Below are 144,179 nucleotides of genomic sequence, written 5' to 3' on the forward strand. Positions count from 1 at the left end.
GGGGTATTTAATTATATATATATATATATATATATATATTTATTATAACTTTTGACAAGTGAGAGGTTGCTAAAACAATGTTGCATTTTGCAAGGGTCTTAACCAGGGTGTCAGGCTGCAGAGATGATTTGCATGGTTGCAAGTGTCTCAACAGGTGTCTGGTTGCTTGGCCGAGATTGCGTGGTGTCAAAGTTTTTTTTTTTTATTCTAAATGAGTTTGCTGAGACGATATTGCATTTTTCAAGGGTCTCAACAAGAATGTCAGTGTCATGGACATGCAATAATGTCTGGCAGCTTACCTTCTCCTCATGTGCCCATTGGAGGCCTGACCCTCTTCTGGCTGCCTTTTTATCATCTCTCCTTCCTGTATGGCCCCACCCCAGGAAGTCTATATTAACTGTTGCACTGCAGGTCTGCTTTGCTGTTCAACCTTGTTGTTAGCTTAAGTTCTTGTCTGCAGTTTGCTACATTTACCTTCCTGTGTACCGTTTTTGGCTCGTCCCTGACTTCTCCTGTTTGCCTGTGACCCTGACCTTTTGCCTGTCCCTCGGTTACCCTTGTCTGCCTGTTGCCCTGACCTCGGCTTACCCATCAATATCGCTTGTCCTGGTTGCTGCTTCCACTCTCTCCCTGTGGAGCGTGACCTAGGGGATCCCAGGGGTCGCGACCTGGATCCAGCTGCAGCGAAGGCCATCCTCACCACTAGAGGCTCTGGTGAACACAAAGCTGGGTCTTAGACTCGGCGCCCTAGGGAATCTTGGGCTCACGCTTCCTCTCTGATTGCAGCAGTCGGCTATAGGGTTCACTACCCTGTAGTGCAGTGGTCTCAAAGTACCGGCCCGCGGGCCATTTGCGGCCCGCGGACCAGTTATAAATGGCCCTCAGGCAGGGTGGAAGTGAGGGGAGCCAAAAAAAAAAAAAAAAAAAAATTTTTTTTTTTGGAGCTGGTGCCATCTGGTGGTGAGCCGTTGGTATTACAAGTTATTACCACCAGATGTGAGCTGGCGCCATCTGGTGGTGGCCGTTGGTATTACAAGTTCAGCATTACAAGTTAAACAGCAATTCTAATGTCATTTTACACTATTTTCACTGCCATATTCTTCCCTCTAATTAGAACCCCCCAAACATTATATATATTTTTTATCCTAACACCCTAGAGAATAAAATAGCGATCATTGCAATACTTTCTGTTACGCCGTATTTGCGCAGCGGTCTTACAAGCGCACTTTTTTGGGAAAAAATTACACTTTTTTTAATTAAAAAATAAGACAACAGTAAAGTTATCCCCATTTTTTTTAATATTATGAAAGATAATGTTACGCCGAGTAAATTCATACCCAACATGTCACGCTTCAAAATTGTGTCCGCTTGTGGAATGCCGACAAACTTTTTTACCCTTTAAAATCTTCATAGGCGACGTTTAAAAAAATCTACATGTTGCATGTTTTAAGTTACAGAGGAGCTAGAATTATTGCTCTCACTCTACCAATCGCGGCGATACCTCACATGTGTGGTTTGAACACCGTTTACATATGCGGGCGCTGCTCACGTATGTGTTCGCTTCTGCGCGCAAGCTCGTCGGGACGGGGTGCGTTTTCTGGCTCCTAACTTTTTTAGCTGGCTCCTAGATTCCAAGCAAATTTGTCAAACCCTGACTTACACCAGTGCTGGTGGTAATAATGCGCTCGCTGACACCAGTGCTGGGGGTTAATAATGTGTTCGCTGACACCAGTACTGTTGTTTTTGAAGTTTGAAAGTTTGCATGCGGCCCCCCATGGCATATGAAAACTTGTCTTGTGGCCCTCAGGTAATTTGAGTTTGAGACCCCTGCTGTAGTGCATCCCTGACCCCAACGGTGTGCACTTATCACCTGGCCACAGGTGACCTGACAGTCAGGCTGCCAAGACAATTTAGCATGGTTACAAAAGTCTCAAGTGTCAGGTTGCTGGGCCGAGGTTGCATGGTGGTAAAGGTTCATTATTTATTATTATACTTTTTTTTTTGCGTTTGCAAGGATCTTATGTTACGTGTTGCATTTTGCAAAGGTCTTAACCAGGGTGTCAGGCAGTTGAGACGATTTGCATGGTTGCAAGGGTCTCAACAGGTGCCAGGTTGCTGGGCTGAGGTTGGGTGGCTTACATTCTAAAGGGAGGGGGTGGTGGTACAACAGGTAATATCTGCAGAGAATTTGATTGGGGTGGTTCGGGGATAGTTGTTAGGTGGGTGTGGGATAGGCTTCTCTGAATAAATGAGTTTTCAGGGAGTGAGGGGTGGCAGAGACAATATTGCGTTTTCAGGGAGTGAGGGGTGGCTGAGACGATATTGCGTTTTGCACGGGTCTTGACAAGAGTGACAGGCTGCTGAGATGGTTTTGCATGGCTGCAAGGGTCTCAATTAATGAGAATTGGGTTACTGAAAAAAATATAGAAACACCTGGTTTATTTGACGGCTTACCGTACCCTTAAGCGAGAGTATGAGGGATAAGACTACGTTCGTTCATTTTCTTTTTTTAAAAACTGTGTAAAAGAATAAATAAATCAAATCAAGTAAAATAAATAAGAAAACAACATTTTTTTTTTTAAAGAGCCCCGTCTTGACAAACTCGCTCGCTGAAGCGAACGCATACGTGAGTAGCGCTCGCATATGAAAATGGTGTTCAAAACCGCACAAGTGAGGTATCACCGCGATCAGTAGAGCGAGAGCAATAATTCTAGCCATAGACCTCCTCTGTAACTCAAGAGATGCAACCTGTACAATTTTTTAAACGTCGCCTATGGAGATCTTTAAGGGTAAAAGTTTGACGCCATTCCACGAGCAGGCACAATTTTGAAGCTTAAAGATACGACGGCTTAGATTCAGAGTTACGACGGCGTATCTACTGATACACCGGTTTAACTCTTTCTGAATCTGGCTAACTGAGTCTGAAAAACAGGCTTGGTCCTTAAGTGGTTGAAGTAATGCAGTGCCTTATCGCAAAAAATGGCCTGGTCATGAAGGGGGGTAAATCTTCTGGCGGTTAAGTGGTTATTACTTGCACATTGTAAGTTAACCATATTTCTCTATCCTGCAATAAGTGTGCATCACCATAAGGTGGCAGTATAACGTCACGTCATGTATATAATATACCTGTACATTGTATGTTAACCGCATTTCTCGCAGCCAACCGCACCCAAACCTGACCTCATTTCCATGCAGTGCCATTGATCCGAGTATTGCCTGTCATATAAAGGTCAAAAAAACGAAAAGAACTCTGGACAGCCGCACTCCAAAATGACTTGAAATAAAGTTGGTCTTTTAATGTAAAAAGTACATACAGGCACTGCAAACAACAGGTACAGAATGGCCAATATAAAGGTCACCTACAGGTCATATAGGGGTCATTACAGGGCTGGACGGGGACAAAAATTTGTCCCTGGACTTCATCCAGACCGGCCCACTTTAATTTTGAAAGCACGCACAAAAACAGTATTTAAACTATACGCAATTACGAAAAAACAAAAACATAAGTAGCATTACATAAGGAGTCCTCACTCACCTCTTTTATTATTTACTTATCTCAGAGTCCCCAGAGAGCCCCCCCCCCCCCCGACTTACATCAGGGTCCCCAGAGAGTGCTCAAATTAAGTGGCAGACTTTAACTTAGACAGGCTGCCACTGAAACTAGCCCACTGAGCCATCGGCCCACCGGGAAACTCCCGGTAGTCCCAATGGCCAGTACATGCCTGGGTCATTATCACTCCTAGAGACTATGGGCCAGATTCTCAGAGATCTGCGTATCTCTGCGGCGGCGTAACGTATGTCATTTACGTTACGCCACCGCAAGTTTTACAGGCAAGTGCTTTATTCACAAAGCACTTGCCTGTAAAGTTGCGGAGGCGTAACGCAAATCCCCCGGCGCAAGCCCGCCTAATTCAAATTAGGCGGGTAGGGGGCGTATAGCATTTAAATTAGGCGCGTTCCCGCGCCGAACCTAATGCGCATGCGCCGTCCGAAGAATATCCCAGGGTGCATTGCTCCAAATGACGTCGCAAGGACGTCATTGGTTTCGACGTGAACGTAAATGCAGTCCAGCCCTATTCACGGACGACTTACGCAAACGACGTAAATTTTCAAATTTCGACGCAGGTATGACGGGCATACTTAACATTGGCTGCGCCTCATATACCCAGGGGCAACTTTACGCCGGGACAAGCCTAACGTAAACGTTGTAACTTCACTGCGTCGGCCACGCATACGTTCGGGAATTCGCGTATCTCGCTAATTTGCATACTCGACGGGGAAAACGACGTCGGCGACACCTAGCGGCCCAAAAAAAAAATGCATTTAAGATCCGACGGCGTAAGAGCCTTACGCTGGTCGGATCTAATGCTTATCTATGCGTAACTGATTCTATGAATCAGGCGCATAGATACGACGGCCGGACTCAGAGATACGACGGTGTATCTCTTTTCAGAATCCGGGCCTCTATGACTTCATTTGTATTCCACTTTATATATACTGTAAATGACATTTCCCTGCCTCCTTCCTAGAAAATTCTTCATATTGTCACCTTGAAAATTCCTTAGAAGTCACTGCAAATATCTGCCCTGATATTACTCCACTATCTCTCACCTTATATACAGATTACTGATTCAGCACCGCTTCCTCCGCCACTATCTGACACCAGTGATTTTGTTTAAGGCTCCGTGACTTTTTTTGGATGGTTCCTGACGGCAAAGGCAGAACAGAGGGATGCCTTTGTAAACAAGGCATTCCCCTGTTCTGCCTAGTGACATGTCACTGATCGAATGTTCCCTGTGATTGGGAACAGCGATCAGTGACGTGTCACTGGTAGCTCCTCCCCCTCACAGTTAGAATCACTCCCTAGGACACACTTAACCCCTTCGGCGCCACCTAGTGGTTAACCCCTTCACTGCCAGTGTAATTTTCACAGTAATCAGTGCATTCTTATAGCACCGATCGCTGTAAAAATAACAATGGTCCCAAAAATGTGTCAAAAGTGTCCGAAGTGTCCGCCATAAAGTCGCAGTCACAATAAAAAAAGGAAATCGCAGATCACCCCCCATTACCAGTAATAAAAAAATAATAATAATAAAAATGCCATAAAACTATGCCCTATTTTGTAGACGCAACTAGGGTTGTCCCGATACCACTTTTTTAGGACCGAGTACAAGTACCGATACTTTTTTTCAAGTACTCACCGAATCCGAATACCGATACTTTTTTTAATCTCATGTGACAGTGGCACATGTGTCAGTAGTTTTTTTTTTTATCTTTAACAATTTTTTTTACATTTTTTACAATTTTTTTTATTTATAATGCTTTATTTTTTTTAGGGGGGGGGGGGGTGGACCGTGCCAGTGTGTTTTTTATTTTATTTTTTTCTACAATAATATTTTTTATTGTTTTTTATTTATTTATTTATTTTTCAGCCCTGTTGGGGGGCTTTGGTGAGATATCAGGGGTCTTAACAGACCTCTGACATCTCCCCTCTGAGACAGGAAAAGGGACTAAGGACACAGATTCCCCAGTCCCTTTCTCAGCAGCCTCAGCTGCGCTGAAAATGAATGCAGAGAAGACAGCGTCTTCTCTTCATTCATAAACTGAAACATTGTAATCACAGTTTACAATGTTTCAGTTATGTGAATAGACATTCGGAGCAGTAAGGAGCCGGATTACCGGCTCCTACCCCGTTCTCCATCCTGACAGTTCCAGGGGGTGGAGGAGGAGCACGGAAGGAGAGAGAAACACGGCGAGATACACGGAGGAATACACGACGGGATACACAGAGAAATACAAGGCAGAATACACGGCGGGAGAGAGAAACACGGGGAGAGAGAGAAACACGGCGGGGACATGAAGGGAGGGAAACTGCAGCAAAACGGAGGGGGGCTGGAGGAGGACATGTGACAGTCAGCGGTGATCGTGTGTGGGGGAATTACAAGCACCGATCACCGCTGATTTGAAAGCAGCTGAAAGCCGCGCGCAGGGGGGAGAGAGAGAAGAGGAACTTGTAACTTCCCCATGCACTGATCACCGCTGACAGTACAAGTATCGGCATCGGGACAACCCTAGATGCAACCAATCAATATACACTTATTGCGATTTTCTTTTTTTTACCAAAAATATAAAGAAGAATACACATCGGCCTAAACTGAGAAAAAATCAGCTTTTTTTTTAAAAAAAAAATTGGGGATATTTACGATAGCAAAAAGTAGAAAAAAATATTGCTTTTTTTCAAAATTGTCGCTCTATTTTTGTTTATAGCGCAAAAAATTAAAACCGCAGAGGTGATCAAATACCACCAAAAGAAAGCTCTATTTGTGGAAAAAAAAAAGGACGTCAATTTTGTTTGGGAGCCACGTCGCAAAACGACCGCGCAATTGTCAGTTAAAGCGACGCAGTGCCGAATCGCAAAAAGTGCTCTGGTCTTTGGCCAGCCAAATGGTCTGGGGCTGAAGTGGTTAAGCCAAGTCAACCTTCCCTCCACACATAACAATAGACAAATCCAGCAGAGGAAAAATTTTACTTCACTTGACAAGAAATAACTTGAAATAACGTTACAAGACAATGTTTTTGGCAGTTTCAAAATATACAGCACATTTTTTCCCTGCATGACACACAAAAGACCCCCCCCCCCATTTCTGTCGCCCCTCACATTCAACTCCCATAATCCAACCATGAACAAAAACCCGATGGAAAATCCTTCTTTTGTATTACAGTCCATTCAAACTGGCAGTGTGAACATTTCCATACATGAGATGAATTTGTAAGTTCCAGATAAACACTGATCAGGGCATTGTCCTTAAATTTGTTCTTCTCGGTCTTTAGGTGATTTATAAAATTAGACAGCTTTGTAAATCCTGGCAGAGTAAACTTCTATATCTTTAACTGTTTGTGTTGACATGAAAGTCTCACCACTGGTGGAACTGGTCTAAGAGAAGACAGACATCATGGAACAGTCTAAGATGTAACAACGCAACAACGACCTTGCATCCTTCAAGTTAGCCCTATGAACGAGGTCCTCATCAAGACTGAAATCAAAGGTTCCTTGTAAATCCTGAAAGAGTAAACGTTCCTTGATATCCTTACCAGTTTGCATTGACATGAAGGTCTCACCACTGGTGGAACTGGTCTAAGAGAAGATAGACACCATGGAACAGTCTAAGATATGACCACACAACGACGACCTTGTATCCTGCATGTTAGCCCTTTATTCCAGGCCTTATCGAGACTGAAATGAAAGGTTCCTTGTAAATACTGAAGAGTAAACGTTCCTTAATATCTTTACCAGTTTGCACTGACATGAAAGCCTCACCACTGGTGGAACTGGTCTAAGAGAAGATAGACACCAAGGGACAGTGTAGGATATGACCATGCAACAGTGACCTTGTATCCTGCAAGTTAGCCCCATGTACGAGGTCCTCATCAAGATTGAAATCAAAGGTTCCTTGTAAATCCTGAAAGAGTAAACGTTCCTTGATATCCTTACCAGTTTGCATTGACATGAAGGTCTCACCACTGGTAAAACTGGTCTAAGAGAAGATAGACACCATGGAACAGTCTAAGATATGACCACACAACAACGACCTTGTATCCTGCAAGTTAGCCCTTTGTTCCAGGCCTCATCAATACTGAAATGAAAGGTTCCTTGTAAATCCCGGAAGAGTAGGCCTCACCACTGGTGAAACTGGTCTAAGAGAAGATAGACACCATGGAACGGTCTAAGATCTAATCACACAGCAGCGACCTCACACCCTACAAGTTAGCCTTGTGTACCAGGTCCTTGTCAAGACCAAAACCAAAGTTCATTTTTAAATCCGGGAAGAGTAAACGTTTCTTGATATTCCAGTTGGCATTGTAATGAAAGCCTCACTACTGGTGAAAAAAGGTCTAAAAGAAGATAGACATCATGCAACAGTCTAAAACACACACAACAGCGACCTTGTATCCAGCAAGTTAGCCTTGTGTACTAGGTCCTCGTCAAGAAATTCAAGATCATAAAGGTTTTTTATGCCCAGAAAAGTCTGATGATCTTTTTGTTTTTTAATAACACAGCTCAGTGAAGATTGAGAGAGAACATTATGAAATTTCCACCCCAGTATCAAAGTCTAAGATCGTGGATTTTCTTAGATTTCTCTTTTCGTAATGAGAAAGTTGGTTAGGTTTTTGAGAGTCTATGGTCATATGCTTAGGTTTGGATGCATTTGGCAATAAAATCAGAACATGTGGCTGTCCGGTCCTTGACTACAAAAGTTGAGTAGGACTGTTTTGAGTCTAACCTGGGAACCTTGGTCCACGATCCATGATCTCCGTAACACCACAACGAAACTGGTCTACGAAGCGATTGACAAGTCTACCATGGGAGGTGTCCAAGGTTTTGCCAAGATGTTGAAATTATTTCCTGCAAAACATCCTTTTCTTTAAGTCCTTTAAAAACAAATGTTATTAAGTTTATTAACCCTGAAAGGGCCTTTTGATGTCAAAGTCGACCTTGTTCAAGTCAAAGTTGGACTTGAGAACAATTTTCAAGGTTTCAAGGTTCAAGGTTTTGCCAAGATGTTGAAATTATTTCCTGAAAAACATCCTTTTCTTTAAGTCCTTTAAAAACAAATGTTATTAGGTTTATTAACCCTGAAAGGGCCTTTTGATGTCAAAGTCGACCTTGTTCAAGTCAAAGTTGGACTTGAGAACAATTTTTGACCTCATTCAACAAGCCGAAAACTAGCTCCAAATGATTCGGGATTTTTTCTTGTCCTATGAATGAAGGCAGTCTTAAAATCTTTTAGGTGTCCAGTCACTTAATACTTTTGGAAATAAAATACGAGAATTTATTTGGCCAAAGCTTGGTGGCCCCTTAACGGAGTGCCAAGCAAACACGTTTCTCAGTTTTGCTCTTCCACACTGGTCCTGGCTGATGTGAAAGTAACAAGGTTGTGCAACTAAACTATGATAAGGTTCACTATCTAAGATTAGACAATTTATTTCCTTTACATTGTGGCACTGTTTTAGTTTCCCTTCCATTAGCCTGCATGAAGAAGATCCAAGGCCAAATTTGATCACTTTGAAGATCAGAAAAGGACTACGTGAACGTTGATTGAAATGAAAGCAAAGTGGCAAGAAGAAACTCCTTTGAAGCCCAACACAAAATTTCCAACTCTTCAGGAGACCTGGAAATTCTCAGAGATCCTTGGTCACTACTTGTGCTTAAAATTAAGTTGGTCCCCTTTTATGGGACATTTGTGCTCCTCCAATAAACATCCAACTGTAGACAGAAAAGCTAGCAGCAGTTTTCTGGCCAATCCTCAAATCGACCTTCAGCTTTTTCCGGCTGGTTGTAGAACCAAGCATCTTTTTCCTTCTTCGATGGTTGCACAATAAAACCCAGCCTCATGTTAGGTCCAAACATCTATCGGTGTTTGCTTGGCCCAATAATGTAACTCGAGGGCTCAAGCTGAACTAGATTTCTTCTTGACGTCATTAGTCTGGATGACTATCTGCCGTGCAGCCTGCAGGACTCGATATCGCTCCCGAAGGTTCCTCCTCCTGACGTGCTCATTGGTAATCTCCTGTACGTAGCGGGCGGGAAACCATCCCTTCTTGCCATCGGAAAGCCGATACCTTCATACCAACCTGAGGATGAAAAAACAGTCAGTAAAGCCAGTCAGTCAAGTAATACACATCTGCATACAATATTTAAAAAAATAAATAAATAAATAATATTTTCTTGTGATCTGCAGCATTCTAGGTTGCAAAATGTTTTTATTTCTTGATTTTAAAGGGGTGGTAAAGGTACAATTTTTTTCCTAAATAGCTTCCTTTACCTTAGTGCACTCCTCCTTCACTTACCTCATCCTTCCATTTAGCTTTTAAACGTCCTTATTTCTTCTAAAAAATCCTCACTTCCTGTTCTTCTGTCTGTAACTTCACACAGTAATGCAAGGCTTTCTCCCTGGTGTGGAGTGTCCGTGCTCGCCCCCTCCCTTGGACTACAGGAGAGTCAGGACGCCCACTAACACACAGCTCCTTTCTCTATCTGCAACGTAGAGAGCGTCCTGACTCTCCTGTAGTTTCAAAGGAGGGGGCGAGCACGACACTCCACACCAGGGAGAAAGCCTCGCATTACTGTGTGTAGTTACAGACAGAAGAACAGGAAGTGAGAATTTGAGATTGAGGGGTTTCATTGAGTTGAGGGGGTTTGATTCATTTTGAGATGGGGGGGGTTTCATTTGAGTTGGGGGGTTTGATTCATTTGAGATGGGGGGGGGGGTTTCATTTGAGTTGGGAGGATTGATTCATTTGAGATTGAGGGGTTTCATTTGAGTTGGGGGATTGATTCATTTGAGTTGGGGGGGGGGGGGTTAATTTAATTTGAGATGGGGGGGGTTTCATTTCAGTTGGGAGGGGTGATTCATTTGAGATGGGGGGGTTTCATTTGGGTAGGGGGATTGATTCATTTGAGTTGGGGGGGGTTGATTCATTTAAGGATGGGGGGGGGGCTTGATAGAGATTTGGGCATATACTGTTTTATAAATCTAAAAACCTTTAGGTATGTAAGTTGTCATTATAGATTACCGTATTTATCACGGTATAACGCGCTCTCGCGTATACCGCGCACCCCTAAAGTTCCTCCCGAAATTCCTGTAAAAAAAAATGTTATATGATTTTATTACTATGGTGTCTTCCCAGCGTCCATCGTCCGGTTCCGGCGTCCGTCTGCGGGCCTCGATGGTGTCCTCCCGGCTTCTCCAGTTCGAACGCCTCCGCCGACATATACCGAGTGCAGTACACTCGGGTACATTCGGCAAGGCTCGGCTTCGCTCGCGCTCACGCTCTGTGACGTTTATGCGTGAGCACGAGCGAAGCCGAGACTAGCCGAATGTACCCGAGTGTACTGCACTCGGTATATGTCGGCGCAGGATTTCAAACTGAGCACGGGAAGCGGGAAGCGGCTATTGGCGTATATCGCGCACCCACGATTTTCCCCTTATTTTAGGGGAAAATAGTGCGCGATATACGCCGATAAATACGGTAGGTTACCCAGTTATAAGCAGATAAGCAAACTTCTGAACTACGGGTGTGATTTATTCCAGATGAACCCAATGTTCTCCATTTCACACCAATCACACATATTTATTAGCACTCGGTCCTATTGCACTTCCTTATATCCCTTTTTTTTTAGCACTCACCTTCAGATGTTTTGCGCAGCACATTAATGATGTCAGAGGGCTCCAGGTTCAGCTCATCGGCCTGCACGGCGGTGTACTGCTCCACGCAATGTACCTGGGGACAATCTGGTGATGAATGGAAAAGGGCGTTAGATCAGAGACGTATAAAAAGAGCGACAATCTGAGCAACAAGGAGGGGCAGAACCAGCACGCTCTGAGCCAACCTGGGCAAACCACAGATCTTAATAGTAGTGATAGCTGATGCTTTAAACAAGCTTTTAGCAGGTTTGGCAAACAATCGCCATCATTGTACGTCGGGCGCGTGCACGGCGATCTGTGGGCATGCCCGCACACGCGTGTGCACATTCGCTAGCGGGGAAGACAATCAGCGGGTCCAGCAGACTCGATGTCCGCCGGCCACCCGCGATTTGTCCACAAAGAGGCAGAACGGGGATCTGCCAGTGTAAACAAACATCCACGTTCTGTCAGGGGAGTAGAGAGAGATCATCTATTCCTAGTGATCAGAAACAGCGATATGTTGTCTCCTCAGTCAGTCCCCTACTCCCACAGTTAGGAACACCACCCTAGGGAACATTTAACCCCTTGATCACCCCCTAGTGTTTAACCCCTTTCCTGCCAGTGATATCTATACTGCAATCAGTGCATTTTTATAGCACTGATCGCTGTATAAATGTCACTGGTCCAATAAAAGTGTCAAAAGGGCCCGATCTGTTTGCCGCAATCCCACAAAAAAATAAAAAAACACAGATCACCGCCATTACTAGTTAAAAAAAAATTATAATAATAAAATCTATCCCTTATTTTGTAGATGCGATAACTTTTGCGCAAACCAATCAATATACGCTTATTGCGATTTTGTTTACCAAAAATATGTAGAAGAATATATATTGGCCTAAACTGAGGAAGAAATGTGTTATTTTATATTTGGGGGGGGGGGGGTTTGATATAGCACAATGTAAAAAAAAAAAAAAAAATAGTGTTCTGTCTTTTTTTGTGCAAAAAATAAAAACTGCGAGGTGATTGCTCTGAGCCATCCTCTTCCTGCTAAGTCAGCAGCCAATCTGGCAGATAGAGAGCACATGCAAACAGGCTGTGCAGAGACAGGACAAGTTGCAGCTACAGAGCACACTCTCCCCAGAGGAACAATATGCAAAAATAGCTCAGACTGTAGCAGCTCTGCTCTCACTTACGATTACAGCCACGGTAGATCGAGCAGTCTGCTTCAGGTATTACACAATTAAGGAAAGAACTAGGAGATCACACAAAATGGTTGTCTGAGCTGGAGCACCGCATATCAGACATTGAAGATGAGCTCCAAACCTCTTAGGCGAATGACCAGCAATACAGACTAACCCAACAGTTCATGCTCGAGAAGCTTGATGACCTCGAAAACCGCTCTCGCCGGAACAACTTTGAGCATAATAGGTCTCCCTTAATCATTACATCTAGCATGCTGCAGGTAGGTCTGCCAAACTGCCCGTATACCAGCAGCCCTGGGGATCACATCACATGAGCCTGGTGGAGAGGACCAAACCGCCTGGGTCTCCCCCTTTCAATCACTGTCACTCTCCTTGCTCTGTCATAGTCCATACCTCAACTACTCAGACAGAGTGGTCCTCCTGATGTCCTCTACCCCCCGCCCACAAGAACTCCAAAGCCCTTCAACTGGATGCCACAAACTTCTATATGATTGCAGACTATTCTCAAGAAGTGTCAAGGCGATAGAAACGCCTTGACCTGTATGTGCAGTCCATTTTCCAAGAAGGGGTGAAATTCACCTTGGCTTACCTCCGCAATACTTTGTTTTACTGACCCCTCTGGTGAACCAAAAAATGTTCTCACATCCGGAAGAAGCATCCCTTACCTCCAGACCTATCTCCACATATCTCTGGATCCCCCTCAGCACACAGTGTCTCCTTGCCTTCCAGGCACCAGAGACCAGCACACAACCCGAGGAAGAACCCCTCGAAGAGGCCTCGCATGACCCCAGCCACACCAAACCTCGCTGAGTTCAGCGCATATTTCTCCTCACCACTGGAACTGCATCATCTACCTTCCAATGCAAGTTTTGATCCTCTAAACTATTGCTCTTTGTTGTACCTCCTTTAGCCTAACTGAACCTCTAGTACTACCTCGTTGTCAGATGATTACTTATCTGTTAATTGTTATGCAACTATGCCTTATAACTCTGTTCCTCTTGCTTCTCCGTCCACAGCCTTATCGGAGCGTTCTTTCACATCCCCCCCTTGAAGTTTCAACGGTAGGGATGCATCCCATGACCTTATCGTCCAACTCGCCCTTATGGGGCACCCCTCAAAGGTCAATGGTCGCGTGCATCTCCGGTAACTGTCCATTTATGGTAGTACACATGTGGAAAAAAGAGAAGTCAAGACTCCACACATTCTGTTGTTGTTTTAGCTTGTTACCTCTCCTTGTTTTTTATTGGACTAATCACCCCTCCAATACCTACCTCTCAAGAGGCAAGCACCTCTTTCTATCGCCCCAACTATTAGGTAGCACCTGGGTTACTTCAGTTCATCCTCCTTCTGAATTTAACTTTATTCTATCTACCATACATTCAAAACCCTCTCTCTAACGCCAGTTTAATATGAAAATTATTTCTTGGAATGTCAAGGGACTCCGCTCCCCCCCATAAACGCATGGCTATCCTACGATACTTAAATTGCCTCAAAGCAGACCATAGCTCTATTACAGGAAACACATTATGATGAGGCAGATTTCCCTCGTATGTATAAACTATGGGTGGGTCAAGTTCCCTGCTCGGCAGCAGTCAAGGAAAAGCAGGAGTACCCATACTTCTACATTAAAAAATTACCCTGCGACGTTGTCTCGTTCGCTAGGCGCGACACAGACGGACGCATATTGACAAGAAGGGTGAAGCCTACTATGGGTCCTCACAAATGTCTATGCCCCAAACTGCCCTTCAAAACATTTCTTCCAACAATTGACATCCCACCTTGCCCCCTCCATACATCCTACCACTTCTAATCGGTGGTGACTTGAAGGACTTGACTTTCTTTTCTCCTCCGCACCATTCCCTATCGAAAATCAATTACCTCTTCTGTAATTCCACCCTTCTGAAACACACATTTGACCCCCACATCCACGAAATGGCAATCACCAATCACGCCCCAGAATACAGTCAAAACATGGCGCTTCCCTTCATATCTACATAACTCAAGAACTCCACAAAATCAGAAAAAGAACATGGGAGGATTACGTAGCCACCAATTCAGTATATAGTGACAACCCTAACCTCTTTTGAGAGGCGAAGAAGATCCTAGCTTTCTCGGGAGATATAAAAAGTCTGGGCCGGATTCAGATAGCCTTTACGTCGTATCTATTTATACGCCACGTAAGTGCTACGAAGCGCCGGCGTTACTTCTTTCTGTTTTCAGAAAGCGAGATACGCCAGAATTTCACCTAAGATCCGACCGGCGTAAGTGTCTTACACCGTCGTATCTTAGGCTGCATATTTACTCTGCCGCTAGGTGGCGCTTCCGTATATTTACGCGATGAAATATGCTAATTAGGTAGATACGCCGATTCAGAAACGTACGTCCGCCCGGCGCATTTTTTTACGTTAGGGCGTTTTCCGGCGTAAAGTTACCCCTGCTATATGAGGGGTATCCTATGTTAAGTATGGACGTCGTTCCCAGCGTCGAGTTTTGAAAAGTTTACGTCGTTTGCGTAAGTCGTTCGCGAATAGGGCTGTATGTAAGTTACGTTTCACATCTAAAGCAATGACGATTTGCGGCGTAATTTCGAGCATGGGCACTCTGGATTTTTTCACGAACGGCGCATGCGCAGTTCGTAAAATAACGTAAAGTACACGGGGTCATCCATTCATTTAAATAAAAACACGCCCACATCATCCCCATTTGAATTAGGCGGGCTTACGCCGAATCACAGACGTTACACCCGCCGTAACTTAGGGGGTAAGTTCTTTTTGCATACAGAACTTGCGCCCTCTTTTCCGGCGGCGTAACGTATCTGAGATACGTTACGCCCCACCAAAAGATACACCAATGTATCTGAATCCGGGCCACTGTCTCAAACCCGTACAGTAAAGCGAGTGCAGTCCTACGCTCAAGCGCAAAATGCAGTTAGCACAGCAAAGCTCCCCAGACCACAGGAAGGCTTGGAGAGAGGCCAAATCTTACTTTGATATATGGGCAGAGGCTCAAGAAAAAATCCATAAATCTCTATTAGAACCTCCAATATCACAAATTCGGTAACAAGGCAAGGAAATCTACTGGCCTGCCTAAGGAGGGGACATCAACACCCCTACCCATATTCCAGCCTTGAAAGACACTCAAGGCAGACTCACCTCCCCTCCCAAGGACATCAACCATATTCTCGAAAGGCTTCTATCCAATTTATATGTCCCCGACCCCATTGATTAGGATGAAGGCCAGACAACTATCATCACAATGATCTACAGAAAACCAATCTCGATGAAGGGACACTGAAAATCACAGAAAGCAAACTCACCCCAGTCCTCGTATATCGTGTCACTCTGGCCGGATAACAGTCATCGTTCTTACTGGGCAAACGCTCCCAGCCCAACGTTGCAAGTCAGACCTGAGTAAAAACAATTATATGACAGATCATTGACCCCGTCTATATGTGTCACCCTGCAAGAGTGGACAGACTCATATCTCCTTCTATATGTGTCACCCTGCAGGAGGAGAACATACTCATATCTCCTATATGTGTAACCCTACAGGAGGAGAACAGACTCATATCTCCTTCTATATGTGTCACCCTGCAAGAGGTGGACAGACTCCTATACCCTTCTATATGTGTCACCCTGCAGGAGGAAAAACAGACTAATTTCTCCTTCTATATGTGTCGCCCTGCAGGAGGAGAACAGACATATATATGGGCATTGTGTGCATGTCCTTTGGATATGCAGCGACTAATGTTTTTTTTTTTGTATGTTATTAGTATATAATGTCTGACTGATGTGTTTTATCATAAATAGTGAGACCTGTTCTTTTCGATCATCCCCAAGCGTGTCCTGGGGAAGCGACAACGCGTTGACTGACAGGGCCTCACTGCTGTCCATTTGGTGTCAACCTTTGTTCACATCATAGTTTTATGTATCTTTCTGGGTTTAATGTATGTTTTTTAACTCTTTCTATACTTGACCTGTTTGTGAGCGATTCGTTATTAATCAAATATTTTTTTTTTCATTATACTCTCGTCTATCTTGCCTACAAAGTCCGACCCAGAGTCTTTGACTCTTCATTTTTTCACAAACTCGACCCTATACAGATGTGGTTTTAGGAGTGTTGTTCTATTTTTTGCAGACTCCTATCCACTTCTATATGTGTTGCCCTGCAGGAGGAGGACATACTGTGTCACCCGATATTTGGAGGGGCCTACTCACTGTGTTGGTGCCTTAAAGAGCCGGTCACAGGTTTTGCCCTGGTGGTTCTCCAGTAGGGTGAGGAAGAAGCTGTTCTCCATTGTAGGGCAGGACTGAAGTTGAACCAGAGAACGGTGAGCATAATCCACAACGACATGCCGGTCAGAGCTGAAATAATAGGAGTAGAACTTTGAGAAGGAGGACATAGAGAAGGTAGAGGAGAGAAGGACAGAGTAACAAAGATAGAGAAGATAATACAAGTAGAACTTTGAGAAGGAGACACATTTAGAAGATAGAAGAGAGAAGGACTTAGTGACAAAGATAGAGAAGATAAGAGGTGTAGAACTTTGAGAGGGAGGGACATGGAGAAGGTAGAGGAGAGAAGGACGGAGTGACAAAGATAGAGAAGATAATACAAGTAGAACTTTGAGAAGGAGACACATAGAGAAGAAAGAAGAGAGAAGGACTTAGTGACAAAGATAGAGAAGATAAGAGGTGTAGAACTTTGAGAAGGAGGGACATGGAGAAGGTAGAGGAGAGAAGGACGGAGTGACAAAGATAGAGAAGATAAGACGAGTAGAACTTTGAGAAGGAGGGACATGGAGAAGGTAGAGGAGAGAAGGACGGAGTGACAAAAATAGAGAACATAATACGAGAACTTTGAGAAGGAGGGACATGGAGAAGGTAGAGGAGAGAAGGACGGAGTGACAAAGATAGAGAAGATAATACAAGTAGAACTTTGAGAAGGAGACACATAGAGAAGATAGAAGAGAGAAGGACTTTGTGACAAAGATAGAGAAGATAAGACGAGTAGAACTTTGAGAAGGAGGGACATGGAGAAGGTAGAGGAGAGAAGGACGGAGTGACAAAAATAGAGAACATAATACGAGTAGAACTTTGAGAAGGAGGGACAGAGAGAAGGTAAAGAAGAGAAGGATGGAGTGACAAAGATAGAGAAGATAATACAAGTAGAACTTTGAGAAGGAGGGACATAGAGAAGGTAAAGAAGAGAAGGATGGAGTGAGAAAGATAGAGAAGATAATACGAGTAGAACTTTGAGAAGGAGGGACAGAGAGAAGGTAAAGAAGAGAAGGATTGGAGTGACAAAGATAGAGAAGATAATACGAGTAGAACTTTGAGAAGGAGGGACAAAGAGAAGGTAGAGGAAAGAAGGACGGAGTGACAAAGATAGAGAAGATAATACGAGTAGAACTTCGAGAAGGAGGGACGTGAGAATGTAGATGAGAGAAGGACGGAGTGACAAAAATAGAGACGATAATACGAGTAGAACTTTGAGAAGGAGGGACAGAGAGAAGGTAAAGAAGAGAAGGATAGAGTGACACAGATAGAGAAGATAATACAGGAGAGTCTGGTACCCTTTCTTCTGGGTGATCAATAGGAAATCATTGAACAGGAAGAAGTAGACTGGGATCAGTTTGGTGGGTTTGATGCCGAACAAACTCCCCTTCTGCTGCACTTCGTTCAGCTCCCCTTGCTTCTCTAGGAACCGGCTCTGAGAAATGATCGGGATGGCCTGCAAGTAAAATGCATTAGAGATGAATACCACCCAACCCTCCTACACATGACTCATCAGATCCTCAGCATGGCTCCTCCAAGACTTTGTCTGCAGCACCATTGCTCCACCCCCGAGAAAATAAGGAATACTAATGTCCCAGTCCCGAGGAGCTACAAAGCCCCTCCCTGTGCCACAAAGCTCCACCCCTGAGGTGCCATGACAGGTAAAAAAAATGTTGCCATGACATACATCAGCAAAAAAAAATCAACAGGAAGTAACTGACCTTTATTTTGTCAAAATCAATCTTGGAGGAGAGTTGGATCAGTTCCTCCGTCTGTCGCATGCGGCCAACCTCCTGGTTGCACTCCGTGATAATCTGCGAGATTCGGGAAAAAATGCTATAAATTGCAAATTCTGCCAGGGAACAGTAAATTAAAAACGAGAAAATATCCATATAATCTTTGTTGCCGTGAATACTTGCTGCCAAACTTCCAACCCCGGACAGTAGTTTTCTGAGCCTGCAATAATATTGAGACGTTGCTGTGCTGTCTCAGCAGTGATTGGCTCAGTGTTCTCTATACTGCGGTATATATGTCGGAGCCATATAAATGTATAATAATAATAGTGTGTGACTGTGGGGGGAAATTAGAGTGTAAGCTCTTCTGGTACAGAGATTGATGGACTGGCTCTGTGTTCTCTGTACAGCACTGCGGTATATGTCAGAGCTTTATAAATGTAAATAATTGGTGTGACTTTGAGGGGACATTAGAGTGTAAGCTCCTCTGGTACAGACTGATGTGACTGTCTCAGTGTTCTCTGTACAGCACTGAGGTGTATGTCAGAGCTATATAAATTATAACAATAATAATGTGTGACAGTTTGACAATAGAGTGTAAGCTCCTCTGGTACATGTGACTGGTCAATGTTCTCTGTACAGCACTGGCGGTATATGTTGGAGCTATATAAAACTATAATAATGATAGTGTGTGACTGTGGGGGGGACATTAGAGTGTAAGCTCCTCTGGTGCAGAGACTGATGTGACTAGCTCAGTGTTCTCTGTACAGCACTATGTATATGTCAGAGCTATATAAATAAAATATATAGAATAGATTTGGGACTTTTCCTCTCCCACCTCCAAGACACACTGGGCCAGATCCACAAAGAGTTACGTCAATAGATACGCCGCGTAAGTTCCATCGATGCGCCGTCGTATCTTTGTTTGTATCCACAAAACACGATACGACTGAATGTGGTCTAGATCCGACCGACGTACGTGATAGTACGCCATCGGATCTTAGGTGCATATTTACGCTGGCCGCTAGGTGGCGCTTCCCTGATTTCCGCGTAGAGTATGCAAATTAGCTAGATACGCCGATTCTCAAACGTATGTCGGCCGGCGCAATTTTTAACGTCGTTTACGTAAGGCTTTTTTCAGCGTAACGTTACCCCTGGCTCTAAGAGGGCGTACGCAATGTTAAGTATGGACGTCGGACAGGGTCTAATTTTCCGTGTTTACGTAAATCGTTCGCGAATAGGGCTTTTGCGTAAGTTACGTTCACGTCGAAAGCATTGACATTTGCGACGTGATTTCGCGCAGGCGCACTGGGATACATGCGCCGTTTCGTAAAAGCGTCAATTATGTGGGGGGTCATACTAGAGTAGCATACAACACACCCACTCCAGCCTACTTGAATTACGCTGACTTACGTCGGCAGATTTACGTTACCGGGGGGGGGGGCCGGCGGCACATATGGGGAGCAAGTTCTTTGTGGATGACCTTACGAGCCACTCAGATTTACGGCGGCGTAGCGCATATGAGATGGCGCTACGCCCGCCTAAATATACGCCCGTTTTTGTGAGTGTCTGGCCCACTATGTCAATGTAAACGCAACACATCCTTATCCATGTAACACGTATGTACCTTGGAGACGGCATCCAGGGCTTTGCTGGCGTTCTGTTCAGCATCTGAACCCTCCTCTGTCCTCTTCAGAATATTCTTTGCGGAAGATAAAAAAAAACAAGTATCACTGGCTGGATTTGAGGATAGGTGGATCAGAGTGTTAGACCACAATGGAAGGAAGGTGTGAGCAGGAATGGTGAAGGATCGGGGTAGGAGGAGAGGAGTAAAAAGGGTGGGAGGTTCAGAGTGGGGTGGAGTGAAGGGTGTAAGGAGTTTCAGGGTGGGGTGGAGAGGGGGGTACGGAAAGGCTTAGAGTGGGATGAATAAGGGTTGTGGAAAGGTTCGGATTGGGGTAAAAAGGGGCGTTTGGAGTTTCAGAGTAGGATGGAGTGGAGGACATTGGGAGTTTCAGAGTGGGGTGGAGGATACTATAAGGTTCAGAGTAGGATGGAGTGGAGGACATTGGGAGGTTCAGAGTGGGGTGAAGTGGAGGATACTGGGGGGTTCAGAGTAGGTTGGAGTGGGAGACATTGGGAGGTTCAGAGTGGGGTGGAGTGGAGGACATTGGGAGGTTCAGAGTGGGGTGGAGGATACTATAAGGTTCAGAGTAGGATGGAGTGGAGGACATTGGGAGGTTCAGAGTGGGGTGGAGGATACTATGAGGTTCAGAGTGGGGTGGAGTGGAGGATACTGGGGGGTTAAGAGTAAGGTGGAGTGGAGGACATTGGGAGGTTCAGAGTGGGGTGGAGGGGAGGATACTGGGGGGTTCAGAGTAGGTTGGAGTGGGAGACATTGGGAGGTTCAGAATGGGGTGGAGGGGAGGATACTGGGAGGTTCAGAGTGGGGTGGAGGGGAGGATACTGAGAGGTTCAGAGTGGGGTGGAGTGGGGGATACTGGGAGGCACAGAGTGGGGTGGAGGGGGGGATACTGGGAGGCTCAGAGTGGGGTGGAGTGGAGGATACTGGGGGGTTCAGAGTGGGGTGGAGGGGAGGATACTGGGAGGTTCAGAGTGGGGTGGAGGGGAGGATACTGGGAGGCTCAGAGTGGGGTGGAGGGGAGGATACTGGGAGGTTCAGAGTGGGTGGAGTGGAGGGTGTGAGGAAGGAGTCATCTAGGATGGGTGGGGATATTCAGGGTGGAGTCTCTACCTCAATGAGCATCTTGATGCGGGTGATCCTCTGGAAGGGTAGTAGCAGGAAAGACATGAAGGGGAGGCGCTGGCACTGCGGGAGCTCCTGCAAGCGGCACAGTATGGCATGGAACTGCGGATTCTTCTCCCTGCCGGACCAAGGAGAGTGACAAATTCAGATTGACAGCCATGCATGGGAAATGTGGTCAGGTGGAGTTTGGTCAGGCTGGAGGAGTGTGGTCAGGCGAGTGGAGACCGGTCAGGCGAGTGGAGAACGGTCAGGCGAGTGGAGAGTGGTCGGGAGAATGGAGTATGGTCGGGTGAGTGAAGTATGGTCGGGTGAGTGGAGTGTGGTCAGGCGAGTGGAGTGTGGTCGGGCGAGTGGAGTGTGGTCGGGTGAGTGGAGTGTGGTCGGGTGAGTGGAGTGCGGTCGGGTGAGTGGAGTGCGGTTGGGTGAGTGGAGTGCGGTCAGGCGAGTGGAGTGCGGTCGGGCGAGTGGAGTGTGGTCGGGTGAGTGGAGTGCGGTCGGGTGAGTGGAGTGCGGTTGGGTGAGTGGAGTGTGGTCGGGCGAGTGGAGTGTGGTCGGGCGAGTGGAGTGTGGTCGGGCGAGTGGAGTGCGGTCGGGCGAGTGGAGTGCGGTCAGGCGAGTGGAGTGCGGTCAGGCGAGTGGAGAGCGGTCGGGTGAGTGGAGTGCGGTCGGGTGAGTGGAGTGCGGTCGGGTGAGTGGAGTGCGGTCAGGTGAGTGGAGTGCGGTCGGGCGAGTGGAGTGCGGTCGGGTGAGTGAAGTGCGGTCGGGTAAGTGAAGTGCGGTCGGGTGAGTGGAGTGGGGTCGGGGGAGTGGAGTGCGGTCGGGCGAGTGGAGTGCGGTCGGGTGAGTGGAGTGTGGTCGGGTGAGTGGAGTGCGGTCGGGTGAGTGGAGTGTGGTCAGGTGAGTGGAGTGCGGTCGGGCGAGTGGAGTGCGGTCGGGTGAGGGAAGTGCGGTCGGGTGAGTGGAGCGAGGTCAGGTGAGTGGAGTGCGGTCGGGAGAGTGGAGTGCGGTCGAGTGAGTGGAGTGCGGTCAGGTGAGTGGAGTGCGGTCAGGTGAGCTGTGTGTGGTCATGCAAGCAAGTGGAACATGGCGGTATTGGTCTCACATGAGCTCGCTGTAGGTCTTCTCCTGGTACAGCTGGTTGCGCACATAATCCTTGTAGACGGGGAAGTTATGGACAGCATGGTGATAGATGATGTCACAGATATCCGATATGACGATGTCATCATCTACCCGGGACTCCAGATCCATGAGGAACCTGTGGGATACTCAGCATCACTCTAAAGCAGGGGTATTACATTAAAGAGTCATTGCATGCATCACAGCACTGCCCCCTTAATATCTACCCCCCAACAGCACTGCCCCCTTTATATCTACCCCCCACAGCACTGCCCCCTTTATAGCGACCCCCCCCAACAGCACTGCCCCCTTTATATCTACCCCCCCACCAACAGCACTGCCCCCTTTATATCTACCCCCCCCCCCACAGCACTGCCCCCTTTATATCTACCCCCCAACAGCACTGCCCCCTTTATATCTACCCCCCCAACAGCACTGCCCCCTTTATCTCTCCCCCCCACAGCACTGCCCCCTTTATATCTACCCCCCCCAACAGCACTGCCCCCTTTATATCTACCCCCCCCAACAGCACTGCCCCCTTTATATCTACCCCCCACAGCACTGCCCCCTTTATCTCTACCCCCCACAGCACTGCCCCCTTTATCTCTCCCCCCCCCAACAGCACTGCCCCCTTTATATCTACTCCCCCACAGCACTGCCCCCTTTATCTCTACCCCCCACAGCACTGCCCCCTTTATATCTACCCCCCAACAGCACTGTCCCCTTCATATCTACCCCCCAACAGCACTGCCCCCTTTATATCTACCCCCCCACAGCACTGCCCCCTTAACAACCCCCCTCCCCCTCCACAGCACTCCCCCCCCCTTTCAAATCACCCCCTGCACATCACCCCTCTCCACAGCACTGCCCCCTTCTTCATATCCCCCCCAAACAGTGTCACTCTAAGTTCTCCATCACAGCAGATACTCAGCATCACTCTATGGTCTCCATCACAGCAGATACTCAGCACACTCTATGGTCTCCATCACAGCAGATACTCAGCACACTCTATGGTCTCTATCACAGCAAATACTCAGCGTCACTCTATGGTCTCTATCACAGCAGATACTCAGCATCACTCTATGGTCTCTATCACAGCAGATACTCGGCACACTCTATGGTCTCTATCACAGCAGGTACTCAGCGTCACTCTACGGTCTCTATTACAACTGATACTCAGCACCACTCTATGGTCTCTATCACAGCAGATACTCGGCACACTCTATGGTCTCTATCACAGCAGATACTCTGCACACTCTATGGTCTCTATCACAGCAGATACTCAGCACACTCTAGGTTCTCTATCACAGCAGATACTCAGCACACTCTATGGTCTCTATCACAGCAGATACTCAGCATCACTCTATGGTCTCTATCACAGCAGATACTCAGCATCACTCTATGGTCTCTATCACAGCAGATACTCAGCATCACTCTATGGTCTCTATCACAGCAGATACTCAGCATCACTCTATGGTCTCTATCACAGCAGATACTCAGCATCACTCTATGGTCTCTATCACAGCAGATACTCAGCACACTCTATGGTCTCTATCACAGCAAATACTCAGCACACTCTATGGTCTCTATCACAGCAGATACTCAGCATCACTCTATGGTCTCTATCACAGCAGATACTCAGCATCACTCTATGGTCTCTATCACAGCAGATACTCAGCATCACTCTATGGTCTCTATCACAACAGATACTCAGCACACTCTATGGTCTCTATCACAGCAGATACTCAGCACACTCTATGGTCTCTATCACAGCAGACACTCAGCGTCACTCTATGGTCTCTATCACAGCAGATACTCAGCACACTCTATGGTCTCTATCACAACAGATACTCAGCACACTCTATGGTCTCTATCACAACAGATACTCAGCACACTCTATGGTCTCTATCACAACAGATACTCAGCACACTCTATGGTCTCTATCACAGCAGACACTCAGCGTCACTCTATGGTCTCTATCACAACAGATACTCAGCACACTCTATGGTCTCTATCACAGCAGATACTCAGCACACTCTATGGTCTCTATCACAGCAGATACTCAGCACACTCTATGGTCTCTATCACAGCAGATACTCAGCATCACTCTATGGTCTCTATCACAGCAGATACTCAGCACACTCTATGGTCTCTATCACAGCAGATACTCAGCACACTCTATGGTCTCTATCACAGCAAATACTCAGCATCACTCTATGTTCTCTATCACAGCAGATACTCAGCACACTCTATGGTCTCTATCACAGCAGATATTCAGCATCACTCTATGGTCTCTATTACAGCAGATATTCAGCATCACTCTATGGTCTCTATCACAACAGATACTCAGCATCACGCTATGGTCTCTATCACAGCAGATACTCAGCATCACTCTATGGTCTCTATCACAGCAGATACTCAGCATCACTCTATGGTCTCTATCACAGCAGATACTCAGCACACTCTATGGTCTCTATCACAGCAGATACTCAGCATCACTCTATGGTCTCTATCACAGCAGATACTCGGCGTTACTCTATGGTCTCTATCACAGCAGATACTCAGCATCACTCTATGGTCTCTATCACAACAGATACTCAGCATCACGCTATGGTCTCTATCACAGCAGATACTCAGCATCACTCTATGGTCTCTATCACAGCAGATACTCAGCACTCTATGGTCTCTATGCACACAGCTACACAGCATACTCAGCACACTCTATGGTCTCTATCACAGCAGATACTCAGCATTACTCTATGGTCTCTATCACAGCAAATACTCAGCATCACTCTACACACTGTGGCCTACCTTTCGCTGACCTCCTTCACTTTCAGGATGTTGGAGAAAAGGATTTTCTTCTCACGGATGATCAGTGCTTCCTGCAGATCCCGACATCCCAGAAAATGTTCCGTCAGCACATTCAGCGAGCGGAGATACGAGGCTTCCGAAGTCAGGACCTCAAACATGCTCTGAGGACGCCAAGAAAGGCCAATTTTTACCAAGTCATATCATGGGGACAACCGGGCCAATTATTACTAATCCATATCATGGGGGGGGGGGCTTTTACTACCTCCCAACAAAGGGGGCACTGTGATGGCTGGCTCTTACTACCCACATCATAGGGGGGCACAACATGGCTTACTCTTCCTCCTATACAGTAATACCATTGGCTGACTCGTGGCTCACCTCCTGCATCTTCTTCTCCTCGTTGGTCATGGAGTCCAGCACGCCACTCTCCGTCACGGAGGGCAATTCCTGCCACAGGGTGTTATGGGGTACAGTAGACCTCCGCCCTTGTTTCGGGGACCCCCCATAAGACAGGGGGCTCTCCTGAGACGAGTCGTAGCTGGTAAAGCTGCTGTTGCGGGAAACGGTCTGACGTCGGATCTCCTTATTGATGACCGTCTGGCGGTACGTCTGGTACAGCGGCTCTGAGAGCGAGATATGTGCAGTCAATGTGATGTATACTCCACAGTGTCACGGCACTAACCCCCCAACATTACAGTTACTTCACTCTCCTCTCCTGAAATACTCTGCTCTGCTGGAGGACTCTGCTCCTTCCTCTTTAACTCTCCTCTCCTGAATTGCTCTTCTCTGCTGCAGGACTCTGCTCCTTCCTCTATAACTCTCCTCTCCTGAAATACTCTGCATTGCTGCTGGAGGACTCTGCTCCTTCCTCTATAATCTCCTCTCCTGAAATACTCTTCTCTGCTGCAGGACTCTGCTCCTTCCTCTATAACTCTCCTCTCCTGAAATACTCTGCACTGCTGGAGGACTCTGCTCCCTCCTCTATAACCCTCCTCTCCTGAATTGCTCTTCTCTGCTGCAGGACTCTGCTCCTTCCTCTATAACTCTCCTCTCCTGATATACTCTGCTCTGCTGGAGGACTCTGCTCCTTCCTCTATAACTCTCCTCTCCTGAAATACTCTGCTCTGCTGGAGGACTCTGCTCCTTCCTCCAGAACTCTCCTCTCCTGAAATACTCTGCTCTGCTGGAAGACTCTGCTCCCTCCTCTATAACTCTCCTCTCCTGAAATACTCTGCACTGCTGGAGGACTCTGCTCCTTCCTCTATAACTCTCCTCTCCTGGAATACTCTGCACTGCTGGAGGACTCTGCTCCTTCCTCTATAACTCTCCTCTCCTGAAATACTCTGCTCTGCTGGAGGACTCTGCTCCCTCCTCTATAACTCTCCTCTCCTGAAATACACTGCTCTGCTGGAAGACTCTGCTCCTTCCTCTATAACTCTCCTCTCCTGAAATACTCTGCCTGCTGGAGGACTCTGCTCCCTTCCTCTATAACTCTCCTCTCCTGAAATACTCTGCTCTGCTGGAGGACTCTGCTCCCCTCCTCTATAACTCTCCTCTCCTGAAATACTCTGCCTCTGCTGGAGGACTCTGCTCCTTCCTCTATAACTCTCCTCTCCTGAAATACTCTGCTGCAGGACTCTGTTCTTTCCTCTATAACTCTCCTCTCCTGAAATACTCTGCACTGCTTGGGAGGACTCTGCTCCTTCCTCTATAACTCTCACTCTCCTGAAATACTCTGCCTCTGCTGGAGGACTCTGCTCCTTCCTCTATAACTCTCCTCTCCTGAAATACTCTGCTCTGCTGAGGGACTCTGCTCCTTCCTCTATAACTCTCCTCTCCTGAATTACTCTGCTGCAGGACTCTGCTCCTTCCTCTATAACTCTCCTCTCCTGAATACTCTGCTCTGCTGGATGGCTCTGCTCCTTCCTCTATAACTCTCCTCTCCTGAAATACTCTGCACTGCTGGTGGACTCTGCTCCTTCCTCTATAACTCTCCTCTCCTGAAATACTCTGCTCTGCTGGAGGACTCTGCTTCTTCCTCCAGAACTCTCCTCTCCTGAAATACTCTGATCTGCTGGATGGCTCTGCTCCTTCCTCCAGAACTCTCCTCTCCTGAAATACTCTGCTCTGCTGCAGGACTCTGCTCCTTCCTCTATAACTCTCCTCTCCTGAAATACTCTGCACTGCTGGTGGACTCTGCTCCTTCCTCTATAACTCTCCTCTCCTGAAATACTCTGCACTGCTGGTGGACTCTGCTTCTTCCTCCAGAACTCTCCTCTCCTGAAATACTCTGCTCTGCTGGATGGCTCTGCTCCTTCCTCCAGAACTCTCCTCTCCTGAAATACTCTGCTCTGCTGCAGGACTCTGCTCCTTCCTCTATAACTCTCCTCTCCTGAAATACTCTGCACTGCTGGTGGACTCTGCTCCTTCCTCTATAACTCTCCTCTCCTGAAATACTCTGCACTGCTGGTGGACTCTGCTCCTTCCTCTATAACTCTCCTCTCCTGAAATACTCTGCTGGAGGACTCTGCTCCTTCCTCTATAACTCTCCTCTCCTGAAATACTCCGCTCTGCTGGAGGACTCTGCTCCTCCCTCTATAACTCTCCTCTCCTGAAATACTCTGCTGAAGGACTCTGCCCATTTCTTACCATCTCTCAGGTGGGACTCCCAGTCTATGCACTTTGGGCTTTTCACTGAAGTAGATCTGAAAAAAATAATAAAAAAAAAATAAGTAAAAATGAACGGCACATTTATTTTTAAGTTCTGCGAATCTGGCTGCAATTTGTTTTTCCAGCTTCAGAAGAAGGGAGTGGAACGGCTTGGAACCTCAGTCTGGTTATCCGATAATAAAGGAAACTGTCCAGATGCTTTCATTAGAGGTGGGCACCTAGGGGGAAGGTCAGGGAGGCGTGATCTATAGAAGGGTTGGCTCTTACAGTGAGCCCGCCCAGTACAGGCCCCGCCTCCCTATCCTCCCTTGCAGAGGTTGAGCTCGCCCCCAAGGAGAGGACAAAGAGTGGCAGAGGAAGTAAACACTGCAACAGCCACATACATATAGCAACCAAAGAAATTAATTTATTCTGCAGCTTTTTCTGTACATATTTAACCACTTCTCTACTTTGGGTGTTTTTCAGATTTGGTGTTTACAAGACTAAAACAGTTTTTTTTGCTAGAAAATTACTTAAAACCCACATTATATATTTATTTTTTTCTAATACCCTAGAGAATAAAATGACGGTCATTGCAATACTTTTTGTCACACCGTATTTGCGCAGCGGTCCTACAAGCGCACTTTTTTTGGAAAAAAAAACACTTTTTTGAATTAAAAAAATAAGACAGCAATAAATTTGGCCCAATTTTTTTATATTGTGAAAGATAATGTTACGCCGAGTAAAATGATACCCAACATGTCACGCTTACAAATTGCGCCCGCTCGTGGCATGGCGTCAAACTTTTACCCTTAAAAATCTCGATAGGCGACGTTTAAAAAAATTCTATAGGTTGCATTTTTTGAGTTACAGAGTAGGTCTAGGGCTAGAATTATTGCTCTCGCTCTAACGATCGCGGCGATACCTCACTTGTGTGATTTGAACACCGTTTTCATATGCGGGCGCTACTCGCGTATGCGTTCGCTTCTGCGCACGAGCTCGTCGGGACGGGGCTTTAAAAATTTTTTTTTTTTTTTCATTTATTTTTATTTATTTTATTACTTTTTACACTGAAAAAAAAAAAAACATTGATCACTTTTATTCCTATTACAAGGAATGTAAGCATCCCTTGTAATAGAAAAAAGCATGACAGGTCCTCATATGAGATCTGGGGTCAAAAAGACGTCACATCTCATATTTGGGCTTAAATGCAAAAAAAAAAAAAGTCATTTTTTCAAATGACAAAAAAAAAAAAAAATTGTCTCTTTAAGAGGCTGGGCGGGACTGACGTTTTGACGTCACTTCCGCCCAGCAGAGCTATGGGGACGGGCGAAGGAGATTTTTTCTTTTAGTCTTGTCCCCGCTCAGCTGCCGGATGGTCGCGATCTCCTCCGCCGCTACCGACGGCTCCGGTAAGCGGCGGAGGGCGCGGGAGTGCGGCGGGAGGCCCTCTCCCGCCGCCGATAACGGCGATCTCACGGCGAATCCGCCGCGGAGACCGCCGTTATCGTGTACAGGACCGCTGACACTAAAGATAGATACCTCGGTTGTGGCAGCAGCTGCTGCCGTTACCGAGATATCCATCTTTAAAGTTAGGCCGTATAAAGACGTACAGCGGTCTGGAAGTGGTTAAGGCCTGTAATTATAGATCAAACTACAGTTTAACCCGAACCTGGCAATCATTATACAGCTGAAATGTAATCTGCTTTGACTTCCCTGGTCTCGCCCCTCCCCCTCTCATCAATATACTAATGACATTTTTTAAAGTGGAGTTCCACCCATAAATATAACATTACATCAGTAGTTTTAAAAAAACTGTCATTAGTCCTTTACGAAAAAATATTTTTTTTTTTTTAGATGCCTTCAAATGTTGTTGCTAGGCAGAATAGTTTAATCTTCCCACTTCCTGCACCTAGGTGCTTAATGCACCGCACAGACTCCTGGGAATGTAGTGGGTGATAACTTTCCAGGAGTCTGTGCATTCCCCAGTCTCAAAGAATCATGTGACTTGGATAGCACAAGGTCTGAAACCTGATCTGACACTGCTTGTGCAAGCACTGAGCATGTGCGAGATCTGGAAGGCTGAAATCCAGGAAGTCATACAGTCTGGCTTCATGATGCCCACACTTAGATGGCCCCAGTCAATTTCTATTTTATAAAGTGTCTAAATGCTGTAACAACCTAACAAAACAGACCTTAGTTTACAGACTAACTTTACTAGAATACATTAAGCTTGTGTATTACAGGGGTATTTATATTTAAAAAGTGAAATTGTGCCGGAACTCCGCTTTAAATAAAGATATTTTTCATTATACATCTTCTTTTAGACCCTGTGATGTCATCACTAAGCCTCTGTGCTCCTCCATCCACTTGACCTCCAGAAGATTTACCCCCTTTCATGACCAGGCCATTTTTTTTTTTTTTTTTGCGATAAGGCACGGAGTTGACAATTGCACGGTCATGCAACGCTGTACCCAATTAAAATGTATTTCATATTTTTTTTTTTTCACAAATGAGCTTTCTTTTGGTGATATTTCATCACCAAAAGAAATAATAGTTCATATATATATTATAATTAATAATTATAATAATTATATATATATAATTATAATTAAAATTATATATAAAATTATCATTATTTATGTACTTTCTGCTATAAAAAAATAAATAAAACAATACAAAAATAAAAAAATCTAAATGTCTTCATTAATTTAGCCAATATGTATTCTGCTACATATTTTTTGGTAAAACAAACAAAAAATATATACAGTATATATATATATATATATTATTATTATTATTGTCTTTTTATATCGCAGAAAGAAAATAAAAAAAATATCTCTCTCTCTATATATATAAATTTTTTCATTATTATTGTCTATTGTATATAGCAGTAAAAAAAAAAAATATATAAATATATATATATATATATATATATATATTATATTTATTATCATTATTTATGTACATTCTGCTGAATAAAATACACAATAAAAAAATAAAAAATAAATAAATATCTAAATGTCTTCATTAATTTAGGCCAATATGTATTCTTGCTACATATTTTTGGTAAAACAAACAAAAAAATATTACAGTATATATATATATATATATATATATATATATATATATATATTTATTTATTATTGATTATTTTCTATTTTATATAGCAGAAAGAAAATAAAAAATATATCTCTCCTCTCTATATTATATATATATATATGATATAGATATATATATATATATTATATATATATATATATATATATATAATATATATATATAACTAATATAACATTTTTTTATTATTATTGTCTATTTTATAGAGCAGTAAAAAAAAAAAAAATTATATGTTATGTATGTTATATATATACACACACACACGTACGTACGTACGTACGTACGTATGTACGTACGTACGTATATATACACATACACACACGCATTGTTTTTTACTTTCTGCTATATATAAATACACAATAAAAAAGAATCAAATTTCTTCTTCAATTTAGGCTAATCTCTTTCTCTCCTCTATATATACATTTTCTTATTATTATTGTCTATTTTTTTTATAGCAGTAAAAAAATATTATTATTATTATATCATTTTTTAATTGTTTTACTTTCTGCTATATATGAGAAATACACAATAAAAAATAATCAAATTTCTTCATCAATTTAGGCCAATAGGTATACTATATATTCTGCTGCATATTTTTGGTAAAGAAAATAAATAATCCCAATAAGCGTATATTGATTGGTTTGCGCAAAGGTTATAGCGTCTACAAAACTATGGGATGATATACACTGGAATTTTTGTTTATTTATTTTATTCATACTCGTAATGGGCAGCGATCAGCAACTTATAGTGGGACTGCGATATTGCTGCGAACAATCGACACATAGATAGCTAGATTCACAGAAAGTTACGGCGGCGTATCAGTAGATACGCCGTCGTAACTCTGAATCTGCGCCGTCGTCAATTTAAGCGTATTCTGGAAACCAGATACGCTTAAATTAGGCTAAGATACGAGCGGCGTAAGTCTCCTACGCCTCGTATCTTAGGGTGCAATATTTACACTGGCCGCTAGGTGGGCGCTTCCGTTTTTCAGCGTTGAATATGCAAATGAGCAAGATACGCGATTCACGAACGTACGTGCGCCCGTCGCAATTAGTTACGCCGTTTACGTTAGAGATACGCCGGCGTAAAGATAAAGCTGCTCCCTAGGGTGCGCAGCCCATGCAAGGTATGGACGTCGGATCAGCCTATCTTTTTACGTCGTTTGCGTAAGGTCGTACGCAAATCGGGCTAGACGTAATTTACGTTCACGTCGAAACGGCTACTTTGGAGCAATGCACACTGGGATATGTCCACGGACGGCGCATGCATCGTTCTATAAAAAAAAGTCAATACGTCGGTCACCAGTAATTTACATAAATCACGCCCCCCTGTTACTTATTTGAATTAGGCGCGTTTACGCCGGCCCATTTACGCTACGCCGCTGTAACTTAGGAGGCAAGTGCTTTGTGAATACAGCACTTGCCTCTCTGACTTACGGCGGCGTAGCGTATATGCGATACGCTACGCTGCCTCAAAATTAAGCCAGTGTATCTGAATCTAGCTATATATATTCTGCTACATATTTTGGTAAAAAAAAAAAATCCCAATAAGCGTTTATTGATTGGTTTTCGCAAAGGTTATAGTGTCTACAAAAGAACAAAAACATACAGCGCACAAGGGTTAAGTGAATGTCACTTTATAGTCTGTAATGTGTGGAAAAACATATATGCATGAAAAATTGAAAAGTTGAAAAAATTGAAAAAATTTAAGTAGCCACTAATAGCACACAGGAAAATAGCACATTTTTTTTTTATTATTATTTTTTTTATTTTTAAAAATACTAATAACAATAGTCCGCATAACATAAGCAGCAGTTCACGTGGAGATGGTAGAGTGAAAACACATACACTTCGGGGGAGATGTTTAGGAGTAAATCCAAGTAGTGTGCATACACTTGTATGCAGAGGTATGCAATACCTCAACAAAAGCAGCCGCTTCTACGTCCTCAATGCAGGGAGATGGAATCCGTTGGTGGGATGATGACAGCCACACAAGGAGCAGATGTAGAAGTTATATCCATGCAGAGATAGATACTGCCGTTTAAAGACCACTAGCTCAGGGGCTGATGGAAAGGAAACCTTCCTCGCAAACAGAGATCTCCAGCGGCAGGGGAAGTCCTGGAGGGGGAGCCACCAAGCCGGTTCAGTGACGCAGGACCGCGTCACACGGGAGCGAGGAAAGGGGGGATGGTGGCCTGATGGATTCACACAGAGAGCAGGAGGTGTCTGGACACCTTCGTCCAGCGTCAGGGTGACTCAAAGCACCAATCAGTGTGGGCAGAAAAACGAGCAGTAGAGATGCTGGCGCTAGTGTCACTGAGAGGATTTCCCGAGTGTCGGCACTACACATCAGCTGCAGTGTGCTTGCTGCAAACATATAGGGGCATCAAAGATTGTACTGGTGAGCCGTGACTGACATGTTTCGCGTGCCAGGACGCTTTATCAAAAGTTAATAAAAAAAAATTTAAAAAATTTTTTAATGTGCTATTTTCCTGTGTGCTATTAGTGGCTACTTCAATTTTTTCAATTTTTTCAACTTTTCATGCATATATGTTTTTCCACACATTACAGACTATAAAGTGACATTCACTTAACCCTTGTGCGCTTATGTTTTGTTCTTTTGCTTTTTGCCCATGTCTCCTTAGTGGTTGACAGCTGCACGGATTGTGTTTTAGTGAAACTTCTTTAACCACTGACAACACTGTGGTTTACCGTCCTTATGGTGTAGCGCTTCATGCGGGTGTTTCTTTGTATAGTGTCTACAAAACTATGAGATATATACACAGGAATTTTTGGTTTATTTATTTTATTTATACTAGTAATGGCAGCGATCAGCAACTTATAGTGGGACTGCGATATTGCGGGCGGTCAATCGGACACTAACTGACAATTAGTGGGAACCAGTGACAGGAATACAGGGATCAGTGCTAAGACACACACTCGATGACTGGGAAGGGGTTGAACATCAGGGGGCGATCAAAGGGTTGAATGTGTGCCTAGCCGGTGTTAATGTGTGCTGCTTGCACTAAGGGAAGTGATGGATTTTGTTTTTACTTTGTTTTGCAGGAAAACAAAATCCAGCACATCCCTGCTGACAGAACAGTGCTCTGTCTTGTTTTACATAGGCAGAGCTCTGTCCAGTCGGTATCCTCGCTGATCAGCGGGTTCCGGCGGTCATCCATTGGCTGGCACCCACGGATCGGCTTCTGCTGTGACTAATGCAGTCACGGGTGTGAAGATTTGCCACATGGGGGGGTTAGCACTGGGGTAGATTCAGGTACCCGATTCCAGATACGCCGCCGTAATTTCAAATCTGCGTCGGCGTTTCGTTACGCCGATTCACAAAGTCAGTTACGCTGTAAAAATAGGCTTCTTCCGCCGACGTAACTTGAATGCGGTGGCGTATACTTGTGTGCAATATTACGTTGGCCGCTAGGGACGCTTACGTTGTTGTCGGCGTAGAATATGCTAATTTCCTAGATACGCCGATTCACAAATGTATGTGCACCCGGCGTTCGTTTTTTTTTACGTCGTTTGCGTTAAGGCTTTTGCGGTGTAAGGCTGCTCCTGCTATTAGGAGGCGCAGCCAATGTTAAGTATGGACGTCGTTCCCGCTTCGAAATTTGAATTATTTACGTCGTTTGCGTAAGTCGTTCGCGAATAGGGCTGGACGTAATTTACGTTCACGTCGAAACCAATACGTCGTTACGCCGTACTTGGAAGCAATGCACACCGGGATATGTACACGGACGGTGCATGCGCCGTCCGTAAAAAAAACGTCAATCACGTCAGGTCATCAAACATTTACATAAAACACGCCCCCCCTTCCACATTTGAATTCCGCGCGCTTACGCCGGCCCCGTTTATGCTACGCCGCCGCAACTTACGGAGCAAGTGCTTCGTGAATACAGCGCTTTCTCCTGTATGTTACGGCGGCGTAGCGTAAAAATACGATACGCTGCGCCGCCGTTTCATTGCGCAACCCCTACCCGAATCCACCCCACTGACTAGAACTGGTGGGGAGGGACTAGGGATGGATCGCGACGATTCTTCGCCATACACTGACCTAAAGATGGAGGACTCGGATCCAGACGACTCTGCAGGAGAGAAGAAAGAGAAAACACTGTAACTAAATGACACCCAAACTACAAACATTGTCATTTTCACCCCAATACCCCATCAAGCCTATCACCGATTGGCTGGATCCAGGATTATAGTGTTGTATGGTAAAAAAAAAAGGATTCCTTTCAGTAAGAGTGATAAAGTGGGTCCTAATCTATTATAGTCGTCATGGCAAAAGGCCTGGATGACTTCTGTGCAAATAACGAAGCCCACAGATATAATGACTGGAGGACAGTATGAATATTCCAATCCCAACAATCAATGCCCCATTGTTCTTACCATAAGGCAGAGGTGGCGACTGAATGTGGGGGGAGGGGGGGTTGTTTTGTCTTCCTCTGGAACAAAACGGTTTGTCTAGTTCAGTGGTCTCCAAACTGTGCCCTTTGCCTGCCTATATCTGACCATTGGGGCACCATTACTCCCAGTGACACCAATAAGGGGGCACAATTCCTCCCACTGACACCAGTAATGAGGCATTATTCCTTCTCCTGACATGAATGATGGGGCACCATTCTTCCACTGGCACCAACAATTATGGGGGCACTATTCTTCCCACTGATGCCAATGATGGGGCACCAGTCCTTCCACTGACAACCAATGATGGGGGCACCATTCCTTCCACTAATACCAATGAAGGGGCACTATTCTTCCCACTGGCACCAACAATTATGGGGCACTATTCTTCCCACTGATGCCAATGATGGGGCTGCAGTCCTCCCACTGACACCAATGAAGGGGGCACCATTCCTTCCACTAATACCAATGAAGGGGCACTATTCCTCCCACTGATACCAATGATGAGGCACTATTCTTCCCACTGATGCCAATGATGGGCACCAGTCCTCCCACTGACACCAATGATGGGGGCACCATTCCTTCCACTAATACCAATGAAGGGGCACTATTCCTCCCACTGAAACCAATGATGGGGCGCTATTCCTCCAACTGGCACCAAGATGGGGCACTATTTCTTCCCCTGATACCAACAACGGGGCACTATTCTTTCCACTGACACCAATGATGGGGCACTATTCCTACCATTGACACCAAGATGGGACACTATTTCTCCCATTGACTCCAATGATGGGGTAACATTCCTCCCATTGACACCAAGATGGGACACTATTCCTCCCACTGACTCCAATGATGGGGTACCATTCCTCCCACTGACACCGATGATGGGGGCACTATTTCTCCCACTGATACCAACAAATGGGGCACTATTCTTCCCACTGACACCAATAATGGGGTACTATTCCTCCCACTGTCATCAAGATGGGGCACTATTCCTTCCCCTGATACCAACGGGCACTATTCTTCCCACTGACACCTATGATGGGGCACTATTCCTACCATTGGCACCAATGATGGGGTACCATTCCTCCCACTGAAACCAATGATGGGGCACTGTTCCTCCCACTGACACCAAGGTGGGGCACTATTCCTTCCCCTGATACCAACCATGGGTCACTATTCTTCCCACTGATGCCAATGATGGGGCACCATTCTTCCCACTGACACCAATGATAGGGCACTATTTCTCCCACTGATACCAATGATAGGGCACTATTTCTCCCACTGATACCAATGATAAGGGAACTATTCTTCCCACTGACTCCAGTAATGGGGCACTATTCCTTCCCCTGATACCAACAATGGGACAGGATTCCTCCCACGGATGCCAATGATGGGGCACTATTCCTCCCACTAATACCAATGATGAAGCATTGTTTACTTCTATTGGGGTCAGAGCATTTTCCACTCATATTGAAAACCAGTAAACTGGCCCTGTGTTTAGAAAGTTTAGAGACCCCTTGGTCTAGTGAACTGTGATGATTACTTACCGTTGGCGTCCTCCGATGAGGAATGGCGATCTCTACCCCTCTCCACCGGAAGGCTGCATACAGATGCCTTCTTATCTCTCTCTGCCAGGTCCTCCGAGTTCCCCGTCGAATACCTCTTTAGAGATCCCTTCCTCAAAAATGGGGGAGGAGCCAGTGGGGGCGGAGGGGCCGCCCCCCGGGGAGGCTTGCTGGGCACCTTAGGGGGAATAATTGCCAGGGCTCGGGTGGTTCACACATGGACTGAATAGGCGGCACCTTGCTCCGCCGGGCAGGTTTACGGATCTTGAGCCGAGGTTCCCCAGCCTGGTCCTCCCCCGCTGGGGGCTCCATCCTGGAAAGCTCCGGGGCAGATTGCGAAGCATCGGTGGCAGACAAACTCGGCAAACTTTCTGTGGAGTCGCCAGAGTTTGAATTCATATCTTTGTCCGTGATGGGCACCACCTGATCGGAGAATGAGATACTTTTTAACTTGGAATTTTTTATGATGGGTGCATAGCCATTCGTGGGTTCAAGGGAAGGTCCGTTACATAAATTACTCGGGGGAGGGTTTACAGTATGAGTGACAGAAGAGTCTATATCATTACTGACTTTTGCTTTCCAGAAAGCTGCCACTCCATGTTTAGGAACCTCTGGGGCATTGTCCAACCTGGGAATTTCACCCGGAACGTTATCCACCTCCTCGCACGTAGGGATGCTGGGCAAGTCACTGTTAAAGTTACAGTCTACCGTGGATTTATAAGAGGTGAGTACAATCCCGCCGTTGACTTTCTCATCCCCAACCCCATCAGCCGAGTTCTGCTGGGAACGCTCTGCGTATCTCAAGGAACGGCGTCTGACGGGGTAGCTTGTCCCAGCTGTCATCTTGTCCTTCAGAAGCCTCGGGCCCCACTTTTCTCCATCGTCGTCATCATCATTTAGGGATGAGGTCCTCAGCAACTCGCTGCCGTCATCGGAAGAGTCCAAGACTTCACTGGCAACGAGTCCACGGGGCATAGAAGATTCTGGAACCCAAACTAACACGAAACCCGGTTTCTGTTGGTGGCAACCACAGCAGCATCTACTGGGGCAGGCCAGTCGAGGTTGGGATGATGCCATTTTGGTTGGTCGCTCATCTGGGTCTTGGAAAAGCTTTGGAGGCAGTGCTGTTGATGGAAAGAGAAGAAAGAGAGGATATTTTTAATAAACATCGGTCAAGAAGAAATAAATTGAAGCATTTCTGGAGAGAAGATGCTAAACAATTTCATACAAACTATCTAAATTTCTACAACTGGTTACATCTAAGGTGGCACTTGACTAGTTTCAAGGTTCTCTATGGTGGCACTTCACGGATCTCCAGGTTCTCTATGGTGGCACTTGACTAATTTCAAGGTTCTCTATGGTATCACTTGACTAATTTCAAGGTTCTCTATGGTGGCACTTGACTAATTTCAAGGTTCTCTATGGTGGCACTTGACTAGTTTTAAGGTTCTCTATGGTGGCACTTGACTAGTTTCAAGGTTCTCTATGGTGGCACTTGACTAGTTTCAAGGTTCTCTATGGTGGCACTTGACTAGTTTCAAGGTTCTCTATGGTGGCACTCGACTGATCTCTAGGTTCTCTATGGTGGCACTTGACTGATCTCTAGGTTCTCTATGGTGGCACTTGACTAATTTCAAGATTCTCTTTGGTGGCACTTGACCAATTTCAAGGTTCTGCTGGAGGTCAGATCGTACTAATGCATGTACACCCCTCAGAACTACATCTCCCAAGAGCCCTTTGCCTTCACTTATAGTGTGGGCAAGGTCATGGGAGTCGAGTGTGATCATTAGGAGGGGCAACTGCTGGGAGGTCAGATCCTACTAATACACGTACGTCCCCCAGAACTACATCTTCCAAGAGCCCTATCACTTCACATATAGTGTGGGCAGGGTCTTGGGAGTCGAGTGTGATCATTAGGAGGGGCAACTGCTGGGAGGTCAGATCCTACTAATACACGTACGTCCCCCAGAACTACATCTTCCAAGAGCCCTATCACTTCACATATAGTGTGGGCAGGGTCTTGGGAGTCGAGTGTGATCATTAGGAGGGGCAACTGCTGGGAGGTCAGATCCTACTAATGCACGTACGCCCTCCAGAACTACATCTCCCAAGAGCCCTTTCCCTTTACATATAGTGTGGGTAGGGTCTTGGGAGTCGAGTGTGATCATTAGAAGGGGCAACTTCTGGGAGGTCAGATCCTACTAATGCACGTACGCCCTCCATAACTACATCTCCCAAGAGCCCTTTGCCTTCACATATAGTGTGGGCAGGGTCTTGGGAGTCGTGTGATCATAAGGAAAGCAGGAACAAGAATTGTCTCTGGACAGCCGCACTCTGAACAAATTGTAGCCTTTATTAAAAGAAGGACAGCACTACAAGTCACAGCAAAATGAAATAAAAACTCGACCTTTGACACGTTTCGCACTGAAACTAGTGCTTAGTCATAGCTATGTTCCTGCTTTGCCAAGTTCATTGCCTGCACCTGAGTTATCTGCAGCGGAGGATATTCATCTGGGTTCCCACCTGGAGCGGCTATTCCCTTTCCCCTTGTGATCATTAGGAGGGGCAACTTCTGGGAGGTCAGATCCGACTAATGCACGTACGCCCCCCAGAACTACATCTCCCAAGAGCCCTTTCTCTTCACATATAGTGTGGGCAGGGTCTTGGGAGTCGAGTGATCGTTAGTAGGGGCAACTGCTGGGAGGTCAGATCCTACTAATGTATGGAAGCCCCCCAGAACTACATCTCCCAAGAGCCCTTTCTCTTCACATATAGTGTGGGCAGGGTATTGGGAGTGGAGTGATCATTAGGAGGGGCAACTGCTGGGAGATCAGATCCCACTAAAGCACGTACGCCCCCCAGAACTACATCTCCCAAGAGCCCTTTCTCTTCACATATAGTGTGGGCAGGGTCTTGGGAGTCGAGTGTGATCATTAGGAGGGGCAACTGCTGGTAGGTCAGATCCTACTAATGCATGTACGCCCCCAGAACTACATCTCCCAAGAGCCCTTTCTCTTCACATATAGTGTGGGCAGAGTATTGGGAGTCGAGTGATCATTAGGAGGGGCAACTGCTGGGAGGTAGGGCCCAAACCAAACCTTAGGAGCTCACCGGATTTCTGTCAGGTCAACAGAATTTTATGCCTATGGAAACTTTAGGCGGAAAAACGTTTTAAGTTGGTGGAAAATTTTGATTTACCTCCTGTATCAACAGCGTTTGATGACTTCATGCCGGAGGGAATTGGAATCTGTTTGATAACTGATAATTGGCTCATTATTAAAAAAATTCCCGCAGTGAGACAATGAGATCTATTGAAGTGCGTCAGAAAAAAGTGAAGTTCAGCTTTTTTGTCTGAACGGTAAAATGAATGTAGACAATGGAAGTTCCTGTTCTGGGAATTAGTAAGAAGATTTAAAGCACAACAAGCGACCATTAAGGATTATTAACTATAACGAGGAGCCTAAAAGCTCTACAAATACTATAGGGAAAGCAATTAGGGGCTCCTGGGGGCTGGAAAAACAACGTGGAGCTCTCTAAAAAAAAAAAGGCTGACCGCACTCTTATCTGCCCAGTGCCAATGACTAATGACCCATCGATCGATGAGCCCTCCATCCCTCACCTCCCGCTCCATAGGAATCAGTCAGTTTAACTCCATCTATTCTTATAGATTTATCAATTTGTTTCCACTCTATAGCACTGACATATACCGCAGTGCTGTACAGAGAACACTGACCCCAGTCACCTCAGTTTCTGTACCAGAGGAGGTTACACTCTAATGCCCCCCCCCCTCCCCTCACAGTCACACACTATTATTATACATTTATATAGCTCTGACATATATAAAACTTGACCAACGCAGCACTGTGGATACTTCTAGAGCCTGTACAGCTACAGCGAACCCGGACAGGGCACAGTATTAATGCAGCCAAGGCCATCACTGGCCAGTCTCACAGGGTCACCTCTGTCAGTGCCAGGGGACGAGTCCAAGTTACCGTTTCTGGCTCCGGAGGAATAATCCCGGACGAGCCCCCTATTATTAGGTCAGATTTCTATAACAATTTTCGACCTCCAACTGTCAGTTACCAGAAAGGAAAGCGTGGGCTGAGAAATCACTGCGGCCTCACCCTGATGACGCGACTTTCCCAGGATCTGCCATGTGTTGGTGGTTTAGAGGGATCTGCTTTACATCCCAGATCGTTTACAGAGCGGCGAGGGGGGGGGCGCGAGAGGAGGGAGACCACCGGGACATATAATGAGCATTACACAGGGAACCTCCAAAACCTGGTCCGTCTTATATGGGATTATTTACTCATCATTGATCAGCAACACTGATTTTCCTTTTATATCAGGGTGTGCAGTGTCCACATTCCAACTTTCCCATTTACTGGACTTCATGGTAGCATGGAGTCAAAGTTGGAGGAACAAAATTTGATGTACAATAAACAAATGTAAAAAAATACATAGAATAACCATAAAATAAAAATGGTAACAATTATTTTTTTTAACTGTACTTAAATCGGGTAACTTTAACATTACCCAAAAGGAAAAAAAGTCAAAAAATAAATCAATAATATATGCAGACCAGAGAGAGAAGAGAAAGAGAGAAGAGAAAGAGAAGAGAGGGGGAGAGAGAGAAGAGGAGAGAGGAGAGGGAGAGGGAGAGAGAGAGACAAGCGTGTCACAGACTGAGAGGGACATAAGAAACTGAGGACTTAATCCTTTCACAGACTTATGTCCATTCCCCTTTATATTACCCCCCTTCCCCTTTTTCTATACAAACTCAACTGCTTTGCAATGCTAACATGTATTTGGTCCTGCCATTTAAAGCTTATTTGAATTTGAGAGAGAGAGAGAGAGAGAAGAGAAGAGAAGAGAAGAGAGAGAGAGAGAGAGAGAGAAGAGGGGAGAGAGAAGAGAAGAGAAGAGAAGAGAAGAGAGTGGAGAGGGGAGAGAGAGAGAGAAGAGAAGAGAGTGGAGAGAGAGAGAGAGAGAGAGAGAGAGAGAGAGAGAGAAGAGAAGAGATGGGGGAGAGAGAGAGAGAGAGAGAAGAGAAGAGATGGGAGAGAGAGAGAGAGAGAGAGAGAGAGAAAGAGAGAGAAGAAAGAGGGGGGAGAGAGGGAGAGAGAAGAGGGGAGAGAGAAGAGGGGAGAGAAGAGAAGAGGGGAGAGAAGAGGGGAGAGAGAAGAGAGGGGGAGAGGGGGAGAGGGAGAGAGGGGGAAGATGGAGAGAGAAATGGAGAGAGAGAGAGGAGAGAGAGGAGAAAATGGAAAGAGGAGAGAAAGAAAGAAAAGATAGAGAGAGAGAGGGGGGAGAGAGAGGGGGGAGAGAAGAGGGATGGGGAGAGAGGGAAAGAGAGGGGGGAGAGAGGAGAGGGGGAGATGGGAGGGAGAGAGGGGGGAGAGAGGGGAGAGATAGAATAGAGGGAGAGAGAGGGGAAGAGACAGGATAGAGAGAGAGAGAGAGAGAGAGAGAGAGAGAGAAGAGAAGAGGGGAGAGAGAAGAGAGAGAGGGGGAGAGAGGGGAGAGAAGAGAGGGGGGAGAGAGAGAGAGGAAGAGAGGGGGAGAGAGAGAGAAGAGAGGGGGAGATGGGAGGGAGAGAGAGGGGGAGAGAGGGGAGAGATAGAATAGAGGGATAGAGAGGGGAAGAGACAGGATAGAGAGAGAGAGAGATACGAGAAATAGGAGAGAGAGAGAGAAGAGAAGGGGGGCGGGAGAGAGGAGAGAAGAGAAGGGAGAGAGAGGGGGAGAGAGAGAGAGAGAGAGAGAGAGAGAGAGAGAGAAGAGAAATGGTGAGAGAGAGGGGGGGAGGAGAGAGAGTAAGAGGGGGGAGAGAGAGGAGAGAGAGGGGAGAGAGAGAGGGGAGAGGAGAGGGGAGAGATTGGAGTGGAGAGAGAGGGGGAGAGAGAGAGAAAAGGAGGGGGGGGAGGAGGAGGGAGAGAGAGAAGAAGAAAAGAGGGGGGGGAGAGGAGAGAGGGAAGGAGGGGGGGAAGAGGAGGGGAGGAGAGGAGGAGGGGAGTGGCAGAGCGGGAGAGAGCAGAAAGAGGGGGAGAGCGGAGAGAGAAGAAAGAGGGGGGAGAGAGGAGAAAGACGGGGTGGAGAGAGAGAGAGAGAAAGAGGGGGGCGAGAGGAGAGAGACGAAAGAGGGGGGGAGGAGAGGAGAGAGAAGACAGAGGGGGGCGAGCGGAGAGACGAAGAAAGAGGGGGGAGAGGAGAGAAGAAAGAGGGGGGAGAGAGAGAGGGGAGAGAGAAGAAAGAGGGGGAGAGAGAGGAGAGAGAAGAAAGAGGGGAGAGAGAGGAGAGAGAATAAAGAGGGGGAGACAGAGAGAGAGAGAGAGAGAGAGAGGGAGGAGAGAGAGAGGAGAGAGAGGAGGAGAGAGAGAGAGAGAGAGAGAGAAGAGAGAGAGAAGAGAGCAAGAAAAAGAAAGAAAGAAAGAAAGAGAGAGAGAGAGAGAGAGATTTTTTTTAATACATTTTGTATTTTTATATTTCAATTGATACTTGTGTTATATATATCAGATTGCATGCATTTTATATTTTTTTATTTAGCTTTTTTAATCTACAATTTTATATTTTGAAATAGTTACATTTCTGAGTTTGTCTGAATTATATATATAATAATCATTACAATAAAATATTGTTATTTAAGAATAAGGACTAATTCTAAACATGTTCAAAAATGTAAAACCAAACCTAGAATGAGGGATATAAAAACTTTATTTACAAAAAACTAAAAGGTTGGACAGTAATTTCTGAGGACAAAAACTAGGGGACGGTCCTTGACAATTGGCGTCATGCAACAATGAATAGCAACAGCTCCTCAGTATTACGGAGTATCCGGAGACCCCCCCCCACCATGTACTATGGAGTGTCCCGAGACCCCCTTCCCCTTACACCCCCCTATGTACTATCCAGGGACCCCCACCCCATCCCTAGACCCTCATACCCCCACTATGTACTATCCAGGGACCCCCACCCCGTCCCCCTAGACCCTCATACCCCCACTATGTACTATCCAGGGACCCCCACCCCGTCCCTAGACCCTCATACCCCCACTATTTAATATCCAGGGACCCCCACCCCGTCCCTAGACCCTCATACCCCCACTATGTACTATCCAGGGACCCCCACCCCGTCCCTAGACCCTCATACCCCCCACTATGTACTATCCAGGGACCCCCACCCCATCCCTAGACCCTCTTACCCCCACTATGTACTATCCAGGGACCCCCACCCCGTCCCTAGACCCTCATACCCCCCACTATGTACTATCCAGGGAGGGACCCCCCCCACCCCGTCCCTAGACCCTCATACCCCCACTACGTACTATCCAGGGACCCCCACCCCGTCCCTAGACCCTCCATACCCCCACTATGTACTATCCAGAGACCCCCACCCCTTCCCTAGACCCCTCATACCCCCACTATGTACTATCCAGGGACCCCCACCCCGTCCCTAGACCCTCATACCCCCCACTATGTACTATCCAGGGACCCCCACCCCGTCCCTAGACCCTCATACCCCCACTATGTACCTCTGCTGTGCAGACAGACGCGGTCGCTGGGTGTAGCAGGCGAGGAGCCTGGAGGAGGGGGGGGGGTGACGCATGGAGGACATGGGTGGGTGGGGGGGATAAAGTTTCAAATCCCAAATACTACACAAGCAGAAGGTTAACTCTTCTCATTCTGGATCCCGTCTGCTGCTGGAAATAGAGCAGCTATGTCCACAATCACCGACCCAACCAGGGACCTGGGGAGCCTCAAGGTATAAAGCGAACCAGTCACAGCTGGGATGACACCAGAAAGTTACAGTGGCCCGGATTCAGGTAGATTTGCCCCTTATTTACGGAGGCGCAGGGCAGCGTTTTTTGCCCTGCGCCCCCGCCAAATTTTACTGCGCTACCCCGCGATTCACGGAGCAGTAGCTCCGGTAAATTGCGTGTGCGCTGTGAAAAGGACATCATTTGCTTCAAAGTGAATCGGCGTTCCCAGAGCCATTCACGAATCACTTACGCAAATTACGTAAATTCGAACGTCGCGGCGCGGGGACACGACGGGTATACTTTAGCATTGGCTGCCCCTGCTATTAGAAGGGCAGCCTTACGCTAAACACCGCAGTACGGAAACAACGTAAATTGCGTACGCAGGGCTCGCGCAACATTGTGAATCGGTTGTTAGTATGCAATTTGCTATACTATACACCTGAGCACAATGGGAGCGCCCCCTAGCGGTCATCGCAAGAATGCAAGTTACGTCGGTGGAGGAAGCCTATATTTTTCAGCGCAACTGCCCTTGTGAATCGGCGTAACGCTACGCGGGGCGCGAATTCAAATTACGGCGGCGTATCTGGAGATACGCCCGCCGCAAAAGGTACAGAATCTAACCCCGGTATGTATTAACAGCACAAGGCTAGACAGGCAAAGCAGCGACTGTCAGACTTCAAGTGACCTCCGATTCTTAGGGTCGAATGTCATCCTCAGACAGGGGTGAGACATTAGAGTGTAAGCTCCTCTGGTACAGAGACTCATGAGACTGGCTCAGCGTTCTCTGTACAGCACTGCGGTATATGTCAGAGATATATAAATGTATAATAATAATAGTAATAACAGATCTGTAGAATAGGTGTCCTCTCTATATAAATTATTATATTGTATATATACACACACACCATATCACACCCCACATACACAGATCCATATGTAATCCATGTGTGGACAGCCGGGCGCGCTCTCTCTGTACAGCTGTTATCAGCAGTGGACGCACCCAGGAACAGCTGCAGTGATTATATATAGCCGAGGGAGGGGGGGGGGGGGACACATCTACACAATGTATACATCATACCATTACATATCCACACTCATTGCAGACATTGCAGAGAAATTCAAAGAGAACCTGTCACTTACACACAATAATTCCATGTGACAGTGTGATGGGGAAATTGCGGGGATGCCGACAGAGTTCAGGCACAGTGCCATGCAGATGCCTCCCTATAGGTAGAAGAGAGAGCCGCAGTGCATTGTAGAAGTCTGAACTGCGGACAGGAAAGGCAATATCCGCATTCATGATTGGCCATAATACACATAGGGCCAGATTCACAGAGATCTGCGTATCTCTGTGCGGGCGTAGCGCATCTCATATGCGCTACGCCGACGTAACCTAGAGAGGCAAGTACAGTATTCACAAAGCACTTGCTCCCTAAGTTGCGGCGGCGTAGCGTAAATGGGCCGGCGTAAGCCCGCCTAATTCAAAGTAGGCTGGTAGTGGGCGTGTTGTATTGAAATGAATCGTGACCCCATGTAAATTAAGCGCCATATGAACGGCGCATGCGTGCGCATGCGCAGAATCACGTCGAATTTACGCCCTAAGATACGATGGCTCATGGCAACGACGTGAACGTAACCTACGCCCAGCCCCATTCACGTACCACTTACGTAAACAACGTAAAAATATACGCTTGTTCCGACGTCCATACTTTGCATTACTTGCGCCTCATATAGCAGGCGTAACTTTACGCCGGACGTAAGCCTCACGAAAACGGCTTAGCGGGCGCAAGTACGTTTGTGAATCGGCGTATCTCGGTCATTTGCATATTCGACACGTAAATTTACGGAAGCGCCCCTTGCGGCCAGCGTAAATATGCACCCCAAGATACGACGGCGTAGGAGACTTACGTCGGTCGTATCTTGGCCAAATTCAGGCGTATCTTGTTCCCTGAATAGGGCGCATAGATACGCCGGCGCATCACAGAACTTACGCCGCGTATCAATAGATACGTCGGCGTAAGTCGTCTGTGAATCTGGCCCAATGTGACCAGGTCCAGGTTGTTGAACGGGGATGATGGGACCTGTAGTCACACAATGACAAATAGAGCTCCTTCTACTTACTGGAGAAGAGGTCACTGTATGAAAGAGCTGGGGACATGCTGAGCACTAAGGACCCTCTGCCTGGGACATGCTGAGCACTAAGGACCCTCTGCCTGGGACATGCTGAACACGAAGGAACCTTTGCTAGAGACATGGGGTGTACATGGGACCCTCTGCCTGGGACAAGGCATGTACATGGGACCCTGTGCTTGGCACATGGCGTGTACATGGGACCCTCTGCCTGGGACAAGGCATGTACATGGGACCCTCTGCTTGGCACATGGCGTGTACATGGGACCCTCTGCCTGGGACAAGGCATGTACATGGGACCCTCTGCCTGGGACATGGTGTGTACATGGGACCCTGTGCCTGGGACATGGCGTGTACATAGGACCCCGTGTCTGGGACATGGCGTGTACATGGGACCCTGTGCCTGGGACATGGCGTTGTACATGGGACCCCCGTGCCTGGGACAAGGCGTGTACATGGGACCCCGTGCCTGGGACAAGGCGTTGTACATGGGACCATGTGCCTGGGACATGGCGTGTACATGGGACCCTCTGCCTGGGACATGGCGTGTACTCGGGACCCTCTGCCTGGGACATGGCGTGTACATGGGACCCTGTGCCTGGGACATGGCGTGTACATGGGACCCTGTGCCTGGGACATGGCGTGTACATGGGACCCCGTGCCTGGGACAAGGCGTGTACATGGGACCATGTGCCTGGGACATGGCGTGTACATGGGACCCTCTGCCTGGGACAAGGCATGTACATGGGACCCTCTGCCTGGCACATGGCGTGTACTCGGGACCCTCTGCCTGGGACATGGCGTGTACATGGGACCCTCTGCCTGGGACAAGGCGTGTACATGGGACCCCCTGCCTGGGACAAGGCGTGTACATGGGACCCTGTGCCATATGAGGACAGACCGGGGCGCACCTTTCCTGTAAATCATTCCTACCGTTCATTCTAGGGACACGCCGCTCCCAGTCTACAAACAGTCTGTTGATTTAACATGACATCTTGTACAAGCCGGGGATTTCCTTTCATAAAACTTCCACATACAATCTGAACTTCTGTTATGTATTATTTTTTTATATATATATATATATGTGTTGTACTTATTTGTTTTAAAATAAAAAAAGAATTATAATCGGAAAAAAAAAAAAAATCTGAACTTCGGCCAAAATTTGCAAGAATTTGAATATTTTTCATGTTTATAAATTAGGTCTCAAGGACGGGAAGAGAGTGGAAATGTCACCCGGGGGGGGGCCACAGAGGGATCAGAGACCTGACCGAGGACCTAACCCTTCCACAGTCCATATCTGGAGCTCAGGCCCACATTCTGAAGTCACACGACTTCCAGGGTCCACATGGGCTTTATGTTGCCTTGAACCACCTTCAAAACGTAAAAAGCCCGCCCATGAGGAGACACCACGAATGTGCGCCTTCCTGATTAGTTTCACTTCATTACACCTTGCTACGTCAGTTCCTACTAACATTTCAAAGAGACGAGAGAGAGAGAGAGAAAGACAAGAGAGCGAGAGACGAGAGAGCGAGAGACGAGAGAGCAAGAGACGAGAGAGCAAGAGACGAGAGAGCGAAAGACGAGAGAGGGAGACGAGAGAGCGAGAGACGAGAGAGAGACGAGAGAGAGAGAGACGAGAGAGAGAGACGAGAGAGAGAGAGACGAGAGAGAGAGAGAGACGAGAGAGAGAGAGAGAGAGAGAAAAAGACGAGAGAGAGAGAGACGACAGAGAGAGAGAGAGAGAGAGAGAGAGAAAGATGAGAAAGAAAGACGAGAAAGACGAGAGAGAAAGACGAGAGAGACGAGAGAGAGAAAAAGAGAGACGAGAGGAAGACGAGAGAGGGAAAGACGAGAGAGGGAAAGACAAGAGAGGGAAAGACAAGAGAGGGAAAGACAAGAGAGGGAAAGACAAGAGAGGGAAAGACAAGAGAGGGAAAGACAAGAGAGGGAAAGACAAGAGAGGGAAAGACAAGAGAGGAAAGACAAGAGAGGGAAAGACAAGAGAGGGAAAGACAAGAGAGGGAAAGACGAGAGAGGGAAAGACGAGAGAGGGAAAGACGAGAGAGGGAAAGACGAGAGAGGCAAAGACGAGAGAGAGAGAGAGAGAGAGAGAGAAGAAGACGAGGAGAGCGAGAGAGAAAGGACAAGAGAGAGAGAAAGACGATAGAGAGACGAGAGAGAAGAAGACGAGAGAGCGAGGAGACGAGAGAGCGAGAGACGAGAGAGAGAGAGACGATAGTGAGACGAAATAGAGAGACTGCACTCACTTTTTTTGCGTTCATGATCAGGAGGAGAAGGGTCCCATTTCATATAATCATAGAGAGAAGGGCCGCTTACATTGGTGGTCAGTAGAAGAAGGGGTTCCTTTCATTGATGCTCCGATGGAGAAGGACCCCCTACACCCATGGTCAATAGAAGAAGGGCCCCCATGCATAGTAGTCATATGGAGAAGGGGGCTCTCATATTGGTGGTTAGTAAGAGAAGGGCCCACTTACATATAGTTAGAAAGAAAAGGGCCCCTTACATTGGTGGTCAGGAGAAGGAACCCCTAAACTGATGGTCAGTAGAAGAAGAGCCCCCCTTGCATAGTAGTAAGATGGAGAAGGGGTACACATATTGGTGGTCAGTAAGAGAAGGGTCCATTTACATTGTATTAAGATTAAAATGGTGGCTAGTCAAACTGGTGGTCTGTAGAAGAAGGGTCTCCATAAATTGCTGCTGAGGTGAAGGACCCCCCAATACTAATGGTCCAATAGAAGACGGGCCCCCATGCATAGTAGTCATATGGAGGAGGGGCCTTCATATTGGTGGTCTGTAAGAGAAGGGTCCACTTACATATAGTCAGAAAGAGGAGGGCCCCTTCCATTGGTGGTCAGGAGAAGGAACACCTAAAACGAGTAGAAGAGCCCCCTTGCATTGGTGCCAAGGTGGAGAAGGACCCCCTACACCGATGGTCAATAGAAGAAGGGCTCCTCATATTGTTGGTCAGCAAGAGAAGGGTCCACTTACATATAGTCAGAAAGAGAAGGGCCCCTAATATTGGTGGTCAGTAAGAGAAGGGTCCATTTACATTGTATTCAGATGGAGAAGTGCCCCTTATGTTGGTGGTTAGTAGAGCTGGTGGTCAGAAAGAAAAGGGCCCCTACATTGGTGGTCAGGAGAAGGAACCCCTAAACTGATGGTCAGTAGAAGAAGAGCCCCCTTGCATATTAGTCAAATGGAGAAGGGGCCTTAATATTGGTGGTCGGTAAGAGAAGGGTCCCTTTACATTATATTCTGACAGAGAAGGGTCCCTTATATTGGTGTTAAGTAGAATAAGGGTCTCCTTAAACTAGTGGTCAGGAGAAAAAGGACCCCCTACACTGATCAGTAGAAGAAGAGCCCCCTTGCATAGTAGTCAGATGAATAAGAGTCCTCATATTGGTGGTCAGTAAGAGAAGGGTCCCCTTACATAGTAGTCAGATGGAGAGGGCCCTTACATTGGTGGTCAGATGGATAAGGCCCGTCATATTGGTGGTCAGTAAGAGAAGCGTCCCCTTACATAGTAGCCAGATGGAGAGGGCCCCTTACATTGGTGGTCAGATGGATATGGCCCCTCCATATTGAGGGTCAGTAAGAGAAGGGTCCCCTTACATAATAGTCAGATGGAGAGGGCCCCTACATTGGTGGTCAGATGGATATGGCCCCTCATATTGGTGGTCAGTAAGAGAAGGGTCCCCTTACATAGTAGTCAGACGGAGAGGGCCCCTTACATTGGTGGTCAGATGGATATGGCCCCTCATATTGAGGGTCAGTAAGAGAAGGGTCCCCTTACATAGTAGTCAGACAGAGATGGGCCCCTTACATTGGTTGTCAGATGGATATGGCCCCTCATATTGAGGGTCAGTAAGAGAAGGGTCCCCTTACATAGTAGTCAGACAGAGATGGGCCCCTTACATTGGTGGTCAGATGGATACGGCCCCTCATATTGGTGGTCAGTAAGACAAGGGTCCCCTTACATAGTAGCCAGATGGAGAGGGCCCCTTACATTGGTGGTCAGATGGATATGGCCCCTCATATTGGTGGTCAGTAAGAGAAGGGTCCCCTTACATAGTAGTCAGATGGAGAGGGCCCCTTACATTGGTGGTCAGATGGATATGGCCCCTCATATTGAGGGTCAGTAAGAGAAGGGTCCCCTTACATAGTAGTCAGATGGAGAGGGCCCCTGGCATTGGTGGTCAGTAGGATAAGGGCCCACTTCATTTTTGGTCAGTACATTAGCACCCCTAACATTGGTGGTCAGTGTAGGAAGGAGACCATAGGGGTCAGTGCTCATGAGACCCCCAGCACCCTCCGGAGGGACCCCAGTGGAGAAAGTCTGGATTGGATGATTAGCAGTAGGTGGATGTCATGTGTTGTGTGTCTCATCTAGAACAGCCGGTGGGCTGTCTCGTGTACGATCCGGTTGGACTGGTTGGGGCAGTACATGGAGTCAAGGCCAGGTATGCAGAGATGAAGACAGATGGATGACATTGCTGGGATGATGATGATCACACCTCTGCTTGTCCGCCTCGGGGGAATTCTCTGCCCGCCGGTTTGCTGCCGCATGTTTACACAAATTATTTTCACTTTCTCTCTGACACGTTTATGAGAGTCGCAGTTCTCTACGTGATTCAGAGTCCTGACCGCCATTCTGCTAACTCACTGTATTTCCCGATTTGTTTTCTGTGTGGAAGCAGTGGTCTCTCCGCAGAGGTCTGGCATGCCTACTGCTGAGCCAGAACCAGAGCTCTCCAATCAGAAGGGAGCGTGAGCTCAGATGATTGCAGAGTTATACGTCTGACTTTCAGGGGGTTGGGTCAGAACTCTGCAGAGTCCGTTGCTTCCCCACAGAAAGTAATCGGGGTAGATTCAGGTAGATGGGCGCCTAGTTACGGCGGCGCAGCGTATTGTATTTACGCTACGCCGACGCAACTTACAGGAGCAAGTGCAGTATTCACAAAGCACTTGCTCCATTAGTTGCGGCGGCGTAGCGTAAATGGGGCCGGCGTAAGCCCGCGTAAATCAAATGTGGAAGGTGGGGGGCGTGTTTTATGCTAATGTGTTCTGACCTGACGTGATTGACGTGTTTTACGAACGGCGCATGCGCCGTCGGTGTACATATCCCAGTGTGCATTGCTCCCAAGTACGCCGCAACGACGTATTGGTTTCGAAGTGAATGTAAATTACGTCCAGCCCTATTCGCGAACGACTTACGCAAACAATTCAAATTTCGAAGCGGGAACGACGTCCATACTTAACATTGGCTGCGCCACCTAATAGCAGGAGCAACGTTACGCCGAAAACGACTTACGCAAACGACGTAAAAAAAATACGTACGTTTGTGAATCGGCGTAACTAGGTAATTTGCATAATATACGCCGAAAACGACGGGAGTGCCACCTAGCGGCCAGCGTGAGAATGCACCCTAAGATACGACGGCGTAAGAGACTTATGCCAGTTGTATCTTAGGCTAATGTCGGCGTATCTAGCTTTCTGAATACAGAAAGAAGATACGCCGGCGCAGATTTGAATTTACGTGGCGTATGTATAGATACGCCGGCGTAAATTCTCTCTGAATCTACCCCATGGTCTTTCTCAACAACATGCTGGCAGGGGGCAGGCTCTACTACTCAGGCTGTGGCTGTTTTCTAAACAAACTGTAAGATGCTGAACACCTTGTGATACCCCAGGGATGTATTTACCATCAGATAGTTATGAAATACAATCCGCAAACTATGGAACAGCAATAAAAAATTAAAATAAAAAAAAAGAACAAACGCAAAATAAAAAATACCACTATAAGGCCAATGTACAGCCTAACCCTACACTGCAAACCCTTCCCCCAACCCTTCCAGCCCTATCAGCAGCTCGGCACACCGCGCAGCCACAACCGTGGGACATGTAGTTTTTGGCAAAGAGCGGGATCTGCGTTTAGGTGGAGCTGTCAACTTTCTGAACGCAAGTGGCGGTGTGTCCATAAGGGGCGCCGCCCCCTCTCTCCTGCCACCTCTCTCTCACCATAGATAGATTCATGCATTGTGGCAATTGATGGGCACACTGGCAACAATTGATGGGTACAGTAGTTGCGTTTGATGGCAAAGTGGCGGAAATTGATGGCACAGTGGCTGCGTTCGATGGCATAGTGGCTGCATTTAATGGCACAGTGGCGGCAATTGATGGCAACGTGCTGCGCTTGATGGGCACAGTGGTGGCTATTGATGGACACAGTGGCTGCGCTTGATGGGCCCAGTGGCTGCATTTGATGGAACAGTGGAGACAATTAATGGCAACGTGGTGCGCTTGATGGGCACAGTGGCGGCGCTTGATGGGCACAGTGGCTGCGCTTGATGGGCACAGTGGCTGCGCTTGATGGGCACAGTGGCCTGCGCTTGATGGGCACAGTGGCTGCATTTGATGGAACAGTGGAGACAATTAATGGCAACGTGGTGCGCTTGATGGGCACAGTGGTGGCGCTTGATGGGCACAGTGGCTGCGTTTGATGGGCACAGTGGCTGCGTTTGATGGGCACAGTGGCTGCGCTTGATGGGCACAGTGGCTGCATTTGATGGGCACAGTGGCTGCGTTTGATGTTTTTTTTTTCAGTTTGTTTGTGCCCCCTCCCCCAAAAAATATTGAGCACCAGCCGCCACTGGCGGCTGGTGCAAGCTTGGAGACAGTGACAACAATTTCATTAGACAGAAAGGCCCGGATTCACATACATCGGCGCATATTTATGCCGCCGTAGCGTATCTCTTTTACGCTACGCCCGCGCAGCGCACAGAGGCAAGCACTGGATTCACAAAGCACTCGCTTTCACTCACTCTTAAAGATACGCTGGGTTTCCTGGGCGTAAGCCGGCGTGGGTGGAAGTGGGCGTGAGCCATGCTAATGAGGCGTGACCCCATGTAAATGATGGATTGAGCGTCATAAAGATACGAATATCGCAATGCGCCGTCCCGTGGACACATCCCAGTGCGCATGCGCAAAATCACATCGGAACTACTCCCTAAGATACGACGGATCACTGCCTACGGCGTGAACGTAACCTACGCCCAGCACTATTCGCGTACTACGTAAACAACGTAAAATACGACGGCTGTGTTCCCTGGTCCATACCTTTGCATGAGTTGCGCCTCCTATATGGGGAAAATAACTTTACGCCGGACGTACGCCTTACGCAAACCGCGTATATTACGTTCGTGCAACTACGTTCGTGAATCGGCGTATCTCCCTCATTTGCATATGTGCATAGAAAATCTATGGGAGCGGAAAATGCGGCCAGCGTAACTATGCGCCCGAGATACGCCGGCGTAGGCAAGTTACGTCGGTCGTAGGAAGCCTATTTTTAGGCGTATCTCAGATTGTGGGCACGGCGCACAGATACGACGGCGCATAGTTAGACTTACGCGGCGTATCTCGAGATATGTCGGCGTAAGTGCTTTGTGAATCCGGGGAATCGGGGACGCAGATAGCAGTAGAACCCAACTATACTCCAACTAAAGTTTTGGCTGGACATGCACTTTAAATTTATCGGCCAGCAATGATGCAACACGGATTCCACCCCGCAGTTTGGACGTGTCAGTCCCCCCCCCCCAGACGCAATGCGAAGAGCGCCCACACCCCCGTCAGCTGCTGCCAGACGCTATTTAAAGCGCCCTCCTATGTTAAATTTGGCTTCCATCCCGTCCCGATGGAGATTCCTCACATGGCTGCTATTCAGGCTGCTGTATTAATGTTAATCATCGCTTGTCACCGCGGGGGGGGGGGACCGCGCCACTTCCAGGACTGCGACTCTCACAGCGCCAACGGCGTGCCGGCTTCACGCTTCTATTATTGGCACCAGATAAGATAAAACTCATCACAGGAACTTTCAAAAACTTTTTTTTTTTGTAGGCGTCATATGATAAATGTAATGTAAAGTAATGGAAGACTAAAGGACACCACAATCGACCATCGCGGGTTTCTGGGGGTCACGCAACAATGTATATACGGTGGGGGAAATAATTATTTGATCCCACCGCAGATTTTGTACGTTTGTCCAATTACAGTACCTGCCGCCAATTTTGGCCCGGATTCAGATACATCGGCGCATCTTTCTGCCGGCGTAGCGCATCTCGTATGCGCTACGCCGACGTATCCCAAAGAGGCAAGCAGAGTATTCACAAAGCACTTGCTCCCTACGTTGCGCCAGCGTTACGTAAATTATTCGGTGTGAACCCGCCTAATTCAAAGTAGGTGGACGGTGGGCGTGATCCATTTAAATGAACCGTGACCCCATGCAAATGATGGTCCGAACGAACGGCGCATGCGCGCGCATGCTCAGAATCACGTCGAAGGTACTCCCTAAGATACGACGGCTCAATGCCTACGACGTGAACGTAACCTACGCCCAGCCCCATTCACGTAGTACTACGTAAACGACGTAAAATACGACGGCTGTTCCGTGGTCCATACCTTTGCATGGGATGCGCCTCCTATAGGTGGAATAACTTTACGCCGGACGTACTCTTTACGTAAATGGCGTATATTACTGCAACGGGCGCAAGTACGTTCGTGAATCGGCGTATCTCAGTCATTTGCATATTCGACGCGTAAATCAATGGGAGCGCCCCTTGCGGCCAGCGTAAATATGCGCCCAGGATACGACGGCGTAGGAAACTTAAGTCGGTCGGAGGAAGCCTATTTTCAGGCGTATCAAGTTCTATGGGTACGGCGCAGAGATACGACGGCGCACATTTACACTGTGGATACGTTGGCGTAAGTGTTACCTGAATCTGGGCCTTTGTGTTTCCAGCACAACCAGATCGCGCTGGAAATCCGGCGACGCGAGGCTGTGCTTCTCGCGCTCGCCACCCCCACGGGATGCAGCGCATCTATAGGAGTTCATTGGGACGGAGAAATGCTGATGTAAACAAGGCATTTCCCCATTCTTCCTAGTGACAGGACACTGATCACCGCTCCCTGTCATCGGGAGCAGCGATCAGTGTCGTGTCACACGTAGCCCCGCCCCCTACAGTTAGAATACGAACATAGGCCCGGATTCAGAAACGAGATACGACGGCGTATCTCCAGATACGCCGTCGTATCTCTGAGTGCGGGCCGTCGTATCAATGCGGCTGATTCAGAGAATCAGGTTACGCATAGATTTCCCCAAGATCCGACCGGCGTAAGTGTCTTACACCGTTGTATCTTAGGCTGCATATTTACGCTGGCCGCTAGGTGGCGCTTCCGTATAATTACGCGAGGAATATGCTAATTAGGTATTTACGCCGGCGCATTTTTTTACGTCGTTTACGTTAGGCTTTTTTCGGCGTATAGTTACCCCTGCTATATGAGGCGTAGCTAATGTTAAGTATGGACATCGTTCCCGTGCCACGTCGTTTGCGAAAGTCGTTCGCGAATCGGGCTGGACGTAATTTACGTTCACGTCGAATCCAATACGTCCTTGCGGCGTACATTGGAGCAATGCACACTGGGATATTTCACGGACGGCGCATGCGCCGTTAAATAAAAAACTTAAAAAACGTGGGTCAACTTAAATTTGAATAAAACACGCCCACAACATCCCCATTTGAATTAGGCAGGCTTATGCCGCCACACATAGGTTACGCCGCCGTAACTAAGGGCGCAAGTTCTTTCTGCATACAGAACTTGCGCCCAAAGTTACAGCGGCGTAACGTATCGGAGATACGTTACGCCCGCAGAAGAATGCGCTCATCTTTCTGAATCCGGGCCATATTCGCCAGCACACTGCGGATCGTACAAAACGTCCAAACGTCCAAATGCAGTGAAAACATCACAAGGATTGCAACGTTTCGAGGCCGCGCAGGACCTCTTCGTCAGGCAAGTGATACAAAATCAGTGCAACACCATTAAATATATAAAGAACAGCCACCAATAGGAACATGTGGAAAATTACATAAAACACACCCTCCCCCTCCTACTCCTCCTCCCCCTCTCTCCACGTGACATAATGCAGCATCAGCAGCAAAAAATGAGTGGATCAAATAACACTCACCCATGAGCAATCCGTGCATCCACATTGGCACTCGTCCGCGTGGGCTCCGTGTGGATGCGGTGGTGTGGGGCATTATAAAATAAACCCCACCATAACAAAATAAATCCCTGATTACCCCCGCTGTCCCGTTGTATTGACACATAGGGGCCGTCTCCAACCAATCGCGCATACGCATGCTCCCGGGACTCCCCAGGGGATCGTGGAGGACGTCAACGCGCGTGCCGCCGTCGTCGCGGTAACCAGTGACGTACAGGCGCCGCATTCAGCGAATCGATGGGCACAAGGAAACCTGGCAGCGCGGCTTGGAAAGCAAGCTGCTGCCCAGGAAGAGGAGAGGAATGAAAAACAAAGGGGGTAGATTCAGGTAGCAATTACGCCTGCGTATCCATAGATATGCAGCGTAATTGCTAAGTAGCGCCGGCGTATCGACTTTCTGTATTCAGAACGCTTGATACGCCGACTGTAGCCTAAGATATGACTGGCATAAGGCTCTTATGCCGTCGTATCTTAGGCTGCATTCTGACGCTGGCCGCTAGGTGGCGCTCCCGTAGTGGTCAGCTTAGAGTATGCAAATTGCATACTCACGCCGATTCACAAACGTACGCGCGCCCGGCGTTCGAGTTTTACGTCGTTTGCGTACGGCGCTTCCGTCGTAAGGCTGCTCCTGCTATTAGGAGGCGCAGCCAATGCTAAGTATGGACGTAGGAAGGAAAAAAAAAGAGAAGGAAATAAAAGAGAAAAGTTTGAGAGTGAGGAGACTGTTGGGATTGATTTACTAAAGAAATATGCATAGAATGCCCAATCACGTACAAAGAAAAACAAAAAGTAGGTATTTTGTTTGCACATAGAAGTACAGAAAGAGAAACGATCCATGTATACAGGATTGTATCCCACACCCCCTTTCCCGTGGACCCTCGGCCGGGCCGCACCTATGTCTAATCTCTCAGCTCAGAGACAGAAGGACAGGAAGTGTAGCAGGAAGGAGGGAGAATTTCCTCTCTGAGGCGATTCAGATCTGGAATAGAATGGAGTAGGAAGCTGGAATCACTGATAGAGCCTGGGAGCTCCACCCCCTTCTCCTCAGATACCCCCCTACACAGCCAATGTGTCCCACCATTCCCATCCCGCAACCCAGAGACCTCCTTCCACCCTTCTCCTCAGATACCCCCCTACACAGCCAATGTGTCCCACCATTCCCATCCCGCAACCCGGAGACCTCCTTCCACCCTTCTCCTCAGATACCCCCCTACACAGCCAATGTGTCCCACCATTCCCATCCCGCAACCCGGAGACCTCCATCCACCCTTCTCCTCAGATACCCCCCTACACAGCCACTGTGTCCCACCATTCCCATCCCGAAACCCGGAGACCTCCTTCCACCCTTCTCCTCAGATACCCCCCTACACAGCCAATGTGTCCCACCATTCCCATCCCGCAACCCGGAGACCTCCTTCCACCCTTCTCCTCAGATACCCCCCTACACAGCCACTGTGTCCCACCATTCCCATCCTGCAACCCGGAGACCTCCATCCACCCTTCTCCTAAAGATACCCCCCTACACAGCCTCTGTGTCCCACAATTTCCATCCCGCAACCCGGAGACCTCCATCCACCCTTCTCCTCAGATACCCCCCTACACAGCCAATGTGTCCCATCATTCCCATCCCGCAACCCGGAGACCTCCTTGCACCCTTCTCCTAAGATACCCACCTACACAGTCACTGTGTCCCACCATTCCCATCCCAGAACCCGGAGACCTCCTTCCACCTTTCTCCTCAGATACCCCCCTACACAGCCACTGTGTCCCACCATTCCCATCCCGCAACCCGGAGACCTCCATCCACCCTTCTCCTCAGATACCCCCCTACACAGCCACTGTGTCCCACCATTCCCATCCCGCAACCCGGAGACCTCCATCCACCCTTCTCCTCAGATACCCCCCTACACAGCCACTGTGTCCCACCATTTCCATCCCGGAGACCTCCATCCACCCTTCTCCTCAGATACCCCCGTACACAGCCACTGTGTCCCACCATTCCCATCCTGCAACCCGGAGACCTCCATCCACCCTTCTCCTCAGATACCCCCCTACACAGCCACTGTGTCCCACCATTCCCATCCCGCAACCCGGAGACCTCCTTCCACCCTTCTCCTCAGATACCCCCCTACACAGCCACTGTGTCCCACCATTTCCATCCCGGAGACCTCCATCCACCCTTCTCCTCAGATACCCCCCTACACAGCCACTGTGTCCCACCATTCCCATCCCGGAGACCTCCATCCACCCTTCTCCTCAACCACTGTGTCCCACCATTCCCATCCTGCAACCCGGAGACCTCCTTCCACCCTTTTTATTAGATACCCCCCTACACCGCCATCACATCCCACCATTCCCATCCTGCAACATGGGGACCTCCTTCCACCCTTTTAATTAGATACCCCCTACACAGCCACTGCATTCCCCCATTCCCATCCTTCAACATGGGGATCTTCTTCCACCCTTCTCCTCAGATACCCCCCTACACAGCCTCTGCGTCCAACCAGTCCCACAAAACTACATCAGATAAGAATCAGGTCTCCTGCTCTGCCACACACAAGGCTGTGCTGTGTGGCAGAGGTGTGTAAATCTCAGGACTGGATGGACAGCGCTATAAATATCTTTTACGTATTTTATCTGTGTGTTTGCCTGCTGATCCATTTGCAGTGTTAGTGGATAGGTAATGTGTTAATGGTTACCAGTTGAGGATAACATGTAGGACTGGATTAGGTGTAATTTTTGTTAGTTTAGGGGTTAAAAAATAAAAAAAAATGGGGAAGTTTGAGAAAATGCTGAAAAACAAAGAATTCCATTATGAATATTCATAATAAAGTCCCTCTTTATTATGAAGAACACTATTCCTAGCATAGGTCACATGGTCTCCGGCTACCAATCCGGAATACTCGGGACCATGGAGCGTCTACTGTTTTTGGTTAGGTCTAGAACAGGGGGTAGGCAACCTGGGGCCCTCCAGCTGTTGTGGAACTACATTTCCCATGAGGCATTGCAAGGCTGTGGCAGTTACAATTACTCCCAGAGGCATGATGGGACTTGTAGTTCTGCAAAAACTGGAGGGCCACCAGGTGGCCTACCCCTGGTCTAGAAGACCTAACGCCGATATACGTCGGCAGAATGGCACGGCTGGGCACAGGCACGTTGCCCTTTAAGAGCCCAGCCGTGGGGCATGCTCGCGACCCGGTCCGAAGCTCCATGACCGTGCCCGCGGAACCCGCGAACCCGATCGCCGTCGGTGTCCCGCGATCGGTCACAGGAGCTGAAGAACGGGGAGAGGTGAGTGTAAACACACCTTCCCCGTTCTCTGTGGCAATGTCACTGATCGTCTGTTCCCTGTTATAGGGAACGACAATCAGTGACGTCACACGCCCAGCCCCGCCCCCCCTACAGTAAAAATCACTCCCTTAAGGCACACTTAACCCCTACAATGCCTCCTAGTGGTTAACCCCTTCACTGCCATTGTCATTTTCACAGTAATCAGTGCATTTTTATAGCACTTTTCGCTGTGAAAATGACAATGGTCCCAAAAATGTGTCAAAAGTGTCCGCCATAATGTCGCAGTCACGAAATAAAATCGCTGATCGCCGCCATTACTAGTAAAACAAATTATTAATAAAAATGCCTGCATATTGGTCCGGGTCTTATGTGGTTAAGATGGCTCCCATAGGGAAACATTGATTTTCACACGTCATGCGACATGAGTTCACAAATTTCGGAGCGTTTGCTGTACCAGTGTGAACCTGGCCTTATACAGGTAACAAACTGAGATTAGGAGCACTCCCTTTAAGAGAGTGCTCCTAATCTCAGCTCGTTACCTGTATAGAAGACACCTGGGAGCCAGAAATCTTGCTGATTGATAGCGGAGCAAATACTTATTTCACTCATTAAAATGCAAATCAATTTATAACTTTTTTGAAATGCGTTTTTCTGGATATTTATGTTGTTATTCTGTCTCTCACTGTTAAAAATAAACCGACCATTAAAATTATAGACTAATCATTTCTTTGTCGGTGGGCAAACGTACAAAATCAGCAGGGGGTCAAATACTTTTTTCCCCCTCACTGTAGAAGTCCGTCGGATGCAAGGAAAAAAAAAAAAGACCCCCCCCCTAGGGACTCCAATTATAAGAAAAAGTACAAAAGACACAGACATACATACCGCTACATTGTATCAAAAATTAATACCGTATTTATCGGCGTATAACGCGCACTTTTTTCCCCTTAAAATCAGGGGAAAATCGTGGGTGCGCGTTATACGCCGATCCTCGCTGTCTCAGAGCGCCGCCGACAAAGACCGAGTCGCAGCCACGCGAGAGAAGCCGAACACAGCAAAAATATGGCTCTGCACAGCTCGACCGAGGCGCCAAACTCAAACACACAACGCTGCAACCCCCGGCAGACGGACGCCGGACAAGGCCGCCGATGGACGCCGGGCAAGACAGCAGACGGACACCGACAAGGCTGGACGGACCCCGCGCAAAGCCGCAGACGGACGCCGGACAAGGCCGCCGGGCAAGACAGCAGACGGACACCGACAAGGCTGGACGGACCCCGCGCAAGGCCGCAGATGGACGCCGGACAAGGCCGCCGATGGACGCCGGGCAAGACATCCAAAATGTAAGTTTTTTCCTTAGACTTCCCTTCTAAGCTTGGCGTGCGCGTTATATGCCGGCGCGCGGTATACACCGATAAACACGGTACTTATGGATACGATTAATAATGATCTTGAGATGCATAGCTATAATAAAATAATAAACTAGTTCAAGTAGAACTTAAAGGCAAAACTTTAATTTTTTTTTAATTTTAGATAGATAGGGTTATAACCCCGGTCAGGTTTTGTGTCCCATTGGCGAGATCCCCCTTCACTTCCTGTCCCCATATGCCAAACAGGAAGTGAGAGGAAATCACTCCTAAGTAAGGAAACCAGTATCCACATTGGAAGATTTCCCCTCTGTTCTGATGGCAACCCAAAATGTGGGATCTTCTTTCACTTCTACTTGGTGATGGTGGTCACCAGGACACTTAGAGAGGTGAATCTTTCTAACGGGGGGACAGACAGCAATTAAAACCAGACGAGGGTTCTAATCTCCCTACACTCTATCCAAACCTTAAAAATAGTTTTGCTAGACTTTAAGCTAAGAGTGATTTCTCAGGAAGGGAGAAGAGGTCCATCGCCTTAGGACACTAGCAAAACTGAGGACTCGTGGAGAACGGGAGGGTTATAGGGGAGGTGCCAAGGGGGTGTGTCCCCTGTACAGTTTGCTTAGGTGCAGACCTTATGCACCTCCCAGCGGCTGCCCTGCCGTCACACTGGCACACAGTATTCAAAATGACAGCGGTAAAAGACACAGATGTAAACAGCAGCAAGGTGGGAGCCGAGGGGTGCAGCCGGCCTGTACTGAAACACTTCATTGGTTGAAGCTGGCGGTCCTATCAACCAACACATGGAGGCGCCGGGAGTGATTGCAGGATCTGCACTGCATACTGCTAAAGGTGGGGGCGAGTATGCATCGTAGGTCCCCCACAAAGCTTTAACAGACCGTCCCTGCAGTTAGTCTGAGGACTCTAGCTGCGGGCCGGTAAAAACATCCTAGCGGGCCGGATGTGGCCCAAGGGCCTTACTTTGGAGATTCCTGACCTAAAATGGTACAAGTCTATAACTCAGGGTCTATGAATACTTGTGTCCCGTATTGTACGATTAAGGCTAGGTTCAAACCTCTGCGTATCAGGAACATGTGCACTTTTCCGATTACGCCGAGAAACGCGCTGCCATTTAGCACATTAATTGTTAGGGTTGTCCTGATACCACTTTTTTAGGACCGAGTACAAGTACCGATACTTTTTTTCATGTACTCGCCGATACCGATTACCGATACTTTTTTTTAAATGTGTCCCCACAAATGCAGCCATGTGTCCAGAAATGCAGCCATGTGTCCCCACAAATGCAGCCATGTGTCCCCACAAATGCAGCCATGTCCCCTCCAGAAGTGCAGCCATGTCCCCCCAGAAATGCAGCCAAGTGTCCCCAGAAATGCAGCCATGTGTCCCCAGAATTGCAGCCATGTGTCCCCAGAATTGCAGCCATGTGTCCCCAGAATTGCAGCCATGTGTCCCCAGAATTGCAGCCATGTGTCCCCAGAATTGCAGCCATGTCCCCCCAGAAATGCAACCATGCCCCCCCAGAATTGCAGCCATGTCCCCCCAGAATTGCAGCCATGTCCCCCCAGAAATGCAGCCATGTCCCCACAGAATTGCAGCCATGTCCCCCCAGAAATGCAGCCATGTCCCCCCAGAATTGCAGCCATGTCCCCCCAGAAATGCAGCCATGTCCCCCCAGAAATGCAGCCATGTCCCCCCAGAAATGCAGCCATGTTCCCCCAGAAATGCAGCCATGTTCCCCCAGAAATGCAGCCATGTCCCCCCAGAAATGCAGCCATGTTCCCCCAGAAATGCAGCCATGTCCCCCCAGAAATGCAGCCATGTCCCCAGAAATGCAGCCATGTCCCCCCAGAAATGCAACCATGTCCCCACAGAGAAAGCCAAGCCAAGGCCTCCCCCCCCCCCCCGCCGCCTAGTTGATCAGCGCGGGGAACATTACAGCTTTCATTTGAATAGCCGTGTGTTCCCCACCGCGCCACGTCATATATAGCCCCTCCCCCTTGTCCGGGCACTTTGATAGACAGATCACCCATCCAATCCTGGGATGGGTGATTTTTGAGGACTGCTCGGCTCCACTCTCCGCCCCCCTCCCCACCTGCTCTCTAGAAGAAAAGTATCGGGTCTGGCATCGGGAGCATTTGCGTGAGTACAAGTACTCGCGCAAATGCTTAGTATCGGTCCCGATACCGATACTAGTATCGGGACAACCCTATAATTGTTATTGGCACCATCAGGGTTCCGCAAACAGCCCCATGCAGTTCAGTGCCGTGGATTTTTGGCTAAGACTACTTTTTCAACCTTTCTTGCCCGTAGGGCAGCCAATTGGAATAAATTAACTGCCTTACATGTGGAAACGCGCCCGTTGCATCTGTAGGTGTGAACCACGCTTAGGATAGTATATTTAGAGGAAAAGGCCAGCAACAGCGTGTGATGTGCTCTGAAATCCAACTGCATAAAGAGTACATAAAAGTCCCAGGCCCGGATTCAGATAGAATGCTCTATCTATCTGTGGGCGTAACGTATCTTAGATACGTTATGCAGAAAGAACTTGCGCCCTTAGTTACGGCGACGTAACGTATGTGTGGCGGCGTAAGCCCGCCTAATTCAAATGGCGATGTTGTGGGCGCGTTTTATCTAAATTTAAGTTTTTTTTTTTAACTGCGCATGCGCCGTCCGTGAAATATCCCAGTGTGCATTGCTTCAAAGTACACCACAAGGACGTATTGGATTTGACGTGTACATAAATGACGTACAGCCCTATTCGCGAACGACTTACGCAAACAATGTAAAATTTTCAAACCTCGGCGCGGGAACGATGTCCATACTTAACATTAGCTACGCCTCATAAAGCAGGGGTAACTATACGCCGAAAAAAGCCTAACGTAAACGGCGTAAAAAAAATGCGCGGGTGGGACGTACGTTTCTGAATCTGCGTAAATATCTATTTAGCATATTCCTCGCGTAACTATACGGAAGAGCCACCTAGCGGCCAGCGTAAATATGCAGCCTAAGATACGACGGTGTAAGACACTTACGCCGGTTGGATCTTAGGGAAATCTATGCGTAACTGATTCTCTGAATCAGGCGCATAGGTGCGACGGCCCGCACACTCAGAGATACGACGGCGTATCAGGAGATACGCCGTCGTATCTCCTATCTGAATCCGGCCCCCACTGTCCAAAAGGTTGACGCGTTTCAGCCTGGGTGGGCTTTAGTCATAACCCACCAAGGCGATTAGGTTTATATGAGCACCCCCCCCCCCTCCAGCCAAAACAAGAATACATCTGGCTGTATGCAAATACTGGATTGCGCATTTCTCAGAATACAAAATTGCATCAGAGGACTGAGAATTGTTTACTGCATCCCAGACTAGTCACAGCCGTCATCCCCGAAAGGGTTAATCCGCCCAGGTGGATGCCATCCCTGACTCGTCTACCTCGAGCAATGACTCCTTCCACCAATCACAAAACAGGGAAACGTCATAACAAATAACGAAACTCGCCAATCACGTGCCGGGTGACCCAGGATTTTGTGTCATTGTTTTCTGCAACTCGAGCGTTTACGGGAAGATGCCGCCCCAAGCCCGGGGAGGTGACTGTAGAAGGAAATGTTTTGCAAACTAGACGGTGATTAATGAGGAGATGCAAATTAGTTCTGTTATAGGTGGATTTGAAATGGTTGACCAAGCCCCAATAACCCCTCATAATGGGCACAGCAGGTATACAGACCCGGGAACTCAGCACAGGGATGGTGGAAACCACTCATAATGGGCACATCAGGTGTACAGACCTGGGAACTCAGCACAGGGATGGTGGGAACCCCTCATAATGGGCACAGCAGGTCTACAGCACAGGGATGGTGGAAACCCCTCATAATGGGCACAGCGGGTGTACAGACCCGGGAACTCAGCACAGGGATGGTGAGAACCCCTCATAATGGGCACAGCGGGTGTACAGACCCGGGAACTCACCACAGGGATGGTGGGAACCCCTCATAATGGGCACAGCGGGTGTACAGACCCAGGAACTCAGCACAGGGATGGCGGAAACCCCTCATAATGGGCACAGCAGGTGTACAGGCCCGGGAACTCAGCACAGGGATGGTGGGAACCCCTAATGGGCACAGCAGGTGTACAGACCCGGGAACTCAGCACAGGGATGGTGGGAACCCCTCATAATGGGCACAACAGGTGTACAGACCCGGGAACTCAGCACAGGGATGGTGGGAACCCCTCATAATGGGCACAGCGGGTGTACAGACCCGGGAACTCAGCACAGGGATGGTGGGAACCCCTCATAATGGGCACAGCAGATGTACAGACCCAGGAACTCAGCACAGGGATGGTGGGAACCCCTCATAATGGGGCACAGCAGGTGTACAGACCCGGGAACTCAGCACAGAGATGGTGGGAACCCCTCAAAATGGGCACAGCGGGTGTACAGACCTGGGAACTCAGCACAGGGATGGTGGGAACCCCTCATAATGGGCACAGCAGGTGTACAGACCCGGGAACTCAGCACAGGGATGGTGGGAACCCCTCATAATGGGCACAGCAGGTGTACAGACCCGGTAACTCAGTACAGGGATGGTGGGAACTCCTCATAATGGGCACAGCAGGTGTACAGACCTGGGAACCCCTCATATTGGGCACAGCAGGTGTACAGACCCGGGAACTCGGCACAGGGATGGTGGGAACCCCTCATAATGGGCACAGCAGGTGTACAGACCCGGGAACTAATCACAGGGATGGTGGGAACCCCTCATAATGGGCACAGCAGGTGTACAGACCCAGGAACTCAGCACAGGGATGGTGGGAACCCCTCATAATGGGCACAGCAGGTGTACAGACCCAGGAACTCAGCACAGGGATGGTGGGAACCCCTCATAATGGGCACAGCAGGTGTACAGACCCGGGAACTAATCACAGGGATGGTGGGAACCCCTCATAATGGGCACAGCAGGTGTACAGACCCGGGAACTAATCACAGGGATGGTGGGAACCCCTCATAATGGGCACAGCAGGTGTACAGACCCAGGAACTCAGCACAGGGATGGTGGGAACCCCTCATAATGTTGCTCCTTCCCGTATACAGGTCAGTGTTATGTTGGTGCACATTTAGCACCCATTGAAGCACCACATCTTTGGAGATACGTTCCATCATGGGTGTGCACTATACTGTTCTAAATGGAACCATCATGCAGTATATAAGCATTTTACTCCTCTATTACACCCTTAGTAATTAAGCACTATACGGTTCTAAATAGAAGCGCACAGCTTCCACCCCCAAATAATGTGCTACGGCCAACCATAGTGCAGCCACGTCACAACTTACCCCCTTGTGGTCCTTCTTCCACCTCCATTTCCTCAATGTCTGCACAAGATCTTTGGTGTCACCCAACCAAACAAGTAACCTCTGGACTAGGATTTGTAGCATTTGCTCCATCCAGTTTCCTAACGTTTCTCCCCCCAACTCCGGCTACAGTTGGCCTCCCTTTCAAATGATAATGAGCCCTGTGTACTTCTGGGAAATGGCGAAAAACAGGAGTTACTGGACAGCCCAGGTTTGTTCAGGTGATCGAGGAACGGCCATTATCTCATCAGCAATTCCTACATGGGACAGCAAAGATGTGCTATGGGGGACTACAGGCCTCTATGTACCTGTAATAAGCTGGGATTACATCTGTGGTCTTTTAACCACTTCCCACCCGGTCAATAGTCAATTGACGTCCGGGAAGTGGTTGTGAAATCCTGACTGGACGTCTATTAACGTCCTGTAGGATTTCATGCCGGCGCGCGCCCGTGGGGGCACGCAGCGCGGCGATCGGTGGTGCGGGGTGTCAGTCTGACACCCTGCATCTCCGATCTCGGTAAAGAGGCTCTTTACCACGTGATCAGCCGTGTCCAATCACAGAAAGAGGTAAACAGGAAGAGCCGTCTGATAGACGTGAGTAGAGGAGAGCTGGTCGGCGGCTCTCCTGATTGTTTATCAGCGCAGCCCCCCCTCGGTTGCCCACACTGGACCACCAGGGAAGCCACCAGGACCACCAGGGATTGGAGGAAACATGTGGATGGCCAGGTACATCCCCCATGGCCATCCACATGTAAAAAATATGCACAATAGATGCCAATCAGTGCCCACAAATGGGCACTGACTGGCAACATGGGCACTGATTGGAAAAATTGTAAACAAACAAGTGCCACCCCCCAGTGTCCATCAGTGCCACCCCTCAGTGCCACTTCTCAGTGCCCACCTATCTGTGCCACCCATATGTACCCATCAGTGCCACCCATATGTACCCATCAGTGCCACCCATATGTGCCCATCAGTGCCGCATACCAGCGCCGCCTATCATGTGTCCATCAGTGCCGCCTATCAGTGTCCATCAGTGCCGCCTATCGGTGCCCATCAGTGCCACCTCATCTGTGCCCGTAATTAAAAAAGAAAACATACTTATTTACAAAAAAATTAACAGAAAAAAAAAACTTATTTTTTTTTCTCAATTTTCAGTCTTTTTTTAGTTGTTGTGCAAAAAATAAAACATGCAGAGGTGATCAAATACCACCAAAAGAAAGCTCTATTTGTGGGAACAAAATTATAAAAAAATTGCTTGGGTACAGTGTAGCACGACCGCGCAATTGTCATTCAAATTGCGACGGCGCTGAAAGCTGAAAATTGGCTTGGGCAGGAAGGTGCGTAAGTGCCTGATATGGAAGTGGTGAACCACTTGCCGGCCAGCTCACGCAGATATACTGCGGCAGGTTGGCAGCGCTGCACGGATCAACGCACCTGTACGGCGCAGTTGCCGGCGGCGCGCTCTCGCTGCATGAGCGAGCCCGCAGATCAGACGACTCGATGTCCGCCAGCGACCCGTGATCGCCTAGTACCGAGACAGAACTGGGATCTGCTAGTGTAAACAAGGCGGATCCCCGTTCGGGCAAGGGACATGACAGAGATCTTCTGCTCCCAGTGAGCTCCCCTACAGTTAGAACACACCCAGGGAACACAGTTAACCCCTTTGATCGCCCCCTAGTGTTAACCCCTTCCCTGCCGATGTCATATTTTATAGCACTGATCAATGTAATAATGTTACTGGTCCCCAAAAAAGTGTCATTTGGGGTGAGATTTTTCCGCCGCAATGTAACAGTCCCACTAAAAATCGCAGATTGCCGACATTACAATAAAAAACAATAAAAGTCTCAAAATCTATCCCATAGTTTGTAGACGCAATAACTTTTGTGCAAATCAATATACGCCTTTTTGCGATTCTTTTTACCAAAAATATGTAGAAGAATATATATCGGCCTAAACTGATTTTTTATATATTTTTTTGGATATGTATTATAGCTAAAAGTAAAAAAAAAAATTGTTTAAAATTGTCCCTCTTTTTTTGTTTATAGCGCAAAAAAAAAAAAAAAAACGCAGGAGGTGATCAAATACCACCAAAAGAAAGCTTAAAGTGACACTAAACGGGAACCTTTAGTGTCACTTTAAGCCTCTCCCGAGTCTCTTATTTCTTATTGGCTGAGATAGCCTTTGGCTCCTGCTACAGTCAATCACAGCCAATGAGGTGAGAGCGAGGGGGGGGGGGGCTGGGGCCGAGCCGCAGCTCTGTGTGTTTTCATGGATGCATAGAGCGGAGATCAGAAGCGATCACGCACCAGTGCCCCCCCAGAGAAAGCAGCTTGCTATTGGGATTGCTGGCTGAAGAGGAGGAGCCAGAAGTGCCGCAGGGGGACCTGAAAAGCAGAGGATTGGGGGTGCTCTGTGCAATGCCACTGCACAGAGCAGGTAAGTATAAAAAAAATATTTCTTTATGAACATGTTGTCACTATAAACACGAGCAGTGGGAGGGGGGTGTATACACACACCACAGCAAAAACGTTACCCCTGTCGCGCTCAACAGGCAAAACATGACCCATGCAAGTGAATAGGGCTTTGTCGCAATCACCCTGCAACCTTGTGTAATGTACAGTGGGGATCGAAAGTTTGGGCACCCCAGGTAAAAATTTGTATTAATGTGCATAACGAAGCCAAGGAAAGATGGAAAAATCTCCAAAAGGCATCAAATTACAGATTAGACATTCTTATAATATGTCAAAAAAAGTTAGATTTTATTTCCATCATTTACACTTTCGAAATTACAGAAAACAAAAAAAATGGCGTCTGCAAAAGTTTGGGCACCCTGCAGAATTTATAGCATGCACTGCCCCCTTTGTAAAGCTGAGACCTGCCAGTGTCATGGATTGTTCTCAATCATCGTCTGGGAAGACCAGGTGATGTCAATCTCAAAGGTTTTAAATGCCCAGACTCATCTGACCCTCCCCCAACAATCAGCACCATGGGTTCTTCTAAGCAGTTGTCTAGAAAACGGAAAGTGAAAATAGTTGACGCTCACAAAGCTGGAGAAGGCTATAAGAATATAGCAAAGCGTTTTCAGATGTCAATATCCTCTGTTCGGAATGTAATTAAGAAATGGCAGTCATCAGGAACAGTGGAAGTTAAAGCAAGATCTGGAAGACCAAGAAAAATATCAGACAGAAGAGCTCGCAGGATTGTGAGAAAAGCAATTCAAAACCCACGTTTGACGGCACGATCCCTCCAGAAAGATCTGGCACACACTGGAGTTGTGGTACACTATTCCACTATAAAGAGATACTTGTACAAATATGGTCTTCATGGAAGAGTCATCAGAAGAAAACCTCTTCTACGTCCTCACCATAAAAATCAGCGTTTTAACTTTGAAAATGAACATATAGACAAGCCTGGTGCATTTTGGAAACAAGTTCTGTGGACCGATGAGGTTAAAATAGAACTTTTTGTCCGGAATGAGCAAAGGTACGTTTGGAGAAGAAAGGGCACAGAATTTTATGAAAAGAACCTCTGTCCAACTGTGAAGCATGGGGGTGGATCAATCATGCTTTGGGGTTGTATTGCAGCCAGTGGCACAGGGAACATTTCACGAGTAGAAGGAAAAATGGATTCAATAAAATTTCAGCAAATTTTGGATGGTAACTTGATGCCATATGTGAAAAAGCTGAAGTTAAAGAGAGGATGGCTTCTACAAATGGATAATAATCCTAAACACACCTCAAAATCCACGGGGGATTACATCAAGAGGCGTAAACTGAAGGTTTTGCCATGGCCTTCACAATCTCCTGACCTCAACATAATTGAAAATCTATGGATAGACCTTAAAAGAGCAGTGCGTGACAGACGGCCCAGAAATCTCAAAGAACTGGAAGACTTTTGTAAGGAAGAATGGGCAAAGATCCCTCAAACAAGAATTGAGAGACTCTTGGCTGGCTACAAAAAGCGTTTACAAGCTGTGATACTTGCCAAAGGGGGCAGTACAAGATATTAAGGGCCAGATCCAGGGCCGGCCTTTGGGGTGTGCGAGCTGTGCGGCCGCACAGGGCGCCATGGGCAACAGGGGCGCCATGCGGCCATCCAGAGGCGTACTAGGGTGGGTGGGGTTGGCAGCGTACCACACACTGGGGGGGGGTGTCAGACCGGCAACGGGGGGGTTTGCATTGAAGGGGTGGATACACTGAAGGGGGGTCTGCACTGAAGGGGGGTCTGTGTAACATGCAGGGGGTCCCGAGCTGAAGGGTTCTGTGTAATGTAAAGGGGTCCATAGGTGCAGGGTGCTGTGTAATGTAAAGGGGTCCAGTGATGCAGGGTGCTGTGTAATGTAAAGGGGTCCAGTGATGCAGGGTGCTGTGTAATGTAAAGGGGTCCAGTGATGCAGGGTGCTGTGTAATGTAAAGGGGTCCAGTGATGCAGGGTGCTGTGTAATGTAAAGGGGTCCAGTGATGCAGGGTGCTTTGTAATGTAAAGGGGTCCAGTGATGCAGGGTGCTGTGTAATGTAAAGGGGTCCAGTGATGCAGGGTGCTGTGTAATGTAAAGGGGTCCAGTGATGCAGGGTGCTTTGTAATGTAAAGGGGTCCAGTGATGCAGGGTGCTGTGTAATGTAAAGGGGTCCAGTGATGCAGGGTGCTGTGTAATGTAAAGGGGTCCAGTGATGCAGGGTGCTGTGTAATGTAAAGGGGTCCAGTGATGCAGGGTGCTGTGTAATGTAAAGGGGTCCAGTGATGCAGGGTGCTGTGTAATGTAAAGGGGTCCAGTGATGCAGGGTGCTTTGTAATGTAAAGGGGTCCAGTGATGCAGGGTGCTGTGTAATGTAAAGGGGTCCAGTGATGCAGGGTGCTGTGTAATGTAAAGGGGTCCAGTGATGCAGGGTGCTTTGTAATGTAAAGGGGTCCAGTGATGCAGGGTGCTGTGTAATGTAAAGGGGTCCTCTTTGTGTATGTTTAGGTGACCAGGGAGGCGAGGGGTGAAGATGGGGGGGGGGGTGCCACAGGATTAGCTTGCACAGGGCGCCTGAACACCTAAGGCCGGCCCTGGCCAGATCCACGAAGCAGTTACGCTGGCGTATCTATTTATATGCCGCGTAACTTCTAGGTTGCTCCGGTGTATCTTTGTTTTGTATCCACAAAACAAGATACGCCTGAAGCTGGGCTAGATCCGACTGGCGTACGTCTTAGTACGCCGTCGGATCTAAGGTGCATATTTACTCTGGCTGCTAGGTGGCGCTTCCGTCGATTTTCCGCGTCGAGTATGCAAATTAGCTAGATACGCCAATCCACAAACGTACGTCCGGCCGGCGCATTTTTTTACGTCGTTTTTGTAAGGCTTTTTTCGGCGTAACGTTACCCCTGCTATATGAGGCGTACTCAATGTTAAGTATGGACGTCGGGCCAGCGTCGAATTTTACGTTGTTTGCGTAAAACGTTCGCGAATAGGGCTTTGCGTAGAATTACGTTCACGTCGAAAGCATTGGCTTGTTGCGGGTTAATTTGGAGCATGCGCACTGGTATACGTGGGGTCAAGACGTATTAGCATAAAACACGCCCACAACTTAGTGATTTGAATTGCGCGCCCTTACACCGACACATTTACACTATGCCGCCGTAACTTATGGAGCAAATTCTTTCTGGATACGGGAAATACGCTGTAAGTTATGGCGGCGTAGTGTATCGGAGATACACTACGCCGGACTTACAAATGCGCCGTGCTACGTGGATCTGGGCCTAACTCTGCAGAGTGCCCAAACTTTTGCAGACGCCATTTTTTTGGTTTTCTGTAATTTTGAAAGTGTAAATGATGGAAATAAAATCTAACTTTTTTTTGACATATTATAAGAATGTCTAATCTGTAATTTGATGCCTTTTGGAGAATTTTCCATCTTTCCTTGGCTTCGTTATGCACATTAATACAAATTTTTACATGGGGTGCCCAAACTTTCGATCCCCAATTTATATGGTTGTTGTTTGGCGATGGGGCCTTTTCAGGGTTACAACATGGGCAGCGAGGAGCCGACATATGGACTCCCAACTGCTCGCTGAAAAGCGATTCACCAGAGATCAGTTTTCAGAGGGGCAACAAGCCCTTAAGGCTGGAGTGTGATAACAAATCCTGTATAATAATAATTATGCTGCGAAATAAAACGCGTCGCATCAGCCCGTTGAAAGGAATAGGCTGCCAACGCACCCTTGCAGTACGTGCTGAAACATGGATGTGACCTATTTTATTCCTAGAACAACGGCGTGCAATGTGGAGCGCCGCGACGCAGGCCTTCCCACTCGCTGCATCTTATGTTCTACACAGGGATTAGTACAGGGACGTCTCTCCTGGTTCTTCAGGTAGATGGAGAGATCGGCCAGCACGCCACCGATCATCAAGCGCCGTCTGAAAGTTTTAATCGAAGAACGATCTCATTACTAAAAGGAAAAGGTCCAACGTCTCGGAACGGCGCGGGACGCCTTCGCCAAGCATGTGATCGTCACTACTGTGCAAACGTTTGGAGAAAGTAAGAATTCTGGACCAGATTCATAAAGAATTGCGGCGGCGTAACGTATGTCCTTTACGTTACTCCGCCGCAAGTTTTCAGCGTAAGTGCTTGATTCACAAAGCACTTGCGTGTAAACTTGCGGCGGCGTAGCTTAAAGCCGTCCGGCGCAAGCCCGCCTAATTCAAACGGGGCGTGTACCATTTAAATTAGGCGCGTTCCCGCGGCGGACGTACTGCGCATGCTCTGTTTTGAAATTTCCCGCCATGTTTTGCGCGAAATGACGTCGCCCCGACGTCATTTTTTTGAACGGCGACGTGCGTAACGTACTTTCGTATTCCCGGACGACTTACGCAAAAAAAAAAAATTTAAATTCGACGCGGGAACGACGGCCATACTTTAACATGGGCTGTCTATTGTTACACCACCTAAATAGCAGCCGTAACTTTGCGATGCGAAAAGCCGACTAGCGACAACGTAAGAGAATGCGACGAACGCTCGTACCTTCGTGGATCGCCGTAAACAGCTAATTAGCATACCCGATGTGGAAAACGACGCGATCTCCACCCAGCGGCGGCCAAAGTATTGCATCTTAAGATCCAAAGGCGTACGAAGCCGTACGCCTGTCGGATCTTAGCCAAATGCCGTCGTATCTTGTTTGTGAATTACAAATAAAGATACGACGCGGCAAATTTGAAAGTACGCCGGAGTATCAGCAGATACTCCGGCGTACTTTTTCTGTGAATCTGGCCCTACATTTTTAGGTTAATAGTTTATTTTTTTTATCAAATAAGAAAATGAGAAGTAAATGAATGGAAGAGAAATCCGAATGGAATCGAGATTTGGTGGGACCGCCCCTTTGCCATCAATTCTTCTAGGTAGACTTGCACATTGAGGGAACTTTGCAGGTAGGTTGTACCAAACATCTTGGAGAACAACAAGGCACAGGGAATGTCGGCAGCCTCAAATCCTTCTGACTCTTCATGTAATCCCAGTACCATCATAATGATGATGAGATCAGGGCTCTGCGGGGGCCAAACCAACACTTTCAGGACTTCTTGTTCTTCTTTACCCTCAAGATAGTTCTTAACCACTTCCCGCCCAACGTATGAAGAATGACGTCTGGGAAGTGGTTCTGTTATCCTGACTGGGCGTCATAGGACGTCCAGAAGGATAACATGCCGGCGCGCGTGTCAGTCTGACGCCGCATCTCCGATCGGGATATGAAGCCTCTGTCAGAGGCTTCTTACCACGTGATCAGCTGTGACCAATCACAGCTGATCATCGCGTGAACCAGGAAGTGCCGGTAAACGACATTTCTCGGTTCACGTTGACCAGGAGAGCCGATCAGCGGCACTCCCCGTCAGAAGGGGGGGGGGGTTTGTGCTGATAATCAGCACATTGATTATCAACACAGCCCCCTCAGTTCTGCCAAACACATGCCAATCAGTGCCCAGCAGTGTTCCCCGCAATGAAGTGTGCCAGTGCCCACCACAGTGCCAGAGCCCACCACAGTGCCAATCAGTGCCCAGCAGTAACACCTGTCAGTTATCAATCAGTGCCTCATAATCAGTGCTGCCCATCAGTGCCACCTGTCAGTGCTGCATGTCAGTGCCCATCAGAGCCGCCTGTCAGTGCCCATCAGAGCCACATATCAATACCACCTATTGGTGTCCATCAGAGCTGCATATCAATGCCACCTATTGGTGTCCATCAGTGCTGCATATCAGTGCCACCTATTGGTGTCCATCAGAGCTGCATATCAGTGCCACCTATTGGTGTCCATCAGAGCTGCATATGTTGTTATGTCAGCAGCTAGCTACTATAACCCCAAGACCCTCTTCATTAGCGGGGGGTCCGCTTTCAGATAAGAGTGGTCTCTGCGGCGGATTCACCGCGAGATCACTTTTAATCGGTGGCAGGAGAGGGACCCCCCCCCCCCCTCCCACTGCTCTCCGGTGCCTTCCGCCGCTTACCGGAGCCGTCGGCAGAGGCGATCGGTCCTTCCCCCTGGGCTGACATGCAGACGAGTGAGGGGGAAGACGGCCCCCACCCACCTCCATATCACTACAGGGCGGAAGCGACGTCAAACCGTCACTTCCGCCCAATCCTCTTAACTGCTTCCTGTTATACGTCTGTATAAGTCCGCTTTAAGAAGTGGCATGGTGGACGCGCACGTGCGCGCCCGCCGCAAGCGCCGCGGGTCCCGTGGATATAAGGAAAGACGGGATGGACAGCCGCACTCCAAAAAAAAACATAAGGTTGTCTTTATTGTAAAAAAAATGGACTACAGAACAAGCAGAACACAGGGAAAACAGCCTACGCGTTTCACACTCCGATTAGTGCTTAGTCATGGCTCTTGGAGATACCCGTGATCGCGTCACGGTGAGGAAGAACGGGGGAAATGCTGACGTAAACAAGGCATCGCCCCAGTCTTTCTATAGTGACAGGACACTGATCACAGCTTCCTGTCATCGGAAGCGGTGATCGCTGTCGTGTCACACACAGCCCATCCCCCCCCCCTACAGTTAGAACACATCCCTAGGACACACTCAACCCCTTCCTCGCCCCCCCCCTAGTGGTTAACCCCTTCCCTGCCAGTATCATTTACACAGTAATCAGTGCATTTTTATAGCACTGATCGCTGTAAAAATGACAATGGTCCCAAAAATGTGTCCGAAGTGTCCGCCATAATGTCGCAGTACCGATAAAAATCGCTGATCGCTGCCATTACTAGTAAAAAAATATATATATTAATAAGATATTAATATTAATAAAAATGCCATAAAACTATCCCACCTCTACTAATAATAATGAAAAAAAAAAATCGCCTACTTTGTAGACACTATAACTTTTGCGCAAACCAATTAATAAACGCTTATTGCGATTTTTTTTACCACGAATATGTAGAAGAATACGTATCGGCCTAAACTGAGGAAAAACACTTTTTTATATATATTTGTGGGGGATATTTATTATACCAAAAATTTAAAAAAAAAAATTCAAAATTGTCGCTCTATTTTTGTTTATAGCGCAAAAAATAAAAACCGCAGAGGTGATCAAATACCACCAAAAGAAAGCTCTATTTGTGGGAAAAATGGACGCCAATTTTGTTTGGGAGCCACGCAATTGTCAGTTAAAGCGACACAGCGCCGAATCGCAAAAAGTGGCCCGGTCTTTGGGCAGCAAAATGGTCCGGGGCTTAAAGCGGGGGTTCACCCTTAGAGGGCACTTTTTAGCCTTAGATTCCTGCTCGTTATTACTAGGGGAATCGGCTATTTGTTTTAAAATATGTGCAGTACTTACCCGTTTACGAGACGCATCCTCTCCGTCGCTTCCGGGTATGGGCTTCGGGAGCGGGCGTTCCTTCTTGATTGACAGTCTTCCGAGAGGCTTCCGACGGTCGCATCCATCGCGTCACGATTTTCCGAAAGAAGCCGAAAGTCGGTGCGCAGGCGCAGTATAGAGCCGCACCAACGTTCGGCTTCTTTCGGCTACGAGTGACGCGATGGATGCGACCGTCGGAAGCCTCTCGGAAGAATGTCAATCAAGAAGGAACGCCCGCTCCCGAAGACCCATACCCGGAAGCGACGGAGAGGATGCATCTCGAAAACGGGTAAGTACTGCACATATTTTAATACAAATAGCCGATTCCCCTAGACAAAACGAGCAGGAAGCTAAGGGGAAAAAAAAAAGGAATTGGTTGAACTCCCGCTTTAAGTGGTTAAAGGTGTAGTGGTTAGCACTTCCGCCTGGCAGTAAAAAGAGTCACTGGTTCGAATCCCGACCACGACACTACCTGCCTGGAGTTTGCATGTTCTCCCTGTGCGGGTTTCCTCCGGGTGCTCTGGTTTCCTCCCACACTCCAAAGACATGCTGATAGGACCTTAGATTGGAAGCTCCTCGAGGGCGGGGACTGATATGAATGTACATTATATATGTAAATTGACCACGCTATACAAGTACCTAAATAATAATAATTCTAGGTTATGGTTCATGGGGGGGTGCCCATGGCAGTTGGGAACTTTGCCCCATTGTTGGTGTCAGTGGTAGGAATAGTGCCCCATTGTTGGTGTCAGTGGTAGGAATAGTGCCCCATTGTTGGTGTCAGTGGTAGGAATAGTGCCCCATTGTTGGTGTCAGTGGGAGGAATGGTGTCCCAGTGTTGGTGTCAGTGGTAGGAATAGTGCCCCATTGTTGGTGTCAGTGGAAGGAATAGTGCCCCATTGTTGGTGTCAGTGGTAGGAATAGTGCCCCATTGTTGGTGTCAGTGGTAGGAATAGTGCCCCATTGTTGGTGTCAGTGGTAGGAATAGTGCCCCATTGTTGGTGTCAGTGGTAGGAATAGTGCCCCATTGGTGTTTGTGGAAGGAATAGAGCCTCAAGAACTAGATAAAGGCAAACAAGTGGCCCCATCGGGGCCCCCGGGCCCCAGTTTGGAGCCCACCGCATTAAAGCGCCTGAAGGAAACAATAAAGGGTTACTCACGTGGTGGGCAGGACCGGTCGGCTTCTCGCTCCCCTTCCCCCTTCGCCTTGACCCCCGCCGGTTCCTCCTTCTTCTGCTGCGTCTTCTCCTCCCTCGCCGCGAGGGCGGCCGGCTTGGGAGGGAGCCGCGGTTGCGTCTCCTCTAGGCTTCCCCCTCCCCCACCTGGGTCCTTCTGGAACAATCCGGCGATCTTCTTCACGCACACCCCGGACATGGATTGTTCGGAAAGGGTTTCGGGGACATCAGGCTGGTGTGGGGGAGCCGCTGGGGGCGCAACGTGTGGGCAGGGCGGGGGCTTCTGGGGGGGCTTCGGGGGTAGGTGCGGGGGAGGGCGGTTTGGCGGCTTGGCTTTGACGATACGGACCGGCTTCTGGGAGAGGGGGATGGGAGGGGGTAGGGCTTCCGTCGCAGACATGGCTTCCCGGGATTGTCACGCGGGATGACGGCACATCGTGGAGGGACCTAAGAGAAGGAAACATGAGATTAGAAATTATTCAACGTACAACTATAGGAAGGTTCTCCTCCTGCAGGGCGACACATATAGAAGGGGATAGGAGTCTGTTCTCCTCCTGCGGGGTGACACATATAGAAGGGGATAGGAGTCTGTTCTCCTCCTGCGGGGTGACACATATAGAAGGGGATAGGAGTCTGTTCTCCTCCTGCAGGGTGACACATATAGAAGGGGATATGAGTCTGTTCTCCTCCTGCAGGGTGACACCTATAGAAGGAGATACGAGTCTGTTCTCCTCCTGCAGGGGGACACATATAGAAGGGGATAGGAGTCTGCTCTCCTCCTGCAGGGTGGCACATATAGAAGGAGATAGGAGTCTGTTCTCCTCCAGCAGGGTGGCACATATAGAAGGGGATACGAGTCAGTTCTCCTCCTGCAGGGTGGCACATATAGAAGGGGATACGAGTCTGTTCTCCTCCTGCAGGGTGGCACATATAGAAGGAGACATGAGTCTGTTCTCCTCCTGCAGGGTGACACATATAGAAGGAGATAGGAGTCTGTTATCCTCCTGAAGGGTGGCACATATAGAAGGGGATACGAGTCAGTTCTCCTCCTGCAGGGTGACACATATAGAAGGAGATAGGAGTCTGTTCTCCTCCTGCAGGGTGACACATATAGAAGGGGATATGAGTCTGTTCTCCTCCTGCAGGGTGACACATATAGAAGGAGATAGGAGTCTGTTCTCCTCCTGCAGGGTGACACCTATAGAAGGAGATACGAGTCTGTTCTCCTCCTGCAGGGGGACACATATAGAAGGAGATATGAGTCTGTTCTCCTCCTGCAGGGTGACACATATAGAAGGGGATAGGAGTCTGCTCTCCTCCTGCAGGGTGGCACATATAGAAGGAGATAGGAGTCTGTTCTCCTCCAGCAGGGTGGCACATATAGAAGGGGATACGAGTCAGTTCTCCTCCTGCAGGGTGGCACATATAGAAGGGGATACGAGTCTGTTCTCCTCCTGCAGGGTGGCACATATAGAAGGAGACATGAGTCTGTTCTCCTCCTGCAGGGTGACACATATAGAAGGAGATAGGAGTCTGTTATCCTCCTGAAGGGTGGCACATATAGAAGGGGATACGAGTCAGTTCTCCTCCTGCAGGGTGACACATATAGAAGGAGATAGGAGTCTGTTCTCCTCCTGCAGGGTGACACATATAGAAGGGGATATGAGTCTGTTCTCCTCCTGCAGGGTGACACATATAGAAGGAGATAGGAGTCTGTTCTCCTCCTGCAGGGTGACACCTATAGAAGGAGATACGAGTCTGTTCTCCTCCTGCAGGGGGACACATATAGAAGGAGATATGAGTCTGTTCTCCTCCTGCAGGGTGACACATATAGAAGGAAATAGGAGTCTGTTCTCCTCCTGCAGGGTGACACATATAGAATGGGATAGGAGTCTGTTCTCCTCCTGCAGGGTGACACATATAGAATGGGATAGGAGTCTGTTCTCCTCCTGAAGGGTGACACATATAGAAGTAGATAGGAGTCTGTTCTCCTCCTGCAGGGTGACACATATAGAAGAGCATAGGAGTCTGTTCTCCTCCTGCAGGGTGACACATATAGAAGAGCATAGGAGTCTGTTCTCCTCCTGCAGGGTGACACATATAGAAGAGCATAGGAGTCTGTTCTCCTCCTGCAGGGTGACACATATAGAAGAGCATAGGAGTCTGTTCTCCTCCTGCAGGGTGACACATATAGAAGGGGGTGCGAGTCGTGTAATCTGGGCAGGAAGTTGCTCTCAGGATGTTTCTGTAGCTATTCTGAGTCAGATATTTATTCAGCTCATTGTCAGGAAATGGATTTCCTCTGGATAATAATATTTTTCGTCTGTCCGTTGGATTTGAAATGTTCAGGATACAGAGGAGGGAAGAAGTGATTTATACCACAGACACAAATTCCCAGCCTCCCCCACCTATAGACTGTAAGCTCTTCAGCCGAGCTGGCCCCACTGGGTATTATACTGGACCTCATGGAAGAATTCCTGAAAATCCTACCAGCTTATAGATCTTGGAAAGACCGTACATACAAAGACCGTACATACAAGGACCGTACATACAAGGACCGTACCATACATACAAAAGACCATACAAGGACCGTACATACAGTACATACAAGGACCGTACATACAAGGACCATACATACAAAAGACCATACAAGGACCGTACATACAAGGACCATACATATAGTACATACAAGGACCGTACATACAAGTACCATACATACAAAAGACCATACAAGGACCGTACATACAAGGACCATACATATAGTACATACAAGGACCGTACATACAAGGATCGTACATACAAGGGCCGTACATATAGTAAATACAAGGACCATACATACAAAAGACCATACATACAAGGACCAATTTGATTACACACATAGTAACAGTTTGTGTCCCTTTAAATCTCTCACAATATCCACCAATTAGTTCATTTAAACATCACAGATGAAGTCAAACCAGGCAAAGTGCAGGAAATATTTACAGTGGGGGGAGGGCAGGAAGGGCCTTGGCACAAAGAGAGCAATATAACGATATAATTACACCGTCTGGCGGGTATAATTGCACCCATTGACATGGAATTACTTCTCATCACAAGTCCCCTCCGGCCAGGACTTGTGTCCCTTTCAGGAAGTCCCAATAATCTCTCCATGTCATTATACACTACAGCTGCGCTACTGCAACTACGCCGCTATATACAGTAGTGAGAGTGAGAGAGAACGTAAGGGGATGACGGGAAGAGAGCTCAGGCCCGACGCCGGGACAAGAGAGCTCGAGCTGGGCACCTGGACAAGAGAGCTCGAGCTGGGCACCTGGACAAGAGAGCTCGAGCTGGGCACCTGGACAAGAGAGCTCTAGCTGGGCACCAGGACAAGAGAGCTCTAGCTGGGCACCTGGACAAGAGAGCTCTAGCTGGGCACCTGGACAAGAGAGCTCTAGCTGGGCACCTGGACAAGAGAGCTCGAGCTGGGCACCTGGACAAGAGAGCTCTAGCTGGGCACCTGGACAAGAGAGCTCTAGCTGGACACCTGGACAAGTGAGCTCTATCTGGGCACCTGGACAAGTGAGCTCTATCTGGGCACCTGGACAAGAGAGCTCGAGCTGGGCATCTGGACAAGAGAGCTCGAGCTGGGCACCTGGACAAGAGAGCTCTAGCTGGGCACCTGGACAAGAGAACTCTAGCTGGGCACCTGGACAAGAGAACTCTAGCTGGCCACCTGGACAAGAGAGCTCTAGCTGGCCACCTGGACAAGAGAGCTCTAGCTGGCCACCTGGACAAGAGAGCTCTAGCTGGCCACCTGGACAAGAGAGCTCGAGCTGGGCACCTGGACAAGAGAGCTCGAGCTGGGCACCTGGACAAGAGAGCTCGAGCTGGGCACCTGGACAAGAGAGCTCGAGCTGGGCACCTGGACAAGAGAGCTCGAGCTGGGCACCTGGACAAGAGAGCTCGAGCTGGGCACCTGGACAAGAGAGCTCGAGCTGGGCACCTGGACAAGAGAGCTCGAGCTGGGCACCTGGACAAGAGAGCTCGAGCTGGGCACCTGGACAAGAGAGCTCGAGCTGGGCACCTGGACAAGAGAGCTCGAGCTGGGCACCTGGACAAGAGAGCTCGAGCTGGGCACCTGGACAAGAGAGCTCGAGCTGGGCACCTGGACAAGAGAGCTCGAGCTGGGCACCTGGACAAGAGAGCTCTAGCTGGGCACCAGGACAAGAGAGCTCTAGCTGGGCACCTGGACAAGAGAGCTCTAGCTGGGCACCTGGACAAGAGAGCTCGAGCTGGGCACCTGGACAAGAGAGCTCTAGCTGGGCACCTGGACAAGAGAGCTCTAGCTGGGCACCTGGACAAGTGAGCTCTAGCTGGGCACCTGGACAAGTGAGCTCTATCTGGGCACCTGGACAAGTGAGCTCTATCTGGGCACCTGGACAAGAGAGTTCGAGCTGGGCACCTGGACAAGAGAGCTCGAGCTGGGCACCTGGACAAGAGAGCTCGAGCTGGGCACCTGGACAAGAGAGCTCGAGCTGGGCACCTGGACAAGAGAGCTCGAGCTGGGCACCTGGACAAGAGAGCTCTAGCTGGGCACCTGGACAAGAGAGCTCGAGCTGGGCACCTGGACAAGAGAGCTCGAGCTGGGCACCTGGACAAGAGAGCTCTAGCTGGGCACCTGGACAAGAGAGCTCTAGCTGGGCACCTGAACAAGAGAGCTCTAGCTGGGCACCTGGACAAGAGAGCTCGAGCTGGGCACCTGGACAAGAGAGCTCGAGCTGGGCACCTGGACAAGAGAGCTCGAGCTGGGCACCTGGACAAGAGAGCTCGAGCTGGGCACCTGGACAAGAGAGCTCTAGCTGGGCACCTGGACAAGAGAGCTCTAGCTGGGCACCTGGACAAGAGAGCTCTAGCTGGGCATCTGGACAAGAGAGCTCTAGCTGGGCACCTGGAGAACAAATGAGCACAAATGAGCACAGATTGTGACTGTCTATGAAGTTAGAATGGAGCAGTCCGATCACTGAGGGAAAGGAGACCAAGGAAATTCTTCCTCCTGCCTGCAGCAGACTGATGACATCCCCACAACCTAGGCAAAGTCACTGGACTGGAGCTCAAGAACGTCTTTTTATTGCTAAAAGATGGAGCATTCCTGTTTATGGTGTCAGGAATGTAGAGTATCCATGGAGGCTTGTGAGGTCACAGAGTGTCCCATATCTGCAAATCTCTGAAGTCTGACGCCATGTGAGGTAGAAGAGCGCGTGCGGTCCTTCCGCAAGGGTTCTCACCTATAGTGGAACGTGGCGGGATGAGAGGATGACAAGGTGGAGAGATTCCCCACATAACTCTCAGTACTAGAGAAGGAGACTGCAAACCGCAAGGGCATCTCACCGGACAGGAATCCCGCTCGGCTGGTATACAAATCACACAATATTGACAAAACACGAGATACGAGAAAAACCGCTGTCTGTGTGCAATGCTGGAATTGTATACAGACACACACACACACACACACACACACACACACACACACATATATATATGTAGCGTACAGCGCCTTGAAAAAGTATTCATACCCCTTGAAATTTTCCGCATTTTCTCATGTTACAATCAAAAACGTAAATGTATTTTATTGGGATTTTATGTGATAGACCAACACAAAGTGGCACATAACTGTCAAGTGGAAGGAAAATTATAAATGGCTTTCAAAAATTGTTACAAATAAATCTGTGAAATGTGTGGGGGGTACATTTGTATGGCGCCCCCCGGAGTCAATACTTTGTAGAACCTCCTTTCTCTACAAGTCTTTTTGGGGGTGTCTCTACCAGCTTTGCCCATCTAGAGAGGGACATTTCTGCCCATTCTTCTTTGTAAAATATCTCAAGCTCTGTCAGATTGGATGGAGAGCGTCTGTGATCAGCAATTCTCAAGTCTTGTCACAGATTTTCAATGGGATTTAGTTCTGGACTGTGACTGGTCCATTCTAACACATGAATATGCTTTGATGTAAACCATTCCATTGTAGCTCTGGCTGTACTTTAGGGTCGTTGTCCTGCTGGAAGGTGAACCTCCGCCCCAGTCTCAAGTCTTCTGCCGACTCCAACAGGTTTTCTTCTTGCCCTGTATTTGGCTCCATCCATCTTCCCATCAACTCTGGCCAGCTTCCCTGTCCCTGCTGAAGAAAAGCATCCCCACAACATGAAGCTGCCACCACCATGTTTCACAGTAGGGATGGTGTGTTCAGAGTGATGTGCAGTGTTAGTTTTCCGCCACACATCGCGTTTTGTTTTTAGGCCAAAAAGTTCAACTTTGGTGTCATCTCACCAGAGCACCTTCTTCCACATGTTTGCTGTGTCCCCCACATGGCTTCTCACAAACAGGACTTCTTATGTCTTTCTTTCACCAATGTCGTTCTTCTTGTCACTCTTCCATAAAGGGCAGATTTGTGGAGAGACGACTAATAGTTGTCCTGTGGACAGATTCTCCCCCCTGAGCTGTGGATCTCTGCAGCTCCTCCAGAGTTACCATGGGCCTCTTGGCTTCTTCTCTGATGAACGCTCTCCTTGCCCGGCCCGGTCAGTTTAGGTGGACGGCCATGTCTTGGTAGGTTTGCAGTTGTGCCATACTCTTTCCATGCTTGGATGATGGATTGAACAGAGCTCCGTGAGATGTTCAAAGCTTGGGAGATTTTTTTTTTATAACCTAACCCTGCTTTATACTTCTCCACAACTTTATTCCTGACCTGTCTGGTGAGTTCCTTGGCCTTCATGATGCTGTTTGTTCACTCAGGTTCTCTAAAAAACCTCTGAGGGCTTCACAGAACAGCTGAATTTATACTGAGATTAAATGACACACAAGTGGACTCTATTTACTAATTAGGTGACTTCTGAAGGCAATTGGTTCCGATAGATTTTAGTTAGGGGTATCAGAGAAAAGGGGGCTGATTACAAATGTACCCCACACACTTTTCACATATTTATTTATAATTTTCCTTTCACTTCACAATTATGTGTCACTTTGTGTTGGTCTATCACATAAAATACATTTACGTTTTTGGGTGTAACATGAGAAAATGTGGAACGTTTCAAGGGGGTATGAATACTTTTTCAAGGCACTGTATACAGATTTATAGACTGTATATACAGACCATGTTTAATACAAAAGGATGATCCGTCCTAACTAACATTCCTCGGCTGGGAAGGGGGACCCGAGAGCGCAGACAGGCCGGGATCTACATAGAGCACTGCGTACCGGGACATCAGTGCAGGCGCCGGAGTGTATATGTGACCCGAGAATGACCCCCAACCTACTGCCGCCGGAGACAGGAAATCCTACAGGAGGAAAATCCCATCATACAGGAACCCCTATACAGAGGACTAACCCACAGAGCTGACACTCTAATATACAGGAGGACTAACCCACAGAGCTGACACTCCAATATACAGGAGGACTAACCCACAGAGCTGACACTCTAATACACAGAGGACTAACCCACAGAGCTGACACTCCAATATACAGGAGGACTAACCCACAGAGCTGACACTCCAATATACAGGAGGACTAACCCACAGAGCTGACACTCTAATACACAGAGGACTAACCCACAGAGCTGACACTCCAATATACAGAGGACTAACCCACGGAGCTGACACTAATATACAGAGGACTAACCCACAGAGCTGACACTCTAATACACAGAGCACTAACCCACAGAGCTGACACTCTAATATACAGGAGGACTAACCCACAGAGCTGACACTCTAATATACAGAGGACTAACCCACAGAGCTGACACTCTAATACACAGAGGACTAACCCACAGAGCTGACACTCTAATATACAGAGAGGATATAGTATATAGAGAGGTGTGTCTCCTGCAGAGCTGACACTCTAATAGACAGAGAGGATACAGTATATAGAGAGAGGTGTGTCTCCTGCAGAGCTGACACTCTAATATTACAGAGAGGATACAGTATATATAGAGAGGTGTCTCCTGCAGAGCTGACACTCTAATATTACAGAGAGGATACGGATTCAGTATATAGAGAGAGGTGTCTCCTGCAGAGCTGACACTCTAATATTAAGATACAATATATAGAGAGAGAGGTGTGTGTCCCGCAGAGCTGACACTCTAATATTACAGAGAGGATACAGTATATAGAGAGATGTGTCCTGGAGAGCTGACACTCTAATATATAGAGAGAGGATACAGTATATAGAGAGAGGTGTCTCCCGCAGAGCTGACACTCTAATATACAGAGAAGGGATACAGATACAGTATATAGAGAGATGCGTCTCCTGCAGAGCTGACACTATATAATTACAGAGAGGTGTCTCCTGCAGAGCTGACACTCTAATATACAGAGAGGATACAGTATATAGAGAGAGGTGTGTCCCGCAGAGCTGACACTCTAATATACAGAGAGGATACAGATACAGTATATAGAGGGACGTGTGTCCTGCAGAGCTGACACTCTAATATACAGCGAGAGGATACAGTATATATAGAGAGGTGTGTCTCCTGCAGAGCTGACACTCTAATAGACAGAGGGGATACAGATACAGTATATAGAGAGAGGTGTCTCCCGCAGAGCAATATACAGAGAGGATACAGTATATAGAGAGATGTCTCCTGCAGAGCTGACACTCTAATATTACAGAGGGGATACAGATACAGTATATAGAGAGGTGTCTCCTCTATATACGCACAGTAATGTGATGCATACATACAATGATGGGTGGGGTATGGATAATATATAATGGGGGTGTGTATATATAGGGGTGGGGGTGGGGAGGACATATATATGGTGTATATAGGAGATGATGAGGACACAGACATGGAGCTCCATACATCACACACAGGGCTCTGTCATCCTCATCCTGGGGGAGGGGGGGGGCACACTCTCTATTACACACAATGTGTCATCCTGATCCTCAGCAGACAATGTACAGGGGGGGAGGGGGGGTGTAGAATGGAGGACACTCACCTGTGTGCAGAGCGCTGATGGAAGCTGGCACAGCACTGAGCTCGGTACAGAGGAGGAGGAGGAGGGAGAGCTGGGAGAGGAGTGGGCAGGGCGGGGGGAGGAGCCGGGGGATGGGGAGGGAGGGGCAGCGCCCTCTATTGTTCTCCCCTCCCCCTCCTCCTCTGTATTACATGTTACAATGTATCAGAGAGAAGAGATGTGTGTGATCTGTATAGAGGAGACACTCATACCCCCTCCCCCCCCATCATCATCCTTATTATTATTATAATCATCATCCTCATCCTTACTATTTATATCATCATTATTATTATTATTATTATTATTATTAATATCATCATCCTTATCATTTTTATCATTTATATCTTTATTATTATTATTTATATCATCATCATCCTTATCATTTATTATTGTTATCATTTATATCATAATTATTATTATTATTATTATTATTATTATTATTATTATTATCATCATCATCATTTATATCATTATTATTATTATTATTATTATCATTATTATTATTGTTATTATTATTATTATTATTATTATTATTATTATTATTATTATCATTATTATTATTGTTATTATTATTATTATTATTATTATTAATAATAATATCCTTTATATCATTATTATATTTTTTTTATTATTATTATTATTATTATTATTATTATTATTATTATCATTTATATCATTATCTGATATGTGCAGTATTCTGTGCTATGCTTTCCATATATACACTTATAAATAATATTATTGGTATCATTATTATCATCTGCAGTATCCTCTGCTATCCCATTACTATTATTATTATAATTATTATTATTATTATTATCATTATTATTATTATTATTAGCTGATATCTGCACTAACCCCTATGCCACCCTTATATACACTATTATTATTATTACTATTGTAAGCTCATATTTGCAGAATTTTCTGCTGTGCCACCCTTATATATTATTTTTATCAATATTTTATATTTTAATTATTATTATCAGCTGATTTTTTCAGTATCCTCTGCTATGCCAGCATTACGTACATCATTAATATTATTACCTTTATTTCTTTTATTAGCTGCAGTGTTTCCTGCTATGCCACTACTTTATACAGCATATATATATTATTAATATTATTATTAATATTATTATTTACTATTATTTTTATTATTATCCTGGTCTAAGTGACCCTTATTTACACTATTATTTATAGTATTATTATTTATATTATTATTATTTTTAGCAACTGATAGCTAAAGTATCCGCTGCAGTCATGCGGCCATGGCACCCCTATTTACACTATATATACTTTATATACTATTATTATTATTATCGGTATTATTATTATTATTATTATTTTTAGCAGCTGATATCTAAAGTATCCCTTGCCATGTCACCCCTTATTACCCTATATAAACTTTATATATAATTATTATTATTATTATTATTGGTATTTTTACTATCATTACAGTTGGCAGTGTCCTTTGCTACCCACCTTTATTTATTATTATTTTTATTATTATTAATAATAATAATAATAATAATAATAATAATAATAATAATAATAATACAAATGATATCAGACAGTTGCAGTGTCCTTTGCTACTCACCTTTATTTATTATTATTATTATTATTATTATTATTATTATTATTAATAATAATAATAATAATAATAATAAAAATTATATCAGACAGTTGCAGTGTACTTTTGTTATCCATCCTTATATTTTTTTTTATTAACTTCAGCCAATCTCTGCAGGATCCTCTGCTATTCCACTATTATACAGACTTATTATTATTATTATTATTATTATTATTATTATTATTAAAATGAATAATTATTAGTAGTTATCAGTAATAGATTTTTTTCAGGCTCTTTGTCTGGAGAGTTATCTATTGAGGGGTTCAACAAACAGAAGTTTTGGGGAGAGGTGAAGGTCCACACAAGGCAGTAATCACGGGTCCAGCAAGGACACAGCATTCAGGTAGCAAGGCCACATGCAGTAATGGGCCACAACAAAGGATAAGTCCAGAATGGGGACACAGTACCATAAATAGTAAGTTCCGGTGCACAAAGCCACTCTATGGAATGGCAAGGAGGGGACCAGAGTCACACTCATGGGCGTAGCATAAGGGGTTGCAGGGGTCACAATCGCAAACCCACCCCTAGCTCCAGGGGGCCCCTGCAGCCTCCCTGTCATATTATCATATCCTCCACAAAGTTCAGCTCCGATCTGCCCAAGGGCCCCACAGCCATGCTCCAGTACTGGGCTTCTACTTTGCCTTCCACGGGCCACACCCCTCTGTTCTCATTGGCTGGGGACAAGCTGTGAGCCATTTCCTGAATGGAGAAGAGCATGGGGTGAGAACAGCCCAGGGGCCAGGTCAACTTTTGCATCGGGCCCGACAAGCTTCAAGCTACACCTCTGGTCACACAGATAGAGGGACAGCAAGGAGGTAAGTCTACGGTGAGGATTGGACAGGAGACTTCTAGGTCCAGGCAGGTCTCATGTACAAGGTGAAGATCAGAGTCCAGGGGAAGGTGAAGGCCCACAAAGGCAGCACCATCATTTAGAAGAGATCAGTGGGGACGAAGACTTAATATGGTGACAATGTGGGCAAAGACAAGCTGTTCAATGGCAATTTTTACGTTGGGAATACAAACTCTCCCCTCAAAGATGTTATGTATGGAACCCCAATAAGTAACTGGATGTTCCCCTGTAAGTCCTCTCTTGCCTCTCTCTGGGTGAGGACCTGGTTTGGGCGTTTTATCTGTGTGGTGCATGGTTAAACATGTACTGGCTACTACAGGTGACCTCCTGGCAGGGGTTGTGGGCTCACCTAAGGTACAGGCCCAGGAGATTAAGTAGTCTTCACTAAAACACCCCACAAGGAGCGGTGGGAAGGTGACCCTAGTGGCCCCTTAGCTGCTTTGCTCCAAGGTGACAACAGGTTGCAGCACTCAGAATTGCCCCACCACGCGTTCACAGGAACAGGATGGATACACTATCAGAGTACAGTAACGGAAGGTCAGAGTCCGAGCTGGGGTCAAGACAGGAGGCAGGCAAGAGAAAGCTCAGTGTCTGGGCAGAGGTCGAGGCAGGTGGCAGCCAAGAGAGTAGTCGAGGTTCAGGCTCAGTTTGAGGCAGGCAGTAGGCAAGAGAGTAGTCGGTTTCCAGGTAGAGGTCGCAGCAAGCAGCAGGCAAGACAGTAGTTGGGTTCAGGCTGGGGTCAAGGCAGGCAGTAGGCAAGAGAGTAAGTAGTACTAGTCAGTGTCCAGGTAGAGGTTGAGGCAAGCAGCAGGCAAGAGAGTAGTCGGGGTTCAGGCTGGAGTCGGGGCAAGCGGCAAGCAAGAGAATAGTTAATGTCCAGGCAGAGGTCAAGGCAGGTGGTAGCCAAGAGAGTAGTCGAGGTTCAGGCTCAGTTTGAGGCAGGCAGTAGGCAAGAGAGTAGTCAGTTTCCAGGTAGAGGTTGTGGCAAGCAGCAGGCAAGGCAGTAGTTGGGTTCAGACTGGGGTCAAGGCAGGCAGTAGGCAAGAGAGTAGTCAGTTTCCAGGTAGAGGTCGCGGCAAGCAGCAGGCAAGAGAGTAGTTGGGTTCAGGCTGGGTTCAAGGCAGGCAGTAGGCAAGAGATTAGTACACGTCAGTGTCCAGGTAGAGGTTGAGGCAAGCAGCAGGCAAGAGAGTAGTCTGGGTTCAGGCTGGAGTCGGGGGATGCGGCAGGCAAGAGAATAGCCAATGTCCAGGCAGAGGCCAAGGCAGGTGGCAGCCAAGAGAGTTGTCTGGGTTCAGGCTGGAGTCGGAGCAGGCGGGCAGTCAAGAGAATAGTCAATGTCCAGGCAGAGGTCAAGGCAGGTGGCAGGCAAGAGAGTAGTCTGGGTTCAGGCTATAGTCGAGGCAGGCAGCAGTCAAGAGAATAGTCAATGTCCAGCAGAGGCCAAGGCAGGTGGCAGGCAATAGAGTAGTCTGGGTTCAGGCTGGAGCCGGAGCAGGCGGCAGTCAAGAGAATAGTCAATGTCCAGCAGAGGTCAAGGCAGGTGGCAGGCAAGAGAGTAGTCTGGGTTCAGGCTAAAGTCAAGGCAGGTGGCAAACATGGGAATAATCGGGGTACAAGCAGAGGTCAAGGTGGCAGGCAAGAGCGAAGTCTGGGTTCAGACTGAGGTTGAGGTAGGCAGCAGGCAAGAGAGTGGTTGGATTTTAAAATCAATTTTTAGCTAGCATGATTAAAGTCTCCTTTTATGTGTTTTTATGTCTTTTTGTTTGGCATAGCTGTTCATCAAAACTGTATATAAATTTGTTCCATGCAAATGGAGAAATATCGAATGTTCTACAGTCCTATTATTCAGGAACATCCTTGCCTGTGGCGGGTTTGAAGAGATCTGGATGATCTGTTTTGGAGAAGTAAACCCTTACTGACCTCATATAAGGTTCTAAGGTCATTGGATTCGGTGAGTCATTTGTGTAGCACCAGGTGGAAGTCACATTGTGTCTGTTCATAGTCTAACATGTTTATGAGACGGAACATATAAGGGTGCTATATACGGTCCTGTGGCTCAGGTATAGGGGAGCATGGTATTTAGGCTCGGGTAATAAAGCACCATTGTCCTGTGTCTTTAGCTCATGTATATGGAAGCATGGTCCTGCATCCTATGGCTTGGGAATAGGGCATTATGCTCTTGTGTCCTCGACTTGGGTATAGGCAAACATGGCGCTGTGTCCTCTGCTCAGGTTTAGGGGAGCATGGTCCTGCATCCTATGGCTTGGGAATAGAGTATTATGGTCCTGTGTCCTTGGCTTGGGTATAGGCAAACATGGCGCTGTGTCCTCAGCTCAGGTTTAGGGGAGCATGGTCCTGCATCCTATGGCTCGGGAATAAGGCATTGTGGCTTTGGTATAGGGGAGCTTGGTCCTGTGCTTATGACCCGGGTGTAGGGGAGCATGGCCATCTGTCCGACAGCTTAGGTATAGGGGAGCATGGCCCTGTGTCCTCAGGTCAGGTATAGGGGAGCGTGGTTTAGAATCCTATGGCTCTGGAACAGGGCATTATGGTCCTGAGCTTGGGTATAGGGGAACATGGCCATGTGTCCTCGGCTTAGGTATAGGGGAGTATGGTCCTGCATCCTGTGGCTCAGGTATGGGTGAGCATTCTCCTGCATCTTGTGGCTTGGGTATAGGGGCACATGGTCCTGTGTCTTCAGGTCCGGGGAGTGTGGTCCAGCATCCTATGGCTCTGGAACAGGGCATTTTGGTCCTGTGCCCTCGGCTTGGGTGTAGGGGAGCATGGTCATGTGTCCTTGGCTTACGTATTGGGAAGCATGTTTTTTTTTGTCCTTGGCTCGGGTATTGGGGAGCAAGGTCCCGTGTCCTTGACTTAAGTATCGGGAAGTATGGTCTTTTGTGTCCTCTGCTCGGGTATTGGGGAGCATGGTCCTTGGCTTGGGTATTGGGAAGCATGGTCTTTTGTGTCCTCAGCTCAGGTATTGGGGAGCATGGTCCCATGTCCTTGGCTTGAGTATCGGGGAGTATGGTCTTTTGTGTCCTCGGCTCGGGTATTGGGGAGCATGGTCCTTGGCTTGGGTATTGGGAAACATGGTCTTTTGTGTCCTCAGCACGGGTATTGGGGAGCATGGTTTTGTGTCCTTGGCTTGGGTATTGGGGAGTATGATCCTGTGTCCTTGGTTCGGGTATTGGGGAGCATGGTCATGTGTCCATAACTTGAGTATCAGTGAGTATGGTGTTTTGTGTTTTTCAGGTCGGGTATTGGGGAGCATGGTCATGTGTCCATGGCTTGAGTATTGTGGAGTATGGTATTTTGTGTCCTCGGCTCGGGTATTGGGGAGCATGGTCCTTGGCTTGGGTATTGGGAAGCATGGTCTTTTTTGTCCTCGGCTCGGGTATTGTGGAGCATGGTCCTGTGTCCTTGGCTTGAGTATCGGGGAGTATGGTCTTTTGTGTCCTCGGGTATTGGGGAGCATGGTCCTTGGCTTGGGTATTGGGAATCATGGTCTTTTGTGTCCTCGGCTCGGGTATTGGGGAGCATGGTCCTGTGTCCTTGGCTTGGGTATTGGGGAGTATGGTCCTGTGTCCTTGGTTCGGGTATTGGGGAGCATGGTCCCGTGTCCTTGGTTCGGGTATTGGGGAGCATTTTCATGTGTCCATAACTTGAGTATCAGAGAGTATGGTGTTTTGTGTTTTTCAGGTCGGGTATTGGGGAGCATGGTCATGTATCCATGGCTTGAGTATTGTGGAGAATGGTCTTTTGTGTCCTCGGCTCGGGTATTGGGGAGCATGGTCCTGTGTCCTTGGCTTGGGTGTTGGGGGGGAGTATGGTCCTCGGCTTGGGTGTTGGGAGGCATGGTCTTTTGTGTCCTTGGCTCAGGTATTGGGGGGGAGTATGGTCCTTTAGCTTGGGTGTTGGGAGGCATGGTCTTTTGTGTCCTCGGCTCAGGTATTGGAGGGGGAGTATGGTCCTCTGCTTGGGTGTTGGGAGGCATGGTCCTGTGTCCTTGGCTCGGGTATTGGGGGGGGGGGAGTATGGTCCTTGGCTTGGATGTTGGGAGGCATGGTCTTTTGTGTCCTCGGCTCGGGTATTGGGGGGGGAGTATGGTCCTTGGCTTGGATGTTGGGAGGCATGGTCTTTTGTGTCCTCTGCTCAGGTATTGGGGGGAGGAGTATGGTCCTCGGCTTGGGTGTTGGGAGGCATGGTCTTTTGTGTCCTCGGCTCATGTATTGGGGGGGGGGGGGGTATGGTCCTTGGCTTGGGTGTTGGGAGGCATGGTCTTTTGTGTCCTCGGCTCATGTATTGGGGGGGGGAGTATGGTCCTTGGCTTGGGTGTTGGGAGGCATGGTCTTTTGTGTCCTCGGCTCAGGTATTGGGGAGCATGGTTCTGTGTCCTTGGCTTGGGTGTTGGGAGGCATGGTCTTTTGTGTCCTCGGCTCATGTATTGGGGGGGGGGGAGTATGGTCCTTGGCTTGGGTGTTGGGAGGCATGGTCTTTTGTGTCCTCGGCTCAGGTATTGGGGAGCATGGTTCTGTGTCCTTGGCTTGGGTGTTGGGAGGCATGGTCTTTTGTGTCCTCGGCTCATGTATTGGGGGGGGGAGTATGGTCCTTGGCTTGGGTGTTGGGAGGCATGGTCTTTTGTGTCCTCGGCTCAGGTATTGGGGAGCATGGTTCTGTGTCCTTGGCTTGGGTGTTGGGAGGCATGGTCTTTTGTGTCCTCGGCTCATGTATTGGGGGGGGGGAGTATGGTCCTTGGCTTGGGTGTTGGGAGGCATGGTCTTTTGTGTCCTCGGCTCAGGTATTGGGGAGCATGGTTCTGTGTCCTTGGCTTGGGTGTTGGGAGGCATGGTCTTTTGTGTCCTCGGCTCAGTAATGGGAAGTATGGTACAATATGACCTCTAATAACACTAATATAATATCCATTCCACTTAGTGTACCATATAGTCATGTATGTTACTAGTATAAGTGGATACTATAGGAAATGGCATAGTATTGCTATATGGAAATCAGACATCCGGGACACAATCGCTGTATTGTTCCGCCGTTCTGTCGGGGTATACCCCGTATATATACTTTCAGATCGGCGCGGGAATATGTTGTGTCAGCTGTGACAGGGTGTGAGATCGAACTTGGCGAGCGTTCACGTGCCCTTCCCAGGAATAAAACACAACATGATATGGAGAGACCCACACCCAGCCGTGTAATAACATTCCTCAACCCTCTCCACTCCGCGTGTTTATACAGACGGCGACGAGCCGGTCCTCCTCCCGCAGGGTGACACGCTCGGGGAACACATCATACATGTAGACATGCAGGTACACGTGGTGCCCAAAAAAAAAAGTTCATGCGTGTGTGACCTTCAAATCTCTCTTTATAGTGGATTACTATTTAATAATTTTCTTTTCTTAATCATCCTACTTCTATAATGTATATATATACAGTATATTATATATATATATATCTATATCCAGTGCTGTTCAAATGTTATCATTTATGACTAAAAGTAGCACATTTGGCCAATAGATGGTTCTAAGTATTATAGGAAATTCCCATGGTACTCCATCTAGTGGCAGAGTTGGTATTTTGCTGGCATATCTTAATCAGGAAAATACATCATTATGGCCAATAGATGGAGCTAAGCATTATAGGAAATTCCTATGGTACTCAGCTCCATCTAGTGGATAAAGGCGGTATTTCGCTGACATATCTTAATCAGGAAAATACCGCATTATGGCCAATAGAGTGTGCTAAGTATTATCAGAAATTCCTATGATACTCAGCTCCATCTAGTGGCTAAAGTCGGTATTGCTGACATATCTTAATCAGGAAAATACAGCATTATGGCCAATAGATGGAGCTAAGCGTTGTAGGAAATTCCTATGGTAATCAGCTCCATCTAGTGGCTAAAGGCGGTATTTTGTTGATTTACAACCAATAATTCCTTATTTGGCCAATAGATGGAGCTAAACATTATAAGTATGATACTCAGCTCCATCTAGTGGCTAAAGTTGGTATTTTGCTGACATATCTTAATCAGGAAAATACATCATTGTGGCCAATAGATGGAGCTAAGTATTAAAGGAAATATCTATGATACTTAGTTCCATCTAGTGGCTAAAGGTGGTATTTTGCTGAAATATCTCAATCAGGAAAATACAGATTTATGGCCAATAGATGGAGCTAAGCATTATAGGAAATTCCTATGATACTCAGCTCCATCTAGTGGCTAAAGTCTGTAATTTGCTGACCTATCTTAATCAAGAAAATACATCATTATGGCCAATAGATGGAGCTAAGCATTATAGGAAATTCCTATGATACTCAGCGCCATCTAGTGGCTAAAGTCGGTATTGCTGACATATCTTAATCAGGAAAATACAGCATTATGTCCAATAGATGGAGCTAAGCGTTATAGGAAATTCCTATGGCACTCAGCTCCATCTAGTGGCTAAGAAGGGTATTTTGCTGAAATATTTAATCAAGTAAAAACTGAATTTTGGCGAAGAATACTAAGCACTAATCCTTTATCCATCATTCTGTGTGTTCTGTGAATCTAAATAGATTATATCCTGTGATGTTCAAATGTAAAGCATTGATTTACATAGAAAAATACCACATTTGGCCGATAGATGGAGCTAAGTATTATAGGAAATATCTATGATACTTGGCTCCATCTAGTGGCTAAAGTCGGTATTGCTGACATATCTTAATCAGGAAAATACTGCATTATGGCCAATAGATGGAGCTAAGCATTGTAAGAAAGTCCTATGATACTCATCGCCATCTAGTGGCTAAAGTTGGTATTTTGCTGACATATCTTAATCAGGAAAATACAGCATTATGGCCAATAGATGGAGCTAAGCATTATAGGAAATTCCTATGGTACTCAGCTCCATCTAGTGGCTAAGAAGGGTATTTTGCTTAAATATCTCAATCAAGTTAAAACAGAATTTTGGCAAAGAATACTAAGCACTAATCTTTTATCCGTCATTCTGTGTGTTCTGTGAATCTAAATAGATTACATCCTGTGATGTTCGAATGTAAACCATTGATTTACAACCAAACATACCTAATTCAGGTCAATCGATGGAGCTAGGTGTTATAGGAAATTCCCATGGTACTCAGCTCCATCTAGTGGCTGAAGGCCGCACTTGGCTGAAATAACATCCTCAGCAAAATATCTTAATCCCGAAAATACAGCATCTTGGCCACTAGATGGAGCTGGTGCTCATAAGAAACAAACATATTAATAAACCTATTAGACAACCTGGATTATTCTAGATGGCTGTGCAAAGGCTCTACAGTCGCACAGCGATTTCTTTTTTTTAATGAATAAATATCGATCATATCCAGGATTCCAGCACAGAAGAAGAAAAGAAGAATGCTAAGCATTAATCCTTTAACCCCACATGCTGTGTGTTCTGTGAATGTAAATAGATTATATCCTGTGATGTTCAAACGTAAACTATTGATTTATAACCAAAAATACCTAATTAGGCCAATAGATGGAGCTAAGCATTATAGGAAATATCTATGATACTCAGCTCCATCTAGTGGCTAGAGGTGGTATTTTGCTGAAATATCTCAATCAGGAAAATACAGATTTATGGCCAATAGATGGAGCTAAGCATGATAGGAAATTCCTGTGATACTCAGTGCCATCTAGTGGATAAAGTCTGTATTTTGCTGACATATCTTAATCAGGAAAAATACCGCATTATGGCCAAAAGATGGAGCTAAACATTATAGGAAATTCCTATAGTAATCAGCTCCATCTAGTGGCTAAAGGCGGTATTTTTCTGAAATATCTGAAATAAGGAAAATACTGTGTTTTGGCCACTAGATGGAGCTGGCGGTCATAGGAAAGGTTCATGGGAAGGTTCTACAGCACAGTGATATATATATATATTTTTATATATATATATATAAATAAATAGGGAAGGAATCCAGGATTTCAGCACTGAAAAGAAGAATGTTAAGCCCTAATCCTTTATCCCTCGGAGCAGCTGTAATCTATTTGGAGATTGAAGCTGACTGCCGGCAATCACAGAGTTAAAGCCAAATTCCACGTCGCCATCGATCGATGACCGATCCCGGCTGTCACATGTCACATGACTGATCTTTGATCTCAGCTGTGATCACTGTGTGAGGGATTAATGATATTTCCTCCTCTATGGAGAATGTCACTAATCCCTTCATACAATGTGTACTGGCCCATCGCCGCTGCCTCCTGTGGGCTCTCCACCAATCACTCATGGGTGACATCATCATCTGCGCCGGGTGACATCATCATCTGCGCCGGGTGACATCATCATCTGCTCCGGGTGATTTTCCAAGTTTTTGATAAACCTCCTGTCATACAATACGGGGGATTTCTTCAGTATTCATAGAATTGTGCACCTGATCAGTTATTTCAATATTTTCTGGGCAGCGAAATTTAGACCTCTCTGGGAAAAAAAATGAAAAATAAAACCAACAATGGGGCACTATTCCTCCCAAAGTGATACCAACAATGGGGCACTATTCCTCCCAAAGTGATACCAACAATGGGGCACTATTCCTCCCAAAGTGATACCAACAATGGGGCACTATTCCTCCCAAAGTGATACCAACAATGGGGCACTATTCCTCCCAAAGTGATTCCAACAATGGGGCACTATTCCTCTCACTAATACCAGCAATGGGGCACTATTCCTCTCACTAATACCAGCAATGGGGCACTATTCCTCTCACTGACACCAACAATGGGGCACTATTCCTCCCTATGATACCATTGAATAGGCATTATTCCTCCCACAGTGATACCAACAATGGGGTACTATTTCTCTCACTGACACCAACAATAGAGCACCACTCCTTCCACTGACACCAACTATGGGGCACTATTTCTCTCACTGAAACCATTGATGAGGCGCTACTCCTCCTGCTGACACAAACAATGGAGCACCACTCCGTCCACTGACACCAACAATGGGGCACTATTTCTCTCACTGACACCAACAATGGGGCACTATTTCTCTCACTGACACCAACAATGGGGCACTATTTCTCTCACTGACACCAACAATGGGGCACTATTCCTCTCACTGACACCACTGATTAGGCACTATTCCTCCCATTGACACCAACAGTGGAGCACCACTCCTTCCCCTGATACCAACAATGGGGCACTTTTCCTCCCACTGACACCAACGAAGGGGCAATATTCCTCCCACTTATATCAATGATGGGGCACTATTCCTCCCACTGACGCCAACAATTGTGCACTATTCCTAATATGGACACCTATGATGAACACTATTTCTCTCACTGACACCAATGATGGGGCACTATTCCTTCTACTAACCACAGGAGCTAGGGCATTTGTTTCTCACACTCACTAGCCAGTAGTGGGACATTTGCCGCTGCCACTGACTGACCCAAGTCTTGCCCCCCCCCCTCTAAATTTTGAACTGTCCCCCCCCCCCCCCCCCCGGGGAGTTTAGCATTGACTGTCATGGAGGAAGGAGCGTGGCAGGGAAGGTATAAGGGATCTGGTGGGTCTGCAAGGACACCATCATTTTACCCTTAATGGGGAAGGTGACAGGGACTCTTTAATGATTACCAGTAATGTCCGGCTGTGTGCTCTATGGGTTTTATTATTATCCATGCAGGGAAGAAATCACAGTCACTAGTGAATGAATGATGCAGCATATGGATGTTGGATGAAGCCGCATTGTGTGTGATGTCTAGTTGGCAGCCTTGTCATAGGAAAATGTAAGCTGTTGGCTGAAGGCCATTTTTGTTGTCATTGTTTCTCTCCTGGCTCCTGTACAATACATTGAAGGATGCCGGGCCCAGATAACCATTATAATGTGTTTACCTGCACCATGGAGGCCCTGAGGCCAGAACTACACAGGAGGAGAAATACCTGCGCCACCGAGAAATGTCACCACCTTCCTCATCACATTCTCATCAGCATCACATTCACTGCACACGGGCTCACTGCCAACAAAGGGTGCTGGGGAGTTTTAGTAAAATTCCACATTATGGCCAAAAGATTCCTATCGTCGTCAGCTCCATCTAGTGGCCATAATGTGGTATTCTCTCGATTGGTGAATTTTAGTAAAATACCACATTATGGCCACTAGATGGAGCTGACGATTATAGGATTCTATTGGCCATAATGTGGTATTTTACTCTAATTCCCCAATCGAAGAAAAAAAAAACACATTATGGCCACTAGGTTCCTATAGTTGTAATGTGGTATTGTACAAAAATTCCCCAATCGAGAAAAAAACACATTATGGTCACTAGATTCCTATAATCGTCAGCTCCATCTAGTGGCCATAATGTGGTATTTTCTCAATTGAGAAATTTTAGTAAAATACCACATTATGGCCACTAGATGGAGCTGACGACTATAGGATCCTATTGGCCATAATGTGTGTTTTTTTTTTTGTGTGTTTTTTTTCGATTGGGAAATTTTAGTAAAATTCCACTTTATGGCCAATAGAATCCTATAGTCGTCAGCTCCATCTAGCGGCCGTAATGTGGTATTGTACAAAAATTCCCCAAATCGAGAAAATACCACATTATGGCCACTAGATGGAGCTGACGATTATAGGAACCTCGTGTCCATAATGTGATATTTTCTCGATTGGGGAATTTTGGTATAATACCATGTTATGGCCACTAGATGGAGATGACAACTATAGGAATCTAGTGGTCGTAATGTGGTATTTATTCGAAGGAAGAATGTTAGTAAAATACCACTTTATAGCCACTAGATGGAGATGACGGCTATAGAATTCTATTGGCCATAATGTGTTTGTTTTTTTTGATTGGAAAATTTTAGTAAAATTGCACAATATGGCCAATAGAATCCTATAGTCGTCAGCTCCATCTAGTGGCCATAATGTCGTATTTTACTCTAATTCCCCAATCGAAAAAAAAAAAAGAAACAAATTATGGCCACTAGGTTCCTATAGTCATCTGCTCCATCTAGTGGCCATAATGTGGTATTTTACAAAAATCCCCAAATTGAGAAAATACCACGTTATGGCCACTAGATGGAGCCGATGACGACTGTAGGAACCTAGTGTCCATAATGTGGTATCTTACTCTAATTCCCCAATTTTTGTATAATACCACATTATGGCCACTAGATGGAGCTGACGACTATAGAATTCTATTGGCCATAATGTAGAATTGTACTAAAATTTCCCAATCGAAAAAAACAAAACAAAAAAAAAACACATTATGGCCAATAGAATCCTATAGTCGTCAGCTCCATCTAGTGGCCATAAAGTGGTATTCTACTAAAATTCACCAATCGAGAGAATACCACATTATGGCCACTAGATGGAGCTGACGATTATAGGAATCTATTGGCCATAATGTGGTATCTTACTCTAATTCCCCAATCGAAAAAAAAACAAAAAAAAAACACATTATGGCCACTAGGTTCCTATAGTCGTCGGCTCCATCTAGTGGCCATAATGTGGTATTTTCTCGATTGGGGAATTTTTGTATGATACAACAGTATGGCCACTAGATGGAGCTGACGACTATAGGAATCTATTGGCCATAATGTGATATTTTACTCTAATTCCCCAATCGAAAAAAAAAACAAATTATGGCCACTAGGTTCCTATAGTTGTCATCTCCATCTAGTGGCCATAATGTGGTATTTTCTCAATTGAGAAATTTTAGTAAAATACCACGTTATGGCCACTAGATGGAGCTGACGACTATAGGAATCTAGTGGCCGTAATGGGGTATTTTCTCAATTGAGGAATTTTTGTAAAATACCACTTTATGACTAAATGGAGCCGACGATTATAGGAATCGAGTGGCCATAATGGGGTATTTTTTCGAATGAGGAATGTTAGTAAAATACCACTTTATGGCCACTAGATGGAGCTGACGACTATAGGATTCTATTGGCCATAATGTGTTTTCTTTTTTTTTTTTTTCGATTGGGAAATTTTTGTAAAATTCCACATTATGGCCAATATAATCCAATAGTCGTGAGCTCCATCTAGTGGCCATAAAGTGGTATTTTACTAACATTCCTCCTTCGAAAAAATACCCCATTACGGCCACTAGATTCCTATAGTCGTCGGCTCCATCTAGTGGCCGTAATGTGGTATTAGAAAAAAAATTCCCCAATCGAGAAAATACCACATTATGGCCACTAGATGGAGCTGACGACTATAGGAACCTAGTGTCCATAATGTGATATTTTCTCGATTGGGGAATTTTGGTATAATACCATGTTATGGCCACTAGATGGAGCTGACGACTATAGGAATCTGGTGGCCGTAATGTGGTATTTTGTACTATTTTCTCAATTGAGGAATTTTAGTAAAATACCACATCATGGCCACTAGATGGAGCTGATGACTATAGGAACCTAGTGAGGTATTTTCTTGATTGGGGAATGTTTGTAAAATACCATGTTATGGCCACTAGATGGAGCTGACAACTCTAGCAATCTATGGGCCATAATGTGGTATTTTCTTGATTGGGAAATTTTAGTACAATGCCATGTTATGGCCACTAGATGGAGCTGACGACCACCATAGGAACAAAAAATAAATAAAAAATAGACACATTACAGTAGTTGTTTGCAATGGATGTGCAAATGCCGAAACATTCACACAGTAAATTAAATAAATAAATAAATATATATATATATATATATGTGTGTGTGTGTGTGTATATATATATATATATAAAGAGTCTAATAAATCACTATTGTCTCTGTAAAGAGTAGCTGTCACCTGCACTGTTCATCAGCTCCCTTGTAATAGTGATAGAAATAAGTAACAAAAATGTAACAATGAGTTTTAAAAAAAATGTAATCTAATAAAATAAAATAAAATAATAACATAAAATAAAAATAATAAAAATAATAATAAAAAAATAATAATAATAAAATAAAATATAAACATAAAATAAAAATAATAAAATAAAATGTAACAGTGAGTTTAAAATAAAAATCTAATCTAATAAAATAAAAATAATAAAAATAATAAAGTAAAATAAAAAATAATAAAATAAAAATAATAAAATAAAATGTAACAGTGAGTTTAAAATAAAAAATATTGGCTAATAAAATAAAATAAAAATAATAACATATAATACAAATAATAAAACAAAATAAAAATAATAAAATGAAATAATAAAATAAAATGCAAATAATAAAATAAAATGTAACAGTGAGTTTAAAATAAAAATGTAATCGAATAAAATAAAAATAATTAAATAAAAATAATAACATAAAATAAAAATAATAAAATAATAAAATAAAAATGTAACAGTGAGTTTAAAATAAAAATGTAATCTAATAAAATAAAATTAAATAAAAAATAATAAAAAATAATAAAATAAAAATAATAAAACAAAATAAAAATAATAAAATTAAATACAAATAATCAAATAAAATAAAATACAAATAATAAAATAAAATGTAACAGTGAGTTTAAAATAAAAATCTAATAAAATAAAATAAAAATCAAATAAAAATAATAACATAAAATAAAAATAATAAAACAAAATAAAAATAATAAAATGAAATACAAATAATAAAATAAAATACAAATAATAAAATAAAATGTAACAGTGAGTTTAAAATAAAAATGTAATCGAATAAAATAAAAATAATTAGATAAAAATAATAACATAAAATAAAAATAATAAAATAATAAAATAAAAATGTAACAGTGAGTTTAAAATAAAAATGTAATATAATAAAATAAAATTAAATAAAAATAATAAAATTAAAATAATAACATAAAATAAAACAAATAAAACAAAATAAAAATAATAAAATTAAATACAAATAATAAAATAAAATACAAATAATAAAATAAAATGTAACAGTGAGTTTAAAATAAAAATCTAATCTAATAAAATACAATAAAAATAATCAAATAAAAATAATAACATAAAATTAAAATAATAATAATACAAAATAAAAATAATAAAATAAAAAAACAAATAATAAAATAAAATACAAATAATAAAATAAAATGTAACAGTGAGTTTAAAATAAAAATGTAATCTAATAAAATAAAAATAATAAAATAAAAATAATAACATAAAATAAAAATAATAAAACAAAATAAAAATAATAAAATGAAATACAAATAATAAAATAAAATACAAATAATAAAATAAAATGTAACAGTGAGTTTAAAATAAAAATCTAATCTAATAAAATAAATTAAAATAATAACATAAAATAAAAATAATAAAATTAAAAAAAATATAAAATAAGAATAATAAAATTAAAATATAAAAAAATTAAAAGCCGTCCATCCTTACTCTTTGACGTCATAATTTATCTACAGTTTGTGAACTCTTTTAGAAAAACTCATAATAATCTTATTAACAGAAAAAAAAAAAAAAATTCTGTTATGCAGTCCATGTACAGTAATTTTTTTTTTTTTTTTACATTTGTGTGAAAAATGGGAACAGCAGGGAAGGGGTTACATCTACAGCCAGGCTGATGCTGAAGGTTGCTGTAAGGGGCTTTGAGAAAGTCGATTGGTTCCTTTTTTTTATTATTTGTTTGGCTTTTCATTTTTTTTTTTTTTTTGCTGAAGGTGATACCTGTGGGAGGAAAATCCAGCTTGTTCTGCGCTTTATGTATTTTTATGCAACTTATTTATTTTTAGTTTTACTGCTATTATTAGTGTTTGTGACTCATTCAGCCCTCTTGTGGTCAGTCTTCAGTACTGCAGACTCACTGCAAATGCTGCATCAAACAGATATAAAATGAGCCTAGCATCAGCTCTATGTAATGTGTCAGTGTAACACTTTCAGGTATGAATTACCCCTCACAGAGATCACAGTACTCCCCCTGGCAAGGCCTTTGTCTGCTTTTCTCTCCTGAAAGACAGAGCCATCTTTGTTCCGGCATCATCCAGGGTCACCATCCACTTCCTGGACTAAGTTGCTGGCTCAATTATGTAAATGAGGCAGAAATTGCTCATAGCTCAAGGAACCCGTAGGAAACTCTGGAGCAACCCTTGGCTTCCGTGGACCCCCGGTTGAGGAAGAACGTTCCTTACACTTTTTATTGCTCATAGTTCAAGGAAACGTTGGAGAAACCCAAGGGTTCCATGGGACCTTGGTTGAGGAAGAATGTTCCTTACACTTGTGATCATTGGGAAGTGTTAACCAATTACAGAAAGCTAAAAAGATCAATAGTGTCAGTGGGACCTTATCTGAGAGGCAGAAGTTGCTCATAGCTCAAGGAACCCCTAGGAAGCTTTGGCGGAACCCAAGGGTTCCATGGGACCTTGGTTGAGGAAGAATGTTCCTTACACTTGTGGTCATTGGGAAGTGTTGCCCCCTTACAGGTAGCTAAAAACATCAATGGTGTCAGTGGGAACTTATCTGAGAGGCAAAAAGTGCTCATAGCTCAAGGAACCCCTAGGAACCTCTGGAGGAACCCCTGGGAACCTCTCAGGGAACCCCTAGGAACCTCTGGAGGAACCCCTGGGAGAACCTCTGGATGAACCCCTGGGAACCTCTGGATGAACCCCTGGGAACCTCTGGAGGAACCCCTGGGAACCTCTGGAGGAACCCCTGGGAACCTCTGGAGGAACCCCTGGGAACATCTGGAGGAACCCCAAGGAGCCTCTGGAGGAACCCCTAGGAACCTCTGGAGGAACCCCTGGGAACCTCTGGAGGAACCCCTGGGAACCTCTGGAGGAACCCCTGGGAACCTCTGGAGGAACCCCTGGGAACCTCTGGAGGAACCCCTGGGAACCTCTGGAGGAACCCCTAGGAACCTCTCAAGGAACCCCTAGGAACCTCTCAAGGAACCTCTGGAGGAACCCAATGGTTCCATGGAACCCTGGTGGAGGACAAATGTTCCTTACACTTGGGGTCATTGGGAAGTGTTACCCCCTTTACAGATAGCTAAAAAAGACCAATGTTGTCAGTGGGAACTTATCTGAGGGGCAGACGTTGCTCAAGGAACCTCTGGAGGAACCCCTAGGAACCTCTGGATGAACCCCTGGGAACCTCTGGAGGAACCCCTAGGAACCTCTGGATGAACCCCTGGGAACCTCTGGAGGAACCCCTAGGAACCTCTGGAGGAACCCCTAGGAACCTCTGGAGGAACCCCTGGGAACCTCTAGAGGAACCCCTAGGAACCTCTGGATGAACCCCTGGGAACCTCTGGAGGAACCCCTGGGAACCTCTGGAGGAACCCCTAGGAACCTCTGGATGAACCCCTGGGAACCTCTGGAGGAACCCCTAGGAACCTCTGGAGGAACCCCTGGGAACCTCTGGAGGAACCCTGACTTATACTTTAAGATAAAAGCTGATGAACTGATGATCGGCATTGTAGCAGAAAAGGCTAACATCAGGGGATTTGCACAGAGAAGAGCATCTGTGATGTATTGATTGATCGCTCATTGAGAAACAATGTAACACAATCCAACTGCTATACAATTCATGGAGCGGCGTTGATGGGTGTCTCTTGGGGGAACGTGATGTCCGTGTAATAATGGCAGGATGGGCTGGAGTGTGTTATATGATATAGATGGCAGATGTTTCTAGAATGTCCGAGGGATCAGCAAAATCCGGCCGTGTCTGAACTTCAAAGAAAGGGCCCTAGTCAAGGTGGCGGCTACAACCACTCTACCTCCTCAATCGATGGCGAGGGGTGGGGGTGACCCTCCCTGAACAGCAAGTTGGCATCTAGTAGCTGTAGAGCTAAATTAATATCTTCCGCCTGCAGCAGCTGAAGCTTCAGGCGAGCAATCTGCGCAAATCTGACAAATGGCAAACAACGTGAGTTCCAGCGGCGGTGCGTCCGTAAAGGGCGCAGGAACGCCGCCCCCCTCTCCTGTCACTCTCCAATTACCATAGATGGATTGGTGCATTGCATGAATCTATCTATGGTCGCTGCCGACACCCCCTATTCAGGTGTCCGCCCCGTTTTCGGGCACCGGGCACCTGAATTACTGGGGGGGGTGGGGGGTGTTTTTAGATGCACCTGATTAGAGCCATAAGCTCTAATAGGCGCCCAAAAATGTGAGAAACGGGCGCAACGCTGTGCGTTCGCTTCTCGCTCAGCTGTATGTTAGGAAAGTGAAGGAATTTGCTTTCCAAACATTGAACCGCCTCTCAGCCAATCGGGTGCACCGGGTCTGTGTTACCTGTCACCTGATTGGCTGAAATGACAGGGGCTGTGATTGGACGCCTATCAGGCGTTCAATCACAGCACAGGACGAGAGGAGGAGCGGGTGGGGGAAGACATTGGGGTCGGGAAAGATGGAGGACACCGGACGCCGCTCGCTGCCTACTGCCTTCTGCCGTCACCCGCTGCCAGGGGAGGGGCACAGTGGCAGCACTTGGAGCATAGTGGCAACATTTGGGGCACAGTGGCAGCATTTAGGGCACAGTGGCAGCACTTGGGGCACAGTGGCAGCACATGGGGCACAGTGGAAATATTTGGGGCACAGTGGCAGCACTTGGGGCACAGTGGAAATATTTTGGGCACAGTGGCAGCATTTAGGGCACAGTGGCAACATTTGGGGCACAGTGGCAGCACTTGGCGCACAGTGGCAGCACTTGGGGCACAGTGGCAACATTTGGGGCACAGTGGCAGCACTTAGGGCACAGTGGCAACATTTGGGGCACAGTGGCAGCACAAACAGTGGCAGCACAAAGAAGTTATCAGGAAGGAATTCGCTTTCCTAACATTGAACCGCCTCTCAGCCAATCGGGTGCACCGGGTCTGTGTTACCTGTCACCTGATTGGCTGAAATGACAGGGGCTGTGATTGGACGCCTATCAGGCGTTCAATCACAGCACAGGACGAGAGGAGGAGCGGGTGGGGGAAGACATTGGGGTCGGGGAAGATGGAGGACACCGGACGCCGCTCGCTGCCTGCTGCCTTCCGCCGTCACCCGCTGCCAGGGGAGGGGCACAGTGGCAGCACAAACAGTGGCAGCACAAAGAAGTTATCAGGAAGGAATTCGCTTTCCTAACATTGAACCGCCTCTCAGCCAATCAGGTGCACCGGGTCTGTGTTACCTGTCACCTGATTGGCTGAAATGACAGGCGCTGTGATTGGACGCCCATCAGGCGTCCAATCACAGCACAGGACGAGAGGAGGAGCGGGTGGGGGAAGACATTGGGGTCGGGGAAGATGGAGGACACCGGACGCCGCTCGCTGCCTGCTGCCCACCGCCGTCACCCGCTGCCAGGGGAGGGGCACAGTGGCAGCACAAACAGTGGCAGCACAAAGAAGTTATCAGGAAGGAATTCGCTTTCCTAACATTGAACCGCCTCTCAGCCAATCAGGTGCACCGGGTCTGTGTTACCTGTCACCTGATTGGCTGAAATGACAGGCGCTGTGATTGGACGCCCATCAGGCGTCCAATCACAGCACAGGACGAGAGGAGGAGCGGGTGGGGGAAGACATTGGGGTCGGGAAGATGGAGGACACTGAACGCCGCTTGCTGCCTTCCGCCGTCACCCACTGCCGGGGGAGGGGCACAGTGTCAGTACTTGGGGCACAGTGGCAGCACTTGGGGCACAGTGGCAGCACTTGGGGCACAGTGGCAATATTTGGGGCACAGTGGCAGCACTTGGGGCACAGTGGCAACATTTGGGGCTCTAAATGTTTCTCTGCCTCTAAAACGACGCCCCGAATAGTCGATCTCCAAGTGTCCTGGGATTGTGGAAAGATTTATCGGAAGGTTGCACCACTGAGAAGTTCCGCATTTGCTGAGCGCTGGTGGCACAAAAAGCAGAAGTGTAGGTGTGGGGGATGGGGAGAACGGCAGACGGGGCTCAGACACACAGGGATGGACCGACCACTATCCACCATCGTCTTCATCGTCACCTGGGCCCACCTGTGCCGGGGTAAGAGCCCACTGGGGCAGATACACTGATTGCATCTTTCCCAATCTGGTCACAGATGGGGAGATCGGTCACTGAGGGGTCGGCAGGCCTAATTGTCACCAGAGACGTCAGCAAAAAGTTTTTACTAGGTGGGATGTGGGATAAAGCAGATATACAGACCCAGGAACTCAGCACAGGCATGGTAGGAACCTCTCATAATGGGCACAGCAGGTGTACAGACCCAGGAACTCAGCACAGGGATGGTGGGAACCCCTCATAATGGGCACAGCAGGTGTACAGACCTGGGAACTCAGCACAGGGATGGTGGGAACCCCTCATAATGGGCACAGCAGGTGTACAGACCCAGGAACTCAGCACAGGGATGGTGGGAACCCCTCATAATGGGCACAGCAGGTGTACAGACCTGGGAACTCAGCACAGGGATGGTGGGAACCCCTCATAATGGGCACAGCAGGTGTACAGACCCAGGAACTCAGCACAGGGATGGTGGGAACCCCTCATAATGGGCACAGCAGGTGTACAGACCCGGGAACTCGGCACAGGGATGGTGGAAACCCCTCATAATGGGCACAGCGGGTGTACAGACCCGGGAACTCACCACAGGGATGGTGGGAACCCCTCATAATGGGCACAGTGGGTGTACAGACCCAGGAACTCGGCACAGGGATGGTGGGAACCCCTCATAATGGGCACAGCGGGTGTACAGACCCGGGAACTCAGCACAGGGATGCAGGGCCGCCATCAGGGGGGCACAGGCAGTACACCTGTAAGGGGCCCGGAGGTCCCCAGGGGCCCGGATGGCAACCCCCTTTAAAAATATATATATATATATATATATATATATATATTTTTTTTTTAGCGGTCCGGAGGTCCCCAGGGGCCCGGAGGCCTACAGGGCCCCAGGTGGCAAATCCCCTTTTTTTAATTTAGTTTTCATTAAAAAAAAAATTTATATATATATATATTTTTTTAATTAAAGGGCCAATTTCTTTTTTTTTTTTTTTATAGAGGTCCGGAGATCCCCAGGGGCTCGAAGGCCCCCAGGGCCCCGGATGGCAACCCCCCTTTTTTTTATTTATTTTTTCTAAAAAATTCTAATATATTTTTATTTAATTTTTCTATTAAAGGGCCAAATAATTTTTATATATATATATATTTTTATTTATTTTATATATATATTAGTGCTGTCAAACGATTACAATTTTTAATCGCGATTAATCGCATTAATGTCATAGTTAACTCACGATTAATCTATCTAATTTATGACGAATTTCCCCACATATATCGCACAATTCTGCAAGTGATTATAATTTATGATCACTGTTTTCTAGCTGATCTAAAACCATTTTTGACATAAAGGGACACTTTTGGACAATCTAACGTTTTTCAGGCAGAAAGAACAGTTTTTATTATATAAAAGAACATGTAGGACACTGGGCAGACCACTAGGGACAAGGGGGGTGTGTATTTTTTACATACAGTACTGTAATCTATAAGATTACAGTATACTGTGTGTATTGTGTTTGTTTACTTTTTTAAATTTGGCGCCGTTCTCCGTCCCCGTGCGTCGTAACGTCGCAGGGAACGGAGCTCGGCGGCACACAGGCACTGTGAATCGAGCGAGGACCCGCCGAGCGAGGAGGACCCGCCAAGCGAGGAGGACCCGCCAAGCAAGGAGGACCCGCCAAGCAAGGAGGACCCGCTCGGGGTGGCATCGCTGGATCCAGGGACAAGGTGAGTAACTTGCCTGTGAATCCAGCGAAAAGGTAAGCCGCGCGGCGCCGCTGCACACTCTGCATGTCCACCCCGAGGGCTCCTGCGTTAATCGCGCAATAAAAATATTGACGGCGTTAACATGGGTTTGCGTTAACGCCGTTAATATCGCGTTTAACGCACAGCCCTAATATATATAATATATATATATATATATATATATATATATATATATTATATATATATATTATTATTATTAAAGGGCTCATAGGTCCCCAGGGCCCCGGATGGCAACCCCCCTTTTTTTTATAAAAAAAATAATAATTTGTATTTATATTATTTTATTTATTTTATATATATATATATAGGGCTATGCAAATGAACTTTTAATTAATTTATTAATCTTTAATTTGTTTGATCGATTAAAATTCCTTTGATTGGTACTCACCTCTCCGCCGGCTTCTGGGCCTTCAGGGAGTTCCGTCGGAGATCCATCCAGTGAGGTCACGGACACCGGCGGGGCTTGCCGTGTCCATCTGAAGGGCTCCTCTGCTGTGCCTTCATATCTGCATTTTTCTGCTCCAGGGAGCCCATGCCTGAAGCTGTGTAAGGGGCCCAATAATTCCTGATGGCTGCCCTGCAGGGATGTAATCTCTGGTAGCTTCCTTCTAGGGGGAGGGCAAGAAAAGAGAGGTGTAGGTCTCTTGGGACCCCTTGCATCCCTTGGGTATGGGCTGTTTCTCAGCTTGCTCTCATCTTTGAAGGAATAGGTGGTCTCTGATGGGATGACTGATAACTTGTATATTTTTCCATATTCCAGTAAAATGTGAAAACACTTGGATTGTATGTATAAAATGGGGGTTGTGTGTAGTGGCGCTTGCAAGCAATAAAGATAAACTAACAACAACTAAACCAATAATGTAATCATAGGTGGATAAAATGAAATATAAGTGCATCCGTCCCCTGATGGGGTAAAATAGTGTTCCACTCTATGGGCCAGATTCACGTAGCTCAGCGGATCTATAGATCCGCTCGATCTACGTGAATTAAGATCCGCTCCCGCAAGTTTAGGAGGCAAGTGGCTAATTCACAAACCACTTACCTCCAAACTTGCGACGGCGGATCCTAAATCCCCCAGCGGAATTTAAATTCCGCGGCTAGGGGAGTGTCATATTTAAATCAGGCGCGTTCCCGCGCTGATTTAAATGCGCAGGCGCCGTCCGCGAAATTTCCCGGCGTGCATTGCTCCCACTGACGTCGCTAGGACGTCAGTGGTTGCGACGCTTACGTAAACGACGTCCGTCCGTATTCGAGAACGACTTACGCAAACGACGTTAAAAAAATTTAAATTCGACGCGTGAACGTCGGCTATACTTAACATTGGCTGCGCCTGATAAAAGTATACGACGGAAAACCTCTACGGAAACGACGTAAGAACACTGCGACGGGTCCGCGTACGTTCGTGAATTTGCGTATCTCGCTGATTTACATATTATTTATCGTAAATCAGCGGGAACGCCCCCGGCGCCATTTTTAGATTGAAAAAAAGATTGTAACACTGTCGGATCTAGCCCTATCTATGCGTAACTGATTCCATGAATCAGGCGCATAGATAGGACCAGTTTACGTCAGAGATACGATGGTGTATCTGTAGATACACCGTCGTATCTCTTTGTGAATCTGGCCCTAGGTCTTGACCAACAATACCACCCAGTATCAATCACATGATATGGAGGGTAGGAAGAGTGAAATAATTAATAAAATCCAGTGAACAACCGTGCCAGTGACAGCACAATGTAGATAAGGTGAGAAAAAAATTCACCTTAACGGTTTCCAGATAATAAAATAATAATATTCAAACAGTAAAATATGCAGTCAACAAATCCTTAAAGTGCTTCATCCAAAACAAAGTGCAATGTGCAGAATAATTAATGAAAATGGCTGTAAAAGTTGAATAAACAATGAAACATGTACCAGTGATTAAAAAAAACAATAAAAATAAACTAAGAGTGCAGGTGTCCTATACGATCCAAAAACGGGATCGATCACAATACAGTGTCAATAATAAAAATATACAATATAGAAATCATAGGATCCTATGATTAAGTGACGTCGGCTGTCACGATACGCGTGAGGACTAGGAGGGTACGCTGGTGACGTCATCCGCTCGCGGCCGCAGAGCGGAGACACATGAGATTACACACGCTGTTTTAACAGCACTGTCTGTGAGTGTATTTATGTTTTTATTCATTAAACATGGTAAATGTTATTATGCTAGGGAGGCTATAAAAATACAAATAAATAAAACCAAGTGTCCAGTGCACAATCGTGCAAAAGTGAAATAAAGTCCAAAATCAAATGCAATATAAATCCTTAAGGTGCATATGTGCTCCACTCATAAATGAAAAATCCACAAATAGTCTCTTTAGTGCAGGATGATGAAATGTGCCCACATGCTTGTAAACACGGACTTCCGCAGTGTGAAGATGTTCATACCAGCCTCTTACCTCAATGAGGCTTTTAAAAAGCCTATAACACAGTGCTGCTCGGAAAAACGGATTGATCCACTCCAAGAAGGCTCACACAGTCATACCGATGGCTCTCAAAATAAAGCACAGGGAAGCCTCCATAGCATAATAACATTTACCATGTTTAATGAATAAAAACATAAATACACTCACAGACAGTGCTGTTGAAACAGCGTGTGTAATCTCATGTGTCTCCGCTCTGCGGCCGCGAGCGGATGACGTCACCAGCGTACCCTCCTAGTCCTCACGCGTATCGTGACAGCCGACGTCACTTAATCATAGGATCCTATGATTTCTATATTGTATATTTTTATTATTGACACTGTATTGTGATCGATCCCGTTTTTGGATCGTATAGGACACCTGCACTCTTAGTTTATTTTTATTGTTTTTTTAATCACTGGTGCATGTTTCATTGTTTATTCAACTTTTACAGCCATTTTCATTAATTATTCTGCACATTGCACTTTGTTTTGGATGAAGCACTTTAAGGATTTGTTGACTGCATATTTTACTGTTTGAATATTATTATTTTATTATCTGGAAACCGTTAAGGTGAATTTTTTTCTCACCTTATCTACATTGTGCTGTCACTGGCACGGTTGTTCACTGGATTTTATTAATTATTTCACTCTTCCTACCCTCCATATCATGTGATTGATACTGGGTGGTATTGTTGGTCAAGACCTAGAGTGGAACACTATTTTAGCCCATCAGGGGACGGATGCACTTATATTTCATTTTATCCACCTATGATTACATTATTGGTTTAGTTGTTGTTAGTTTATCTTTATTGCTTGCAAGCGCCACTACACACCCCCCCATTTTATATCTGCTATCAGTGCGTGAGCACTATTAGTCGTGGCTGCTGCTCAGTTATTATATTACCATTTTTATTGATTTTATCTACTTAATGTGCCCTGGTTAGGTTGGTTTGCGCATTAGTTCCCCCCCTTTTGCACACTTGGATTGTATGGACTTCCCCCAACCTCAAGATGGGAACCTCTTTTGAAAATAAACCTTGTTCTGGGTGGGGCTGTGTCATGGACCTTGAGATATTAAAGTGTTTCTACTTGACATCTGTTACACAGGAGAGGGACATTCAATGCAAGGCTTTTGAAATGCTAAGTGGAACCAGCTTGTGAAATACCTTTTATTGTGTTCTGCAGGTTAAGGGCGGGTGTCGGAGCCAGTCCGTCTGGCTAGAATTAGGGATTGAAGGTTAATTGAATCTATTATGTGTGGTTGAAGATGTATGTGTTTACGCTAAGGGACTTTGTATTGTTCTAAAGGTCAGAAGCCTGTCAGCTGTATTGAATTAGCATTCTATTGTCTAAAGCAATGTAACCTCTCAGAGGTAGTAATTAAGTAGACTGGGTTATTGTGTACATTGATTACCCCCTGGGGCTTCTGTCTCAAAACACAAGTCTTTCTATCCAAGCTATTGGACCAATCCCTGTTGACAATTTCAAGTCCTCATTTGCATGGTCAAGGAGGACTTGAGTGAAGACTGCATATACTTTACAATTGACCAATAGGAAAGCGGTTGTTGGGAGTGGGATGTTCCAAAATTCTGTATAAAAGTGTGCTGTGTACTTGAAAATAAAGAGTCCTGTTTGAACTTACATACAGCCTGCCTGGTGTTCGTTCTTAATGGGTCTGAACGGCACATAGCTGTAGTTCGGACCCCGGAACCTTGGATGACTGGACCATCAGACGCTGCAATCTGCAAGCTGACTCACTGGTAGCAGAGGAGTGTCGGGAGAGCAGAACCGGGCGAGAAAGGATCTCGTCACATTTAAAGCACAGGGAAGCCTCCATAGCATAATAACATTTACCATGTTTAATGAATAAAAACATAAATACACTCACAGACAGTGCTGTTAAAACAGCGTGTGTAATCTCATGTGTCTCCGCTCTGCGGCCGCGAGCGGATGACGTCACCAGCGTACCCTCCTAGTCCTCACGCGTATCGTGACAGCCGACGTCACTTAATCATAGGATCCTGGATTTTGGACTTTATTTCACTTTTGCACGATTGTGCACTGGACACTTGGTTTTATTTATTTGTATTTTTATAGACTCTTATTTATTTCTATATTGTATATTTTTATTATTGACACTGTATTGTGATCGATCCCGTTTTTGGATCGTATAGGACACCTGCACTCTTAGTTTATTTTTATTGTTTTTTTAATCACTGGTGCATGTTTCATTGCTTATTCAACTTTTACAGCCATTTTCATTAATTATTCTGCACATTGCACTTTGTTTTGGATGAAGCACTTTAAGGATTTGTTGACTGCATATTTTACTCTTTGAATATTATTATTTTATTATCTGGAAACCGTTAAGGTGAATTTTTTTCTCATCTTATCTACATTGTGCTGTCACTGGCACGGTTGTTCACTGGATTTTATTAATTATTTCACTCTTCCTACCCTCCATATCATGTGATTGATACTGGGTGGTATTGTTGGTCAAGACCTAGAGTGGAACACTATTTTACCCCATCAGGGGACGGATTCACTTATATTTCATTTTATCCACCTATGATTACATTATTGGTTTAGTTGTTGTTAGTTTATCTTTATTGCTTGCAAGCGCCACTACACACCCCCCCATTTTATATCTGCTATCAGTGCGTGAGCACTATTAGTCGTGGCTGCTGCTCAGTTATTATATTACCATTTTTATTAATTTTATCTATTTAATGTGCCCTGGTTAGGTTGGTTTGCGCATTAGTTCCCCCCCTTTTGCACACTTGGATTGTATGGACTTCCCCCAACCTCAAGATGGGAACCTCTTTTGAAAATAAACCTTGTTCTGGGTGGGGCTGCTTTTAAGGTCCAATGGTGTAAGGTCTGAAGAAGTTATGGGAGACTACTGATGGTCCTGGTTGGGCCAGGCTGGGGGTTGTCTCTGTCATGGCACCCAGGGGAAGAACCCGTGCCCATAGTGCCCTCAGTGAGTCATGGGAAGCTGTGCCTATAGTGCGCTCGGTGAGTCTTTGGAACCCGTGTCCAAAGTGCCCCTGGTGAGTCTTTGGAACCCATGCCTATAGTGCCCTTGATTAGTCCTTGGGGCCCATGTCCATAGTGCCCTCCGTGAGTCCTTGGAACCCGTGACCATAGTGCCCTCCATGAGTCTTGGGAACCCATAGTGCCCTTTGGTGAGTTTTTGGAATCCGTGCCCTCTATGAGTCTTTGGAACCGTGCCCTTGGTAAGTCTTGGTAACCCATGCCCATAGTGCCCTTGGGAACTCTTGTGTGCCCATAGTGCCCTCACGAGTCTATGGGACCATGTCCATAGTGCCCTCTGTGAGTCTTGGGAACCTGTGCCCATATTGCCCTTGGTGAGTCTTGGGAACCTGTGCCCCTAGTGCCCTCATTGAGTCTTTGGAACCCGTGTCCACAGTGCCCTTGGTGATTCTTTGGAACCCATGTCCATAGTGCCCCTGGTGAGTCTTTGGAACCTGTGCCTATAGTGCCCTCCGTGAGTCATTGGAACCTGTGACCATAGTGCCCTTTGGTGAGTCTTTGGAACCCATGTCCTCTGTGAGTCTTTGGAACACGTGCCCTCTGTGAGTCTTTGGAACCCGTGCCCTCTGTGAGTCTTTGGAACCCGTGCCCTCTGTGAGTCTTTGGAACCCGTGCCCTTGGTAACTCTTGGTAACCCATGCCTATAGTGCCCTTGGGGAGTCTTTGGAACCCATGCCCTCTGTGAGTCTTTGGAACCCGTGCCCTCTGTGAGTCTTTGGAACCCGTGCCCTTGGTAACTCATGCCTAAAGTGCTCTTGGGGAGTCTTGGAAACCCTTGCGTGCCCACAGTGCCCTCACTGAGTCTTTTGGACCGTGTCCAGAGTGCCCTCTGTGAATCTTGGGAACCCATGCCCACAGTGCCCTCTGTGAGTCTTGGAAACCTGTGCCTATCGTGCCCTCTGTGAACCCATGCTCATTGAGTCTTTGGGACCTGTGCCCATAGTGCCCTCCCTGAGTCTTTGGAACCAGCCTATGCTGGCAGGAAGGGGTTGAAGAGTAGAAGAGGCCGTCCACATAGAGGACACCCTCCCCAGCACTCTACACTCCTTCCCGGCGGTGAGCATGCTCTGTCTGCAATTTTTTTTATCACCAATCTTCCCTCCTTTTTATGTCTTAGTCATTAGTATATTGGAAATAACATGGAAATCCGGGAACTGAAGCCGGGGTGTAACCCTTGGCACTGCTGGGCTTCTCTCTGACCTTTGTTAGGAAAGGACAAGTGATACTCTGCAGGGAGAAGTAATCAGTAGGAAGAGGCGTGATACTCTGCAGGGAGAAGTGATCAGTAAGGAGAGGAGTGATACTCTGCAGGGAGAAGTGATCAGTAAGGAGAGGAGTGATACTCTGCAGGGAGAAGTGATCAGTAAGAAGAGGAGTGATACTCTGCAGGGAGAAGTGATCAGTAAGAAGAGGAGTGATACTCTGCAGGGAGAAGTGATCAGTAAGGAGAGGAGTGATACTCTGCAGGGAGAAGTGATCAGTAAGAAGAGAAGTGATACTCTGCAGAGAGATGTGATCAGTAAGGAGAGGAGTGATACTCTGCAGGGAGAAGTGATCAGTAAGAAGAGGAGTGATACTCTGCAGGGAGATGTGATCAGTAAGGAGAGGAGTGATAGTCTGCAGGGAGAAGTGATTGGTAAGGAGGGGAGTGATACTCTGCGGAGAGAAGTGATTGGTAAGGAGAGGAGTGATAGTCTGCAGGGAGAAGTGATCGGAAAGGAGAGGAGTAATAGTCTGCGGGGAGAAGTGATCAATAAGGAGAGGAGTGATAGTCTGTGGGGAGAAGTTATCGGAAAGGAGAGGAGTGATAGTCTGCGAGGAGAAGTGATTGGTAAGGAGAGGAGTGATAGTCTGCAGGGAGAAGTGATCGGAAAGGAGAGGAGTAATAGTCTGCGGGGAGAAGTGATCAATAAGGAGAGGAGTGATAGTCTGTGGGGAGAAGTTATCGGAAAGGAGAGGAGTGATAGTCTGTGGGGAGAAGTTATCGGAAAGGAGAGGAGTGATAGTCTGCGAGGAGAAGTGATCGGTAAGGAGGGGAGTGATACTCTGCGGGGAGAAGTGAATATACTGACACCCTCTTCTCTCCCAGCCTGTATTATAGACCAGACTCCATCGCTCCTTGTCGCCCTCTCCGGTGATTGGTCCGCCATCCGCTGCACTGCCAGGATTGTGCCGCCCGCCGCTCACCAGGTGATTATTACATCCATCTTCCTCTCCTGGGAGGATCAGATGGACAGGAGGGAGGATGTCCTGACCAACATCACCGACATGAAGACCATAGAGCACAGAGTCCAGGCCAGAGTGTCAGGAACATACAAATGTAGACTCACATGTGGGATCGAAATCATAGACGCCAAAGGAACCTACATACATGTCAGAGGTAAGTACCTACACCAGACTCATCACCCTCCCCCCCCAGGACAGACTCATCACCCCCCCCCGGGACAGACTCATCACCCCCCCCCCCCCCGGACAGACTCATCACCCTCCCCCCGGGACAGACTCATCACCCCCTCCTGTCCATGTCCCCCCTGCGACAAACTCATCTCCCCTTCCTGCTGTGTCCCCCCTGCAACAGACTCATTACCCCCTCCTGTCCATGTCCCCCCTGCGACAGACTCATCACCCCCTCCTGTCCGTGTCCCCCCTGCGACAAACTCATCTCCCCTTCCTGTCCATGTCCCCCCTGAGACAAACTCATCGCCCCCTCCTGTCCGTGTCCCCCCTGCAACAGACTCATCGCCCCCTCCTGTCCATGTCCCCCCCTTGGGACAGACTCATCCCCCCCTCCTGTCAGTGTCCCCCCTGAGACAGACTCATCGCCCCCTCCTGTCCGTGTCCCCCCTGTGACAGACTGATAAATTAGTTTTGTCTCCCCCCCCAGAGTCTGGCTATCAAGAACCCGCTGCCCCAGTGGACAGCCTGCAGTCTGGACTGATCGCGCTCTTCGTTCTTCTGTTTCTCATCTCCATTTCGGGGACGTATCTAGTTCTGCCATTCCACCGGATGAAACAGGTGACATTTATATGACAAACCATGCCATCTAGTGGTCGCAACGCCGTATTTTCCTGATTGGGGGGTTATTCAGGGGCATACTGCACTATGGCCACTAGATGGAGCCGACGACCATTCAATACAGATCTGTGGCAGACAGAGAGCCTCAGGTCCAAATACTCCATGGCCCGGATTCAGAAAGAATTGCGCTCTATTTGCGAAGGCGCAGGGCAGCGATTTTGCCCTGCGCCCCCGCAAATATTTTGCGCTGCCCTCGATTCACGGAGCAGTAGCTCCGTAAATTGCGAGGGCGCGCCGGCAAAATTGCCCGGCGTAAGCGCGCGCAATGTAAATGATCCCGCCGGGGGCGGGAATCATTTAAATTAGGTGCGCTCCCGCGCCGAGCGTAGAGCGCATGCTCCGTCGGGAAACTTTCCCGACGTGCATTGCGGCAAATGACGTCGCAAGGACGTAATTTGCTTCAAAGTGAAAGTGAATGGCGTCCAGCGCCATTCACGATTCACTTACGCAAACGACGTAAAAAATTCGAACGTCGCGACGCGGGAACGCCGGGTATAGTTTAGCATTGGCTGCCCCTGCTATTAGAAGGGGCAGCCTTACGCTAAACACGCCGTACGGAAACGACGTAACTTGCGTACGCAGGGGGCGCGCAACATTGTGAATCGGCGTAAGTATGCAATTTGCATACTATACGCTGACCACAATGGGAACGCCCCCTAGCGGTCATCGCAAGAATGCAGCCTAAAATCTGCGTGGCATAAGAGCCTTATGCCGCGCAGATTTTAGGCTGCAGTCGGCGTAACGAGTTCTCTGAATCAGGAGAACTCGTTACGCCGGCGCAAGTAAGCAATTGCGCTGCGTAACTATGGTTACACAGGCGCAATTGCTTACTGAATCTGGGCCCATGAGATTGTAATACATAAGAAAAAAAAAAACTGTCCCTATGTGGCCAGCGGTAAGGCTTGTATGAAGTCATTCTTTTATATTCACAGCACACAATGGGGTCTATTGATAACCAAACAAATAAATATCTGTGCTGTGATTGCATAGCCATTGTCAATATCCTCTATATTTTGTCTAATATGTGTATTTCCTATGACCGTCAGCTCCATCTAGTGGCTATAATGTGGTATTATCCTGAATGAACTGAATCTGGAAAATACCTCACTATGCCCACTAGAGGGAGCTGAGACATTCACGCCACAAATAGACCAAATTGTTTCTATTGTGACCATTGCAGAGAGCAAATAATGACCCCCATTGGTCTATTTTCTCCCCCATCAAAGCTTTCTAGTGTGCCCGCTGCACCCCAAGCAACCCCTACGCCCACCGCCCCGCAACAGCCAGAGGAGGCGACATCCGGCTCCCTGTACACGGTGAGTCTCCCGAGCGACATTTATTCAGAAATCTTCAGGGTGTTTATTTTTTAATCCTAGACATTAAAGGCTCATTTACACCTCATGCACACAAAATTTAATTTTTAATTATTACTACTTATATGATTATTAGTATTTATTAAATACCTATTTATAAAGAAAGCATCACAAATAAAACTCGTAATGTGTCCAATGTGTGGATTTTCTACAATCGTCAGTGTCATCTAGTGGCCATAATGATGTATTTTCCTGAATTATCTTAATGGGGGGGGGGATACCACCTTATGGCCACTAGATGGAGCTGACGATCTATATGAAGGATTATTGGTGATGAATGTGTGACTACAAATGTATTCGCACAGCGAATGTAAAAAGGGCTTTCCCTTGCTTCGGAAATTTCCTCTCACTTCCTGTGCAGTCTGCGGGACAGGAAGTGAAGGGAAATCTCCCTGACCCTCCACTTCTCTAATGGCTTCAGATATCCTTTAATTATACTTTGTTGTGCAGAGTCTTCAGCCGCATTCTGACGACGTGTATTACGTCCTGGATGAAGATCTTGCCAGAAAGACCAATGTGGTGAGTTGGGTTTACTGATCTAACTCTCCTCTCCTAAAATACTCTGCTCTGCTGCAGGACTCTGCTCCTTCCTCTATCTAACTCTCTTCTCCTGATATACTCTGCACTGCTGGAGGACTCTGCTCCTTCCTCTATAACTCTCCTCTCCTGAAATACTCTGCACTGCTGCAGGACTCTGCTCCTTCCTCTATAACTCTCCTCTCCTGAAATGCTCTGCTCTGCTGCAGGACTCTGCTCCTTCCTCTATAACTCTCCTCTCCTGAAATGCTCTGCACTGCTGCAGGACTCTGCTCCTTCCTCTATAACTCTCCTCTCCTGAAATACTCTGCACTGCTGCAGGACTCTGCTCCTTCCTCCAGAACTCTCCTCCCCTGAAATACTCTGCACTGCTGCAGGACTCTGCTCCTTCCTCCAGAACTCTCCTCTCCTGAAATACTCTGCACTGCTAGAGGACTCTGCTCCTTCCTCTATAACTCTCCTCTCCTGAAATACTCTAGCAGGAACAAAAATTGTTTCTGGACAGCCGCACTCTGAACAAATTGTAGCCTTTATTAAAAAAAGCTATGACTAAGCACTAGTTTCAGTGCGAAACGCGTCAGAGGTCGGGTTTTATTTTATGTTGCTGTGACTTGTAGTGCTGTCCTGTCCAGAAACAATTTGTGTTCCTGCTTTGCTAAGTGCATTGCCTGCACCTGAGTTGTCTGCAACGGAGGATATTCATCTGGGTTCCCACCTGGAGCGGCTACTCCCTTTTCTCCTGAAATACTCTGCTGGAGGACTCTGCTCCTTCCTCTATAACTCTCCTCTTCTGAAATACTTTGCACTGCTGCAGGACTCTGCTCCTTCCTCTATAACTCTCCTCTCCTGAAATACTCTGCATTGCTGCTGCAGGACTCTGCTCCTTCCTCTATAACTCTCCTCTCCTGGAACACTCTTCTCTGCTGCAGGACTCTGCTCCTTCCTCTATAACTCTCCTCTTCTGAAATGCTCTGCACTGCTGCAGGACTCTGCTCCTTCCTCTATAACTCTCCTCTCCTGAAATACTCTGCATTGCTGCTGCAGGACTCTGCTCCTTCCTCTATAACTCTCCTCTCCTGAAACACTCTTCTCTGCTGCAGGACTCTGCTCCTTCCTCTATAACTCTCCTCTCCTGAAATACTCTGCACTGCTGCAGGACTCTGCTCCTTCCTCTATAACTCTCCTCTCCTGAAATGCTCTGCTCTGCTGCAGGACTCTGCTCCTTCCTCTATCTAACCCTCCTCTCCTGAAATACTCTGCACTGCTGGAGGACTCTGCTCCTTCCTCTATAACTTTCCTCTCCTGAAATACTCTAGCAGGAACAAAAATTGTTTCTGGACAGCCGCACTCTGAACAAATTGTAGCCTTTATTAAAAAAAGCTATGACTAAGCACTAGTTTCATTGCGAAACGCGTCAGCGGTCAGGTTTTATTTTATGTTGCTGTGACTTGTAGTGCTGTCCTGTCCAGAAACAATTTGTGTTCCTGCTTTGCTAAGTGCATTGCCTGCACCTGAGTTGTCTGCAACGGAAGATATTCACATGGGTTCCCACCTGGAGCGGCTACTCCCTTTTCTCCTGAAATACTCTGCTGGAGGACTCTGCTCCTTCCTCTATAACTCTCCTCTTCTGAAATACTCTGCACTGCTGCAGGACTCTGCTCCTTCCTCTATAACTCTCCTCTCCTGAAATACTCTGCATTGCTGCTGATGGACTCTGCTCCTTCCTCTATAACTCTCCTCTCCTGAAATACTCTTCTCTGCTGCAGGACTCTGCTCCTTCCTCTATAACTCTCCTCTCCTGAAATGCTCTGCACTGCTGCAGGACTCTGCTCCTTCCTCTATAACTCTCCTCTCCTGAAATACTCTGCACTGCTGCAGGACTCTGCTCCTTCCTCTATAACTCTCCTCTCCTGAAATGCTCTGCTCTGCTGCAGGACTCTGCTCCTTCCTCTATCTAACCCTCCTCTCCTGAAATACTCTGCACTGCTGGAGGACTCTGCTCCTTCCTCTATAACTTTCCTCTCCTGAAATACTCTAGCAGGAACAAAAATTGTTTCTGGACAGCCGCACTCTGAACAAATTGTAGCCTTTATTAAAAAAAGCTATGACTAAGCACTAGTTTCATTGCGAAACGCGTCAGCGGTCGGGTTTTATTTTATGTTGCTGTGACTTGTAGTGCTGTCCTGTCCAGAAAAAAATTGTGTTCCTGCTTTGCTAAGTGCATTGCCTGCACCTGAGTTGTCTGCAACTGAAGATATTCATCTGGGTTCCCACCTGGAGCAGCTACTCCCTTTTCTCCTGAAATACTCTGCTGGAGGACTCCGCTCCTTCCTCTATAACTCTCCTCTCCTGAAATACTCTGCATTGCTGCTGCAGGACTCTGCTCCTTCCTCTATAACTCTCCTCTCCTGAATTACTCTTCTCTGCTGCAGGACTCTGCTCCTTCCTCTATAACTCTCTTCTCCTGAAATGCTCTGCATTGCTGCAGGACTCTGCTCCTTCCTCTATAACTCTCCTCTCCTGAATTACTCTTCTCTGCTGCAGGACTCTGCTCCTTCCTCTATAACTCTCCTCTCCTGAAATGCTCTGCATTGCTGCAGGACTCTGCTCCTTCCTCTATAACTCTCCTCTCCTGAAATACTCTGCACTGCTGCATGACTCTGCTCCTTCCTCTATAACTCTCCTCTCCTGAATTACTCTTCTCTGCTGCAGGACTCTGCTCCTTCCTCTATAACTCTCCTCTCCTGAAATACTCTTCTCTGCTGCAGGACTCTGCTCCTTCCTCTATAACTCTCCTCTCCTGAAATGCTCTGCATTGCTGCAGGACTCTGCTCCTTCCTCTATAACTCTCCTCTCCTGAAATGCTCTGCACATTCCTCTATCATTTCTCAGATTGTTCCACCTTCACGTATTCTACAGAAACTCCAAGCAGAAGTCCACGGTGTCCCCGGCCAAAGTCCCATGAAAAGGCCCAAACCTCAGGTCAGAAGATGACATAGAAGTTCTAAGTACCTTTTATTACACCGTCCTTTATATAAGAAATCCGGGATTGTTTTATTTCAGGCCAAATCTTCCTCAGTACAAGAGAAGCCACAGACCCTCCCGGACAAGCCCCCAATCAAACAGGTGAGAGACCAGAAGATAAAAAAAATGATATAATTATAAAAGAATGAATTAATAAAAATCGGCACGCCACAAGGGTGATAATATTTTGGGCAAAGCAACGCCCCTTTTTTTGCCAAATCACTTCCAGTTGGGACTGTTGGCTCTCGAAATCCTTTTCTTATCAACAACGGTCTTCAGAACCTTGATAGACTACGTTCCTTAACCGCTTAAGCCCCTGACCATTTGGCTGGCCAAAGACCAGAGCGTTTTTTTTCGATTCGGCGCTGCGTCGCTTTAACTGACAATTGCGTGGTCGTGCAACGTGGCTCCCAAACAAAATTGGTGTCTTTTTTCCCCCCACAAATAGAGCTTTCTTTTGGTGGTATTCGATCACCTGTGCGGTTTTTATTTTTTGCGCTATAAACGAAAATAGAGCGACGATTTTGAAAAAAAAAAAAACACAATATTTTTTACTTTTTAACTTTAACCACTTAAGCCCCGGACCTTTAGGCAGCTAAATGCCCAGGCCAGGTTTTGCGATTCGGCACTGCGTCGCTTTAACAGACAATTGCGCGGTCGTGCGACGTGGCTCCCAAACAAAATTGGCATCCTTTTTTCCCCACAAATAGAGATTTCTTTTGGTGGTATTTGATCACCTCTGCGGTTTTTATTTTTTGCGCTATAAACAAAAATAGAGCGACAATTTTGAAAAAATTCACTTTTTTACTTTTTGCTATAATAAATATCCCCCAAAAACATATATAAAATTATTTTTTTTCCTCAGTTTAGGCCGATACGTATTCTTCTACCTATTTTTGGTAAAAAAAATCGCAATAAGCGTTTATCGATTGGTTTGCGCAAAATTTATAGCGTTTACAAAATAGGGGATAGTTTTATTGCATTTTTATAATTTTTTTTTTTTTTTACTACTAATGGCGGCGATCAGCGATTTTTTTCGTGACTGCGACATGGCGGACACTTCAGACAATTTTGACACATTTTGGGACCATTGTCATTTTCACAGCAAAAAATGCATTGTTTATTGTGAAAATGACAGTTGCAGTTTGGGAGTTAACCACAGGGGGCGCTGTAGGAGTTAGGGTTCACCTAGTGTGTGTTTACAACTGTAGGGGGGTGTGGCTGTAGGTCTGACGTCATCGATCGAGTCTCCCTTATATAAGGGATCACTCGATCGATACGCCGCCACAGTGAAGCACGGGGAAGCCGTGTTTACATACGGCTCTCCCCGTTCTTCAGCTCCGGGGAGCGATCGCGACGGAGCGGCTATAAATGAATAGCCGCGCCGTCGTCCCGGAATCCGACCGCCGCATGTAGCGGGGGGGGTCCCGATCGGACCCCCCACCCGCTAGAAGGCAAGGACGTACATGTAAGCCCATCTGCCTGTACGTCCCATTCTGCCGACGTATATATACATGCGGCGGTCGGGAAGTGGATAATAAATATCCCCCAAAAAATATATAAAAACACTTTATCTTTCTCAGTTTTAGGACAATACGTATTCTTCATATTTTTCGGAATTCGGAAATTCAAAAATTCGGAATTCAGAAATTCTAAAATTTGGAGATTCGAAAATTCAGAATTCTGAATTTTTCGAATTTCCGAATTCCGAAAAAAGCAAAAAAACGAATAAAAGGAAAACAAAAAAAAAATAAAAATTTCGGCAGTGCACATGTCTAATATTTCTGGTAAAAAAAAATGATTGATTGGTTTGCGCAAAAGTTATAGCATCTACAAAATACGGGATAGTTTTATGGTATTTTTATTATAATTTTTTTTCTTACTAGTAATGGCGGCGATCAGCGATTTTTATTGTGACTGCGACATTATGGCGGACACATCGGACACTTTTGACACATTTTTGGGACCATTGTAATTTTTACAGCGATCAGTGCTATAAAAATGCACCGATTACTGTGTAAATGGCACTGGCAGGGAAGGGGTTAACCACTAAAGGGCGACACCTGCCAGTGTCCACAGTGCCCACGAGTGCCACCTATCAAGGCCCACAAGTTCCACCTATTGGTGCCAATCAGTGCCTCATCAGTGCCACCTAGCAATGCTGCCTATCAGTGCCCATTATTGCCACTAGGGGTGCAACGGATCAAAAAACTCACGGTTCGGATCGTTCCTCGGATCAGCAGTCACGGATCGGATCATTTTTCGGATCAGCAAAAAAAAAAAAAAAAGACAGTGACCCCCCCCCTCCCAAGTAGTACAGGCACACAGTGACCCCCTCCCCCCAAGTAGTACAGGCACACAGTGACCCCCCCAAGTAGTACAGGCACACAGTGACCCCCCCAAGTAGTACAGGCACACAGTGACCCCCCCAAGTAGTACAGGCACACAGTGACCCCCCCAAGTAGTACAGGCACAAAGTGACCCCCCCAAGTAGTACAGGCACACAGTGACCCCCCCAAGTAGTACAGGCACACAGTGACCCCCCCAAGTAGTACAGGCACACAGTGACCCCCCCCCCAAGTAGTACAGGCACACAGTGACCCCCCCAAGTAGTACAGGCACACAGTGACCCCCCCCCCCAAGTAGTACAGGCACACAGTGACCCCCCCAGTAGTACAGGCACACAGTGACCCCTCCCCCCCATAGTACAGGCAGATGGTGACCCCCCTCTCCCTCATAGTACAGGCAGACAGTGACCCCCTCCCCCCATAGTACAGGCAGATGGTGACCCCCTCCCCCCATAGTACAGGCAGATGGTGACCCCCCTCCCCCCCATAGTACAGGCAGATGGTGACCCCCTCTCCCCTATAGTACAGGCAGATGGTGACCCCCTCTCCCCCATAGTACAGGCAGATGGTGACCCCCTCCCCCCCATAGTACAGGCAGATGGTGACCCCCTCTCCCCCATAGTACAGGCAGACAGTGACCCCTTCCCCCCATAGTACAGGCAGATGGTGACCCCCTCCCCCCCATAGTACAGGCAGACAGTGACCCCCTCCCCCCCATAGTACAGGCAGATGGTGACCCCCTCCCCCCCATAGTACAGGCAGACAGTGACCCCCTCTCCCCCATAGTACAGGCAGACGGTGACCCCCTCTCCCCCATAGTACAGGCAGACAGTGACCCCCTCCCCCCCCATAGTACAGGCAGACAGTGACCCCCTCCCCCCCATAGTACAGGCAGATGGTGACCCCCTCCCCCCCATAGTACAGGCAGACAGTGACCCCTTCCCCCCCATAGTACAGGCAGATGGTGACCCCCTCCCCCCCATAGTACAGGCAGATGGTGACCCCCTCTCCCCCATAGTACAGGCAGATGGTGACCCCCTCTCCCCCATAGTACAGGCAGATGGTGACCCCCTCTCCCCCATAGTACAGGCAGATGGTGACCCCCTCTCCCCCATAGTACAGGCAGGCAGTGACCCCCTCTCCCCCATAGTACAGGCAGATGGTGACCCCCTCTCCCCCATAGTACAGGCAGATGGTGACCCCCTCTCCCCCATAGTACAGGCAGGCAGTGACCCCTTCCCCCCCATAGTACAGGCAGATGGTGACCCCCTCTCCCCCATAGTACAGGCAGACGGTGACCCCCTCTCCCCCATAGTACAGGCAGATGGTGACCCCCTCCCCCCCCATAGTACAGGCAGACGGTGACCCCCTGCCCCCCATAGTACAGGCAGATGGTGACCCCCTGCCCCCCATAGTACAGGCAGATGGTGACCCCCTCCCCCCCATAGTACAGGCAGATGGTGACCCCCTCTCCCCCATAGTACAGGCAGATGGTGACCCCCTCTCCCCCATAGTACAGGCAGATGGTGACCCCCTCTCCCCTATAGTACAGGCAGATGGTGACCCCCTCCCCCCCCCATAGTACAGGCAGATGGTGACCCCCTCTCCCCCATAGTACAGGCAGATGGTGACCCCCTCCCCCCCCCATAGTACAGGCAGATGGTGACCCCCTCTCCCCCATAGTACAGGCAGACAGTGACCCCTTCCCCCCCATAGTACAGGCAGATGGTGACCCCCTCCCCCCCATAGTACAGGCAGATGGTGACCCCCTCTCCCCTATAGTACAGGCAGACAGTGACCCCTTCCCCCCCATAGTACAGGCAGATGGTGACCCCCTCCCCCCCATAGTACAGGCAGACAGTGACCCCCTCTCCTCTATAGTACAGGCAGATGGTGACCCCCTCTCCCCTATAGTACAGGCAGATGGTGACCCCCTCTCCCCCATAGTACAGGCAGATGGTGACCCCCTCTCCCCCATAGTACAGGCAGATGGTGACCCCCTCCCCCCCCATAGTACAGGCAGATGGTGACCCCCTCTCCCCCATAGTACAGGCAGACAGTGACCCCTTCCCCCCCATAGTACAGGCAGATGGTGACCCCCTCCCCCCCATAGTACAGGCAGATGGTGACCCCCTCTCCCCTATAGTACAGGCAGATGGTGACCCCCTCTCCCCCATAGTACAGGCAGATGGTGACCCCCTCTCCCCCATAGTACAGGCAGATGGTGACCCCCTCCCCCCCCATAGTACAGGCAGATGGTGACCCCCTCCCCCCCATAGTACAGGCAGATGGTGACCCCCTCCCCCCCATAGTACAGGCAGATGGTGACCCCCTCTCCCCCATAGTACAGGCAGATGGTGACCCCCTCTCCCCATAGTACAGGCAGATGGTGACCCCCTCTCCCCCATAGTACAGGCAGATGGTGACCCCCTCCCCCCCATAGTACAGGCAGACGGTGACCCCCTCTCCCCCATAGTACAGGCAGACAGTGACCCCCTCCCCCCCCTAGTACAGGCAGACAGTGACCCCCTCCCCCCCATAGTACAGGCAGATGGTGACCCCCTCCCCCCCATAGTACAGGCAGACAGTGACCCCTTCCCCCCCATAGTACAGGCAGATGGTGACCCCCTCCCCCCCATAGTACAGGCAGATGGTGACCCCCTCTCCCCCATAGTACAGGCAGATGGTGACCCCCTCTCCCCCATAGTACAGGCAGATGGTGACCCCCTCTCCCCCATAGTACAGGCAGGCAGTGACCCCCTCCCCCCCATAGTACAGGCAGACAGTGACCCCCTCCCCCCATAGTACAGGCAGATGGTGACCCCCTCTCCCCCATAGTACAGGCAGGCAGTGACCCCTTCCCCCCCATAGTACAGGCAGATGGTGACCCCCTCTCCCCCATAGTACAGGCAGACAGTGACCCCCTGCCCCCCATAGTACAGGCAGATGGTGACCCCCTCTCCCCCATAGTACAGGCAGACAGTGACCCCCTCTCCCCCATAGTACAGGCAGATGGTGACCCCCTCCCCCCCATAGTACAGGCAGATGGTGACCCCCTCCCCCCCATAGTACAGGCAGATGGTGACCCCCTCCCCCCCATAGTACAGGCAGATGGTGACCCCCTCTCCCCCATAGTACAGGCAGATGGTGACCCCCTCTCCCCATAGTACAGGCAGATGGTGACCCCCTCTCCCCCATAGTACAGGCAGACGGTGACCCCCTCTCCCCCATAGTACAGGCAGACAGTGACCCCCTCCCCCCCATAGTACAGGCAGACAGTGACCCCCTCCCCCCCATAGTACAGGCAGATGGTGACCCCCTCCCCCCCATAGTACAGGCAGACAGTGACCCCTTCCCCCCCATAGTACAGGCAGATGGTGACCCCCCCCCCCCCATAGTACAGGCAGATGGTGACCCCCTCTCCCCCATAGTACAGGCAGATGGTGACCCCCTCTCCCCCATAGTACAGGCAGATGGTGACCCCCTCTCCCCCATAGTACAGGCAGATGGTGACCCCCTCTCCCCCATAGTACAGGCAGATGGTGACCCCCTCTCCCCCATAGTACAGGCAGATGGTGACCCCCTCCCCCCCATAGTACAGGCAGATGGTGACCCCCTCTCCCCCATAGTACAGGCAGACAGTGACCCCCTCTCCCCCATAGTACAGGCAGATGGTGACCCCCTCCCCCCCATAGTACAGGCAGATGGTGACCCCCTCCCCCCCATAGTACAGGCAGATGGTGACCCCCTCCCCCCCATAGTACAGGCAGATGGTGACCCCCTCTCCCCCATAGTACAGGCAGATGGTGACCCCCTCTCCCCATAGTACAGGCAGATGGTGACCCCCTCTCCCCCATAGTACAGGCAGACGGTGACCCCCTCTCCCCCATAGTACAGGCAGACAGTGACCCCCTCCCCCCCATAGTACAGGCAGACAGTGACCCCCTCCCCCCCCATAGTACAGGCAGATGGTGACCCCCTCCCCCCCATAGTACAGGCAGACAGTGACCCCTTCCCCCCCATAGTACAGGCAGATGGTGACCCCCTCCCCCCCATAGTACAGGCAGATGGTGACCCCCTCTCCCCCATAGTACAGGCAGATGGTGACCCCCTCTCCCCCATAGTACAGGCAGATGGTGACCCCCTCTCCCCTATAGTACAGGCAGATGGTGACCCCCTCTCCCCCATAGTACAGGCAGATGGTGACCCCCTCTCCCCCATAGTACAGGCAGATGGTGACCCCCTCCCCCCCATAGTACAGGCAGATGGTGACCCCCTCTCCCCCATAGTACAGGCAGATGGTGACCCCCTCTCCCCCATAGTACAGGCAGGCAGTGACCCCTTCCCCCCCATAGTACAGGCAGATGGTGACCCCCTCTCCCCCATAGTACAGGCAGACAGTGACCCCCTGCCCCCCATAGTACAGGCAGATGGTGACCCCCTCTCCCCCATAGTACAGGCAGACAGTGACCCCCTCCCCCCATAGTACAGGCAGATGGTGACCCCCTCCCCCCCATAGTACAGGCAGACAGTGCCCCCCTGCCCCCCATAGTACAGGCAGATGGTGACCCCCTCTCCCCTCATAGTACAGGCAGATGGTGACCCCCTCCCCCCCATAGTACAGGCAGATGGTGACCCCCTCTCCCCCATAGTACAGGCAGATGGTGACCCCCTCTCCCCCATAGTACAGGCAGATGGTGACCCCCTCTCCCCCATAGTACAGGCAGATGGTGACCCCCTCCCCCCATAGTACAGGCAGATGGTGACCTCCTCCCCCCATAGTACAGGCAGATGGTGACCCCCTCCCCCCCCATAGTACAGGCAGATGGTGACCTCCTCCCCCCATAGTACAGGCAGATGGTGACCTCCTCCCCCCGTAGTACAGGCAGACGGTGACCCCCTCTCCCCCATAGTACAGGCAGACAGTGACCCCTTCCCCCCATAGTACAGGCAGATGGTGACCCCCTCTCCCCCATAGTACAGGCAGATGGTGACCCCCTGCCCCCCATAGTACAGGCAGATGGTGACCCCCTCCCCCCCATAGTACAGGCAGATGGTGACCCCCTCCCCCCCATAGTACAGACAGATGGTGACCCCCTCTCCCCCATAGTACAGGCAGATGGTGACCCCCTCCCCCCCATAGTACAGGCAGATGGTGACCTCCTCCCCCCATAGTACAGGCAGATGGTGACCCCCTCCCCCCCATAGTACAGGCAGATGGTGACCTCCTCCCCCCATAGTACAGGCAGATGGTGACCCCCTCCCCCCCATAGTACAGGCAGATGGTGACCTCCTCCCCCCATAGTACAGGCAGATGGTGACCTCCTCCCCCCGTAGTACAGGCAGATGGTGACCCCCTCTCCCCCATAGTACAGGCACACAGTGAGCCCCCCCGTGCAGACCTCAGATCAGATAGCGGCGTGTGTCCGTTGCACCCCTAATTGCCACTCATCAGTGCCCATCACTGCCACCCATCAGTGCCCATCACTGCCAGCTATCAGTGCCACTTCTCAGTGCCCACCAAGGCCACCTGTCAATGCCCTTCAGTGCCACCTATCAGTGCCCAGCAGTCTTTTTTTTTTTTTTTTTAACAAAAAATAAAAACCCCAGAGGTGATCAAATACCACCAAAATAAATCTCTATTTGTTGGGAAAAAATGATAAAAATGTCGAGTGGCCCCGATCCTCGTCTTCTGGGGTCCCTCGGCGGCTGTCTCGGCTCCTCCCCGCAAGAGCTAACCCCCGTTCTGGGAAGCGTTCTCCCAAGGGGGTAAGCTTGCGGGCGCGCTCCCATGTGATACAGTTGGCGGCCATAGCCGTCCACTATATCAATCGGCCCGCCCCCCGGTGCGCCACGTCATTGGATTGGATTGACAGCAGTGGGAGCCAATGGCTGCGCTGCTATCAATCATCCAATGAATGAGCTGAGAACAGAACCCGGCCGTGAAGCCACCGCTTTCACAACGCGGGACCTTCGAGGGTAAGGGTGCTAATCGTCAGATGTTTTTTCACCTTAATGCATAGAATGTACTTTTACAACCCCTTTAACCACTTAAGACCCGGACCAAAATGCAGGTAAAGGACCAGGCCCCTTTTTGCGATTCGGGACTGCGTCGCGTTAACTGACAATTGCGCGGTCGTGTGACGTGGCTCCCAAACAAAATTGGCGTCCTTTTTTCCCCACAAATAGAGCTTTATTTTAGTGGTATTTGATCACCTCTGCGGTTTTTATTTTTTGCGATTATAAACAAAAATAGAGCGACAATTTTGAAAAAAATGCAATATTTTTTACTTTTTGCTATAATAAATATCCCCAAAAAATATATAAAAAAAAATGTTTTTTCTCAGTTTAGGCCGATACGTATTCTTCTACATATTTTTGGTAAAAAAAATCGCAATAAACGTTTATTGGTTGGTTTGCGCAAAATTTATAGCGTTTACAAAATAGGGGATAGTTTTATTGCATTTTTATTAATTTTTTATTTTTTTACTACTAATGGCGGCGATCAGCAATTTTTTTCGTGACTGCGACATTATGGCGGACACTTCGGACAATTTTGACACATTTTTGGGACCATTGTCATTTTCACAGCAAAAAATGCATTTAAATTGCATTGTTTATTGTGAAAATGACAGTTGCAGTTTGGGAGTTAAACACAGGGGGCGCTGTAACATTTAGTGTACACCTAGTGTGTGTTTACAACTGTAGGGGGGTGTGGCTGTAGGAGTGACGTCATCGATCGAGTCTCCCTATAAAAGGGATCACTCGATCGATACGCCGCCACAGTGAAGCACGGGGAAGCCGTGTTTACACACAGCTCTCCCCGTTCTTCAGTTCCGGGGAGCGATCGTGGGACTCCATTCGGCGATCGGGTCCGCGGTAGGGTGACCACGTGTCCCGGTTTGCCCGGGATCGTCCCGTAATATACATTTTTGTCCCGTGTCCCGGGAGCCTTCAAACCGGGACAATAGAGAGTCCCGGAATCAACTGCCTGCCACACTCACTGCCGCTGCTGCCGCTGTAATTAAATGATTCTAAATCACTGGTTGCTAGGGAAGCCCCGCTTGGCTTGTAGCAACCAGTGACGTCACCGTGTCCCGCTCTCTGCGCCTCCGACTCCTCCCCCACCTCCTCCTCCTCCAGCGGCCAGCCGCGGTTCTTGCTGCAGAGAGAGCAGCAGCGCCAGCGTAACAGGCAGAGAGACAGCACCGTCACAGCAGTGAGTCACTCACCTACCGCGGCACAGACCAAGACCTCCTCCTCCTCCCCTCCAGGCCTCGGTTGCTCAGCTGGACTCGATCCGCCGTCCGTCCTGAGTCCCGACCTCCCGCGAGTCCCGACTTCCGCTGCGCCGCGCCGGCCATCCTTGGAGCAGGGGCAGAAAAGGTAGGTGCAGGGGAGGGGGGGGCGGGGTTGACCATGCAATGGGGGGAGATATTATACAGTCCAGATTACAATTTGCAGGGGCAGCAGAGGTGACAGTGAGAAAGGGGGGGGGGGGGGTTGCATGGTGCACCCCCCTTTCTCTGTCACCTCTGCTGCCCCTGCAAATTGTAATCTGGACTGTATAATCTCTCTCTACCCAGCCCTCTGTCACCCAGTCACTCTGTCACCCAGTCACTCTGTCACCCAGTCCCTCTGTCACCCAGTCCCTCTGTCACCCAGTCCCTCTGTCACCCAGTCCCTCTGTCACCCAGTCACCCAGTCCCTCTGTCACCCAGTCACTCTGTCACCCAGTCCCTCTGTCACCCAGTCCCTCTGTCACCCAGTCCCTCTGTCACCCAGTCACTCTGTCACCCAGTCCCTCTGTCACCCAGTCCCTCTGTCACCCAGTCCCTCTGTCACCCAGTCACTCTGTCACCCAGTCCCTCTGTCACCCAGTCCCTCTGTCAGCCAGTCCCTCCGTCAGCCAGTCCCTCCGTCAGCCAGTCCCTCCGTCAGCCAGTCCCTCCGTCAGCCAGCCCTCCGTCACCCAGCCCTCCGTCACCCAGTCCCTGTCACCCAGTCCCTCCGTCAGCCAGTCCCTCCGTCAGCCAGTCCCTCCGTCACCCAGCCCTCCGTCACCCAGCCCTCCGTCACCCAGCCCTCCGTCACCCAGCTCTCCGTCACCCAGTCCCTCCGTCAGCCAGTCCCTCCGTCAGCCAGTCCCTCCGTCAGCCAGTCCCTCCGTCAGCCAGTCCCTCCGTCACCCAGCCCTCCGTCACCCAGCCCTCCGTCACCCAGCTCTCCGTCACCCAGTCCCTGTCAGCCAGTCCCTCCGTCAGCCAGTCCCTCCGTCAGCCAGTCCCTCCGTCAGCCAGTCCCTCCGTCACCCAGCCCTCCGTCACCCAGCCCTCCGTCACCCAGCCCTCCGTCACCCAGCCCTCCGTCACCCAGTCCCTGTCACCCAGCTCTCCGTCACCCAGCTCTCCGTCACCCAGCTCTCCGTCACCCAGCCCTCCGTCACCCAGCCCTCCGTCACCCAGCCCTCCGTCACCCAGCCCTCCGTCACCCAGCTCTCCGTCACCCAGCTCTCCGTCACCCAGCTCTCCGTCACCCAGCTCTCCGTCACCCAGCTCTCCGTCACGCAGCCCTCCGTCACGCAGCCCTCCGTCACGCAGCCCTCCGTCACGCAGCCCTCCGTCACGCAGCCCTCCGTCACCCGTCCCTCTGTCACCCAGTCCCTCTGTCACCCTGTCACCCAGTCCCCTGTCACCCAGTCCCCTGTCACCCAGTCCCCTGTCACCCAGTCCTCTGTCACCCAGTCCTCTGTCACTCAGTCCCCCCTCACCCAGCCCTCTGTCACCCTGTCACCCAGCCCTCTGTCACCCTGTCACCCAGCCCTCTGTCACCCTGTCACCCAGCCCTCTGTCACCCTGTCACCCAGCCCTCTGTCACCCTGTCACCCAGCCCTCTGTCACCCTGTCACCCAGCCCTCTGTCACCCTGTCACCTAGCCCTCTGTCACCCTGTCACCCAGCCCTCTGTCACTCAGCCCTCTGTCACTCAGCCCTCTGTCACTCAGCCCTCTGTCACCCAGCCCTCTGTCACTCTGTCCCCTGTCACCCAGCCCTCTGTCACCCAGCCCTCTGTCACCCAGCCCTCTGTCACCCAGCCCCCTTTCACCCAGCCCCCTTTCACCCAGCCCCCTTTCACCCAGCCCCCTTTCACCCAGCCCCCTTTCACCCAGCCCCCTGTCACCCAGCCCCCTGTCACCCAGTCCCCTGTCACCCAGTCCCCCAGCCCTCTGTCACCCAGTCCCCTGTCACCCAGCCCTCTGTCACGGGCCCGCTGATTTCAGGATACACCCCTGCCCCCAAAACTGGCAAAAAAATATGTAAAAAAACGTATTTTTTTTGGGGGGGGGGGGGGGTCCCTGAATGGCAGTTTGGAAATGTGGTCACCCTAGTCCGCGGGTCCTGCGGTCCTGGAGCTTCGGACCCACGGCTGGGTAGATGTACAGGACGTGCCGGTACGTCCATCTGCCCAGCCGTGCCATTCTGTGGACATATATGTACAGTGTCCTAGGGAGTGATTCTAGGGAGTGTGGGGGCTGGGCTATAAATGACACAACAGTGATCGCTGCTCCCGATGACAGGGAGCAGTAGATCAGTGTCCTGTCACTAAGGCAGAACAGGGAAATGCCTTGTTTAAAAAGGCATCACCCCGTTGTGCAGCTCCGTGACCCGATCGCGGGACCAAAGTCCCAAATATTTATAGCGTTTTTGTGTCTCTTTTGAACAATAATCTATTTTTTTCCTTCTAGAAACCGAGGAAAGTCACAGCGGAAAGTTCCGTGTACGAGAACATCCAGCGCTGAGGCGTCTTCTCATCTCTCCGACCAGCGCGACATTCTCCTCTCTACCCTCACAGATTGTAATAAGACATTCCAAAAACTTTCATTTTTTTCATTAACCACTTGAGATCCGCGCTACAGCCGAAACGACGGCCACAGCGCCAACCTCAATTGCTGGGAGGCCGTCGGTAGACGTTCTCCTTTTCGCACGCTCCTCGCGCACACGGCACCCGCTGTGATCACCGAGTCACTGAGACTCGGGTGATCACAGAACCGAGTAAGGGGCTGGTCCCGGCCCCTCACCACATGATCAGCTGTCAGCCAATGACAGCTGATCACGTGATGCAATCAAAGCTCGGTAATCTTTTTTTTTTCTCCTCACGCTGACAAAGGGAAGAGAAAAAAAATGAACACCAAGGGACACGGGTCTGTCTCATCTGAGCTGATCTGTACCCCCTGCCATTGCCCACAGTGCCCACCAGTGCCACCTATCAATGCCCACCAGTGGTGCCAATCAGTGCCTCATCAGTGCCATCTAGCAGTGCTGCCCATTAGTGTAACCTATCAGTGCCCATCACTGCCACCTATCAGTGCCCATCACTGCCACCCATCAGTGCCCATCACTGCCAGATATCAGAGCCACCTATCAGTGCCATCTATTAGTGTCCCTTCTCAGTGCTCACCAGTGCCACCTCTCAGTGTCACCTCTCAGTGTCCACCAGTGCTGCCTATCAGTGCCCACCAGTGCTGCCTTATCGGTGCCCATCAATTCAGCCTATCGGTGCCCATCAGTGCAGCCTCATCGGCGTACATCAATGAAGGAGAAAAATGATTGCCACCCATCAGTGCCCATCACTGCCGCCCATCAGTGCCCATCACTGCCACCTATCAGTGCCCATCACTGGCAGCTATCAAGGCCACCTATTAGTGCTCCTTCTCAGTGCCACCTATCAATGCCCATCAGTGCCACCTCTCAGTGCAGAGAAAAATGATTGCCACCTATCAGTGCCCAACACTGCCACCTATCAGTGCCCATCTCTGCCACCTATTAGTGCCCATTCTCAGTGCCCACCAGTGCCACCTATCAATGCCCTTCAGTGCCACCCATCAGTGCCCATCACTGCCACCTATCAGTGCCACCTATTAGTGCCCCTTCTCAGTGCCTACCAGTGCCACCTATCAATGCCCTTCAGTGCCACCCATCAGTGCCATCTCTCAGTGCAGAGAAAAATTATTGCCACCGATCAGTGCCACCAATCAGTGCCCATCACTGCCACCTATCAGTGCCCATCACTGCCACCTATCAGTGCCACCTATTAGTGCCCCTTCTCAGTGCCACCTATCAATGCCATTCAGTGCCACCTCTCAGTGCAGAGAACAATTATTGCCACCCATCAGTGCCCATCTCTGCCACCCATCAGTGCCCATCACTGCCTCCTATTAGTGCCCATTCTCAGTGCCACCTATCAATGCCCTTCAGTGCCACCTATCAGTGCAGAAAAAAAATATTGCCACCCATCAGTGTCCATCTCTGCCACCCATCAGTGCCCATCACTGCCACCGATCAGTGCCACCTATTAGTGCCCACTAGTGCCACCAATCAATGCCCTTCAGTACCACCCATCAGTGCAGAGAAAAATTATTGCCACCCATCAGTGCCCATCACTGCCAGCTATCAGGGCCACCTATTAGTGCCCCTTTTCAGTGCCCACAGTGCCCTCTATCAATGCCCTTCAGTGCCACCCATCAGTTTCACCTCTCAGTGCACACCAGTGACGCCTATCGGTGCCGCCTTATCGGTGCCCATCAGTTTGTAAAATTTTATAACAAAATGTAAAAAAAATATATATTTTTATTAAATTCTGTCTTTTTAAAAAATGTTAACAAAAAATAAAAACCGCAGAGGTGATCAAATACCAAGAAAAGAAATCTCTATTTGTGGGAAAAAATATAAAAATTTCCTTTGTGTACAGTGTCGCATGACCGCGCAATTGTCATTCAAAGTGCATCAGCGCTGAAAGCTGAAATTTGGTCTGGGCAGGAGGGGGGTTTAAGTGCCCGGTAAGCATGGGGTTAAAAGATCACATCACCATTCCTTCCAGGGAACCCGATCTGTGAGGCCCCTTTCACACTGGGGCGGGAGGCGCGGCGACGGTATAGCGGCCGATAAAGGGTTAATACCTGCACAGGACCAACCAGCTCCTACCTTTTCCTGCTGCCCCGTAATGTAAACTTCCATATACTCCAGTGAAGTGACTATCCTCAGGTGATGCACAGAGATTATACAAATCCTCCTACATATGTTGTACCTGTTTATCAGCAGCCATCTATTCTCCAGAGCTGTACAAAGTCAAGAAATGCTTGTCTGAGGTCTCAGAATTCTACGGCGCAGACGTGAAATTACACTCTGCAGAGAGCCAATTGGAGAGAAGGGAGCACACCCCCTTTCACACAAAACACGGGAACAGAGCTGAGGCTGTCAATCGCATGCCGTGTGCTGGAGCTACCCTCCCCTGTCACCATTTTTTCTCTTGGTGTCAGGAAAAATTGGCAGAAGTGACTCATGCCAATAGCAGAGGAAGGAGGCACGTGTAAGGGGCCCGGATGACAACCCCCTTTTTTTTTGTAAGGGGCCCGGATGGCAACCCACCCTTTTTTTATATATTCTTTTATATATATATATATTTTTTTTTTTATTAAAGGGCCCAGAGGTCACCAGGGCCCGGATGGCAACCCCCTTTTTTTTTGTAAGGGGCCCGGAGGTCCCTAGATGGCAACCCCCCCCCCCTTTTTTTATATATGTGTATATATATATATTTTTTTGTATTAAAGGGCCCAGAGGTCACCATGGGCCCGGATGGCAACCCCCCCCCCCTTTTTTTTATAATTTTTTTTATATATATATTTTTTTTTATTAAAGGGCCCAGAGGTCACCAGGGGCCCGAAATTCGCCAGGGCCCCAAAGGGTAACCTCCCTTTTCTTTTTTAGAATTTTTTTTAGGTTTTAGGTCCAGAGGTCCCCAGGGCAACTCCCCCTCCCCCAATTCGTGGCACCCCCCCCCCCGCTTCTCAATTTTCTTAATTCGCAGCGCCCCCCCCCCCCCCCCGGTTCTCTACTCCAGGGGGCCACATGCTTGAAAAACTGTGTAAGGGGCCCCATAATTCCTGATGGCGGCCCTGGAAATGAGACGCAGTGCTCTGGAGTGAGACAAGTGCACACTATAGAGGGATATGCTTTGTTCATATTTCATGTCAGAGGTTGAAGGGCCCGTCTCTGGGCACCTTCCAGATTCGGAGGGCTGCTTACCTTTATCTTGTAGTAATGTAAAGTCTGATTTCTTCCAACAGCTCCCAAAGATTGCTCTGGGGGGGGCTCATTCACAGCATAGGGTGTGTCCGCGCACGCGCGTCATTTGGCGCATTTCCACGCATTTGCACATTGGGCTATTTAGAACATCCCATTCATTTCAATGGGCTGTCGAATGGGCAGGAATGCACAAAAAATAGAGCAAGCACCTTACTGCAGGGTGCACCTCTACCATGCACTGCAGACACACGCGCATGCGTGCCAGTTGCTAGAGCGTGACACAGGTGCTGAAATGCTGACACACTTTATTATTGACCCTCCCAGTACACTAAACCCCAACACTGATCCTCCCAGTACACTAAACCCCAACACGGATCCTCCCAGTACACTAAACCCCAACACTGATCCTCCCAGTACACTAAACCCCAACACTGACCCTCCCAGTACACTAAACCCCAACACTGATCCTCCCAGTACACTAAACCCCAACACTGATCCTCCCAGTACACTAAACCCCAACACTGATCCTCCCAGTACACTAAACCCCAACACTGATCCTCCCAGTACACTAAACCCCAACACTGACCCTCCCAGTACACTAAACCCCAACACTGATCCTCCCAGTACACTAAACCCCAACACTGATCCTCCCAGTACACTAAACCCCAACACTGATCCTCCCAGTACACTAAACCCCAACACTGATCCTCCCAGTACACTAAACCCCAACACTGATCCTCCCAGTACACTAAACCCCAACACTGATCCTCCCAGTACACTAAACCCCAACACTGATCCTCCCAGTACACTAAACCCCAACACTGATCCTCCCAGTACACTAAACCCCAACACTGATCCTCCCAGTACACTAAACCCCAACACTGACCCTCCCAGTACACTAAACCCCAAAACTGATCCTCCCAGTACACTAAATTCCAACACTGATCCTCCCAGTACACTAAACCCCAACACTGACCCTCCCAGTACACTAAACCCCAACACTGACCCTCCCAGTACACTAAACCCCAACACTGACCCTCCCAGTACACTAAACCCCAACACTGATCCTCCCAGTACACTAAACCCCAACATTGATCCTCCCAGTACACTAAACCCCAACATTGATCCTCCCAGTACACTAAACCCCAACACTGATCCTCCCAGTACACTAAACCCCAATACTGATCTTCCCAGTACACTAAACCCCAACACTGATCCTCCCAGTACACTAAACCCCAACACTGATCCTCCCAGTACACTAAACCCCAACACTGATCCTCCCAGTACACTAAACCCCAAAACTGATCCTCCCAGTACACTAAACCCCAACACTGATCCTCCCAGTACACTGAACCCCAACACTGATCCTCCCAGTACACTAAACCCCAACACTGATCCTCCCAGTACACTAAACTCCAACACTGATCCTCCCAGTACACTAAACCCCAACACCGATCCTCCCAGTACACTAAACCCCAACACCGATCCTCCCAGTACACTAAACCCCAACACTGATCCTCCCAGTACACTAAACCCCAACACTGATCCTCCCAGTACACTAAACCCCAACACTGCTCCTTCCAGTACACTAAACCCCAACACTGATCCTCCCAGTACACTAAACCCCAACACTGATCCTCCCAGTACACTAAACCCCAATACTGATCTTCCCAGTACACTAAACCCCAACACTGATCCTCCCAGTACACTAAACCCCAACACTGATCCTCCCAGTACACTAAACCCCAATACTGACCCTCCCAGTACACTAAACCCCAACACTGACCCTCCCAGTACACTAAACCCCAACACTGACCCTCCCAGTACACTAAACCCCAAAACTGATCCTCCCAGTACACTAAACCCCAACACTGATCCTCCCAGTACACTAAACCCCAACACTGATCCTCCCAGTACACTAAACCCCAACACTGATCCTCCCAGTACACTAAACCCCAACACTGATCCTCCCAGTACACTAAACCCCAACACTGATCCTCCCAGTACACTAAACCCCAACACTGATCCTCCCAGTACACTAAACCCCAACACGGATCCTCCCAGTACACTAAACCCCAACACTGATCCTCCCAGTACACTAAACCCCAACACTGATCCTCCCAGTACACTAAACCCCAACACGGATCCTCCCAGTACACTAAACCCCAACACTGATCCTCCCAGTACACTAAACCCCAACACTGATCCTCCCAGTACACTAAACCCCAACACTGACCCTCCAAGTACACTAAACCCCAACACTGATCCTCCCAGTACACTAAACCCCAACACGGATCCTCCCAGTACACTAAACCCCAACACTGATCCTCCCAGTACACTAAACCCCAACACTGATCCTCCCAGTACACTAAACCCCAACACGGATCCTCCCAGTACACTAAACCCCAACACTGATCCTCCCAGTACACTAAACCCCAACACTGATCCTCCCAGTACACTAAACCCCAACACTGACCCTCCCAGTACACTAAACCCCAACACTGATCCTCCCAGTACACTAAACCCCAACACTGATCCTCCCAGTACACTAAACCCCAACACTGATCCTCCCAGTACACTAAACCCCAACACTGATCCTCCCAGTACACTAAACCCCAACACTGATCCTCCCAGTACACTAAACCCCAACACTGATCCTCCCAGTACACTAAACCCCAACACTGATCCTCCCAGTACACTAAACCCCAACATTGATCCTCCCAGTACACTAAACCCCAACATTGATCCTCCCAGTACACTAAACCCCAACACTGATCCTCCCAGTACACTAAACCCCAACACTGATCCTCCCAGTACACTAAACCCCAACACTGATCCTCCCAGTACACTAAACCCCAACACTGATCCTCCCAGTACACTAAACCCCAACACTGACCCTCCCAGTACACTAAACCCCAACACTGATCCTCCCAGTACACTAAACCCCAACACTGATCCTCCCAGTACACTAAACCCCAACACTGATCCTCCCAGTACACTAAACCCCAACACTGATCCTCCCAGTACACTAAACCCCTAACACTGACCCTCCCAGTACACTAAACCCTAACACTGATCCTCCCAGTACACTAAACCCCAACACTGATCCTCCCAGTACACTAAACCCCAACACTGATCCTCCCAGTACACTAAACCCCAACACTGATCCTCCCAGTACACTAAACCCCAAAACTGATCCTCCCAGTACACTAAACCCCAACACTGATCCTCCCAGTACACTGAACCCCAACACTGATCCTCCCAGTACACTAAACCCCAACACTGATCCTCCCAGTACACTAAACTCCAACACTGATCCTCCCAGTACACTAAACCCCAACACCGATCCTCCCAGTACACTAAACCCCAACACCGATCCTCCCAGTACACTAAACCCCAACACTGATCCTCCCAGTACACTAAACCCCAACACTGATCCTCCCAGTACACTAAACCCCAACACTGCTCCTTCCAGTACACTAAACCCCAACACTGATCCTCCCAGTACACTAAACCCCAACACTGATCCTCCCAGTACACTAAACCCCAATACTGATCTTCCCAGTACACTAAACCCCAACACTGATCCTCCCAGTACACTAAACCCCAACACTGATCCTCCCAGTACACTAAACCCCAATACTGACCCTCCCAGTACACTAAACCCCAACACTGACCCTCCCAGTACACTAAACCCCAACACTGACCCTCCCAGTACACTAAACCCCAAAACTGATCCTCCCAGTACACTAAACCCCAACACTGATCCTCCCAGTACACTAAACCCCAACACTGGTCCTCCCAGTACACTAAACCCCAACACTGATCCTCCCAGTACACTAAACCCCAACACTGATCCTCCCAGTACACTAAACCCCAACACTGATCCTCCCAGTACACTAAACCCCAACACTGACCCTCCCAGTACACTAAACCCCAACACTGACCCTCCCAGTACACTAAACCCCAATACTGATCCTCCCAGTACACTAAACCCCAACACTGATCCTCCCAGTACACTAAACCCCAACACTGATCCTCCCAGTACACTAAACCCCAACACTGATCCTCCCAGTACACTAAACCCCAACACTGACCCTCCCAGTACACTAAACCCCAACACTGACCCTCCCAGTACACTAAACCCCAAAACTGATCCTCCCAGTACACTAAACCCCAACACTGATCCTCCCAGTACACTAAACCCCAACACTGATCCTCCCAGTACACTAAACCCCAACACTGATCCTCCCAGTACACTAAACCCCAACACTGATCCTCCCAGTACACTAAACCCCAACACTGATCCTCCCAGTACACTAAACCCCAATACTGATCTTCCCAGTACACTAAACCCCAACACTGATCCTCCCAGTACACTAAACCCCAACACTGACCCTCCCAGTACAATAAACCCCAACACTGATCCTCCCAGTACACTAAACCCCAACACTGATCCTCCCAGTACACTAAACCCCAACACTGATCCTCCCAGTACACTAAACCCCAACACTGACCCTCCCAGTACACTAAACCCCAACACTGATCCTCCCAGTACACTAAACCCCAATACTGACCCTCCCAGTACACTAAACCCCAACACTGACCCTCCCAGTACACTAAACCCCAAAACTGATCCTCCCAGTACACTAAACCCCAACACTGATCCTCCCAGTACACTAAACCCCAACACTGATCCTCCCAGTACACTAAACCCCAACACTGATCCTCCCAGTACACTAAACCCCAACACTGATCCTCCCAGTACACTAAACCCCAACACTGATCCTCCCAGTACACTAAACCCCAATACTGATCTTCCCAGTACACTAAACCCCAACACTGATCCTCCCAGTACACTAAACCCCAACACTGACCCTCCCAGTACAATAAACCCCAACACTGATCCTCCCAGTACACTAAACCCCAACACTGATCCTCCCAGTACACTAAACCCCAACACTGATCCTCCCAGTACACTAAACCCCAACACTGACCCTCCCAGTACACTAAACCCCAACACTGATCCTCCCAGTACACTAAACTCCAACACTGATCCTCCCAGTACACTAAACCCCAACACTGATCCTCCCATTACACTAAACCCCAACACTGACCCTCCCAGTAAACTAAACCCCAACATTGATCCTCCCAGTACACTAAACCCCAACACTGATCCTCCCAGTACACTAAACCCCAACACTGATCCTCCCAGTACACTAAACCCCAACACTGATCCTCCCAGTACACTAAACCCCAACACTGATCCTCCCAGTACACTAAAC

General features: G+C 47.7%; 1 protein-coding gene and 1 pseudogene across 2 annotated transcripts; one reads left to right on the forward strand and one right to left on the reverse strand.

Annotated features, from left to right (window-relative positions):
- Positions 1-6,507: 6,507 nt before the first annotated feature.
- Positions 6,508-86,884, reverse strand: LOC120933653 (annotated as a pseudogene).
- A 21,167-nt stretch (positions 86,885-108,051) lies between these two features.
- On the forward strand, positions 108,052-136,112 carry NFAM1 (NFAT activating protein with ITAM motif 1). Of its 2 annotated transcripts, none has more exons than XM_040346969.1 (8): positions 108,052-108,174; positions 117,546-117,836; positions 118,341-118,471; positions 119,758-119,847; positions 120,355-120,423; positions 123,334-123,423; positions 123,505-123,567; positions 135,558-136,112. In XM_040346969.1, the coding sequence occupies exons 1-8, from the start codon at positions 108,117-108,119 to the stop codon at positions 135,609-135,611; spliced, it is 846 nt and encodes a 281-aa protein (XP_040202903.1). In that variant the 5' UTR covers positions 108,052-108,116; the 3' UTR covers positions 135,612-136,112. The 2 variants fall into 2 exon arrangements, with proteins under 2 accessions (XP_040202903.1, XP_040202904.1); XM_040346970.1 differs by having other exon boundaries at positions 108,053-108,174; positions 123,361-123,423.
- The last annotated feature ends 8,067 nt before the right edge of the window (positions 136,113-144,179 follow it).

This window comes from Rana temporaria, chromosome 3 (genome assembly GCF_905171775.1).
Source record: "Rana temporaria chromosome 3, aRanTem1.1, whole genome shotgun sequence".
Classification (NCBI taxonomy): domain Eukaryota; kingdom Metazoa; phylum Chordata; class Amphibia; order Anura; family Ranidae; genus Rana; species Rana temporaria.

Excerpts from the sequence above, each read along its gene's own strand:
- NFAM1 (XM_040346969.1), top strand. The coding sequence starts at position 108,117 with ATGGACCGACCACTATCCACCATCGTCTTCATCGTCACCTGGGCCCAC. Across the intron at positions 119,848-120,354 it reads CATCCGGCTCCCTGTACACG|AGTCTTCAGCCGCATTCTGA; the intron begins GTGAGTCTCCCG and ends TTTGTTGTGCAG. Across the intron at positions 123,568-135,557 it reads ACAAGCCCCCAATCAAACAG|AAACCGAGGAAAGTCACAGC; the intron begins GTGAGAGACCAG and ends TTTTCCTTCTAG.